General features: G+C 45.0%; 5 protein-coding genes across 22 annotated transcripts; 2 read left to right on the top strand and 3 right to left on the bottom strand.

The window, feature by feature from the left end:
- The first annotated feature begins 13,667 nt into the window (after nt 1–13,667).
- DRP2 (dystrophin related protein 2) lies at nt 13,668–72,857 on the top strand. Of its 10 annotated transcripts, none has more exons than XR_008328649.1 (25): nt 13,670–14,364; nt 19,267–19,413; nt 35,811–35,944; nt 36,626–36,782; nt 37,787–37,907; nt 39,401–39,669; nt 40,388–40,534; nt 41,764–41,842; nt 44,320–44,380; nt 45,750–45,811; nt 48,178–48,252; nt 49,693–49,894; nt 51,029–51,114; nt 53,419–53,576; nt 54,801–54,967; nt 55,913–56,024; nt 57,242–57,378; nt 59,086–59,151; nt 60,294–60,359; nt 61,565–61,723; nt 62,392–62,620; nt 63,127–63,247; nt 64,226–64,312; nt 67,170–68,543; nt 68,599–72,857. XR_008328649.1 is itself a non-coding variant. In XM_053374703.1 (25 exons), the coding sequence occupies exons 4-25, from the start codon at nt 35,886–35,888 to the stop codon at nt 67,187–67,189; spliced, it is 2,640 nt and encodes an 879-aa protein (XP_053230678.1). In that variant the 5' UTR covers nt 13,670–14,364; nt 14,777–14,870; nt 19,350–19,413; nt 35,811–35,885; the 3' UTR covers nt 67,190–72,857. The 10 variants fall into 10 exon arrangements, 9 of the variants coding, with proteins under 9 accessions (XP_053230681.1, XP_053230678.1, XP_053230674.1 ...); XM_053374703.1 differs by adding an exon at nt 14,777–14,870 and having other exon boundaries at nt 19,350–19,413; nt 67,170–72,857; XM_053374699.1 differs by adding an exon at nt 14,777–14,870 and having other exon boundaries at nt 67,170–72,857.
- Nucleotides 72,858–73,762: 905 nt separating this feature from the next.
- Nucleotides 73,763–86,195, bottom strand: LOC128406884 (uncharacterized). The gene is made up of 7 exons (XM_053374707.1): nt 84,825–86,195; nt 83,438–83,617; nt 81,648–81,836; nt 80,303–80,479; nt 78,540–78,681; nt 74,720–76,523; nt 73,763–74,451 (listed from the first exon to the last, which is right to left on the bottom strand). The coding sequence occupies exons 1-6, from the start codon at nt 84,918–84,920 to the stop codon at nt 74,773–74,775; spliced, it is 2,535 nt and encodes an 844-aa protein (XP_053230682.1). The 5' UTR covers nt 84,921–86,195; the 3' UTR covers nt 73,763–74,451; nt 74,720–74,772.
- Nucleotides 86,196–86,470: 275 nt separating this feature from the next.
- TAF7L (TATA-box binding protein associated factor 7 like) lies at nt 86,471–101,651 on the bottom strand. Of its 7 annotated transcripts, XM_053374711.1 has the most exons (13): nt 101,543–101,651; nt 97,967–98,035; nt 96,994–97,067; nt 96,117–96,195; nt 94,440–94,573; nt 93,523–93,676; nt 93,139–93,197; nt 91,028–91,100; nt 90,052–90,168; nt 88,901–89,080; nt 88,639–88,751; nt 87,473–87,580; nt 86,471–87,185 (listed from the first exon to the last, which is right to left on the bottom strand). In XM_053374711.1, the coding sequence occupies exons 2-13, from the start codon at nt 97,977–97,979 to the stop codon at nt 87,141–87,143; spliced, it is 1,149 nt and encodes a 382-aa protein (XP_053230686.1). In that variant the 5' UTR covers nt 97,980–98,035; nt 101,543–101,651; the 3' UTR covers nt 86,471–87,140. The 7 variants fall into 7 exon arrangements, with proteins under 7 accessions (XP_053230686.1, XP_053230689.1, XP_053230690.1 ...); XM_053374714.1 differs by lacking the exon at nt 96,994–97,067; XM_053374715.1 differs by lacking the exon at nt 96,994–97,067 and having other exon boundaries at nt 94,440–94,570.
- On the top strand, nt 101,608–106,710 carry LOC128406887 (magnesium transporter NIPA2-like). 3 transcript variants are annotated; one of them, XM_053374717.1, is made up of 6 exons: nt 101,608–101,717; nt 104,001–104,148; nt 104,316–104,372; nt 104,782–104,872; nt 104,976–105,136; nt 105,669–106,710. In XM_053374717.1, the coding sequence occupies exons 2-6, from the start codon at nt 104,010–104,012 to the stop codon at nt 106,304–106,306; spliced, it is 1,086 nt and encodes a 361-aa protein (XP_053230692.1). In that variant the 5' UTR covers nt 101,608–101,717; nt 104,001–104,009; the 3' UTR covers nt 106,307–106,710. The 3 variants fall into 3 exon arrangements, with proteins under 3 accessions (XP_053230692.1, XP_053230693.1, XP_053230691.1); XM_053374718.1 differs by having other exon boundaries at nt 101,637–101,717; nt 103,936–104,148; XM_053374716.1 differs by lacking the exon at nt 101,608–101,717 and adding an exon at nt 101,733–101,974.
- Nucleotides 106,711–111,328: 4,618 nt separating this feature from the next.
- TIMM8A (translocase of inner mitochondrial membrane 8A) lies at nt 111,329–115,195 on the bottom strand. The gene is made up of 2 exons (XM_053374719.1): nt 114,927–115,195; nt 111,329–112,286 (listed from the first exon to the last, which is right to left on the bottom strand). Exons 1-2 carry the CDS (start codon nt 115,056–115,058, stop codon nt 112,125–112,127), a joined length of 294 nt encoding a protein of 97 aa, XP_053230694.1. The 5' UTR covers nt 115,059–115,195; the 3' UTR covers nt 111,329–112,124.
- Between the last annotated feature and the right edge of the window lie 1,316 nt (nt 115,196–116,511).

The raw sequence follows: 116,511 nt of genomic DNA, 5'->3' as shown, positions 1-116,511 counted from the left end.
CTTTTGGGCTGCTTGTTCTTCTGCTGCTGCCACCTGCCTCTGCCTCTCAGCAGCACCCTAGATAGGCAGGGGGATGGGAGGGGGAGAGAGAAGCCCCTTCTGCCATGTGTGCACACGCACTCTGGCCCACCAGCAGGTTTGTGGTGTGGTGAACTGGCTTATACTCGAGTCAATACGTTTTCGCAGTTTTCTGTGGTAAAATTAGGTGCCTCGGCTTATATTCAGGTTGGCTTATACTCAAGTATATACGGTACATTATTTCTGATTTGGATTTGTTGATTTTAATCCTGTGTTTTACCACAATTACTTAGTTGTTTCATTAATACAGGCATTGCAGCTTTTGGATTGGATAGCATAATTGCTATATCATCTGCAAAAAAGCATTACTTTGTGCATTTCCTTTTTATTTTTGTTCCTTTTATCTCCATGCTGTTGGTTCAATAGCTAATGGTTCAACTGAGAATGTGAACAACAACAATAACAACAACAATGTTATTATTTCTACCCTGACCATCTGGCTGGGTTGCCGCAGCCACTCTAGGCAGCTTCAAACATATTTAAAAACATAATCAAACATTATAAACTTCTCAATACAGGGCTGTCTTCTAAAAGTTGTGTAGGCGTTCCACAGGGAGGGCGGCACTGCCGAGAAAGCCTTCTGCCTGGTTCCCTGTAACCTCATTTATCGCAATGAGGGAACCCCCAGAAGCCCCTCGAAGGAGGACCTCAGTGTCTGGGCTGAAAGATGGGGTTGGAGACGCTCTTTTAGGTATACAGGGCTGAGGCCATTAAGGACTTTAAAGGTTAGCACCAACATTTTAAATTGTGCTTGGAAATGTACAGGGAACCAGTATAGATCCTTTAGTGTTATATGAGCCTGGCGACCACTCCCAGTCACCAGTCTAGCTGCAGCATTATGGAGTAGTTTTGTTTTTTAAAAATTATTTAATCGTTTTTTCAATACAAACATCACCCGCAAAAGACACATACAACAAAAACCATAATAACACCAATAACACAGTTTGACAATTCAGATTTGCATACACTAATATACCTATGACTATACCTTTTAAACAATATTTTCCCTTCTCTCTCCCCTTCCCCTACTTCCCACCACTTATCCGCCTTATCACTTAAATATTCCTTCCCGATTTCTTCATATTTATCCATTCTTAATTTGCGTCGACATGCAATTTGTTCGTATGTAGCTAATCTGTCCATATTATCAATCCATGTGCTCAATGGAAACTTTTTGCGGCTCTTCCAGTTCATCAAAACAAGTTTTTTTGCTTCTAATATAGCATGGTACATCCATTTTTTTGACCCCTTGTAATCTCCCACGTTTCCAGAATATAATTTAGAATTAAATTTAATTCCGCTAAATAACAATTTCTTTTTATTACTCTTGCTATAAATATCCTCACCTCACACCAAAATGATCTTATCATCGGGCAGTTAATATGTACTAATTTCGCATTTTTACTCCCACATCTCCAGCAGTTGTCTGTACTTGTTATTTTCTTATGGTATAATTTTGCTAGAGTCCAGTGGACTCTGAATATTATTTTCTCTTGAATAAGTCTTAGTCTTAGATCCATAGAGGCTATTTCTGTTGATTTTATACTTGACTCCCATATATCATTTGTTATCTGTACCCCTAACTCTTCACTCCATTTTTGTCTATCATATTCTAAATCATATTTCTTCCAGTTGAGTAGGGTTTTATAGTGCAAGTGTAGAGTTTTTTGTTTTTGTTGCAGAGATTAAATCTTGTAGCAGCATGGGTGTTTCCAATGCTGCTATAGCGTCAGGGCCAAACTGCCTTTCCAACATATGTTTCAATTGGATGTATTGCCATTGTGTTTCACTGGTTAATCCATACTTTACTTGCAAAGTCTTATATTCCACAAATTTGTAATTTTAATCAATTAATTGATTCAATGTCAAAATACCTTTTTTCATCCAATTTTGCCAAATTATTATTGATTTCCAATTTTTAATTTTGGGTTGGTCCATATTGTTAATTTCTCATGTTGATAGGGGTCATCCTTATTATTTTTATTTATATTCATCAAAAATGTTATAGGTGCTTTAATAGACTCCAGGATAATAGGATATTTCATAAAATTGGAGCCAAGTTTAGTCCACCCTACAAGAGATTCAAAGAAACTATATTCGAGAGTAGCCCAGTTGGGATTCCTGCTAGATCTCCAATCATTAGTCTTACTCAGCAGGTATGCCTGGTGATATAGTTCCAGATTTGGGAGACCAAAGCCACCTTCCTTAGTTGGAAGTTGCATTTTATGTAGTGATATTTTTGGTGGCTTTGTACCCCACAGGCACGGTCTAAATAGTTTATTTATTTTTTGGAAGTAAAATTTGGGAATATGTATTGGTAATCCTCTAAGAATGTATAAAAGCCTTGGAACAACATTCATTTTGAGGACATTAACCTTTCCCCAAAGGGAGAGCTTTAGAGGTCCCCACCTTTCAATATCAAAAGAAATCTCATTTATAATTTGATTCAGATTTAATTTTACAATTTGGTCTATATCTGATGAAATCATTATACCCAAGTATTTAATAAAGTCTTTGCACATCCGAAATTGCTGGTTTCTATACAATGTAGCCCTTGGCCCAATTGGTAAAATCTCTGATTTTGTCCAGTTTATAGAATATCCTGATATTCTGCCAAAGATTTTTATAATTTCTGGAATTGTATCTTCTGGTTTTGTAATAAATAAAAGGATATCATCCGCAAATAATACAATTTTGTAATTATCTTAGTTGTGTTTTGCACCCTTGATATGCTCATCCTGAATTATTGCTCTTGTCAGTGGTTCCAGGCAGAGATTAAATAATAATGGAGAAAGAGGACATCCTTGTCTCGTCTTATGGAGTAGTTAAACTTTCTGAGTTACCTTCAAAGATAGCCCCACATAGAATGCATTGCAGTAGTCCAAGCCTAAGATAACCAGAGCATGTATCACTCTGGCAAGACAGTGCATGGGCAGGTAGGGTCTCATCCTACATACCAGATGGAGCTGGTAGACGGCTGCCCTGGACACAGAATTGACCTGTGCCTCCATGGACAGCTATGAGTCCAAAATGACTCCCAGGCTGTGCACCTGGTCCTTCAGGGGCACAGTTACCTCATTCAGGACCAGGGACTGCACACACTCCCCATCCCCATCCCTCCAGAACAGTACTTCTGTCTTCTTGGGATTCAACTTCAATCTGTTTACTGCTATCCATACTCCAGCCACCTCCAGACACTCACACAGTACCTTCACTGGTTCTGATTTAAAGGAGAAGTAGAGCTGGGTACTGTTAAGAGCAATTGATTTTCCATTAATTCCCTGCCCCGTAAGGGTCCAGGAAGCGTATAATGTCCAATGAGCTTCCCCCAGTCAGAGATAAAATGACAGAGATCAACCAGATGTAATTCAAAGCAAAGCGGCGATTACGCCTGATCCTTTATTGCAAAATACAGTGGTACCTCGCAAGACGAATGCCTCGCAAGACGAAAAACGCGCAAGACGAAAGGGTTTTTTGGTTTTTGCGTCGCTTCGCAAGACGATTTTCCCTATGGGCTTGCTTCGCAAGACGAAACGTCTTGCAAGTTCTTGCAAGTTTGTTTCCTTTTTCTTAAAGCCGCTAAGCCGTTAATAGCCGCTAAGCCGTTAATAGCCGCTAAGCCGCTAATAGCCGTGCTTCGCAAGACGAAAAAACCGCAAGACGAAGAGACTCGCGGAACGGATTAATTTCGTCTTGCGAGGCACCACTGTATAGAGCACAGTTGGAACAGGGGTTCCTGCTCCCAAACGACCAATGTGGTATGAAGGAAGGAGAACTCCGAACAAAAGAAGACACAGATTTTTATACTTTCTTACAGCACAGCGGAATACGTCACAGGGGGGCGATTTCGGAGATTACAGGTGAGCAGTTGTGGGAAGCGTTTTGGTGAAGTATTGTTGTTATGGCAGTTATTAACACTTTGATGTTTACATGCAAAGTTCTTAAGTGGTGTTGACAAAGAGAGGAAGGTTGCGGGTGACTGTTATTGGTATTTCTCAGCCCATCCCGTCCTTCTTACTGAAGTCTGTCTATTGTGATTTTATGATTGCAGGATGACATTTGATGGTTCAGCCTGAAGTGCTTACTTGCAGGGAAGAACGACTGGGCTTTGGGCAATTCCAGAGCTTAGGTTGATATTCCCTGACACCTTATGAATGAAATGTACCGTATTTTTCACCCTATAGGGCGCAGCGGCCCATAGGGCGCACCTAGTTTTCAGGGGGGGAAATCAAGGGGAAAAATATGACAAACCCCCCCCCCACAGCTCTGGGAGCAGCGGACAGGCTGAACGCAGCCTGTGCGCTACTCCAAGACCTTCTCCCTGCTTTTGCGGGAGGTGGCGGAATTCCCGCACCTCCCACAAAAGCCAACAGGAGCCGCGCACGACTCCTGCGGGCTTTTCGACCAGGAGGCAGAAGGGACTGAAACGGCCAGTCAGTCCCTTGTCCCTCCTCGGGGAAAAGCCCCCCTAAACGGCGCACTCTTTAAAGGCTGCTCAGCTCCTGCGGGCTTTTCTACGAGGTGGGGGAATTCGCCCACCTCGTAGAAAAGCCCGCAGAAGCCGCACAGCCTTTAAAGCGCGCGCAGCTTCTGCATGCTTTTGTGGGAGGTGGGGGAATTCCCCCATCTCCCGCAAAAGCCCACAGGAGGGAGAAGGGACTGACTCGGCTAGTCAGTCCCTTCTCCCTCCTTGGGGAAAAGCCACCAAGAGCGGTGCGCTCTTTAAAGGCTGTGCGGCTCCTGCGGGCTTTTCTATGAGGTGGGGGAATTCCCCCACCTCCAGTAAAAGCCTGCAGAAGCCGCAGGCTCTTTAAAGGGTGTGCGGCTTCTGCAGGCTTTTACTGGAGGTGGGGGAATTCCCCCACCTCGTAGAAAAGCCTGCAGAAGCCGCGCAGCCCCTTTAAAGAGTATATGGCTTCTGCGGGCAGTGGGGGAATTCCCCCATCTCCCGCAAAAGCCCACAGGAGGGAGAAGGGACTGACTCGGCCAGTCAGTCCCTTCTCCCTCCTTGGGGAAAAGCCCGCAGGAGCCGCACGCTCTTTAAAGGGTGTGCGGCTCCTGCGGGCTTTTCGACCCAGCTTGTGGGGCTGGCGGTGGGGGGGAAGCACTGCTTTCCCCCACCGCCAGCCTCAAAGCCAAGGAGCCTGCGTTTGCCCCATAGGACGCACACACATTTCCCCTTCATTTTTGGAGGGGGAAAAGTGCGTCCTATAGGGCGAAAAATACGGTAAATTGTGAATGACTCGTTGAAATAAACAGTTGCATTTGTGAATTAGTGTCATATCACTGCAGGCCCTGTAGATGGAGCTATAGCACTGTATTAGTGCTTGAACTGTCATTGTGCATGTTCAGGGAGTTACACTTAGCTTTCATTTATACAGATATATATAAAAAAACATGTGGATACATTTATGAAAGTGTTTAAAAGACTTGGTACAAAGTACATAAACACATACATTATTCAAGTTCAGAAAAGATCAACATTTTATAGTTTGGTACAGGATAGAAACACGGGTGAGAGAAAGGAAGGGATTGACCTTTATTGATATTTATTAATACATATTTTCTTATAACAGTATCATCTGCATACTGGTGAACACCCGGTCCAAACCCCCTGATGATCTCTCACAGTGGCTTCATATAGGTATTAAAAAGCATGAGGGAGAGGACGGAGCCCTGAGGCACTGGCGGAGGAAGAGGAGTGCGGAGGGAGTGCACCGCCCCCCAGCAGCGCAATCCCGGTGGGGTGCCATCACGGCTGCCCCCTGCGCTGAGGCACCACACCCCCACAGGCAGCGCACCACGCCCCTGCGGGCGGTGCGCCAACCCCCCCACCTGTTCTCCACCCCCCCTGTGGTGGAGCATGAAGCTCCGCCACTGCCACTGCACCCCACAAGTGAGCTCCCAGGGGTCCGAACAGTCATCCCCCCAACACAGGTCCATCTGCCATGTTCAACCAAGTCTCTGTTACACATGGCAGGTCAATTCCTCCATCCACGATCAGGTTATTGATGGCAGTAATCCTGGGAATGATTGTCTTGTGAATCATTGTCCTGGCATTGCGCAGCAGCACCTTAAGGTCATGTGGATACCAGTATCCCTTCCGGTCAGGATCTGACCTAGAGGCAGGGATGGTTTTCAAATGACAACTAAACCTCGCTCTTCAGTAATGACATGGTCTGGTCCTAACATAACTCCTCCTACCTGTGATCACTGAGATTGAGTATCCCAATGCACACACCCTTCCCCGCTTGGAACCTGCCCCATCCTGTCCCTCTGCCCTTAAAATAACTAATATAATGTAAAATGGTAATCTAAAATACAAATTAAAATAACTCTTTCCCGAGCTAAAACACTTTGAAACACCCCAAAGTTAAAACCCCATCCTCATTAAAACAGTAACTTTGGCACAAGGAGGTTGGCCCACACCCTCATCCCACCCCCGAAGTGCCAGCTCTCAAAAGGACAACCCCCTTTGCTAGCAGCCCCTCCCCCAGGGCAGGCAGGCTTTATAGAGCTGCCCCAGCATCCAGTGTACACCTAGATGGGGCAGCAAATGTTCCCGATGCTGCCTGCCCGCCCATGGTCTTGGTCCTTGCAGGACTCTGCAGTCCCATTGCATGGGGGGAGTTGGCAATCCCCCAGCAGCATCAGCTAGTCCTCTTGGTGGGGAAGGTGGCAGTCCCCAGGGCTGCGAAAGAGCGCATCCTTGTTACATACACCCCTTGCAGTGGAGAAAGCTTAAATTACATCTCTCTGGATGAGCCCTTTTCTTGTATGAATAGCTTTTTTTATCTGTAACTGGGCTAATGTTTCACTTGTGCTGAATTAAACCATCAAGATAAATGGCAAAATAATAATATAATTAACCAGTGCTTATTAAGGAGGGGCCGTGTTCCCTTATTCCTTTTGAAAACAATAATATTAATAATAGTAAGTAACAAGCAATGTGTAAAATGAGAAGTAACTAAAAATAGCAGCATCAGCAGTTGACTGGCATTAAACACACACAAAAGAGAAACTGGTATCTGCCAGAGAATGTGGACTGTTCTTTTAAAATTATTACCAAACAATTCTCGTCCCCAAAGTTGAAATAGCTGGCAGGGCTTAATCCGTTTCAGTGCTTGCTGAAATTTTGTCTTTGTCTCTTCAATTGAACTCTTCAAATTCTCATTCATCCTTTTCTTAATCAGTAAGCACTTTCCTTCTTATTATTACACATTCTGCAACCTGCCTGGTATGTGGGTCAAAATAAAGTACTTTCATTTCATATAGTGCTGCTCCTGTTTGCCTAACCTGTTGATTTGGCTCAGAGTGTAGAATCTGGCCCTCCCTGGTACGTGACAGTATTTTGGCAAAGGGAACAAAGCTTGAGCAGCCTTGGAAGACAGAGCATGTTCTTGTCCTTAGCAATCCAGCAGCAACATATAATCAAGCGCATGCTTTCACCCACACATAATAGTTGCTGATAACCAAGTGTGCATCACTGGAAACCATGTGCAGATGCTGTTCATGTTATGTTCTTCACCTCCTAGTGGGGGTTCATTATATTGTAATCAGGAAGGCACCAGCAGCTGTTCAGCTGTAAACCACATTATGTTGCTGAAAAAAAGCAAAGTTTTTTATGGAGAAGTGACTGCCCATATTTGCCAGTTTGTCACTGCATAACTAGGCTGTTAAACTGCTATTGTTCCGGAGGAGGAAGCCAGAGTGCTGAGCTGAAGATGTATTATGCCTCCCAGCAAGCATTACTTTTGCATGTTTTCCATTTGTTTCATTGGACTTTTAGTGGTTGACATGCAGCAGCAGCGTCTGGAGAATCAGACCCCTCTCTTTTCCAGTATTCATTGTGCACACACTGCATCTGAGAAATGGGTTAACTCTGCCCTAAGACATCTACAGACTGTTTCCCAAAGCCATGCTATGCTTTCCATCTGTTAATCAGTCTCTGTGCAGGGAGGGGAAAGATGTGTTTTTATCTTACTGAGGAGTGCCTCATTTTCTTCTTGGACAGACCTTTCCAATCTGTTTAGCCTTGTCATTTCAATGAGTTAACGATTTCTCCCTTTTTTTCTTTCTGCTGGAATGGCAAAAACTACTTGCTGTGTGTTCTAACTCTCTTCTCATGTTGGCCTACTTCCTAGTGCTTGTGCTGTGCATTCCTAATGCCATGAATAAATCAGGAGCCTGCAAATTTGGAAGGGGTGCAGCTGGAGCCTCTTGGAAAACTCAACTGCTTAAGCAAAACCTGCCAGTGGGTGGCTTCATGAAGTCTCTCTCTCTGCTTTTTATTAGTTTTCTTACTGAACAAACACACACATACACAAATGAACAAAAATAATAAAATAATAACAAAAAGAGAAACATAGATACATCCACAAACCCATAAGTTCTTACAAAACTTATGCCACCGTGTTCTTAATTCCCAATTACTTATCCTATCCAGTAGGCTTCCGTCTTCCTCAGAGTGGGTCTGTCTTATCTATTTGTTAAAGTGCTTCTTTGATCATTTCCCCATTTCTTCCGTTATCTGAATGCTATACTTATAATCTATCTTGTAATTTGAGAAAATTAATCAAAGCATGTCCAGGTTTTGACTTGAGGACACTGTTTTTTAAAAATATTCTTTATAAATTTCCCACTCCTTTCTTGAACGTTCGGTTTGGCTGTCTCCTAATTGTCTTTTTTGCCAGTTGGAGATATTCAAATAATTTATCCTGCCATTCCTCTTTCGTTGGTACTAATTCTCCTTTCCATTTTCTAGCAATTAATATTCTTGCTGCTGTTGTAGCATATAAGATTATTCTCATTCTTTTCATTTGAAATATCTGAGTCTAAAATGCCCAAGAGGAAGGCGACTGGTTTTTTATGAAGGTTTGCTTTAACATTTTTCTTCATTTCCTCTTAAATAAATTCCAGAAATTCTTGATTTTTTTTGCAGCCCCACCACATATGAAACAGTGTCTCTTCTGCCTGTTTGCACCTCCAGCAAATGTTAGATCTTGTTTTATACATTTTGGCCATTTTGCTGGGAGTTATATACCACTTACAGAACATCTTCAGGAAATTTTCCTTTAGTGTATAACAAGCCGTAAATTTCCATTCTTTATTCCATAAGCTTTCCCATGCTGATAGCTGGATATTTTCACCAAAATCTTTCACCCACTTAATCATTCCTTCTTTCACCTCTTCATCTTTCACCTCCCACTCTAAAAGAAGCTTGTACATTCTGGATATTATTTTTTTCTTGTTTTGTATTAATTCTTTGTCTACTTTTGATTCTTCCGTTGCAAAACCCTTTTTCCTGTCTATCTTAAAAACCTTGTTTAATTGATAATATTGTAGCCAGCCTGTTAGGTGATGTCTTATTTCTCTGAATTTTTGCACTTTCAATTGATTATCTTCCTCTTCTAATAGGTCTTTATACGTGGCCCAGTTTGTTTCCATATTTTTTCTTTTCATTACAATGGCCACCAGAGGGGATAGCCAGCAGGGAGCTTTTGGTCCAATAAATCTTTTTATTTTCCCCATACCTTATATAGCGGCTTCCTTATAACACGATTCAGAAAGCCTCTTATGAATTTTAACTTTTTCATATCCCAGGTTTGGGTGCCACCCAAAACGGTTATCAAAGGCTTCCAAATCTAGTAAATCTGAGTTCTGCAATGTGTTCCAATCTTTTAACCAACATAAGCAAGTTTCAAGTCTGGCAGTGCAAATCCCCCTCTGTTCTTATTGTCTATTAATAATTCGTTTTTAATTCTAGGTTTTTTACACAGCCAGATAAACCTTGATAAGTCTTTCTGCCATGTCTTAAAACACCCCATCCCCCCTATCACTGGGATCATCTGAAACATGAACATTATCTTAGGGAGCACATTCATTTTTACTGCGGATACACTCCCCCAGAGCGACAGGTTCAGCCTATTCCATATTTCTAAATCCTTTTTAATTTCCTTCCATATCTTTGTATAATTATCGTTGAATAGATTGCTGTTTTTAATTGTAAACAAAATTCCCAAGTATTTGACCATGTTAACCATTGTCAGACCCGAAATTATTTGCAATTCTTTTTTCTCTTGTGCTTACAATTTTTTTGCCAACAGTTTGGTTTTATTTATATTTATTTTAAATCCCGCCACCTTCCCCCATTCAAAAATTCTTTCTGGTATTTTTGGTAAACTTTCTGACTGGTTTTCAGTTATTATCAAATCATCTGCAAAGGCCTTTATTTTGTATGACTTACTTCCTACTACTATTCCTTTTATTTCTGGGTCTTATTGCAATTGCCAGCAATTCTAACACCATAATAAACAGTAGCGGTGACAGTGGGCAACCTTGCCTAGTCCCTTTCCTTATTTTAAAACTTTCTATTTTTTCATTATTTATAATCAATTTCGCTCTCTGATTTTGATATAGGGTCTCAATGCCTCTACTGAAATTCTTCCCAAAACCCATAATTTCTATATATATTTTTCATATAGCTCCAGGATATATTATCAAGGCTTCCTGAAGTCTCATCCCTGCTAAAGAAGGAAATTTATGATTTTCAATTTCAATGCATTTCAACAATTCCACAATCATCAATAAAAACTCTGTGTTTATTTATGTCTTGATTTTTAGCATTTTGCACCTTATGATATGGTTTATTTTCACAAGTCGCTGAACTATTCGCTCTGTAAGCATCTCTTGTACAGCACAGCCTCTCTGTTCAGCATTCAAAGACAATTCTAGATTGATTGATTCTTGATTGATTGATTGATTGATTGAGTGAATCTTTATTGCTAGAAGCTAGAAGCCATCACAGTTGGTAACAGTGCATAGAATACAAATAATTAATTTAAAACTGAACAACAGCAACAGCAAAGCAAACACACCAAAATGTAAAAATCACTCTTGCCTAAGTTAATGATACTTGTCTTTGTCCCTAGCTCTCAACTTACTTGCGGGGGGGGGGGTATTAAGTATGTGAGTTGGTCTCTCCTCCTTTGCCTCCTCTTGGCCCACCGGAGGCTGCTTCAACCCTCCTTCGCCTCCATAGCAGAAGAAGAAGGAGCCAGCCACTGATGATGCTCTGCAGTCGACTGCTCTTTGGACATTGGGGTGTGGTGGCCCCCCTACCCAAAAATATAGGGGGGCCAAAAGGGCTTGGATCCCAGGAGCTGGGGTTCCTGTTTCAGGGCAAGTAGTGTATAAAGCCTGAGGCAGAAATGGGCAGAGCAATGGATGTGGCTTTTACTTTTGTACTGTAGGCTACATTCCAGCCACACAAAATTCAAAGGTTTCTGCACACACAGCTTCTCCAGGAAAGCAAGAAGCTTCATTGCAGTTCAGGGACATGTTCCAGCCAGGCAAAAGCACTCGACAATCGCATTTCCCGAAGGTGGAAGAAGCAACAAGGGGATCACCTATGTTGGACCTGGTCCTCACCAACAGGGAAGAACTGATGGACAAAATGAAAGTACTTGGAAACTTGAGAGGAAGTGTTCATGTCCTCCTAGGTTTCATGATACAGAGGCAAGGCATAGATGAGTGTAGTCAGACATCTCAAAGTGTAGTCTGGACTTCAAGAAGATTTATTTCATAAAGCTTAAGTAGCTACTGGGTGAGATCCCATGGCCACAAATACACATAGAGAAGGGAATCCTAAATGGATGAGGGTTTTTAAAGGTGAAATATTGAAGGGCAAAATGCAGACAGTTCCAACAAGAAAGAAAAGTGGGAGGCATCTAAGGAAACTGGTGTGGTTGCATAAGAAGCTTACAAATGAACTGAGCTTTAAGAAGGACATAAGAAATGGAAGAAAGGGGAAATCACAAAGGAGTATATACAAGTAGTTGAGAGTTGCAGAGAGAAGGTCAGGCAGGCAAAAATTCAGAATGAGCTCAGGCTTGCAAGAGGTAAAAAATAAAAGGTTTCTTTGGCTATGTCTGAAGCAAGAGGAAGAACAAGTAAATGGTATGTCCTCTGTGCGGTGAAGATGAAGAAATGTTATTGAGTGACGGAGAGAGGGCGGAACTACAGTGGAGCCTCGGGTTACGTACCTCTCTAGATATGTAATCTTCGGGTTGCGAAAGCAGCAAACCCGGAAGTATTTTTCCGGGTTTCGCTGCTCACACACGTGCAGAAGCGCTCTATCGTGCTGCGTGCGTGCACAGAAGCAGCACCTCTGATTACGGATTTTTCAGGGTGTACACAGACCCCCAGAACGAATTAAATCCCTATCCAGAGGGTCCACTGAACTCAACACCTACTTTGCCTTTGTCTTCACCCCAAACGAAAGATGCTCTACTGGTGATAACAGATGTTATGTAAGGATGATTTAAGGAGGGAGATGCAGCCCAAGACAGGAAAAGAGGTAGTAAGGGAACACCTAGCTACATTAAATGAATTCAAATCTCCAAGGCCTGATGAGCTGCATCCAAGGGTACTAGAGAAGCTTGCAGATGTAATCTCAGAGCCCTTGTCTATGATCTTTGAGTATCCTTGGACAGCAGGTGAGGTTACTGCCGACTGGAGAAGGGCAAATGTCCCCATCTTCAACAAGGGGGGAAAGAAGACCCAGATAACTAACTACCAACCAGGTTTCTCAAAAACAAGTCATGCCAGACAAATTCATTTCTTTCAAGATGGTGTCTGGGTTGGCTGCAGGTGGTGAGTTCTGCCACTTTTTTTCCTAGAAAAAAGCACTGTCTTTACCCAGTCCTTCAGCCATTAGGCAATCTATGACCTTTTAAAAGCAAGAGGACTGTTACTATGATTTTTTTCTGTGTCTCTTCTATTGCTTTTATTATTATGCTACATAAATTATGTTCTTAATATTGTACACTGCCCTGGGATCTTCAGATAAAGGGTGGTATATAAATTGAATTCTTATTCTCGTTATTTAGGCCATTCTTTCAACCTTGGGGTGGGGGATTGTAAGTTGTTGGAGACTGAAGGATACTGTTCCAGCTGTGGCATGGTTGGTAGGGTAGTTCTTTTTGGCTGTGCCTATATGAGTTCTATGTTTTGCTTTTGAAACTACAGTTTCTTACACACTGTATTGCAGAATGCAAACAGGTATAAATTTGTTTTCCAGAACACCAGTATTGTGTATTGCATAACATGTTCGGCCTGCTGTCATGGAATTAAAAGCAGCGCATTCAGGGAAGAGGGCAAGCAGCTGTTTCCATGTTACTTATTTTACATACAGCAATTACTTTTTTTTATCCTGATATGTAAAGCCATCTACATGCTAAAATTTATACTATTCACCTGAGTCTTGATTGGATCAATTTTTGTATACACTTTCAGATAAATAAAAATTTGGAGCGGAGGGAAATCTATTTTTATTTAAGAGGTGTGTTTCTGCCATTGCAAGCAGTATCCTAGAGGCATTCCTTGTATAAGTGCAAGAGAAGATAGAATGCCTCTTCTCATAGGATGCCTGCCTTCTTATTCATAAAAATTTTAGATTAAAAATCATCAGATGTTGCCAGATCAAGTGTGAGTATCTTTCTGGCTGATCTCTAGGAAGCAAACTCTATGGTGCATTTTCTGTATTCTAGCCAATGAGTGCAAAGAGTCTGGGAGTCTAGCATATGGCTAGAAAGGGCCACAGGCTGTCCTCCCCGTGCCTTAGCTCCTTTCACCACAACGTTTCTGGCGAGGTACCCGAAAGTTGCCAACTTCTTCTCGTTGCCGGGGCTCCTGTGCACAGCTGCCAGGTGCTGAAGCTTTTCCTAGCCCCCAGGCTCAAGTGACAACGACGGTTTAGAGGCGGGGAGAGATCGAGAGATCATCACCTGTTGGATTTCACCGTATGTTAAAGACACAGGAGACCTCTACGAACCAGCAGCTAACGTGTGCATTAGTGGCAATGGAGCGCCTCGTTTCCTAATAACGCAAAGGGAGCCCAGCCAGTCGAGGGAGCGGAGAACCTCCAGAGTCACGCAGGGGGCCGATCCCGACGCTGGGGATCGGTCCCTCCTCCTTGCCGGGGTTTTCTCGCTTGCTGCCCACCCCCTTCTCTCTTCCCCATCCTTTTTTCCCTCTCCTGGTCCAGCAACAGCGATTTCACTTTCACAGCTGCTGCTGCTGTTGCCGCCGCCGCCAACAACAAGCCTAAGTGATCCGCTGTCTCTCCTCCTCCTCCGCCCCGCCCCCCCCGCCGATCTATTGGAGATGGGATCGCCTCCCAAACCTTAGCATGCTTCTTCGGCACCGGGGGAACCGACACCTCATTTGCTGAGCCAGCCACCGGCAGCTCCATCTCCCCACTGACCACCCCAGAAGAAAAACAAGGTAGGCCTACCACCGATTATTTGCAGAAAGCAATAAAAAATGATCAAGGTTGAGTCAGCCTTACAAATGCACCCCCTCCCCGCGACACACACACACACACACCATCCCCATAACTGCTCTCTCTTTATCGCGCTGTGTCCTCAGCAATTGAGGAGGGGAGGGGCCACTCACCTTGGAATTCGTCTCGTCCGTCCCCCGGTCCCCCCCCCCGCCGGCGTCCGAACAACCCTTTCCATTTCCATTTATCCCTCTCTCCTTTAATAATTTCCTCCTAGATGAGCGGCAGCTTTACGCTGATTCTTTCCCTTCCCGATTCTGACACATTCCAGAGGACTAGCCGAATGATTCTGTTATAGGAAAATGAGACCTGTTCTGTCTTTTGAAGACTCCCTTCTTTGTTTTCTGCCTGCAGATGCTGTTGAACAGTAACCATCCCTCTCTCTTCTCCCCCTCTCCTTGCAAATCTCCCAAGAGAGAGAAGCTATAATAACAAAATCATTGTCTTGGTAAGGAGAGGTGGAGGGTGGATGATGGTTCTGGTGGTAGAATGAAGGCCTTAACTTTGCTTAACATCTTGAGATAAAACAAAGAGATTGTGGGAAGTTATGGCAGGCAACACCCTGGATGATCAATGTTTCCCCACCTCTATGATAACAGATACACATGAGAGCCTCTGGAACCTAATGGTGTGCCTAACAGCTTCTGAGCTTTATGTGGTCATCGGTTACCTACCCAAAGTTGGCAATCAAATAAGAGAAGTTATGGGGAAAGTCAGGAGTGGACCCTTTGACCCAAAGCAGAGGAACATTGCTAATTAAATTAAGGCAAAGAATTGGAGAAAGGTAGTCAATGCAAGGTTTAAAGCCCCACTCATACTTTGCCAGTTAAAACAATGAAATTGGTCTAAGTACTAATAAGTGCGCCCATCAAACTGGCAGATCCCTGTGTTTAACAGTCAAACATGACCATCTGACCTGCATTAATGTTCGGCAATTATGGGGCTTTCAAAGCGTTCGTTGTTCCTTTTTTAATAGCCATTACTCTTGTTCATTGCAATTAAAAATTGGGGGGGGGGAATAATCAGTGGATGTTAAGTTTGTTGTGATTCTGTCATGGATGCTTTAAGCTGAGATTCCTGCACTGCAAGGGGTTGGACTAGATGACTCTTGGGGTCCCTTCAAACTCTATAGTTCTATGGCTCTATTATTCCTTTTTAATTCCCCCATAACATGTGCACATGAAGCAGTCATCATTTATTTATTTTTATGCAAAGGGATTTGTGAGTTTGACATACATCCTTACTATTAGGGAAGCATATTTAATTGTTTTGTAACAGTGCATAAAACAGGTAAAACTGACCAGAGATTAGGTGGGGGGGATGCATAAGAGCTGATAGATAGGGAGGACTCTATCTATTGTTCAAGATGTCAAGAATGGCAGAACTTCAAGCAGGAAATAGAAACTTTTTGACAGAAAGGGTGGGTGGAGTACAACGGATTTTTAAAAAGTGGAAGAGAAGAATTTGTCAGATAAGTCTGGCTGCGAGTTTTAGGAATCTAACAAAACGAGTGCAAGTGTATTGCGGCATAAACATTTGCCCCACATAGCAGCAAGCCCACTTCATTGGATGGGAAATGTACTGGACTCAAAGTTCCATCAGCCCAGCCAGCATGACCAATGTTCATGGATGATAGGAGTTGTAGTTCAGCAACACTTGATGGTCACAGTCCCCCCGCCCTTTGCATTATACTTGGCCTGTCTTCTGGCAGCTGAAGATGTTTCTCCTCCCATCCACTGCTACGAATTTTGACCAGATATTGTCCACACCGTTCAAAAGTTACCCTTACCACTAAGGGCTAGAAACTTGTCTGTTCCCAGAATTCTCTGGGGCAGGTCTTCTGCTTTAAATGTATGTGGTGTGAACACTGCCTTGGGTATGCTAGTTAGGCAGGTCAGAGCAAATGACCTCTAAAGGGTTGCAGTTTTGGGAGGTCTTATTTCCATTTGGATTTGCTCTGGGCTGTGGAACTGAAGGTTTATCTGGGGTGAACCCGACTGAAAATCTTGTATTCAAGAGTGAAGTAAGGACAGCTGGGTCATCATGTGACCTCGTGGTTAGAGCCTCCAAACAGTACACAAAGGGAAAACTGGTTCATTTGAACAAGGTTAGTTCCACATGAAGCGTTTTCTCTGCAAATAACATTATTAATTTTATGCAGTTATTGCAGAGGAAACCAGATGATATCGCTGCCAAACCATTGCATGTCTGTAGGGGGGCATGGCCCTCCCATCTGTTTTAATATCCAGTTTGCAGTCACTTTTCTGACATCTGATGGAGGTTTAGTAACAAGTCCAACCTATTCAGGAAAGCCTTGCAAAGCCTTATGGAGGCTTGTCTCTGCTTCTGGCCTAACGATAACAAAAACAATAGTAATATCATTATTGTTATTACTATTGCACTTATTATTCGTTGTTTTAACAAAAAGCCAAAACCCAAAGAAATCTACAAAATAGTAGAAAGATTAATTGTTTTGTTTGTTTTTAAAGTCCATTTGTTGCCCTTGAATAATATATTTTCATGGCATAATTACAAGCCTACTCACCCTTTTCGTACAGTGGCATTGCAGGACCAGAGGAGGCTTCACTGGCGCCCCAATGAGAGAATTCAAACTGGCTGTGCCCTTACTGATAGGTGAAGGGGGCATAAGCCCTCTTCCTATCAGGAACTGGATCCTAGCCTGCACCCTGCTTTGGCAAATGAGGATGCAGGCCAGGACTTGGGCTGTGCCAGGAGCGGAGCCAATGGAACTGAGGGTGGGCTTCCCTCGGTTCCACCCCTTGCCCATTTAAGCAGCCTACACCTGGGGCAGAGCTTGTTTGTTCCTGCTCCGGGTTTTCCCGCACACCCACCTCGGTTTAAGCCGATAGTCAATGACTTTGTTGTGGCTATGGTGGTCGCCCTCCTTCGAGGGGCCGGGTAGGAATTTGCCTACTGGGCTAATTGGCACTGACCTGATGGTTTTGCCTATCTCACAGCAATCGTCAGGACTGGTTGGGCATTGGGGCAATCCTTTGTTTCGGACAGACAGGAGGTTGTAGTCTCTGCCTGCCCCTCCAAACGCTGGGTATCCTGTTAAAGAGATCCAGGGGGAGCGGCCATGTAAGTCTTAGGAACCCCCTCTTGGATTGACCACACATCAGTTTTGGCGGGCGGGCCGGAAGTATCTAGATTGACCCATGTCCAAGCAAACCTCTTTCATCTGTATTCAGTAAAGTTGTGGCCTGTTTTGACCAAAAACCAGTCTCATTGGTCTCTTATTATACAAATGGGGGTATGGAAAGTCCGATGCCTGGTCCTGCAAGACATAATTAGTCTTCCCACACACAATCAGGCCCTTTTAATTAATTGTTTCCTAATGTGGAATGAATTAATATTTAATAAGAAAATGTTTTGATGGTTAGGGCTGTTAGTAGGAAACAGCTAACTAAAAGCTTCTTTAGCTGAGAGCTACCAGGAAATGATTAACTAAAGGGCCAGTAGCTGGGAGAAGTGGAACTACTGCTGAATGGGACTTCTGAGTAAACATATTCTAGGACCTTGCCTATGAGGACAAACCCTGAATGATTTAATTCTGCTTCCATCTGACTGTGGAAGAGAAATCCCTTGGCATCACTAATGGACCATGAGGGCAGAAGCAACCCAAACTCAATCCCTGCATGAAGAGGGACTTAGATTTTTTGATGTTCCATTATCTATATATTCTCAACATAAATGCAGTTATAGCAGCGAGATACCCAAGGCAACTCTCTAATAAAAGCCCAGAGCAGAAGTATGTCAGATGTCTTCTCTGCCTCCATAATAGACTAGTGGCTCCTTTTATAGCAATAGGCATAGCTTGAACGGTGAGGAACAAAAACCTGAGTTGAAGAGGCATTCAGGTTTTCAAAGCTGTAAGAGCAAGGGTTTTTTGAACAAAGCTCTACATTTCAGGAAAGGAACCCCTGTAACTCGAGAGCTTACTCAATGACAAACCCATGAGTGTGACATTGGGATGGAGTTCTGTACGCAAGTCTCCTAAAATGGTGCAGAACTATTAGGAGAACTTCTAGCAGGTCCCTTACAGGGCTAAGAAAATGCCCTGCTCTTCACTGAGCAAAATCAGGGAACTGTGATTGACAAGGGTTCTTTTTATACATCCATCCATGGGCGGTTGTTCTGCAGCTCTGCACTTGGAGATGACAAGTGCACAGCCTTACAAAAAAAAATTAAGCAAAAATGGCAAGAGCATCACTGGATAATGATAGCAGTGGGGAGATAGTTATAGAACCAATAGTGGTGTAGTGGTTAGAGCATTGTTCTCAAAGGGTGTGGTGCACCACACTGGTGTGGCAGGAGAGAATGGCAATTGTAGCTGGAAGATAATGACAATCAAGGAAACATTTAGACATTTCAGTGTAGAATCAAAATATTTATTATTATAATTAAAAATTGTGGTGTGGCATGAGCAAATTTTTATTCTGAAAGTGTGGCAAATGTGGAAAAAGTTTCAGAAGCACTGGGTTAAAGTGTCGGACTAAGATCTGTGAGACCTGGGTTCAAATCCCCCCCCCAACATATAGTTCACTTGGTAGCCTGAGGTCTGACACTATTTCCCAGACTAAAATACCCTGTGGAACACTTTGGAAAGTGATCAGTAAATCAGTTATGACAATAGTGGTGATGATGATTATAATCCAACATTGCAGATCCTGCATTTAGCAGAGGGGTTGGACCTGATTACCTTCCAACTCTCTAAAAGCCCATAGGAATCTAAGAAGAGTCTTGCTGGATCAGGTCAGTGGCTCATCAAGAGTCCATGAAGTGATCAAGTAATTCCTGCTCACTCCCTTTTCCATTTCTAGTGTTCCAAAGCAGATATGCCCTCATGAGCGTCTGTTCTAATGCAGCCAATGGTCATGCAGGGATGCTCTTTCACCCTCCCCAGATGTCATGAGTGGCATGCCACAGGCCAATCTCGTCGCAACAGCACCTCCCATGCACAGTCTCAGGTAAGAACTCCTGATATTTATTGGTTCCTGTGCTTTTTATGGTGGGTAGGGATGTCTTTGTTTATATGTGATATTTTTTATAAACTGTTTTTGCAAAAGCTTATAACTAAAAAAAAAGTGAAAGAAAAAATACAATGAAAGAAAACAACAGCTCAACATATTTGAGCAGCTGGGGAAACCCAGTCAGATGGGCAGCATATAAATATATTAATATTATTACTATTATGGGGAGAAGCAAGTGGCTAATGAGGGGGCGTGGCCAGCAGGGAGTCCCAAGGGCCAAATAGGGACATTTGGAGGGCACAGGTGTTAAATTTCCCACTTCTGTCCTAGCTGTTGTCTCATTGCAGATGGCTCTTCCTCCATGAATTCACCTGATCCCCCTTTTTAAAGCAATCTATTCTAGTAGTCTTCCCTGTCCTGTGGCAGCAAGTTGGACACATTAATTAAATATTGGTTATGTGTTGTGGTTCTGGCATGTGAGAAGGGCATTTCCATCCCAAGGAACAAAAACTGTGGGGCTTGTGTGTGAGGGTGATAATGGATAAATGATAAATGAATTAGGGGCAAAGAGGGGGGCACTTTTTGCTTTGGCCACACTCACCTTTGGCCCCACCCATTTCCAGCTTTAGCCCCACCCACTTCTGTCTTGTAGCTCCCAGCCACTTTCCACCCAAGGAATGCAGCCCTCAAACAAAAATGTTGTCTGTCCCTGTTTTGCGACCATAGAAACCAGGTGTGGGGGACTTTTAGACCTCTAATGACCAGGGATGATGGCCATAAATCCTGGAAGACCTGCTCCCTGTGAGATAACCAGCCTCATATAACCAAGTCTATTTAATGCATGAAGGTGATAATACCATAGAATAAGCTGTACCACCAGTCTTAGCTCACCTTGGGAGGGACTATGTAATCAAGACTTTGTTCCTCCTCAACCCATGTCTTAGCTGGTTGCTGAAGCTCAGACTGCATGGCTCTTACAAGCCACTCTTGAGTTCCTATCACAATAATTTAGGAACTTTCACCACTGCAATTAAGCCAAGTTTATTGCCTGTTCAACTTTATCTGAATGCTATATGGAAAAGCACATGAATCGGATCTTTGGAGAGTTGTACATAAATTCTTTTAAACTTACCAAACGTGTGTGTTTTTCTATGTTGGGGGAAGAGGGAAACTTTGGGTAGAACTTAGAAGGACCTATTTTAAAGGTCTAACAGCCTATATTTCCACACTTTAATTTGCAGCATGTTTTGTGATTTCTCTACTGGGGTTCTGTCACCAAAAAATACTTGCCCAAAATTTGTATCTTGGCATCCAGGAAATTATTTTCTCTATGTTTATTTTTTTTCTTGCAACCAACATTCCCTGCCTTGCTGGCCTTTTCCCACCTGGCCTGGGAGGGTGGGGCCCTGACTCCAGCTGTAAAAACTGAGACTGCTGAACAGACTCTTGGGCTATTTAGAGATTTTTGTTGGGGCTTTTCGTTGTTGTCATCAACATAAAATTTCCGTACCTTCATATTTAGATCTTACGATTTATGTGGAAATTGTTCAGTTATGGTATTTTGATATGTATTATTTATTGTTTATTTCTATTTAAGTTACATTTGCAATTATGTTACATATGCAGTTATGCACTATTTTCCATAGTGAAAACTATGCCTTGAGCATGGTTTTCACTATGGAAAGGCAGCATACAAATTAAATGATGTTGTTGAGGATGATGATGGGAGTTGTAGTTCAACAACATCTGCAGGGCCAGAGGTTCCCGATACCGACAAAGAACATGGCATCTGCAATGGCTTCAAGACAAACTTCGGCCCTGCAAACATCTCACTGTAGAAATTTTAAAAGCTGTGAGGTGGGGCGGGGAGGGAGGGAAAGGCAGAGGTGGTGGACAGGCATGCAAGAGTGCAGGAGGTCATCTGGTGGAAAGAAGCAGGGGGGGAGAGACAAAGAGAAAGAGGGAGCTTTTTATCATGTGCCCGTAGGTGGGACCAAGCATGGAAACATTAGCTTATGGGGGGAAAGTCTGTGGGAGACCATTAGTGACAGGAACGGAATCCTCTTGGCCAAAACAAAGACATTCTTCCTCTTGCTTTGGTGCTGAAGGGGGTGGTGAATCCCAGGAATTTTCAGTATTCCCTGCGGGGAACCTGGGCTGCTTCCAGACAACCTGTTTATTGAGCATTCTTTGTTATTTGTTTCCACAGAGTTTGCAGGCAGGTTTGACAACAGCCCCCTGTTTTCTGAGCATTCGTTCTGATTTGTTTGCGTCAGGGGTTACATGACATGGCATCAAGCAGTCAGAGTTTCTCCAGACGGGTCTCCTCCTCCTCCTCCTTGCAAAACATGTACCCTAAAACATGTCGTTGACACATTGATAGTGCATTAATAGAGTATTTATACTGGATTATCCATACATCACTCAGCTTCATTAATTGCGCTATGATTGCTTCTCAATGCTACTGGAAGGGCACCCTTACGCTATAGCACAACAGAAGTGGGACAAAAACCAAACAAACCTAGAAGATTTATTCAGCATTCACTATGATTTGCTTGCAGACAGTTTATGTGAGGGATAGGTTCTGATCAGTTTTTATTGAATATTTGATTTGTTTGCAGAGTGGTTATATGACACGGGTGGTCTAAACAACTGAGCCTCTTGGGCTTGCCGATCAGGTCAGTGGTTCAAATCTATGCGATGAGGTGAGCTCCCATTGCTCTGTCCCAGCACCTGCCAGCCTAGCAGTTCAAAAGCACACCAGTGGAAGTAGATAAATAGGTATAGCCATGGTGGGAAGGTAAACAGCATTTCCGTGTGCTCTTGTTTCCGTCACGGTGTTCCGTTGCACCAGAAGCGGTTTAGTCATGCTGGCCACATGACCTGGAAAGCTGTCTGTGGACAAACGCTGGCTCCCTTGGCCTGAAAGCGAGATAAGCGCCGCACCCCATAGTTGCCTTTGACCGAACTTAATCGTCCAGGGGTCCTTTACCTCTACCTTTTTATGGCATTGAGCACTCATCCTGACTTGCTTGCGGGGTACTTATACATCTTCCTGTTAGTCATTTGTTCATGTCACACTTTTCAGTGCATTCCCCCATCACTTTCCAAACCAGAAAAAGTCCAGCACTTTCTCTCTTTTTGAAAAGTGGATCTCTTGTGCTAGGGCAACAGCTCTTTAATCCACTTAAAACACACACCCCTAAAGTTCTGGTAGACACTGGGGGAGGAAGAGGAGTGCGGGGGGAGCGCACCACCCCTGGCAGCGTGATCCCCAGGGTGCCATCACGGCTGCCCCCCTGCCCATGCTGGGCACCCCGCCCCTGCAGGTGGTGTGCCACACCCCCAGGACCCATGCCAGCCCCACCCCTCCTGCTTTCTGTCCCCTGGTGCTGGAGCATAAAGCTCCGCCACTGCGGGTAGATGATCAAATTCCTCCTGCAAAATCCTGACAGTCCAGAGGAACCCTTGTGATATGAAAAATTGCAGGATTTCATCAGGAAGCTACAGAACATGCACTGGTAGGAAATGAATAAATATGTCCTTACAGGAACTGTTGCAGACACGAACAGTTTAGAAAGCGCAACCATCTACAACTGCCCCAATAACATTATGAGAACGTCATCATTAATGCATAATAAAAAGGACATCTTCCCTCCCCTTCCCCCTCCCCACCCCATCCTGATTATCCTACACATTTTCCTGCCAATTCCTTTATTGCAAAAAGGATAACGATTTGCTGTGGTGGGTTATGTGAAATTATTATGCAAGTGTGAAACAAATCAGTGTTGATTGTGAAGCCTGGATTTGCTGGTATGTGATTGAATTCCACCTGGAAATAGGGACAGTCAGGAAGCATGTTTGGTCTGTAAGGAAGACTGACAGCCAGGGAAGGCCTGATCCCATCCCTCCACTCTCCAAAGAGGGATCTTTCCTCCACACCGGTTTTCACAGCAGTTTTCACATCAGACAACAGACACCACGGCATTGGTGGCTGGTGCCCATTTGAACTGGTGGGGCAGAAGGCAAGGATACCAACAATGGGTAGAGACAAGAGACAGTGACAGGCAGAACCTACAAGTCTAATTTTGCCCCCCATCCTCCCTACTGAGTTCTACAAGGGTAAGCATTGAGGCCAAGGAAGAAGAATCTGACAGGCATGGCCAACACCGGGTCATCCATATAGCAAGGTGACTATTCTCTTTCGACCCTTTTACTGCAGTTGAGTGTGACTGTCACAAGTCTACTCTGGGAGGGCAGGACGTTGCCCGTGACATTCAGCCTCCCTCTCACGCAGGCAGCTGCTTCCACCCCAGCCAGAGAATCAAGTGGTTTGGAGGGTGTTGGAATTCCATATGGACAAAGCTGCAATTCACAGCCTGAACGGTGGCTGTTGCTGCCACCCCCCTGCAAGATTCCTAGGGGGTCAGCAAAGAGACGGTAGCAAACCACTCCTTCCTGCAGCTCCCTCCCTTTCCTGCCTGCTTTCCCCATTCCCTCCTTTATCTCCCTTTTGGATGGCTTTGGTAGGGGTGGCAGTCGACAACACATGCTCTCCCATGGAGCTACCAAGGAGACCCTCTGGGGATCCTCGCGTATGCCCAGGTAAGGGAGAGCTGTCTGCAAAGGCAGGGTGCAGGCATGGATCTAAAAATAAAGCAGTTCACATGCATCTGGGCAGAGTGGGAGTGAATTAGCCAGCCTTACATCCCTGCAGTAGAGAGCAGCTGGAGTTTTGATGCTGAGCTGGAGACAACTGATTCCCCCATCCCAGAAGATTTTGTTTCAGGTTCGGGATGTCTAACTCTGTGTCTGTGTGTGGTCGGTGTATTTCACATTTCGGCTCTTGGTGTGTTGTGAACTTCTCTTGCAAGCTTTGCATGCTTGGGCTGTCTTTCGGCTCCATGTGGCAGCAGATTTTGGACCCTGTGGAGTTGTCTTCTGCTGTGACTCTATTGCAAGCTGCTGCTCTAAAAGAACCCCAGATTCCCCTGGGGTTTCCCCTCCTAGACTTAGGGTTTCCAACTTGAAACATTCTTCCCAGCTGACAGAGCAAGGCTAACCTACTTTAGCACTGTGAGAATCGGCGCATGAAAAGGCACCATTTTCCCAGTGTGAAGGCATCGTGAGATGCAGCAGCTGTGACATGAATGATTTATAATGCTCATCTTTTTAAGTTTCCTTTGCACTGCTGTGTGTGTGTGTGTTTGTGTGTGTGTGCATGGGCTCCTGCTGTACTTGCAATGTGCTCCCTAGCACAGGTGCGTAATTTTGCACTCTTTCAGAATTGATGCTTCCCAGAAAGTTTAACTGGGTATTGCAGATTTGCAAAGTTTTCCAGTTGAAACGAGATTCTGTTTAGCACAGCTCTTTTTTTTTAAGAAGAGCAATCAAAATATTAAAGGGTTTCTTCAGTAAAACCTTTTAAGACTCAAAATATTAAGAATTAGTTTGCCAGATGCGATGCTTAATACTTGAATTTCTTCCATATAATTCCTAAGCCATCCTGTGGATTTATTAAAACAAGGGGACACTGTAATTATGCATGGATTTTTACAAGCAAATCTGTGTTAAAAGAGATTTTCCTGGGGAATTCACCCAGCCGCACACCAGGGTTTTTTTCGTTTCTGCTCTAACAGACCATGGAATATTGCTGCTGAGTAGTCTTTGCCCTCCCCAACAACAATGCTCCCTTAGGGTGCCCTTCTGCTGAGAGCATTATGATGCTTGAGTATTCTATTCCTGGAGCCCTTGGGGTTGATGCCTTCTAATGGAAGGCAGTAAATGCTACATCGCTTTGGAGGACTAATGGCTAATTAGTCAGAGAGAGAAACTATGGCCAGCACAAATAAAGTCACAGTGGTGTTTTTCTTTAGTGAAAATGTCAGCAGCGGGTTGCAAAAAGTGGAAACTTCTGTGTGTGTGTGTGTGTTGGTTGTTGGATGCCAAGATCCATCTAGACCAGGGCTGGAGAACCTGTAACCCTCAGAATGTTGTTGGGCTCCCAGCTTCCATCATCCCTGACCATTTGCAAAGCTGGCTGGATCTGACTGGAGTTGGTAGCCTCACAGCTCCCTGCTTCCAGCAAAACTTGGCCAAGCGCCACTGGGAAGCTCACAAGCAGCTCTTGATGGGGCGAAAAAACCATGTCCCTGAAATCCACATCTCCATTATCTATCTTTAAGGTATGCAGTCTATATACTTGGAGGCTCCATTTTGTTATGGAAATGAAGAAGAGCAAGGCCAAGGGGTCCTTGTTTTCTTCCACAGTCCACGGTGGCCAGCCAACCAGCCAGATGTTTTATTGAGGCCCATCATCAGAATATGAACGCAACAGCCTGCCCCTATATGGGCTGAACCCTAACTTTCCCCTTGACATGCTAGTTTTCTATGTGCAGGGAAGTGACATATCTAGGTGGTAGAGCACTTTTGCATTGCATGCAGAAGGTCCTAGGTCCACTGTCTGGCACCTTACAGATGTTTCGGACTACAGCTTCTATCGTCCCCCAGCCAGCACAGTGTGCTTGAGCCTGTTGTTTCCCTGGATGGAGTGTTATGTATGTGTGTTTATAGAAACTTCTGGTTTTTGCATGGCTGGGAATATATAACCTGGTGCACATAGATAAGAGTTTCAATACTCTGCCCACTTTCGCCTCTGGAATCTTCCCCACTAGGGCATGTGACCCTCGGGCTGAAAATGGTTCCCACCTCTGGTGTTAAGTAATCAGGGGGAAGTACACCAACAATAGGAAAGAGGCAGGACCACTAAGATGCAATTCTAATTTAAACAAGTTAGTCTCAAAGCATGTGGGTTTCTCCATCAAGGAAATTTGTTCCGCAGCAGTGAGCTTAACAGATAATGTCACCTGCAATCCAGTTCACCATTTTCTGGGGAGTAACACAGTGGGACTTCTATCTAAGTACAGTGGTACCTCGGGTTACATATGCTTCAGGTTACAGACTCCGCTAACCCAGAAATAGTACCTCAGGTTAAGAACTTTGCTTCAGGATGAGAACAGAAATTGTGCTCTGGTGGCGCGGCAGCAGTGGGAGGCCCCATTAGCTAAAGTGGTGCTTCAGGTTAAGAACAGTTTCAGGTTTAGAACGGACCTCTGGAACGAATTAAAGTACTTAACCCGAGGTACCACTGTAAACATTATTCCACAGTGAGACCTGTACACACCTTCCTGGGAGTAAACTCTGTTGGACTTGGTGGGACTTTCTTGTGAGTTTGCTTTGAACTTTATATGCAAAGTTTATTGGCTTTTAATAAAAGCTCAAAGAAGGAAAAAGATAACCTATTAGCAACACATGTCAATTCACAATACCATTTTGCAAAACCAGGCATAAGGGCTTGCATGCATAAGACAGTTCCTCTGCAGGTGGTATATTGGAGGGAGGTAGTAGCAATCGTAGCAGCAGCAGCAGCAACAGTAGAAGTATTACTGTTCTACTATACATTTGGAAAATTGTTTGTCCGGTATGCATTTGGACACCTCTTAAGATAACACATTCGAATTTTGCATGACGGTTCCTGAGATCAAGTAGCAGGTTTTCATCTATGTTTGGATGCAACTGAATTTCCATACTGCATCTCATGTTTGGTTTCTTAGAATTCCCAATAGTAACAGATCTGAGGCTTCTAGTTATTTAATAATTCTAGTCAATTGATGTCTGTATCCTGCCTTTCCTCCAAGGAACTTGGGTGGTGAATGTGTGTTTTCTCCTTTTCATCCTAATGACAAATATGCAATGTAGGTTAAAGTTGAGAAATAGAGACTGGACCAAGGTCACCCTACTGTGTGGCTGAGGAGGGATTTGAAACCAGCTCTCCAGATGTTCCAAGCCATGGTGGGAAGGCTTGTGGTGTTGATTCAGTGGCATAAGAGGCAAACATCATGACAAGACATTGGAGGAGGGTATGATGCAGACTCGAGGAGAGGGACTGGAACCATGGAGAAGAATAGGGATGGGCAAATCTGGCCATTTTGTTTTTTTCTCAGTTCTTCATTTTTCCAGTCTTTAGCTCCCCACATTTCTACATCAGCATGACTTTTTTTTTAAAGTCCCTTTCAACCTAAGAATACACACCTTGAATTTTATGTGTTTTTAAATCTTTTGTTTTGTTTTGTTTTCTTACTTGTGTTTTTGTGTTTTTCTTTGATTTTTTTGGATAATGGAAAAATCTTAATAAATATCATTTAAAAAAAAAGAATACACACATTTCTGTTTGCACTTGTGCCTTCAGACACATTTTTCATGTTATTTTCTCTTACTTCTTTTGTACACATAACTTGGCTTGCAGAACTGTATCACAAAGTTTGGAGAAATGCAGATTTCAAAGGATGGCTGCATTCCAGTCCACTTATCCTTATTATCATTACATTTATATTCCTCCCAGAGGGCAGTATTGTTTCAGAAAGTGCAATATTCACATTTTAATGCGAACAGAAATGAATCTCTCCTCCCTCCCTTGCTGGCATCATGAGCAGATGGAAAGATGCTGCAGGGCTTGTATCTCACCCTCAAGCCAGTGTTTCCCCAAGCCTGACCCAGTGATTCCTGGCCTTTAAGCTACGGTAACTGCTCAATACATCCCCTGATAAATGCTGCAGATAAATAGTTGGCCAAAGTAGCCCACAGCAGGCTGTGCATTTATTGGGCATTTACTTTTTAAATGAGAAGCTAAGATAGCCAGGTTTCAAGGTTTGATATACAATTCCTGGATTATAGCCAGTGCTGTAGCATGGGTGGGTGGCGCTGTGGTCTAAACCACTGAGCCTCTTGGGCTTCTCGATCAGAAGGTTGGTGGTTTGAATCCCTGTGATGGGGTGAACTCCTGTTGCTCTGTCCCAGCTCTTGCCAAACTAGCTGTTCGAAAGCACACCAGTGCAAGTAGACAAATAGGTACCGCTACGGTGGGAAGGTAAATGGTGTTTCCATGCGCTCTGGTTTCTGCCACAGTGTCCTGTTGCGCCAGAAGCGGTTTAGTTAGACTGGCCACATGATTTGGAAAGCTGTCTGTGGACAAACGCCGGCTCCCTCGGCCTGAAAGCAAGATGAGCACCACAACCCCACAGTTGCCTTTGACTTAACAGTCCAGGGGCCCTTTACCTTTTTTTTTTTACCTTTTTATGGGTGAGCCATAGGGGCAATTGCCTGGGCGCAAAATTCTTAGGGGCACAACATTCCAAAAAGAAAAAATAAGATAATAATTTTTTAAAAAATATTGCGCCCTCCTGGTCACACAGAATATCTTCCAATGATCATGAAGGAAGGACTGAGGAGTGAATTTGAGTGAGGGCCTGTTGCTAGGGTGCCCTCTGCATGAGCTTTAGAAAGATACCCGCTCCTGGACAGCAACAACAACAACCACAACCTCCCCCCATATACTGCTCACCACTGTGCTTGACACTCACGGGGTGCCACTGCTGCCACTTGGGTAGGTCACCGGGCTATTGCTGCTTTGTTCCAGCCTATCAGAGGGCGGTGCGAAGCATACTTTCCTTGCCCCAGGCTCTGGCAACCCATGCTACCCCACTGATTATAGCTTCCTTCTCAGGGACACTGAGGAGCCAGAAGTAAAGGGACAGTCTGCCCCCACCCCCGAACTCTTGCCACACTAAAATCTGTAATCTAATAAACTTACTATTTGGTTAAATTTCTAGGAGAGGCATGTATGTGCAGTCCTGTTGGGTTTGGCTTCATCTCCTTTGCCCATCAGGCTCTACCCCATACCTGTCCAATATGGTGAGAGTCTGCCCCTGGAGCAATTACTGCAACCTCCTACCCCACTAGGCTAAAGTTACCAGATGTCCCCATTTCCCAGGGACAGTCCCCAGATTTGCAAATCAGTCCCCATACAAAATCCATTGAAGTTGAAAAGTGTCCCTGGATTCATTGAAAAAAATCTGGTAACCTTACACTAGGCACTACTGGACTCCATGCCTGTTCTAACAAAAGCTACCTCTGAGTTGCCAGTTTCTACTCTGTAAACTCAGGACATCTAACAATTCTAAGCAGAGCCCAAGAATTACCTTTCTGCTATTATGTGAATCTTTCCATTCTCTTACTATGCTAATTACTTTGGGTTTATCAATTTTTATTAATCTATGACTATGATCAATTAATCATGTCACTCCAGCTGTACTGAGATCAGGCTGTGGTTATTCGGCATCAAGAGTAATGCATTCTATACAAATTCAGAAAGACTTCTGCCTTCAGAGTTGCTTTATATTTTTCAGGGCTGCGCCAAAGACTCCCGATTCATGGGATGAGTACTGGGAACCTATAATCCAAAATCATTACAAACAGCAGCCCCATCATCAATGGGGAGACCCTTGATTCTGTTGCTGCCTTAGTGTATTGGTGATTGATGCTTCACTTTGTGATTTGTTGGTGTGTGTTTTTTCTTCCTGATGTTAAGTTTGATGGTTTATATTTTAATGGTTGAGTCATTCTTGCTTTTATGTTTTTTAAGCCACCTTGAGCACCTCCGCCAGGGCTCACGGACTGCAATTCTCATTGCACATGTCCAGGAATTATCCAAGATGCTGCTCCATGCAATGTCGCAGAGGATGCTGGTTGTTTTTTTAATTGCAGATTTATACTGGTTTTTACAAGGAAGGGCCATAACTCAGTAGAAGGGCATCTGCTTTGTATGCAGAAGGTCACAGGTTCAATCCCTGGCAATGTACAGATGTAAGGCTGGAAGAGACACTCATCTGAAACCCTGGACAGTCACTGCCAGTCAGTTTGGACAATACTGAGCTACATGGATCAATGAGTCTAATTTGGCATAAGACAATTTCCTATACTCCCAGGAGATCAAGGTGGTATAAAGCCCTTAATTCTTCCTTGCAACAACCCCTGTGTAGTGTATTAAGCCAAGAGACATAGGTGACAACTCCCTGGGACCCTGGGTGCCCGAGTACCCAACCCCCCCCCATTTTGGTGCCAGGGCCATGCACGTTGGGTTTGAATGTGAGTCTCCCAGTCCTGACACTTGCTGACTCAAATCTCAGTTTGTGTGCAGCTTCATTGGCCCACCTTTAAGCACTTATTGACCCTGAGCAACTGTGTGTGTTGTTTGTGCAGGGTTTTGTCCTGGACTTGATTTTACTACTGGAAATGTACATATTGTGTTGGTAGCACAATGTCTTTTACCTGGGAGGCCAGATTAGTGGCTTGATTCTATTTAGCTTTCCCCACAGAGAAGGAAATTAATCTTAAGTGGTTTATGGGGTGAGGGGCAGAAAGGAAAATGCAATGGAGGGAAAAGATTGAACAGCAAATTGATAACTGCAATCAAAATACTAATAGCAGTAGTACAAATCTAGGAAACTCAAACAGATGGCACCCACAGTTGTCGTTATTTTAAATAGCAGATATATATAGCATTAGCTATTTCCAGTCCTTAAATAGCCAAAACAGCATCACCCCATGTACAGAACATCAGCAGGTTTGGGTTTGCAAGTGCACAAAAAATATTTAGCAAATAAAATCCTAAGAGGGAGATCCGCCAAACATCCCAAGCCCAAGGAAAACTGAAAATGCCCAGTGGGCTTGGAAGGCTGATCGTTAAGGGTGGGAATGAAAACTGGAGGGGGATAGGATTTTGTGGAGTAAATGGAACGCTGAACAAGGAGCACTCTACACTGCAGCGTTTTGTTGCAGATCCCACTCAGGTATTACTATTTCTGATATTCAGGCTTTCCATGTGGCTGTTTGTATAGCTAAAACGGTGTGTGCACATGCAGGCATAAATACATCCATGCATACACAAACACACACACAACATCTTAGCAGGCTTGGACTTGGGGATCACCAAGTTTTACAGAAGTACAAAAAAATGGGAGGAACCGAAGCTAAAAAACAGCTCAGTGAGGATTGAGAGTGGTTACAGAATCCTAATGGGTTGTTTGGAATGAGGGGATGGATTGGAGTATCCTGAACAGGAGCAATTCACGCTGCAACATTTCATTGCTGCTTCTATGTGTCACACATTTAATGTTAACTGGTGACCATTTAAAAAGAGGTAAAGAGGGACTCTGGCAAGTCTTCATCACCAAAGTCACCAACATCATTTGGATGCTCATGCAACCAATAGCAGATTGGATATGCATAATGACTATTTATTCAATGCTGTAAGTTTTATTTATTATAACACTTTTGGATTTTTGAATCATTGCAAAGAAAAACAACACCAATGTGTTGTTGCACCTGTACATCTCTGCAGTTGCGGTTTGCATTGGGCACATACCAAAAGAAACAGAATGCTTTTATATCTGCTTGAGACCTTGATCATACCATTTTGCTCAGTCATGAAATACATATTTTGGGTATCAAAAATAATTCATATGTCGCAAAGACATCTAATTAAGAAAACATATTTTGGGGGTATTTTTAAGGAAACATATGAAGTCTTTTTATAGTTTCATTTGAAGAAGGATGGAAGAGTCATGCCACTTGTGGGAGTGATTCATTATTTTGTATTTGTTATTGCTATCCAGAATCCTTGCTCTCTTAAAATAGAACAAGCGTATCTGTTCTCTTTTTAAATGTCAGAAGTATGTTCCATTTTCCTTTGCCTCAGTTTCAGATGCCTCAGTAGTCTTATTCATTTACTTACTCAGTTAAAAGCATTTCTAAAGCCCTCAGTATTTTTTAAAAAATATCTAAGCAGTGTGCACTTTGTACAACAGGAAAACATCCACTGAAACAACAATACAACCCTAATTAACAGGGAGCAGAGTCAACACCCCACAACCAGATCAGGATGAATGCTCAATAAAAACCAGGTATAAACTAACTTCCGCATAAGCTTCGTCCAAGCAAATCAGGATGAAAGCTGATTAAATGGGCTGTCTGGAGGGGTCCTATGCAGTGCTTTTTTATGGGGGTATGCGGGGGTATGCATACCCCTAAACATTTTGTGAATCTAAGTTTGGCCTCATTGAGGAGCAGTATTTCAATATGAGTAGGAAAATGAGAGTACCCCTAAACATTTTTTTAGAAGGAAAAAAAGCACTGGTCTTATGTATTGATTAAAATGCCACCAAACAGAAAGCCAACTCCTCTTCAGGCTGGAAGTTAATCAAAATGGGGGTGGGGAGAGGAAGGGAAAAGTCTGGCCATGATGTTTGAGCTCCAAAGTCCTGCACTACGCAAGTCTTTTAAGATGGCACAGGGCTAGACTCTTATGTGGCTTTTATAATGTAATTGAGTGCAGTGTAACTACTACTGTTGTTGTTGTTGTTGTTGTTGTTGTTGTTTGGAAACAGGACCAGGACTCAGAGGAGTGAGTTTTCACCCTTGTCCCTGCCAGTTGAAATGCACCCGCCTGGTGCCTCTTGTTCAGAATAAATGGAAAGCTCTCACTGATGACATTGGGAGATATCACATGTTATGGGGCTCCATTCCCATTGCCCAGTTCAGGTGTGGGGAACCTTTTTGACTCTATGGACCAGATCCTTATCTGGCTCCATCCCTGCAGGTCAACAGGATCAGATGGGCATCACCAATCAGACTGGATATCACCAGCCACATGATGCTATGATATCCTGCCTACCTGCCCAAATCCCTTGTACTGTACAGTAGTTCCCAAGCAGGCTTTGGCTCTCCTTCCAGTCAGCAGAAGCCTGCTTTCCCTTGCCCCAATACACAGTTAGGGGTACAATTTAATGCTCCTGGTATGCTATTGTGTGAGGAGCCAGGTGGCCATGGTTTGTGGGCCAAATTTGAACCCGACGGTTCAAGTTTGACCAGCAAACCAGAGGCTCCCCAACTTTGGCATAGTTGGTTGGAGGAGGGCATTTAACCCTCGGAAGTTAAAAAAAGTAGGGAAAATTTTCTGTTATATTGTGGACTGTCGTTGCACTGCTAATGTAGGGATGTTCTCTATCTGTGGTTGCTTAAATTCTTGCAAGGAATGTTGTATTGTGCAGAGCTTGGTCCAATCTAGTAAAGTATTTCTTGCATCCTAAAGAAATTTGTATGCTTAGAATCACTTAAACCCGATAGCTGTGCCTTATGTATTAAGAGATCCAGGCTATGTTTTCCTGCCATGAAAAGACTATTGGTTTACAACCAAGATTCTAGTCCATTTTAAAAAAAACAGTTAGACCTCACAAGACAAGTCAAAAACCATCCTTGTGATGCAGGAGGAGGAACAGAGCAAAAGCGGCAGTTTGTGAGTGACCAGCCCAGCCAAGTTCTGCCCTCTAGTGGTTCCTTATGAGAAAGCCAGCTGTGATTTTACCCCTTCCCCCCCCCACTATATTTCCCTGTATTTGCAATGTTCAAGTGTGAGTGGTGATTGCTATGTAGCAAAATAGCCCCACTCATGCCCAAGAGGGAGGTATCAGGAGGCTAGAGAGGGAACTCCAGAGTTTACAGAATTACACACACACACACACACACACACACACTTAAAAAATTCCTTCCAGTAGCACCTTAGAGATCAACTAAGTTTGTTATTTGTATGAGCTTTTGTGGGCATGCACACTTCTTCAGATACACTGAAACAGAAGTCACCAGACCCTTATATATAGTGAGAGGGTGGGGAGGGGTATTACTCAGAAGGGTGGTGGGAATGGGTGATTGGCAGGTTTACCACACCTATCAGCCACACCTATCAGATTGGCAGGTTTACCACACCTATCTGTTTCAGTGTACAGTGGTACCTCAGGTTACAGACGCTTCAGGTTACAGACCCTGCTAACCCAGAAATGGTACCTCGGGTTAAGAACTTTGCTTCAGGATAAGAACAGAAATCACGTGGTGGCGGCATAGCAGCAGCAGCAGCGAGAGGCCCCATTAGCTAAAGTGGTGCCTCAGGTTAAGAGCAGTTTCAGCTTAAGAACGGACCTCCAGAACGAATTAAGTTCTTAACTTAAGGTACCACCGTATCTGAAGAAGTGTGTATGCGAAAGCTCATACCAATAACAAACTTAGTTGGTCTCTAAGGTGCTACTGGAAGGATTTTTTTTTTATTTTGTTTCAACTACAGCAGACCAACACGGCTACCTACCTGTAACTTAAAAAAAAAAAAATATTAAAGGAGTGGAGAGAGGAAGCTATGGAGGAAGACCCCAGCAGGCACAATGGGCTTGAAATGCTAACTGCTCTAGGGGGGAGGGGGAAATAGAATGAGGCATTGTGCAGGAAGGCTCTCAATAACAACACTCCACACTGTAACTTTCTGTTGCAGATCCCACTTACATACATAGAGAGTGTCCTCCTACTTGTTCAGATTTTTTTGTCCATTTACTCCAAGAGTAGGGAACCTAACTAGACCTGCAAAGCTATTTCCTCCAAATAACACCCACTTGCCCCACACCTGACATCAGGTGTGAGGCAGAGGAAGATGCAGGTGGGTTCTGCACTGGGAATGGGCATGGACTCCTTTGAAGGTTTCTCACTTCTGATGTCCACAGTGTAATAGTTATCACATTCGCCCAACACATGGAAGTTTGATACCAGGCAGAAAAAAATAACCCTGGGGGGGAAAACTCCTCCATTGCAGGGGGTTGGACTAGATGACCCTCATGGTCCTTTCCAACTCTACGACTGACAGTAGCTCTACAAGGTCTTGTGTCTTTCCCATCACCAATCCCCCCCTATCTGCACTATTCAGTATTGCGCCACTTTAAAGTGACATGGCTTCCCCCAAAGAATCCTGGGAAGTGTAGTTTTTTACAGGTATTGCGAGTTGTTAAGCAACCCCCTATTCCCCTCAGAAAGCTACATGTTCCTTGAAAAAAGGGATGGATAGTTAAATTACTCTGGGCATTGTAGCTCTGTCAGGGGGATAGGTAGTCACCTAACAATTCTCAGTACACTTAACAAACTACAGCTCCCAGGGTTCTTTGGGGGACTATTCAAGTTGTATCATAGTGATTGGATTTGGTGCATGTTTCCTGTTACCATCTTCTCCTTCCCTAATATGTACTGATTGAAAAATCCCAACTACTGCTGATAAATAAGAATCGAACATCCATGAATACTCACGACAGCAAGTGCTGTCACACTATTTTTTTTTGGTTGTGAGCTTTTAAAAATTGCTTAATGAAATTGGTTAATGAAGCAAAAACAAAACAAAGATGACCCCCCCTTTTCCCTCTTGTTTTTCATGATACAAAAGAAAAGCGGTTGAGTAACTAAAAATCAGGTGGTTAATAAACTAAAATGTCTTTTATAAAGCAGCACCCAGTATTAATCATAGATTTTTAGAACAATTCCTATGCATCCCTTCCCACACAATTGTTCCCCAACAAGGAAAGAAGAGGAGCAATAGGATAAAAATTTACTGCGCTCCCTTGCCGTGTGGGTACCAAATGCTTTTTTTTCTTCATTTGATAATAGAGTTTCCTGCTTTCTGTGTTTATGCTCAGGTTAAAGCAGCCCAAGATGGTGCTGCACCAGCCTGTGTGAGCCAAAAGCCTCTGAATGGTGCCATTGGGCCACAGATGCCTCTTGAGATGAATCTCTGCTGGAATGAGATTAAAAAGAAATCGCACAGCCTTCGGTGAGATGCTGGGAGATGCGTGGCAAAGTGCCTTGTTTTCATTTGGCTTACAGAAGCCAGTCTGACAGATACTGAAGCCAAAGTTGAAATCCTCATGGGTGAGAATAGACAGTGCAGGGATGGGAAACTGTTGTGGCTCTGGTCTGGACCCTGAGAACCAGCTTTGGCAAGCAGATGGGGCATCCTACCTGTCAATCACACAGTGTCGCTTTGATGTCCCACACCCAGCAGACAGGTTGTCCTGCCCACCTGTCCAAAATCTGTTGGATGCTTAGGAACCGCTGTGCAAAGGGTGTTGCTTGCCCTATGCTTGGTGCTTGCAAAATGCAGGGTTTTTTCTCCCTATCCCACATTAGCTGAAGGAGAGAGGAAGGAAGAAGCCTGCATTTTGCAAGCATTGGCTGTGTGAGGGAGAATTATCCCTCACAGCCAATGCGGGGTGGAGGGAGAAGTGGGAGGTCACGAAGCCATTTTTCTCAAGCCATAGCCATAGTGATGTCTGTTGACATCACTTGTGACATCAGCCAATGGACAAAAGAAGGGTTTAATTCTGAGTATCCAAAACACATACTTCTGAGATAGTTTCATTTGTCACCCTCTCAGCATCCTGCTTCAAATACTTCGCTCCCCATCTCTGTGGTCTCATTCTTCTTTGCCTGCTTCCCACCTTCGTTTCCTCAGGGCTCGCTTGGAAGCCTTCTCAGACCACAGCAGCAAGCTGCAGATTCCCTTGCAGGAGATCATAGACTGGCTCGGCCAAAAAGATGAGGAGCTCTCCGCCCAGCTGCCACTCCGTGGGGACGTCCTCTTGGTTCAGCAGGAGAAGGAGAGGCATGCGGTAAGTGTCCCAGAGGGCATAGCATGGCATTAAGGGGGGGGGGAGAGAATAAAGCTGCTAAAGGTTATTAGGCACAATGTCTGCAAACTACCTCTACCAGGATAAGAGGAAATAATATGCCTCTGAAGTGGGCATCCCATGAGCATCTTTTGGGCTGCAGGACTAGATGGGCCTTTGGTCTGATCCAGTGGGACTCTTATTATGCTGCTGGGCTACAGCCCATCATCCCAGAAACCCGGTAGCCATGCTGGCTGGGGCTGCTGCAGTGAGGGCCCTATACCTTAACAGGCCCTCAAGTCACCTTCTGCAAATTAAACCAACCTGCAAAAAAATCACCCTCCACAACCAGGTGCTCACCATGGAAAAGTCCCTGTTTCCATGCACTATCCAACTAATTTTATTTGAAGGAGTGCTCTGTATTGAAGGGCTGTCTCCTCCAAGTCTAATTAAAAGATAGATAACCCCAAGAAGTGAGAGCAGGGGGCTTCAGTTGCAAGGGCCTTGCCTGATATGGTGAGGTGCACTTTAGTTCTCTTTTATAATAAAATTCCTCTCTAAATATGCATCTGTACATGTAAATTACCGTATGTAGATCCATTTTGTCCTCTCTTTTTGGCAATGGTTAAGCAGACACCTTATCTGTGGCAGAGCTTTGGAAACACATAAGCTCCCCTGTCCCATGCCATGTGTTAGCTGAGTGTGCTGCAAGGTTGGCAAGGCTGGGCATTTGCCAGGGCCCCCGAGACCAGCAGAGGGGGCCTCCCTCTCTGAACTATGCTACCATTGCCATCTTGCACAGAGTACCAAGAAAATCCAAGGCAGCCTAAGAGAATTGCTAGTTCACCCCGCTTTGAACTCCCACCTCTTTCAGGCTATAGGGACCCCACTGGGAGCGACATTCCTGAGGGTACCCCAAATCCTTGCACTGGAAGGGGGGTGTTATGTGCACAGGAAACAACATTGCCGCTCACTTAATCTTTCCTGCTTCTCTCTCTTTGGCACAGGCATTTATGGAAGAGGTGAAGTCCCGGGGGCCCTACATTTACTCCGTCCTGGAGTCTGCTCAGGCCTTCCTCACTCAGCATCCATTTGAAGAAGTGGAGGACTCCAATTCCGACAGCAAAGGTTTACGGTCCTACATAACTTTAGCTGCCTCCCCCAGTCCGCTCACGTTGCACCTTCAAACAAACTCTTCTCGTTCTGCTGGGGCAAAACCAAAAGGCAATGCTAGCTCACTGGCACAAGGCTTTTATGCTTCCAGGCTAACCTACTGACCTTCTTTGTCACCATGGAGAGATCCCATAGTCCTTCCCTGAATACTCTATGAGCGCATTTGGAGGATAACATACTCCTGATCTCCAGAAGGATACAATAGAAGTTAATCTCATTCCTAGATGGGTGTCTTGAAGGCTGCTGGAAGGACAGATTCCCTTTTAAAATGGTGGTGATGAGCTACATAGGATGGACAGGGACATCCGAAAGCAGTTAAGGAAGTCAGGTGCTCAGAATTGGAGCGGGAGGGGGGAGGTACCACACTGGATTCGATGTTACTACAGTGGTACCTCTGGTTAAGTACTTAATTTGTTCTGGAGGTCCGTTCTTAACCTGAAACTGTTCTTAACCTGAAGCACCACTTTAGCTAATGAGGCCTCCTGCTGCCGCCGCGCCACTGCAGCACGATTTCTGTTCTCATCCTGAAGCAAAATTCTTAACTCGAGGTACTATATCTGGGTTAGCGGAATCTGTAACCTGAAGCCTATGTAACCTGAGGTACCAGTGTATTAGTATTGCTATTGGTATTACAATTCATTACCTGCTCTTCACCCCAGGTTCCAGGGCGGGCTACGATAATTAAAATGCAATGCTAAAAACAGTTTAAAACAACATAAAATTACAGAAGCAAGCTGGGCCCTAAAAATATACATCTCAAGTATCAAAAACCAGGTTAAAGAGGTGTGTTGTTGTGGAATCGCTCATGCCTGCAAGTGTTTTATTTCCCAGTATGCAGGACCATTGGTCCTGATAGGTAGGGATGATGGGAGTTGTAGTCCAAAGAACAGCTGGAGACCCACATTTGGGAAACACTGGGTGTAGGCAAGAGGCACAGGGAACTTTAGGCAGGCCCTCTGAATTCCCCCCAGCCCACCCTTTCACAATTTATTATTTATTCATAAAAGTATTTATATACAGTGGTGCCTCGCAAGACAAAATTAATTCGTTCCGCGAGTCTCTTCGTCTTGCGATGTTTTTCGTCTTGCGAAGCACGGTCCGTTGCAACTGCGCCTCTTCAAGCGGCTTTAGGAAAAAAGCGAACAAACTCGCAAGACGTTTTCATCTTGCGAAGCAAGCCCATAGGGAAAATCGTCTTGCGAAGCGACGCAAAAACAGAAAAACCCTTTCGTCTTGCGCGTTTTTCGTTTTGCGAGGCATTCATCTTGCGGGGCACCACTGTACCATCCTCTCACAAAACACCAGGGTGATGTTGTGCTTATAACATTTAACTGCAATACAAAGTGCTTATACATGTTTGCCTTTCTGCTTCTACCCTTCTCTGAGTTCCTCAGGGCTGCCACCCTCCAGGTCAGTTGCCCTCAGTTTTCTTCCTGCTCTGTTTCTAGATGTTTCCCCAAGACACCGTATCCAAAACATCAGTCGTTTTGTGTGGAAACAGGCCACTGTGGCCAGTGAACTGTGGGAGAAGCTCACTGCCCGCTGCGTCGACCAGCACCGCCACATCGAGCGGACCTTGGAGCAGCTGCTGGAGATCAAGGGCACCATGGAGGAGCTCAGCACAACCCTCAACCAAGCTGAAAGTGTGAGGGAGACTTGGGAGCCCATTGGAGATCTCTTCATCGACTCTTTGCCGGAACACATCCAGGCCACCAAGGTATGACCTGGAGGCACTGGCAGAGGAACGGGGGTGGGTGGGGGAGCATCCGGCACCATCAGGGAGGGAGGTACCCCCAGACATACCGCCCCCCAGACATGCGCCGCACACCTCCCCACCGCGCCAGGCGCCACGCCCCCAGGACACACACCACACCCCCGCGGGTGGCATGTCCCGCCCCCCAGGACATGCGCCAGCCCCGCCCCTGCCTGCTCTCCTCCCACGGTGCCGGAGCATGCAGCTTCGCCACTGCCTGGAGGGAGGGAGTGGGCAGACACTGAGGTTGCCAAAAACAACCAAGGAATCTTGTGGCACTTTAAGACCATAACTAATTTATTTGTGGCATAAGATTTTGTGGGTTAAAGTCCACTTTATCAGTTCCATGAAGTGCAATCCTTCAGCAAGACCCTTGAACTGTGGTTCCCAACATCTGACAACCAGAGAGCTGTTGGGCACTTAAAAAGTGCTCCACAAGGAACTTGTGAGTGGAACAACCTTCCTATCTATCTTGAGAGGTCTGTGATTGCTTTCTTCCACCACTTCCAACATGAGTTGGGTCATCATGTGTTGTTGAGTGCATTAAACCCCATTTGTAAACAATCGAAGATCATTAGTTGCTGGCTGGCTTTCTTCTTCGTCGTCGTCTTCTTCTTCTTCTCTCTCCTTCTTTCTGACTCTTTCCAACTTCTTTTTCCTTTGGGATGGGATGGATCTCCAGTTGTTCAAAGAGGAGCTGTCCCCCATGAAAGATGCAGTGAAGCTTGTGAATGACCTTGCACATCAGTTGGCTATCTCCGATGTGCATCTGTCCATGGAGAACTCTCGTGCCCTGGAACAGATCAACACACGTTGGAAACAGCTGCAGGTGAGGGAGGGGACACAAGAACCTTGTAGAATTGTAGAGTTGGAAGGGGCCCCGAGGGTCATCCAGTCTAATCCCCTGCAATGTAGGAAACATGACAGAAGGCCATCCAGCCTCTGCTTAAAAACGTCCAAAGGAAAGTCCACCACTTCTTATGGGAGTCTGTTCCTCTGTTGAACAGCTCTTACTGTAAGAAAGATACCCCTGATGTTTAGTCAGAATCTCCTTTCATTTAACTTGAATCCATTGGTTCGGATCCTGCCCTCTGGAGAAAACAAAACTTGCTCTATCTTCATGTGTCACCCTTTGAGACAGTGGTTTTCAACCAGTGTGCTGTGGCACCCTAGGGTGCCTTGAATGATGGTCAGGGGTGCTGTGGACAACACTGGCCTCTTTCCCTCCCTCCTCTGATGCACATCTTTGCCTCCCCAAGGCTTACACAGCTGTTTATTGTAGCAGCCCTGGCTATAAGCTCTGCAGGTGAATGGCTTGTGTCCATAATTCGTAAACTGTTGCCTAGAAGTGTATGCAGTACTCCGTGTGTGGTCTGATCAAGGTAGAATAGAGTGGGACTAAGACTTCCCTTGTTCAGGACACTATACTGCAAGGAAATTAGGTTATTTAAAAGCAATGCTTGGATCATATCTGTTATGCAACATGCAGTGTGTGAGAATCTAAACAAAAGTGAAGAGTTAAATGACAACGAACATATTTTAGCCGGGCCATAAATAGTAACAAAACTGCTGGCTAGGATGGCAATTTGAGGATAGTTCCCTCCTCTTTCCCTCAAAAAAGTTGCAAAGTACTTGCTACCATTTTTACCCAACTTCAAGATGCACGCAACAGCCAAAGTAATTTCTGGAACTCAAGCAAGCCATCGTATTCAGGACACTATATTCTGTTGATGAAGCCTAGAATAGCATTAGCATTTTTTTTGCTGTTGCATCATGCTCTTGACTCAGGATAAGCTTTAGGCTTTACTAAAAACCCTAGGTCCTTTCCACATGTACTAGTGGCAATCCACGTCCCCTATTTTATATTTGTGTAGAACTTTATACTTGCTTGCCTGGGTGGAGGGTAGTGTTTGTGTAGAAACCTCATCACGTTTGTGTGGATGATATATAGCCTACTCTGTAAAGATAGGAGGCACATCTGGGTTCTGTGCTGGACAGGCTGAAATGCTACATGTTTCCCCCTGCCAATTTTCTTTAATATTTCCAACCTCTGCATAGGTCTCCATCAATGACCGGCTGAAGCACCTTCAGGACGCACACCGAGACTTTGGGCCAGGATCACAGCACTTCCTTTCAAGTACGTAGACAAAATCTACAGCTGAAGACATTGTCACTTTGGAGGGGAAGAGATGTTCTCCCTTCTCCTTAGCATGTTTCACGTGTGCAGCTGAATGAGATGATAGAATCTTGAGGAGGAAGAATACATAGTGCCATTTCAGGCTGCAACTACAGCGTGCCATTTCTGTAAAAGTTTTATTATTATTATTATTATTATTAATAATAATAATAAAAGTAAACCTATACAACAAAAACAGGACAACTTGGTACAAATTTGTGGTCAGTGGCCATGTGAACACAGTTGGTAATTAGGCATTAATAAAGGACAATAGAATTATAAGAACATATGGTCAGGATACCATTATTATTATTATTATTATTATTATTATTATTATTATTCATCTCTTTCCTCCTCCAAAGTTTATTAAGGCCCAGCTTCAGTGATGCTTACTTAACAAAGCATTACATATGCCACATTTTAAAAAAGGAAAAAAAGAAAACCCCTTTCTATGAAAAGCAAGGCAGGACCAAAACTGACTAATGCTAATTGATGTCTTTTGCCACCCAAGCATTCTTGCCATTTCTGCATTCCAAGGGCTCTGCTCACAGAGGTTGTCCTTGAGGTGGTCCTACCACAGATTTGAGCTGGGTTTGGATATTGCCCCAAGACTGACTCATTGCTAGGCTACATGTGTTTCATAGCCTGGGTGAATACTGAAACTTGATGTCATGTGATGCGTATGCTGCCTATTCACTTGCCCTGAGACTGCTAAGCTTGTTAAACAAGTCTCACCCCCGCCCCAAATGATTTTAAAATGTGCTTGGTTTATTTTCAAAACTTGAAGTGGGCCCAGATTTTCTTTTCTTAAAGAAACAACAGCAGCTTGCCTGTGGACTTACTTTATGACTGTTGTAGCTGTCATTTCTGGTTATCATTTCCACTGTCCTGAATAAAGCTTTCCTTAGCTTTGACAAAGGGACTAAAATAATCTGATGTGGGGACAACATTTTATGCTTAATACAGTTATTATATTTAATTAATTGCTTTAAAATATTTACTGTCGGCCAGCCTTGAGGATACCATTTTTAATGTTTAAACAGTCTCTCCAGTAGTAAAAACAAAAACAGACAAAAAAAAACCCCTAGCTCATCAGGGGAAAATGTTTAGCCCCCCCCCCCCACATCCTGCTTTGTTAGTTTTCTTCTAGCAATGATTTATTTGCTTATTTTGAACGGAAAAGTGGAATGGAATGGACCATCTGGAGAGAAAGCACAACTAATCAGCTGGAATGTCCTCATACTGAAGATGATGTTATCAGCACCACTCAGTCCACTGTTTCCCATTGTTTGTTGTCCATAATTAAAAGCTATACAGTGGTACCTCAGGTTACATACGCTTCAGGTTACATACGCTTCAGGTTACAGACTCCGCTAACCCAGAAATAGTGCTTCAGGTTAAGCACTTTGCTTCAGGATGAGAACAGAAATCGTGCTCGGGGGCGCAGCAGCAGCAGGAGGCCCCATTAGCTAAAGTGGTGCTTCAGGTTAAGAACAGTTTCAGGTTAAGTACGGGCCTCCGGAACGAACTAAGTACTTAACCTGAGGTACCACTGTACTGCCTGCGATATATGTGATGCATTCACTTCCTTTGCAATAGCTGCACCATCTATTGCTTTCTCAAACTTATGGCCAATGGTGAAGGATGATGGGAGTTAGAGTCCAGCAACATCTTCAGGGCCACATATTTCCCCATCCCTGTTCTAGTGACCCTGGGAAAGGAGCTGAACCCTGAAGAATGATGACACACACTAACAATATTTTAGTAAGGTATTTGCCCAGACAGGCAAAAATGGGAACCAAAAGAAGGGATCTTGGGTTGTATCCATTGCAAATCCTACTAAGAGTAGATCCATTGCAATTAATGTAGATGATTAACTCAGATCCATTAATTTCAATGGGTCTATTCTGAGTAAAACTTTGTTTCATAACTGTGTGTTTCCAGGTATGAGGATTAGAAAATAGAAGTAAAGGTAAAGGTACCCCTGCCCGTACAGGCCAGTCGTGTCCGACTCTAGGGTTGTGCGCCCATCTCACTTAAGAGGCCGGGGGCCAGCGCTGTCCGGAGACACTTCCGGGTCACGTGGCCAGCGTGATGAAGCTGCTCTGGTGAGCCGGCACCAGCGCAGCACACGGAAACGCCGTTTACCTTCCCGCTATAAAGCGGTACCTATTTATCTACTTGCACTTAGGGGTGCTTTCGAACTGCTAGGTGGGCAGGAGCTGGGACCGAAAGACGGGAGCTCACCCCGCCACGGGGATTCGAACCGCCGACCATGCGATCGGCAAGCCCTAGGCGCTGAGGTTTTACCCACAGCGCCACCCACGTCCCATAGAAAATAGGAGTAGTTGCAGGTAAATAATTGGGGCATTCAAATCACATGCAAAGTGCTTATCAGCCTTTTCTGTCTATCTCCTCTTCCTATTTTTTTCTTGCAGCCTCAGTCCAGGTCCCCTGGGAACGAGCAATTTCTCCCAATAAGGTCCCATACTACATCAAGTGAGTGTGCAACAGCATCTGAATGAGTTTCTGGTCTTGTCCTATCCCTTGTGACTGAGAGCAGTATTCAGTTTTTCTTGCCACATATTCAGGCATCTTACCCACAACCTACCCCCACATTGCAGTCAATAAGATTTGTAAGTTCTCTGTGGGACACTGTGGGAGTCTAGGGTCCCAAGACATCCACGTGTTTGAACCGCCATATTGCTTTATTTCATGATTGGCATTGCTGTGATTTGCACATCAGCACAAACAATTATTTATCCGTACCTGCATCCTCTGGGATTTTCCAGGACATTCCTTCTCCAAATCCCAAATCACACAAGGTGTCCACAGTTTAGTTTTGTTTTAAATATAATTTTTGTTAAAGATTTCTTAGTTTACAAAAAATACGTACATTGTCTGTTCTTTCAAGATGTGTTTGCTACAGATCAGTTTCATTTGCTGTGAGACATTACTGTTGCATGCAGTGTTAGGTTTGGAAGATAAGAGGGGGAGAGTGGGGAGGTGGCATGGGGGGGCAATGCTTCTATTTTTCTACTTAGTGTATGTGTGGGGTTTTGTTTCAGCGTCACCTGTGCGGGTTCTCTTTCTATATACTATTTCCCATACTATTTGGTACCATTGGTCCATGACAAAATGTCTACAGTTGTACCGGTACACAACTCTTGAAAAAATATGTATTTATACGTGGAACACACATGTAAACACACACGGCCTAGGACCCTCGTACCTATGGGACCACCTCTCCCGGTATGCCCTGCGGAGGACCTTAAGGTCCATAAATAGCAACACCCTAGTGGTCCCGGGCCCTAAGGAAGTCAGATTAGCCTCAACCAGAGCCAGGGCCTTCTCAACACTGGCTCCGGCCTGGTGGAACACTCTGTCTCATGAGACCAGGGCCCTGCAGGAACTGATTTCTTTCCGCAGGGCCTGTAAGACAGAATTGTTCCGCCTGGCCTTTGGCTTGGAATCAACTTGATTCCCTCCCCCTCTTTCTTTTTCCTTTTTCCTTCTGTGATGGAACTCCTATTTGGGGACTTCCCTGGCTTTTTTCTGACCCACGTGGGACCAGTCTGGATAGTTGGCCTTGGTGAAGATTTGACGTTTTCATCCCCAAAAAAGTTTTTTATTTGAGTTTCTACTGAAATGAGGCTGCATTTTAATGTTGTATTTTAATCTTGTTTTAAGTTGTATTTTAATCAATTGTTTTTATACTTGGTGTTGGCTGCCCTGAGCCCAGTCTTGGCTGGGGAGGGCGGGGTATAAATTATTATTATTATTATTATTATTATTATTATTATTATTATTATTGAATAATATGTAACTTCCTGTTACTGAATTCCTCTCAACCTCTTTATCTTTTCAGCCACCAGGCTCAGACAACATGCTGGGACCATCCCAAGATGACTGAGTTATACCAGACACTGGGTAAGAAGGACTTTAAAGTCTGCAAGGTCTGCATCACAACAATTGTTATGGACCACTAGACAGTCTGCCAGTGGGAGGAGAGGGAGAAGCTTCTTCACTGAATGTGATGTCTTTCTCAGGGTGCTTCCTCTTATTTGAGCATTCATCTGGATTTATTTGCAGGGAGATCAGATAATGTTGGCTATTTATTCTGATTTGCGTGGCGAGTTCCCGCCCCCCAGTGGAAATAATGACACATGACACAATTATTAAGGTTAATGGGCTAAATAAGGCCACAACTTTATTGGTTACAGGTGATGACCAGTATTGGCTTAGGCATTGGTCCTAACCGACTACCGTATTTTTCGCCCTATAGGACGCACTTTTTCCCCTCCAAAAATGAAGGGGAAATGTGTGTGCGTCCTATGGGGTGAATCCAGGCTTTCGCTGAAGCCTGGAGAACGAGAGGCGTCAGTGCGCACCGACCCCTCTCGCTCTCCAGGCTTCAGGAAGCTATCTGCAAGCCTTGCGCGCCCGGGGGGATTTCCCGCGGGCTCGCAAGGCTTGCGGGCGGCAGCCTGCATCCCGGAGCACGGGGCGCCCTCCGGAGGACGCCCCATGCTTCGCGCAGGTGTCCGCAAGCCTTGCGCGCCCGGGGGGAGTTGCCACCGGGCTCGCAAGGCTTGTGGATAGCAGCCTGTTCTGGGAGCTGGGGTCAGGGGAAGCTCGGGCTTCCCCAGCCCCGCAGCTGGGGGTGGGGAAATAATTTTTTTTTATTCATTTCCCCCCCAAAAAATGAGGTGCCTCCTATGGGCCAGTGCGCCCTATAGGGCGAAAAATACGGTATATCCGACTTCAGCCCGTCCGCTTTAAGCCCGGGAAGGGTCCTCCCCAGGCTTCAGACATGGCCACAAAAAGCTGGCAAGCGGCAGGCCACACCCCCAGAGCCAGCCGATTGGCTGGCCAGGAGGTGACGCGGCCGGGAATCCCCCCAATCACGCGGGGGCTGGGTTCCAGCTGCCGCGCACGTTGTGGGGCCGTGAAGCCCGCAGCTCCACCTCCTCTGTAGGGCAGAAGTGGCTTTGCTTGGACAGTGGAGTTAGTTGACATTGTGCCGGGGCAAGTGTCATCCACCCACTTTCCAATGCATTTCCCTCTTCAATTTCCTTATCGTAAAAAGTCAGGTGTTTGGGGGAGGAGAGTTTGTTTGTGCAAGACCTCCCTGTCAACTATTTCATAACATGAATTTGCCCCTGTGTGATTAAATGCCATTCAATAATAGCAACAGGCTGGAAGCATCCAGATTTTGGGATAAAGTGAAGGACAGGGTGATGCTTCTCGGTCCAGTTTTATAACAAGAACCACAAGAGTTGTGATGTTGTGGTCAGAGTGTAGGACTAAGACCTGGATGACCGGAGTTCAACTCCCTGCTCAGCTATGAAACTCATTGGGTGACCTTGAGCCAGTCACAGTCTCTCAGCCTAACCTACAAGGTACCGTATTTTTCGCCCTATAGGACGCACTTTTTCCCCTCCAAAAATGAAGTCCTATGGGGCGTCCTATGGGGCGAATACAGGCTTTCGCTGAAGCCTGGAGAGCGAGAGGGGTCGGTGCGCACCGACCCCTCTCGCTCTCCAGGCTTCAGGAAGCTCTGCGCAACCCTCAGGAGCCCGGCACGAAGCCGCGCCCAGCTCCCGAGGGTTGCGCAGAGCTGCCTGCACTCCTGGGCTTCCCATAGCTCTGCGCAACCCTCCGGAGCCCGGCGTGAAGCCGCACCCTGCTCCTGAGAGTTGCGCAGAGCTGCCTGTGCTCCAGGGCTTCGCGCAGCTCCACGCAACCCTCCGGAGCCCGGCGTGAAGCCGCGCCCGGCTCCCAAGGGTTGCACGGAGCTCCCTGCGCTCCCGGGCTTGGCGCAGCTCCGCGCAACCCTCCGGAGCCCGGCGCGAAGCCGCGCCGTTCTCCGGAAGGTTGCACGGAGCTGCCTGCTTCTGAAAGCAGAGTGCCCGGCGCTTCGGGAAGACATCGTACAGCCCCACAAGCTCGGGGGACAGCGGGGAGGCGCAGCGCTGCCATCCCGCTGTTCCCCGACCTGGTTTGGGGGGGGAAATAAAGGGGGGAAATTTCCTTTATTTCCCCCCCAAAAAAACTAGGTGCGTCCTATGGGCCGGTGCGTCCTATGGGATGAAAAATACGGTAGTTATGAGGATAAAATGTGGAGGAAGAGAACTATGTATGTCACCTGCAGCTGATGGGAGTTGAGGTTCAAAGCACTTGCAGTGCATGAAGTTGGCAAAGCAAGAATGACAAGGAAATAGTGCCAACCTTAGTGGAGGACACCAAGTTGGCAAAGGACAGCCTGTGGTTTCATTTTTCTTTCTGTCTTACAGCTGACCTAAACAACATCAAGTTTTCTGCGTATCGCACAGCCATGAAACTGCGCCGTGTACAGAAGGCCTTGCGATGTAAGCCCCAGAATACCCTCCTGTTCTTCCTCTTGTATCAGCCATGTTGCCTAATTAGGGACAATTTTCACATTCTGTAAACTGGAGCTACGAAATGCATGAAGGAGCAACACACAAACATGCAGTATTTTTTGTCCCACCTGAATCCCACTTATTTCTGTCTTCTCATATTTTTATTGCCAGGACCTCTAATACTAGAATGAAGAGCAGTGGCAATAAAGGACATCCTTGTCTAGTAGTACCATTTTTCATACTGTACCTCCAGCTTAAAGGTACCCCTGCCCGTACGGGCCAGTCTTGACAGACTCTAGGGTTGTGCGCCCATCTCACTCAAGAGGCCGGGGGCCAGCGCTGTCCGGAGACACTTCCGGGTCACGTGGCCAGCGTGACATCGCTGCTCTGGCGAGCCAGAGCCACACACGGAAACGCCGTTTACCTTCCCGCTAGTAAGCGGTCCCTATTTATCTACTTGCACCCGGGGGTGCTTTCGAACTGCTAGGTTGGCAGGCGCTGGGACCGAACAACGGGAGCGCACCCCGCCGCGGGGATTTGAACCGCCGACCTTTCGATCGGCAAACCCTAGGCACTGAGGCTTTTACCCACAGCGCCACCCGCGTCCCTACCTCCAGCTTAGGTTACCATATATTATTATATTTGCCCATTTTTCTATATATATGGCTTTTAGCCCTTCGGTGAAGGCAGTCCCAAAATCCATAACTTCTATAACTCTCACCAAGAAACATTGTCAAATGCTTTTTCTGTGTCAAGGAACATTAAAGTTGTTTCTTTTTCATTTTTCTTCTCCAAGAGTTCAGTTATATTCAATATATGACTAGTGTTATTTCTTAACTGCCTCAATGGCAGGAAACCTGTTTGATCTTCATGTATGAAATTTCTTAGAATTGCTCTCATTCTTTTTGTCATTATACTACCTGCATATATCTTGTAATCATTGTTTAATAAGGAAATCGGCCTATAGATTTTAAGCTGGAGTACATCCTGCTCATGTTTAGAGATTAGTGTAATATATGCATTTTTCCATGATGTTGGTATTTGCTTTCCTGGGAGGATTCCATTCATTAAGTCTTTCAGTGGGGATGTTAACACATCTCGAAATATTTTATAGTAGGAAGCCGGAAGTGTCCGTTCGCCCCCACCACCTTAAAAATATAAGGCAGTACAGAAATGAAATTAACAACAACTGTCAATTGCAAAGGGTGCCTCTTTTTTATTAGTTGGTAGCATGGGTAACGCCATTTTGCTGTGCCTTGAGTTGTTTTCAAACTCAAAGACTTTGTACCTATTTAATTGTAGCCCTGATTATCTTTGTCATGGGGGGGGGATCTTTCTTGCTTCCTGTGACAAATCTATAACAGGTTTGTTTTTTGTTTTCTCATCTCCCACTTCCATTTCTGACCACCTTTTCTCTGGGCACCACAGTGGACTTGGTGACGCTACCAACAGCCTTGGAGGTCTTCAGCGAACATGAGCTGCAGCCCAGCGACCATGTGATGGATGTGGTGGAGGTGATCCACTGCCTGACCGCCCTTTACGAGCGGCTCGAGGAGGAAAGAGGCATCCTGGTGAACGTCCCCCTCTGCGTCGACATGACCTTGAACTGGCTGCTCAATGTTTTCGATAGGTACCCATAAAGGCATCCATACCGATAAGAGATGCCTTAGCAGACTTAATGTGATTGTTTTATTGTGTATTTTAATGAAAGAGGCTTGTGTTTTAATGCTTGCGTAAACTAGTTTTTATACTTTGTAAACTGTTTAGAAACTGGTTTTGGGGTATAAAAATTCATTAGGAAGGTGCCGAGTGTGGCAGTGTGAAAATGGGCTTCACCAGTGGGTCCTCCCCATTTGTGGAATGCTGTCATGCCAGGCACCATGACTATCTGTTTTTAGGCATCTGAATATTGTTATCCTCCCAGGCCTTTGACTTTAATCTCCTGCTTTTCTCTTTTAGTGCAGGGTTTCCCAAACATGGGTCTCCAGCTGTTTTTGGACTACAGTTCCCATCATGCCTGACCACTGGTCCTGCTAACTAGGGATGATGGGAGTTGTAGTCCAAAAACAGCTAGAGATACATATTTGGGAAATCCTGTCTTCGTGGGATGGGGGTTGTTCTTTTATACAAATTATTGTGGGCGTTTTCAATTGTTCTATGCCTCTCGTTTTCCTACTTAAATGTTTGTTTTCGTAAGTTGCTTTGAGTTCACCTTTCTGAAAAAAGCAACACAATGATGATTACGATAGGAAATCCACAAGCAGTCTATTGTAGAGATGGTTGTTCTGTGTTCCAAGGACCTGATAAAAGCAGGCAGACTGCCTCTAAACATGAAGTTTCATAAAGTCTGTGTCTTCAGGGGCAAAGGTGGATTGAATTGGTTGGTATCTTCTGTCAATGGAGACTGGCCTGTGGTCTGGATGGCTATGATGTGGCATTGCAAGGAAAAGCCTGCTTTTTATAGGTTGGGTTTGCCAAGCAAGACACAGACCACCAGCCATGCCATGTTGCCTGCAAGGTGCTATGCACGCACCCTGCTTTTGCAATCACAGGCTGGAGATGCATGTTTTTTATTGAGCTCCTAGTGGGCCATCATGCCTTTGCAGGACTGTTCTGGGAGGCCTGGTTCTGCCAACACTGTTTGGTGGAAACCACTACAGTGTCTCCTCTGCTGTGCAGAAATTGGGCACTTGTAAAGCGAACCAAAAGGGGGGGGTTCCAGGTTTCCCCCCACCCCACTCACCCTGCGCCTTTTGTCTTCCAGTGGACGCAGCGGGAAGATGCGGGCTCTCTCCTTCAAGACAGGCATAGCATGTCTGTGTGGCACGGAGGTGAAGGAAAAATTTCAATGTGAGTCATCCGGGGGAGATGGTTGATGAAACCAGAGTGTGGGAGGCTTTCAGGTTTGGAAAGGTGGAGAGAGGCGAGTGCAGGAGGAGTCACAGCTGCATCACAACTCACCTGCCTGCATCCCTTCCAGTATTGCACAGATGGAAATATGGCAGGAAGCCTTTTATATTGCTCACAAAGCTCCTGTTTCCTGCAGCGGAGGAGAGAGCATTCTTTCATGGGTTCCTCGTCCCACTTGCATGAATAGGCCTGCACACAAATCAGTCCTGCACATGCAATACTGCATGACAGAAAAACACCCTCTCAGTTGCAGTCCTGCCTTGCTCCAAGGAACAGGGCTCCCACAGTGCTCCACTGAGTTTTAAAGCAGACCAGCTATTTCCCTCCTGCCTATCACAGTGCTGACAGGTGAGGAATGTCTAGAGAGATGAATTAGCTCTTCATTGTCTAAAGTACACTTGCAAATTAGGAAAAGGCAGGAGCATCAGTCCTATGTCTCCCAGCCACTCCTAGCTGTGCAGTTGCTGCGACAGAGAGGACCTGCCCCTGACCTCAGCTTATGTACCTCCCCCACCCAAGCGGCACACAAGCAGCTGGAGACTCTGCCTGCGTGTAAGCTTCTGCTCCTCCCACTTCAGTCCTCTTCTGGTCCTGGGAGACAGTGGAGCAGGAGAGCTAGGAGCAGGACGAAGAGATGTGGAAGCCCTTGACTCTACACCAGCCTGACCTATCTCTCCCTCCTCCTGCACCTGTTCTCCCCTCTCCAATCCTGCAGCATCTCCTGCCTCTGACTCTCGTCTCCTGGCTCTTACAGGCTCCCCCAGATCACTGATCCCTTCTTCCAAGCCAGCATCCAACCCCCCACCCCTTTTCCCAGTGCCCACTCATCAAAATCAAGCCACAAGCCACAACCCCTCAGCTTCCAGCCATTCCCTGAATCTGCCCCTGCAGGGCAGAAGGCAACTGGCAACATTCAAGGGTTCTGCGGCATACTAGTTTACAGGGGCTGCACATCCCGTTTTGCCACCTGAGGCAAAACAGGAAGTGCCACCTTGCCCTGCCCTACTGCTCCCACCGCTGCTGCCATACTTGTTGCCATTGGCGCCACTACTCTGCCTGCCCTTCTGCCTTTGCAACAGGTACAGGAGCAAAGCTGCCATCAGTGCCATTTTTGGGCAATATATTGCCTGATTTGGGCGAGATATTGCCAAAATTATGCAATATCTTTCTTTCTTGCAAGATCTCGTCTGATTTCAGGTACGATTTCAGCTGATACTGGTGCTGCTTCAGCACCACCTGAGGTCCACCCACAGGACTGCCACCTTAAGAACTTCTGCTACCTGAGGCAGCTGCCTCAGTTTGCCTAATGGCAAAGCCAGCTTGGGGGGTTGGTTTGAAAAGGTTACTCGCAGAAAGAAAGTTTTGCAAACCTCTGCCTTAGGGCATATCTTTACTACAGATATAGTTGTAGAAATGCAATTTTGTTGGCATTTTAATGTGAAACTAACTAACACACACTTCTCAAACCGATATACAAACCAAAACAAAGCTGTCCTTCAGAATTTGCACTTCCCTGAATTTTGTGATACATTTCTTCAACCAAACAATCTGGATGAAAAAAAGAATGTATTGGGGGAAATGGTGCATAAAATGCAAAATATTAGTGAAAATATATGTACAAAGATGCATTACATTGGAGAATGAATATATATATATATTATATATATATATATATACACACACACACACACACACACACACACACACGCACCAAAACTGTAAGCAAAAATATGTTTATTAAGAGAAATCTGCACTAAATTGCTGCTGAATTTTCAAGAGTTTTTTGGGGGGGCTGCAGGAAATAACCCTGCAAAATGTTTTATAAAAAGGAGAAACTGAGAGAAATCGAAACTGACAGATTCCTCCATCCTTAATTGCAGATTATTGTAATCATCATCATGACTTCTCTCAAAGGATCCTGGTAATTGTAGTACCCTTAACAAACTGCAGCTCCTATGATTCTTTGGGGGGTGCCTTGACTGTTTAAAGTGCTATGATACTGCTTTAAATTTATAGTGCAGATGGGCCATGGTTAAGAGTGATACCTTCTTTCAAAGCTTGACTTTCACCACTGATGCTTGTCTTTCCCTATGTTTTCATAGCTCTGGGAAAAGCTACAGTTTGAGTCTCTCCCCTTTCTTTCTTTCTTTCTTTCTTTCTTTCTTTCTTTCTCTCTCTGTCTCGTCCTCCCTCCCTCATCCCACCCTTTGTGGGGGCCCCATGCTCTTCCCTCGCACCTTTCAGATCTCTTCAGCCAGGTGGCAAATGCCAGCGGACTCTGTGACCAGCGGCACCTTGGCATCCTTCTTCACGAGGCCATCCAGGTTCCACGGCAACTAGGGGAGGTGGCAGCCTTTGGAGGGAGCAACGTGGAGCCCAGCGTTCGCAGCTGCTTCCGATTTGTACGTGACACAGGTGGTGCTTTGTCCACGTTGACGCTACGAGAAGAGATTCCTTTTGCCACGAGAGTTGTTGAGGGAGCCAGTGGGTCATGTTTCTTGGGTGTCTCTCAGTGGCTTAGGAGTGGCTTTTCTGTGGTTCCTTCCCTCACAGCTGCAAGTTACGTTTCAAGGCCTGTTGGCACATGGGTGGCTTCCCCCCCTCCAAAAAACCAACAGCCAGCTGGGGGGGGGAGGCCTCATGGTTCCACCCACCTTGCGCTCGGCCTTTAATGTTCCAGCAACGGTGCAGGCCATGCCCCCCAGCCACCTGATTGGCTGGCTGGGCAGACAACGCGGCCGGGATTCCCCTGCTCTCGCGGGGGCTGAAACCAGCCCCCGCTCATGTGGGGTGGGCGTGAAGCCCGCAACCCCACCTCCTGGCCAGGTCCAGAAGTGGTGTTATGTTTCTACCATAACATGAAAAGTGCCTTAGTCTTTTAATAAGAAGCTACTCAACTGCCTTTGTCACCTCTTGACAGTCTTATCCCTTTGTTTTCGGTTTGTCGAATTTATGAATCACTTCCCACAACCAAAAAGTCCTGAAGAAATTTAAGACATGCATAAAATGCAGTAATCGAAATACATAAGCTTATAGAAAGCATAGTCGGAGTGAAGACACCCAGTCTTTGGTGCTGCCCAAACACCCAGAAAAAAAACCCCAAACTTCTTTTCCTGGCACCAAAACAATGGCAGAGTTGGTGCCAGGCAAGACTTTCTAGGGAAGAGGATTCCATAGACAGAAAGCTACTACAGGAAAGACTGTCTTCAGATGAAAGTCCACTTAGCATCAAGTATTCTTCATAGGTCCTTAAGATCTTCAGTAGAGAGTTTTCAATGGGACACTGCAATCTGAGGTGAAGTGAGTGGATATCAGGAAGATGTCCTTCTTGGCTGGTAGTACCCCAATTGTGGAATGTTCTTGCCAGCAAGGTTCTCCTGGTGCCTACAATGTTATCTTTTTGACACTTGACAAAGGTGTTTTGTTTTTGTTTTGAACCAAGCTTTTCCTCTTACGTTTTGATTCTGGTTGTTTCAATGCTGCTTTGAGACCTGCCGCCTTCTTAGTTTTTACATTTTATTGGTATTGGAAACGTTGATTGCTTTGCTGTGTATTACTTCTTAAACAGAAAGTACACTGGGAATCGGAAGGGTGATCAGCACCTGCCTCACTTCTCTTCCTCTTAGGGTAATGGGAAACCAGCAATTGAGGCTATCCAGTTCCTGGAATGGGCTAACCTGGAGCCACAGTCAATGGTGTGGCTGGCAGTCCTGCATCGAGTGACTATAGCCGAGCAAGTTAAACACCAGACCAAGTGCTCGGTCTGCCGACAATGCCCTATCAAAGGATTCAGGTACAGGGTGTGCTACAGTATACAGCTTCCCATATGCACTGTGTTAACAGGGTCTGGATTAGTTGGGCCAGTGGTCTGATCCAGCAGAGTTCTTCGTCTAGGCGCATGACATTTGATGTCCATGGGTCCATTCCCTCTGTACATAGAGGTACCATCTAGCTATTATAAGTAATAGCTGCTGATAGATCTTTTCCTCCAGAGCTCATCATATGTTCCTATATTCAAATGCAATCCTACAGGAAAAACATCATTGCACATTGAAACACTTATTTCTATGTACTCATTTTCTATGTTGAAGCCTTAAAAAAAAGTGGAGGTGGGCATTAATAAGAACGTCTTATTATTTTGTATTATTATTTATTTATTCAATCTAGATACCACGCTTTATCAAAAGATCCCAGGGCAGTACACAACATTGCCTTATTATTTTGTATTATTATTTATTTATTCAATCTAGATACCACGCTTTATCAAAAGATCCCAGGGCAGTGCACAACATTTAGAGCACATTTTATGGAGCACAAAAATAAAATCATAAATCATAAAACAATCATAATAGCAACCCCCCTCTCCCCAAAACACGGCTTTAACAGGCCATAGATTATTAAATGGTCAAAGAGGAATGTTTTGCCTAGTGCCTAAAGACATGTAATGATGGCGCCAAGCGAGCCTCTCTGAGTCAGACTATTCATCCATCTAGCTCAGTACTGTTTACTCTGATTGGCAGGTGCTCTCCAGAGTTTGAGTCATGGGGGCATTCCCAGTGCTACCTGGGATTGAATCTGGGAACTTAAGTGTGCAAGGCAAATGCTCTACCCCTGAGCAATGGTCCTCCCTAAACATACAAACCCTACTTGCATCCTGACGTGGGTGGAGTCGAGGAGATGCTTTATTATTTCGATGCTGCTGGTTTTATGACCCAGCCCTGATTGCCCTTTGTTCCAGGTACCGAAGCCTGAAGCAATTCAATGTGGACATCTGCCAGACTTGCTTCTTGACTGGGAGAGCCAGCAAAGGCAACAAGCTGCATTATCCCATTATGGAATACTACACAATGGTAATATAGGAGTTGTCTGGAGAAAACTGTTTGGGGGACACTGGTATTTGACCAACGACACTGTTCATGTTTGACCAATGAGCTGTTCATGGAGCAAGCTCTGGACCCATTACTTAGGCCTAGGCCAAGGGTGGGAAACTTCTGGGCCTCCAGATGTTGTTGAACTCTAGTTCCCATCAGCTCCAGCCAGCATGGGCAATTGTCAGGGATGATGGGAATTGTAGTCTAGCAACACTTGGGGTAGGGCACAGGTTCCCCAGCTTTGCTGCATAACAAGTTACCAGCATTACCAAGCCTATCCTATTTTTTAAAAGGTATGGGAAGAAAAGACACTTTTCAATAGAATAAAAATAGCCTATCATACCACACTTGACCCAATGTTCTTTTATTCAGCCTGCACACAAAAATACAGAAAGAACATAGAGGACTGACTAGTCATATAATAGCTTCTAGACCAAAATATGCTAAATATGAAAAAAATAACTACAACACCATATATAGAATAATGGAGTTTAAAATATGTGCGATTTGACAGTAATTGTAGCCTGACCTGTACTGTTGCAAGTCTTGAATAAAGCTTTCTTTCTTACTCATAGGTAAGAGCTTTTGTCGTAACATTTAGGGAGGTTTTTAACGTTTGAAGTTTCATTCTGTTTTTAATGTTCTGTTGAAAGCCACCCATAGTGGCTGGGGCAACCCAGCCAGATAGGTGGGGTGGAAATTATATACTATTATTATTATTATTATTATTATTATTATTTAGGTTGGGAGCCAGGACAGTAATGTCCACCTTGACATCTTTTCTAAGAACAAATGAGAATTATCAAACAGGAAATGAGCACCTGTTTTTGCAAACTGAATTTAATGCTGGATCCACAACTATGCTTTTAAGAAAAATTAACATGAAGGGTTGTCTTCAACTAAATTCTGCACAGAGTAGACCCATTTAAATTAAGGGACCTAAGCAATTAATGTCATTTAATTTCAGGGGACCAGATCTGAGTATGACGAACTCTGGATACAACCCAAATAACTTTGAAAAACACTCCTAGCAAATGCATGAAAATGATTTTCAAGTTAGGATCAGTAGTATTCTGTATATTTTCTATAAGGTTAATCTATTTTTTATCTTAAGTTTACTATATATAGTGTATGAATCACTATCCTGATTGGGCAGTAAACAGGTGTGTGAACGAAGCCTCTGTTCCTCTCTGCAGACCACATCAAGTGAGAACATGAGGGACTTTGCCACCACCCTGAAAAACAAGTTCCGGTCGAAGCAGTATTTCAGCAAGCATCCCCAAAGAGGGTACCTGCCGGTCCAGTCCGTCCTGGAGGCAGATTTCATTGAAACGTAAGTCCTGGTCCTGGCTGCAAATTCCCCACCCTCTTCCTTGATCAATGGACATCTTCGTGATGCTTGCTGGGTGAGAAGAAACGGGAGATGGAGAACATGCAACAGTGGCGTAGCGTGGGTTGTCAGCACCCGGGGCAAGGCAAGTAATTTGCACCCCCTGCGAGTGCGAGCTGTGAGTGCAAGCTGCGAGTGCGAGCGCCCCCCCAGATGTTGCGCCCAGTGCGGCCGGCCCCCCCTGCACCCCCCACGCTACGCCACTGACATGCAATGCTCAGGTGTTGAACTCCCAAATCCTATCTGCATGGCCATTGCTCAGGGATTTCGGTAACTAGAGTCCAGCAACATCTGGGTGGCCACAGGTTCCCCATCTCTGGCCTCAACAGAATGTAGACCAAACCTAGAATTCTGGGAAGCAAAGAATTCCCTATCAGTGGTGGATGGATGTCCTGGAGTAATAAAATGTGTAATCATTGAAATCTCTCTACATGATTTACATAAAATATACATTAAGGTTAACTATAGAAATCAGAGGTTAAAGACAAGTTGACTTTAAACAATTCCAAAACAAATAAAATCAGTTGTTAAAAATTTACATTATAAAAATAAAGAAAACTACCTATTGAAATGTACGTCAGCTTTCCATATCTGGTTCAACTTGTCTAAACAAAGAAGTTTTTAGTAGGCACTTTAAACAATACAATTAAGAGGCCTACCTAGTATCAATGTGCAAGGAGTTCCACCATTGTTTCCTTACAACTGCAGAATTGGATATTGTGTGGTGCTTCCCAAAGGTCAAAAGGTCTCCCCACAGACTTGTTGTTCATTTGTTTATAAAAATGCTTATATACCACAATTTCATTTTTTAAAAAAAAATCTAAGTTGCTTACAACAGTGTTACACACGCACACACACACACACACACACACACCACCATATAAAAAGAGTAATATCACAGATTATCAGCTAACTATTACAGAAAAATGTTTTCTTAATAGTCTGCATAAACCTGACAACATTGGTAAGTTTTCAGGAGATGCTTAAAGGGTAATATAGAAGACACCTACTGAATCCATCAGATGCCAGTGAGATAAAGCACTACACAACTTTTAGAAGACATCTGAAGGCAGCCCTGCATCGGAAAGTTGTTGGTGTTTGATGTTTTATTATGTTTTTATATGTGCTGAAAGCTGCGCAGAGTTGCTGGGGAAACCCAGCCAGATGGGCAGGGTATAATAATAATAATAATAATAATAACAAGAAGAAGAAGAAGAAGAAGAAGAAGAAGAAGAAGAAGAAGAAGAAGAAGAAGAAAAGAAGTATTATTATTATTATTATTATTATCATCATTATCAGCAGCAGCAGCAGCAGCACCATCTCTACTGGAAGAGGCTTCCACAGGACTGTGCTGTTTATGCTTGAAGCCTCAGTTTTCTGTCAATGTCAAACAAGCCTCATAAACTCAGGAGGTGACCAATGACACTCCTACAGATTATAGCAGTGACTGAGCTGGGATAGAAGAGTTCAAGCAGTCCCTTAAGTACCCTGGACCTAAGTTGTTCAGGGCTTTGTAAATTAATGCAAGGACCTTGTTTTACCTGCCTAGATGCACGACCGGTGCAGGTGACACTTTCATTAGACCCCTGCTAGGCAACTGCTGACAATTCCATACCTCAGTCCTTCGTGACTTCTGCTTGTTCCTTTCAGGCCAGCCTCCTCTCCAATGTTACCTCATGCAGATACTCACTCTCGGATTGAACACTTCGCCAGCAGGTACCACTTGACACCCCTAAGAAAGGGGCCGGGCCAAAATGTTGGGTGGTATGGGGAATAGGGTGGCACAGCCAGTACGACAGATACAGTGAGTGGAGAAAAACCTGGTACATCAGAAAAGCCCTCTGTAGCAAAGGCAGAAGATGACTGTCTCCAACGCTCCAAACACTACAATCAGGCCTTTGCGGGGGGGGGGCAACCGGGTACACTTGCTCTGGGCCTTGGAAGGCTAAGCGGCCAGGGGACCCTGCAAGGGACTGGCTTCTTTTTGGTTTGAGTTTATAACTTTATTCTAACTATTCTTTTGCTCTGGGCCTTAGACAAGTTCTATATGGGCCTGACTACAATAGCACTGCTAAGAAGACAGAGTTCCATTTAAGGATAAAACTTAAAATTCCCAGAATATTGATGGCTTCTAGCTGTGGGCTTCTTCAGATGTCCTTTTAATTGTGCATTCATGATTATTTTTGTTCATGGTGGTATCAAGGGTGGTTATCAGTGATCCTGCTTTCTGATGAGTGGTTGTTGTTTTTCTTTGGGCGGGGGTACTCTTTGGAGAGAGAGCTCCAGCAGAGATTTAAAACTGCAAAACATGCAACAAAGTAAAGCATGGAAATGTAGGCTAGAAGATGTTTAAAATATCCCCTTTTAAATATCCCCATTTCTCATAGCATAGAAAGAGACCAGGCATTTGGTATGTTAAAAATGTTTTACTTACAAACTCTTCAATCATCAAACTCATGTGCTTTTCCATACAGCAGCAAGAAAAGACACCTTAGATTCCAAAATGGTAAATGTTTCTAAGTTATTTGTATAGAAACACAAAGATGGCTTGTGTAAGCCATGTGGTCTAAGCTTGGAACATCCAGCTTGGACCTCCTTATTGCAGAGGTGAATTTAGAGGAGTGCAACCAGCACTAGGCAACTATGCTTTAGAGTGGAATGTGAGAGGCAAGGCAATATTTAAACTGCTAATTTGGAGGAGCTTGTTTCATACCCAGAATTTCCTACCCTCATGAGAGCTGCAATTTCTCTCCTCCTGTGGCCATCCACCTGGTACCTTTTGGGATCTTCTGGAAAGATCTTCTGTCTTTCCTCGCTACTTCCATGAAGTTCATTGCCCCTCTTCTGTTTTCCTGTAGGCTTGCAGAGATGGAAAGCCAGAATTCCTCCTTTTACAACGACAGCCTTTCTCCGGATGACAGCCTGTGAGTTGCTACTGTCCTCCATGCAAATTCTACTGAAATCTGTGTGCTTTCTGTCAGTTGCAAAGCTAGGGGGTGGGGGGTACCAGGGTCCAACCAGAGGTCATATTTAATTAGGCAACTTCACACTGCAACCACCTGCATTTATAATTGGACATAGGAGTTTTATTGAGTTCAATGGGACTAACTGCCGCGTGACTGTGTATAGGGCTTCACGTTTAGGCTGTGATCTCTTGGCAGATGTCCCCAACCCTTTATCCTCCACTCCTTCATTTGGGCAGAGAAGGATTCCATGTGGACATCCCCCCACTTCCGTTGGGTGGGGAAAATGAGCACTAATACAGCACATAACCTCACTTCTATCATATATCTTGCTTCTCCCACTTGCAATTGCATGTGGACTCATCCAGAGTCAAACCTGACCTACGTTTCTTGGAAAGGAGCAAACAGCATGGCAAACAAAAGTTAGCATGCTACCCATGTTTTTTACAGGTACCTTGAGATTTCCTACACGTAGCGAGAAATATTTACGCATTCAAATTCTCTCCTGCTCTACCTCCCAATGCCATCTTCTTCCTGTCCCATCAGTGCAAGTGTTCTTCAGGTAGAATGTGCAGTAGGCCAGCTGGTCTGCTGTTTCCCAGGTGACCAGCACCTAGGCCATGCACATTTATTTATTTCAGGCAATTTTATCCTCTTCAGGCAAAATGCCTCCCAGAACAGCTTACAAACTAGCAGTGACAGCCAAGACCCAATACACCCCTTGCCCACAGCCTGACAATCTAAAAGACGCATCACAGAAAGGGAAAAGGGATTCAGAGCCAAGGGTGTGCATGTGCAATGCCATCAGGAAACAGGAAGGCAAGGCTAAAGCCATCGCAAGTAGCAGAATAAGGTGAAGGGTTGTAAGTCAGTGGTAAAGCATCTGCCTTGCATGGTTCAGTCTCCAGCATCAGCAGGTAGGACAGAGAGAGACTTCTGCCTGAAATCATGGAGAGCTGCTGCCAGTCAAAGTAGACAACACTGAGCTAGATGGACCAAGGGTCTGATTCAATGTAAGGCGTTGAACTTCCTGTGAAGGGGGAGAGGCAGAAGCTTAGCATGCCAGTTGTTTAGATTAGTTCAGCAGGCCTGATGCAAGGTGTAGTGTAGTGCAACAAACCACCCCTACTAAGACTTCTAGCTTCCTTACATTAGCCTCATCACAGCTCTGTCCACAACAGGGATGAGGACCAGTACCTTTTGCGCCACTCCAGCCCTATTACAGACAGAGAACCGGTCAGTAGTCAGCAGCCCCAGGACAGCACCAACACAGACGACAAAGGGGAACTGGAGAGAATCTTGGCGCACCTGGAGGATGAAAACAGGTAAGTGGGCATGGCCAGCAGAGTTCTTGTAATCATTCCTTTTATTACAGATCTGTAAGACGTGTGGGACATGGGTGGCGCTGGGGACGCGGGTGGCACTGTGGGCTAAACCACAGAGCCTAGGACTTGCCGATCAGAAGGTCGCGACAAGGTGAGCTCCCGTTGCTCGGTCCCTGCTCCTGCCAACCTGGCAGTTCGAAAGCACGTCGAAGTGCAAGTAGATAAATAGGTACTGCTCCGGCGGGAAGGTAAACAGCATTTCTGTGCGCTGCTCTGCTTCGCCAGAAGCGGCTTAGTCATGCTGGCCGCATGACCCGGAAGCTGTACGCCGGCTCCCTCGGCCAGCAAAGCGAGAGGAGCAGCGCAACCCCAGAGTCGGTCACGACTGGACCTAATGGTCAGGGGTCCCTTTACCTTTAAGACGTGTGCAAATATTTCTGGGACCCTTGGGTGTGACAGGAACAGAGGTTTCTAACAATACTTACTTTCATTCATGATATTGGCAAAAAAAAATCCCCATTGATTAAGTAGTCCTCCAAGACCTTCAGCAATTTTCAAAGGTCCAGGTGTTGGAAAGTTTGGGAGCCACTGTTCTAGCTCTTGAGCACCTTAAGCCCCTGATGCCAGCATACTCTTGCTGCATCCTGAGCTTGTATTTCTCCTTGCAGGGTTCTCCAGGGGGAGCTGAAGCGTCTGAAATGGCAGCACGAGGAGGCAGCAGAGTCGGCAGAAGGAACTCCAGAATCAGCACAGGATCCACACAACGAAGAGCTGCTGGCAGAGGCCCGGATCCTTCGACAGCACAAAAGCTGCCTGGAGACACGGATGCAGATCTTGGAGGACCACAACAAACAATTAGAATCTCAGCTGCAGCGCCTGAGAGAGCTGCTTCTGCAGGTATTGTCTGTGGGCTATATCTCAAAAAGAAAGTCCTTTGGCCTTCTTTGCATACGATGCATTCATCCTCAGGTGACAACATTAGGATCACAGGAATCTGCCTTACACTTAGTTAAACCATTGATCCATCTAGCTCAGTATTGTCTGCACGGACTTGACAGTGGCTCTCCAGGGTTTCAGATGGAAGATGTTCCCTGTCCTACCTAGAGATGCTGCAGGTAGGACCTGGGACCTTCTGCTTGCAAAGCAGGTGCTCTGCTACTGAGCTATGGCCCAATATTGCACACTCAAAAGAAATGGTATGAACTGAAACGAGGCCAGGTTTTGTGGGTCATGACCCATCAGCTGAAGACCTGTGATTTAGTGGGCAGCCCAACCCTGAAGCTGCAGTTGGATTTGTGAGGATGTCAGAGCCAGTGGCCATGTGCCATGCAGGACAGATGGGGGAGCACCAGGTGAGAAGTTGGTGGTCATGAGCATCCTTAACATCTCCCTTCTCTTCCCAGCCTGGAGCAGATTCCAAAGGGGATGGCTCTACAGCCTCATCCTTGGCTTCCTCTCCCCATCCATCAGAGGAGAGTCAGACCAGAGAAAAAGGCCCTGGCACTCCAAACACGGAAACTGCAGGTGAGGCTCTGTGTTGCCATGAAGCCCACTCTGTGGGCTGCTGGGTTTCTTTCCTGAGTGTCCTCATTCCTACTTCTGCTGAAGCAATTACAGAGAGTAAGAAGAGTCTGCTGGCCCAAAATCCTGCTCTTACAGCGGCAAGCCCAGTGCTTCTGGGAAACCTGTAAGCAGGACCTGAGCACACGTCTCCTCCTGCAGATGCCAGCAACCAGTATTCAAACGCATACTGCCTCTGACCATGGAGGCAGAGCATAGCTAGTAGCCATGGACAGACTTATCCTCCTTGAATTTGCCTAATTCTCATTTAATGCCATCCAGGTTGGTTCTTCTGTGAGAGTGAGTTCCATAGTTTAACTATGTAGTGGATGAATTTGTACCTTGAGGAACAGATCCTGCCTTCCTGCTCTATTTATTCTACTGTATTCCTTTCTTTCTTTAATACCCTGCCTTTCCTCTCAAGTAACCCTAGGGTGGTCATTGGTCATGTCCCCCTCCTTGAAACAGGAAGAGAACCCAATTTGGGTCGCAGGTCTTTTATCATCTATTTGAGAACGCATCTTGGCATTATAAACATGTGTTTGAGCTGCACCATTACATAGCCTTTGGCCTCTCTGCTTCCTAGTCTAGTAGTCTTCAGTCTCATCCAGACCATGGCTTCCTCCAAGAAATCCTAGCTGTAATTTATACCCCACAATTCCCAGGACCCTTAACAAACCACAGTTCCTGGGATTCTTTGAGAGAAGCCATGTGCTTTAAATCTGCTTCATATGTGTGGTGTGGGTGTGACTTTCAACGGAAAGAGGGCTTTGTCCTCTAATAGTCCCAAGTCTGTCTTGTAGTGTTATTCCCAACCTTTCAGCAAGATGGTGACTGATTAATAGACCACTTTTAACTGACTCTTCATTGAAAACCCCAGATACAACAATATTAACATGATACCCTCTCTACCCCCCTTTTACTCATTTTTCTTTCTCTTAGATGAGGTGGAGGTGAGTACTCAGGACGTCAGTCTGTGTCTGGAGGATATCATGGAGAAGCTTCGGAATGCTTTTCCCAACACTGGAGGTACAGTGCATTAAATCATCTGGGCCTACATCATCAGGGATGGGATACCTTCAGGTGCTTATGGACCCGGATTCCCATCAGCCCCAGCCAGTGTGGCTCAATGTCCAGGGATGATGGGAATTGTAGGCCCAGCAACATCTGGAAGGCCATAGATTCCCCATCTCTGGATTACTGAGGTAAATTAAAATGGCGCCCCCTACTGAAAGCAGTGGGCCCTACTGGAGAGCCCAAGGCACCAGCAGTGGGCTCAAATGTGATGCAGAGGTCCATAAAGTTGCACAGTTGCACTGTAACCCTTGAAGCTTGCCATCCTCACTGCAGCCTTTTTTACCTGAGTTTGTGGAAGTTCCCCGCATGTTTTAGAAACCTGAAAGATCGGGGTTCTAAAATATGAGGGGAGTCTCCATGAGTATAGGAGACTTCCCACTTCAGTCTTCCTGTACAAATGGAAGGCTGACCAGAATGGTTGTAGGCCCCTGGAGTCACAGTCCCTTTTTTCCCTGACAGGGCAAAGACCACACCTCCTGGCCTTCCTGAAGAAGTCTCTCAAGTTCTCCTAGATGACTTGTTCAAAGCTGACCGTGGGCATCAGCTGGTATTAGCTATTGTGTTGCTCCTGGTCTGGCTGCTTACGGCATTGATGTCTGGCATACCAAACCTGTATAACCTATCCTTACTGCTTTTGCCAGTGTGTCCGTTTTCATTTGATGGGCATAACCATTGGCCTCCGTTTCCTCCCCTCACAGTGGCATAATAGGCCTAAGGCTTTCTTCACCTCTTATATGCAGAAGACAGAAATATATCTCAGGAAAATCACTAATGAAAGGGGACAGAAAGATTTTGTGGCTCAACATGTTGTGTCATTGACAAACTTGTTCCAGGAATGAATAAAGCCCATGCATTCTTTCCAGGCAGAGGTCCGCACTTAAACTCTCTGCATTCAAGTGGGGTTTTTTTGTTGTTGTTTTGCTCTGAGATTTCTCCTTTAAGAACCGGCTCTTTAAAGCTGAAGCAGAGAAAATGTCAAGTTCGGGTTTCCCGCAGATTGACATTTGCTCCAATTGAACTTTAAAGAGTTTTCACGGAGACAGCTCTGTAGCAAAAAAACCACAGAGCTTTAAATCACGGACCAGGCCTTGAAAGAGCGGAGGAAAAGTAAGTTTGGATAAGCCCTGAGGTAGGCTGCAAGACATTGGCTGCATACACATGGTGGATTCAAAGCATATTCTCCCCTAACCCCCCCCCCCCGGGAACTGTAGTTCACCCTTCACAGAGCTACAATTTCCAGCACCCTTATCAAACTACAGTCCCTAGGATTCTATATATGGTGTGCTTTAAATATATGGTGTGTATGCAGCCACAGTTTGAGTGTAAAGATTTAGTATTTGCTCAGTATGGCTTCTTCCCCAGCCTCTGAAACCCTGCAGAGTTGTTGCAAATGTAAAGATCAGGGTGGAAACTCTGCTCCCTCTCACTTTGACAGGTGGGCAGAGCTGCCGAATTGTCAATCGCCTGACATTGCCAGATGTCAGGTGGCCCAAGTTCAAAGGAAAGAATTGTTTCTTTTCTTCCAATGCAGCCAGGCTTAAATTCAAAGGAAAATGCCCACCGAAAAGGATGTGGGAAACAATCAGCTGAGCTCTGGTGTAGAACCAGTCCCAGAAGGATTGGTGCCAAGTTTAAAAGGTTTGGAGGCTGAGGGGACTGAAGGCACTTGAACTGCCTCATCCAATGCCCTAACAGTGTGTTGTTGGCAGGGAGGGTGAAGAAAGGCTCTTGCAGTCCTCCTGTCATTTTGCGGATTAAAAAAAAAAAAGGAGCGCCACTATTTCCCTCCCTTTGAGATCTAAAAACTTGCCTGGTTTGGGGAAATTTCGGCCCCTAAGAAAAACTCAGGAACATTTAGAACCAAGACATTTCCTGGTCCTCTCCCCACTCTGGTATGCCTCCCAACCGCCCCAACACAAACCCCTGACCCCTACCAAGCTCAGAGCTGTGACATCATTTGGGCCAGGCCAAAAATGGTGGGGAGGGATGATCCAGTACTAGAGAAGGAGAACCAATATAGCCTCATGGCCTCTAAGGTTGCAGCCTCAAATGCCATCTTTATGCGACACAGTAAAATATATGGATGGGTGTAAATCGTGGGTGGGATGGGTGGTTTAACTAAGCTCCATTGTGAATATAATCAGATTGTATGCATGCCTGCTTTTTCCTTTAATGTTTGCCTATAAGCCTTATAGACTTACCAAGTAGCATTTTGTGAAAAGTTTTTACGCCTGTTATCTTGAGATACTAATTTCTGTGCTAAAAACGAAGAAGGGTGCAAAACATTACAGGGTGGGGGATCAACACAACTTACTAGCACTATTATCAAATACAAATTGTTTGTACATGTATACACATATACACAAGCCCTTAACACCTCCACTCTCCAAACTGCCTCCTGGTATAACTCTGAATATCCTTAGGCTTCTCCAGGCAACCTGTTTATTGAACATTCATCCTGATCTGTTTGTGGGGAGGTTATACAACAATGTGCATTCATCTTTATTTGTTTGCATGGAGGTTATACATCTTCCTGCCAATTGATCGTTGTCCCATATTTTTAGAGCATTTCCCCATCTCTTTCCTAGCTGCAAGCAGTCCAGTTTTGAGGATGTTTGTGAGTGTGATAATGGTTTTGTTACGCCAGAGGGCTTTAATTCATGAATTGCACAAACCCAGATTTCTGGTATGCCAGTAAATCCCTCCCATTTAAAAAAAAAAAAAAGACAATCTGGAGACAACCTTTATAACATGAATCCAGCAGGCACATATTCCACTGGATGCGACCCTGTTTTGTTTTCTCTTTCAGGTCCGACTTCCCTTATCTAACACCTCCTGCAAGTGAGAGGCTTTGTCTAACCAGTTCCTCAGCAGCTGCTACTCTCCCCTCCTCTCTCCTCCCCTCTGTGTGACAGACTTCACTCGGATCCTTAAGGGGACACCCTCAGCAGAAGCTCACCAGAATCCTTGCAGGGTTTGGCTTCCAGGAGAGCACTCCTTGGTGTATCTACAGAGCATTTCCTTTGGAAGGGCAATCCAGGGTTACGTACCCCAAATCCAGATGTGGTCAAAACTGGATGTTGTGACATGTCTAGATTCAAGGAACTCTGAAAGGAAGGAAACAAGGGCACATGGTGGTGCCTTTCTGTGCAAACTACAAACTGACATGAATAGCTTTCCCCCCCACCCTCTACAGTTTGTGTTGTGGACTGTCGCTTTTTCTGGGCCAATTTTGGGGTTGAGTCAGGAAGTGGCCTATGGTGGATTTTGGCCAAGTGAAATGATCTGTGGCCTTCACAGGATGGTGGTTTTATGGGGACTGGAATTGTCTCACAGTGACCGATAAACCATGAAGAACCTTTAAGCTGGGAAGGAATCCAAAACCCTTATAATAATAATGAAAATCAGAAGAGTTGGTATGTTGCAAAAGGAACTTGCAAGCGCCCGGGTACCTCCATATCTTCCAAGGTCAGTGGGAGGAGGAGACAAGGCCCAGATTAAATCTCATGGGAAAATGAGGGAGAGGAGCAGGCTTTAAAACATATTGTTCCAATGGCAGTAACAGCAGCCTTATGTGAGAGAAGCTTTATAACAGAGAGCCTTATTGTTTTAATTTACATATTTATATATATACATAATATATAAATACATATTATATATATTGTATTTAAGCACTGTAATGGACTTCCTCATGCATTAAATTCTAATTCCTTGTTATGTGTTTACTTTGGATTTGCAGTTCTGCTCTGTTCCAAAATCTGCTTTTTTATGTGACGGGAGGCAGCTCCCTCTCTTCTCTTTGTCTGCCCAGCAGCTTCTTCCAAAGAGCCTAGGCCTGCCTGCTTCCTTTTGGAGTTGGAATAATCTCCACCTGAGTGACCTCCTGCAAACAAAGGTGGTTGGGAGTCAGAATCTGCTGGCATCTATAGAGTTTATTTACGCCTTGTGCTATGGGGTCCAGTCCCTCCCTCTTTGGATCAATTTGTGTGTGGCAAACTTAAGAAGCATATGCATAGCTGCTATCTTGAGCTTCCTATGCGTAGTGGTCTTAACCAAGTCACACAGGTCAAATGCAGTACAAAATATTCAGTTGCAAGGAGCACTTGAAAGCATAGTATATCTGCGCTTCTGAGTGACCAAAAAGGACTTCTTTTGAACTGCGCTCAGCAGCACAGCTAGTTATGTTGGAAAATAAACAGGTGTCCCCATTTCCTTTCAGGTAGATTGCAACTATTCAGAAGGACTGGCGTCTGAATAGTTAGGCCTCTAGTTAGGCTGGGTCGCTTAGATTTAAGCTAGTGTGATCCCTTAATCATTTTAAACATGGGTGTATTTTTAAATCTGGGCTGTTGTTGATCAGGCAGCTCAAGGCTCTTTCCTTTGTTAGCAATTGCTACGGTGGAACTGCTGCCTCCATATCTCCAACTGAGAGAAAGTTATGGAATGTGGCTCATTTCCTGGACTGAGATAGCAGCGGCACCAGATGTTCTGCATCTCCCATAGGCTACAAGACAAAAGAAAAGAAACAGAGAGGCATGGCCCAAAAAAAAGCATTGGAAACCACTGCCTTTAAGGTCAGCTCTCAGTGGTATTATGACCTTGATTTGTGCAGTTCCCATTCTAATCCCAAACACACCGGATTAGCACAAAGCATACTATGCCTTTCATGTAGCCCAAATCTTCTGATGCTGCAGAAATCACTTGGGTGCTGTGTTGACAGACCCTGGCTATTCCAAGAGCAGTCTTGGCACAAGGTTGTTGTACACCACAAGTTTCCCGTTTAAACTTGAAAATTTCTCACCTCTCCTCTTTAAGGAGGGGCAGATAAACATCACAGTCATGGCCTATTCACTCAGGACTTATCCCCTAGTTGGGCACTGGGGATCCAGTAGAATCGACTGGCATTGCAGGATCCCCTGAAGCTGGTGTCCATGATAGGCTGTGTTTTGGGGATGCAGGTGACAAATTTACAAGGGAAAAGGCAGCTCATGACAACTAATGGAAGTGTTCTAGTGTAGGGAACTATGCCCTAAAGCAAATACCTATGTTTGTTGGTTAAAGGTGCTAGTCCATGGTAAAAGGCGATTAATAGTGTGCAGTAAATTGTAAGCAAAGACAGTGTGTGGAATCTAGTTTAGATTTAAGCCTTTGCCTTTTGCTGCATTCAGTGTTGTATATCATGTCCGTGGCTGGTTCTTTGTGGGTGTTGCTTTCAGAGTATATACACAGTCAAATCTGCTACCTCAAAAAATAAAAAAGATAGTTATACATTTGAGGTCTGCCTCAACTTTCAAGTAGCAGTATTGCTAAATGGCTGAACGCAATCCCTTAAAAATGCAAGTTATAGAATGGGTTTTGTGGCTGGTGGTGCTATGGGTCACAATGTAATTTACCAGCATTTATGGATTGTAAGGAATGTCACATGTGCTGAAAGCATTGTAGGTTGTGAGGGTTGTTGTAGCACGTTGTCATAAATTTGTGTGGGGTTTATGTTAGTGGACTGCTACAGCATGTTGGCTGTTGAGAATCTTGTAGGCTCCCAAGAAGATGAGGAAAACACTAAACGAAGTGGGCTGATTTGTGTCACACAGTAGCTGTAGAAGGAAGTGGGTTTTTTAGGCTATCGGCATTGTAGGCACTGCCAATTATACTGTGTGAGCATGATTTAAAGCATGACAAAGAGCATTCTGTTAAATATTCTGTAATGGTGGACCTTTAAGTCTGGGCCAAGAATGTTCTTAGTGGGCATATGCCAATTCTTCCTCCCAAGGAAATACTCTGGTTTGATGGTTGAACCTCTAAAAAGCCTGGCAGAAATCACCATTGTACAGTGGTACCTCTGGTTAATAACTTAATTCATTCTGGAGGTCTGTTCTTAACCCGAAACTGTTCTTAACCTGAGGTACCACTTTAGCTAATGGGACCTTCCCCTGCACCGCCTCTGAGCGATTTTTGTTCTCATCCTGAAGCAAGGTTCTTAACCCGAGGTACTATTTCTGGGTTAGCGGAGTCTGTAACTTGAAGCGTCTGTAACCTGAAGCATCTGTAATCCGAAGTACCACTGTAGTTGTTTCTGAATTGTATTTTAAAATAAAACAAACACCACATGCCATCTTAGTTTTGAAAGAAACGGAAACTCCATTTTGGAATTGGGCCTCAGGTGGAGATCCCCAGGGGTCACGTAGTTACTCAAACTAGCAAGCTTAGGGCAGAGACTGAGAACCTGTGCACCGCCAGTGATTTGCTCTCATCACCCTTGATCACTGGCCAAGCTGGCTGAGACTGATGAGAGCTAGAATCCAATATTTGGAGACCCACAGATTCCCTGTCCCTGCCTTGGCTTACATGATCTGCTGAGAGGAGGAAATCTGTGTCCTGTGTTTCCTCTTTTCATGTTTCTGAAGGAACACATAGTGTTTCTTTCTTGAGGTGAGAAGCATGTTTCTGTTTCCTAAAGTGGCACATGAGCTGCAGTGCAAGCTAAGCAATTTTAAGTCTGGACGTAATGATCCTGGCATTCAAAGAGAACAGGCTTGGGGAATGTATATTGTTTTACTTTAAAATATGGTTAACCCAGCCCTCCTGTTTCTTTCTGCTGAATGAAACCCTGGACTTTGGTCCCAAAGTCCTGTCATTATGGAACTACTGTATGTGAGTTAAGTGCTGATATTGTATATGATCAGGAGCTTGGTACCCACGTTAGCCTACAAAACCAGGATATTGACAAATGGCAAATCCACGCTCATGGGTAGTCAGATGCAAAGGAAGAATAGGGGCTTTCAACTAGGAAATCAACAAATCTGTTTCAGTTTCTCGTTTTCCCACATCAGCTCATAATTTCTTTTTTAAATAACTCCATGTGAAAACTCATCAGCATATGATGTCCAAAGGTTCTCTAATATATTTGAGTACATTTTGTGTAATATACACATTTTTGCAAAGCAATTTGCCCTAATATAATGCATTTTGGGATATGTTATTTTCTTGAATTTTCATATATGCATATTAATGGACATTTTACTGTGATATAGTGCATTTTTTTGTACACGTTACATGGCTTGAGGAATGCATTTGCGGAAGTGCAACTTCTGAAGGACAGCTGTGTTTCGGTTCTCATGTGGCTTTGGAAAGTGTGAATTAGGTAGAATCGCCTTGTTATGTAAAATAAGTACAGGTAACTCACAGCTTATGTGTGTTTAACATGTGTGATTTCAACTTTACGCGGTTGAAGGCCAGCTGGTTGAAATCAAACAAATTAAATGCATGGGAGGCAGAGAGCTTAAATGTTCTTTTTGCACAGGGTTTTCCCGATGCGGAAAGGGCTTTTAAGCTCTCAGGCTTGCTTACCAAGCTGGGCGGGGGGGGGGTTGGTCCATTTAGCATGCAGGCTCTGGAACGTAAAATTGTGTGGAGGCGGTTCCAAGGGGGTGGTTTGTGTATATGCATTTTTGCATATACGTGCCATCCCTGGAATGTACCCCCACGCAAGACGTGACTGCATTGTACTTTCTTTCTTTCCCTTCCCTACTTTTAACCTTTAACTCTTGTATAGAACAGGTAATTTGTGGTGGGGCAGTTTTTCAGTCAGAAGCGTGGAGAGAGCAGCACATACCCAAATCCCATCTTCCACCCAATTCTTACAAGGCAGAGAAGCCCACTCATTCATCCAACTGGTCTTATCTACCCCTTGGTGCTCTTCCTTCATCTCGTCTGCAGTGGCCGAAGACAGAATGTGGACAATATTGTTAGTAGGCCATATTAAGAAACCTATGTTGTTTAATCTGATCGCTTTCTACAGTGCTAAGATGTGTAGGTTCTCGATTCTTTTGTTTGTATTGATAGTATTGCAGCATTATTCTAAAATTTTATGAACCATCACCCAAGCTAATTTACACGTTAAGCCAACCAATTTACTTATCAAAAGTAAAACCTTAAGTCTTGTGCCTCGTCTGCCCCTAGCATTAGAGGAATTGCAATTGCCCATTGCACTTGGCAGAATTTGTGTTGCATTTGAAGTATATATAATTTATTTTCCAGTGTGTCAATAAGAGACAGAAACTAATATGGTGAGAGGCCTGAAAATTGTCCTGAAATGGACAATTGCTCTGTAGCATGTGGTGGATCCCTCAATCTTATACTTTCATTATTAGTTCTCCCCGCCACCCCATCCCACTTTCTGAATAACATTGGGAACCCAGAACCCTGTTCATTAGTGTTGCAACTTCCCACTGCAAATAACAAGAGATTTCCTCTCCGCTGCCTACTCCCAGGAATTTTGCTCATCGCTTTCCTAGCTCTGCACATAGAAGGACTGCAGTTTGGTCACTGGGGTGTGGGTGGGTGTTAATCTCTGTGAAGCAATTGAAAGGGACACAATGAGTAATGAGGGATTTTTTCTAAAGGGAGCAGAACTAATAATGACTGGTTACAATGTGCTGTCTTCACTCAAGTTTTTTCCATTTCTGCTTTGGGAAAAAAGAATAAATTTGTATCTGAAGTGCTGTGTTGCTTCATTTTTTTGTTTTGGAGGAATTTCCCCTTTCTTGAGAAAAGCACAAGGTTCTTTTTTATGTTCCTTCTTTGCATGTGGCCTGGAAAAAAAATGCTTTAAAAAGATCCCCCCCCCCCCGAAAAAATTAGGGCCTATATCCACACTTCCATTTGTCCTTGTTTTCTTCCACTTGTTGCACTGCAGATTAATACCACCAAAAGTTTTGTCTGGGATATCAACATTTCAATATTTCCCTCAATGCCTTAGCTACACTAGAAGGCACCGTGGAAAAGTTAAAATGGCAGATTTTAAGCTATATCTAGGAGATGCCATTCAGGGATGCAGGTTGCGCTGTGGTATAAACCTCTGAGCCTTGGCCTTGCCGATCAAAAGGTTGGCGGTTCAAATCCCTGCAACGGGGTGAGCTCCCGTAGCTTGGTCTAGCTCCTGCCAACCTAGCAGATCAAAAGCATGCCAAAAAGTGCAAGTAGATAAATAGGTGGGAAGGTAAATGGCATTTCCGTGCACTGCTCTGGTGTCACTGTTTCGTTGCGCCAGAAGCGGCTTAGTCATGCTGGCCACATGACCCGGAAAAACTGTCTGTGGAGCGGACAAACACTGACTCCCTCGGCCTGTAAAGCGAGATGAGTGCCGCAACCCCAGAGTCATATGCCACTGGACCTAACAGTCAGGGTTCCTTTACCCCTTTACCTTTTAGGAGATGCCATATACTGTACTTATGGGATGAGGATAAGCAGATGACACTGAGGAGCAGTGTCCTGCAGATGCTGAGGATCCCGTTAACCTTGCATTCGTGCATTTTTAAATACCCTCCCTGTCTTCTCTGACCAAATGCAAAACCTGTTTTCCAGGGCAACAGCAAAAATAATCAACACCACCAAAAGCACCAATCCCTTTCTCAAAACACCTTCAACTTTATTTCTATTCATTGGATGCCTCATAAATGAGTTCTCTAGGCACTGTACAGCTATAGGACAATACAGTTTTTTTCTAAATCTGCAAAGAATCTTTGGGGCATGGGAATGGAAATCATAACCCATCTCTAGCTTGCATCTGAAATTTTAGACTTTGCCTGTGGTGGCAAAGAGGAGGTTTATTTTCCGAGTACATGTGCAGTGGCTGAATGAGGATGGCAAGATGACCCTGTATAGCACTTTTTTGCAGACAGTTCTTCAATTGAGGAAGGAAACTGAAGAGAATACCAGCAGACCCAAGAAGGGGCAAGCATGCTTGTTTTCTTAGGTGTAGATGCAATGGCAGCTCCCTCCTTGAGCCTTTGATTACTGCACCAGACCCTGAGTTGCCTGTTCTCAACAAGATGAGCTGGCCACATCAAAGATCATTAGCTAGCACACTTTCACTCTGACCCTGCTCCCTAATATCACCACAGACCAGAGCTTTCCAAACTTTTTATGTTGGTGACACACTTTTTAAAAGAAATGCATCATTTTGCGACAGTAATTCAGTTTTATTAGCAAACTGGAGGTTAAATTACCCCCTTTCCAGCCCTGGGAGGAGCACGCTGCAGCCAACACACTAACATGTCGTGACACACAGTTTGGAAAGCTCTGCCCTAGACCTTAGTCAAAACAAAAAAATTTTTTTTCCTTCCAGTAGCACCTTAAAGACCAACTAAGTTAGTTCTTGGTATGAGCTTTTGTGTGCATGCACACTTCTTCAGATACACATCTTCAGATACACAGATACACATCGTGTGCATGCACACGAAAGCTCATACCAAGAACTAACTTAGTTGGTCTTTAAGGTGCTACTGGAAGGAAAAAAAAAAATTTGTTTTGACTATGGCAGACCAACACGGCTACCTATCTGTAACTGGAACCCTAGACCTTAGCAACTGATTCTACAACCCACTATTTTTCATACCTGACTCTCTGCCTCCTCACTGGGTTTCCTCTTTCATCAGGTTGCGTTGTCTCAGGGTAGAAATGTTCGGCTCACCCATTGCTCCAGATCCAGTCAACTCCAGCACTTCACTTTTGTCTCTGCAGTGGGTGGCCAATGAAATATCTTCTGTATCTCCATCCTCCTTTCTTGACACCTCACCATTGCCCCATAGAGAGTCTTGCCCCACAATCAGTTCTGCTTCCCTGCCTGTTTTCACTTCTGGCTCTTCCCCCCTAACTTGCAGTCCTGCTTGCTCTGTCTCGGAATCCCCCCCTCTCTTTCCCATCTCCAGATCATCAGCTTTAAAGCTTATTTCTGCCTTGAACCATTCTTGGTCTACCTCATCTCCTTGTGCATCTTTGCACAGCCTAGATCTGTCACCAACTTCAGTTCCTTCCTCTCTACATCCAGCCACCTCTCTGTGGCCACCCTCCTCTTCTCTGACATGCTGTGATTCGAGGCTTATCACTTCCTTGGCCCTAACATCTAATGTTATTTTCACATAATCACCAGTTGCCACTCTTTTAAAGTCTTCTGGGTCTGCCTCTCCCTCACAATGCTCTGGGCCTGCTTCACAGCAACGTGTCTCCTCTTCTGGAATGGAATGATCATTATCTTCTCTTCTTTTCTCTCCCAATTTTGTTTCTTCTTTAGGTTCCTCCTCCTCTCCAGTAGAATTCTCCTTTCTTGGCCCACCACAGTTTTCCCAGTCAGAACTGACCTTTTCCCTCGGTTCTGTTGCCACACTTGCTTCTGTCTTTGATCCTTCCTGAAGGATTTGGAAGTCATCTTTTTCACTACTTTCCTGAGGGCTCTCCACTATAACCCCATCCTTGGGATCCTCTGCTCCAAAGCCCTTATCACCCTGTACCATTGACAATTCAACAGTTTGGGATTCTCGTTTCCCACAACTTTCTTCATATCCTTCCGTCTCTCTTGGGAAGTTCTCTGTTCCAATGCCCACTCCAATCTCACAAGGTCCTTTAATGAACCCTTCCCCTACGCTGCTGCTCACATGGTTTCCTGCAACTCCCCCTAATTCCTTCCCAGGGCTCCCAGGGACGGCTCTTCTTTCTGCGTCCTTTTTCTCCAGCACTGGAGAATCCACTTCTCTGTTTTGATCCCCAGCCCCAGAATTAATCTCTTCCACTTTCCCCCTCTGTTCTTCAAGCTTCCACTGCCCGAACTCTAACCGTTCCTTGCTTCCAGAGGTTTCACAGCCTGTCAGGTCATCTCCAGAATGACTCTCCATCATTCCTTTATCTTTATTTCCTATTTCCTCTTCCCTCGCTTTCTGAGAGGTGATGTCCTCTTTGTCCATTTCGTCTGTCTTCATTAGGAGTCCATCCTCTTTCTCTGCTAAGTTCCCTTGCTCTGTTTCTTCTGTTGCTTCTGTTGCACCCATCCATCTCCCTTCTTCTCTTCCTCTCTCAGGCCTCAGGGTTTCTTGATTATTTTCCTCTGTTTGTGGGCCGAGGCTAGAATCTGACAGCTTTTCTGTCTCCTCCATTGCTCTCCCCTCAGTTTCTCCTTTAGGAGGAGGCTGCTGGAAGAGATCTTTGTACTTCTTGCGGTCTTCCACGTGCTTCTTCCTCATCCTCTCCCCCAAGAGCTTCAATTCTTTCCTCACAGCGGCAGTCAGCGATGGATCCAGGTGGGCCACCCTCAAAAAGTCTGTTCGGGCCTCCTTTTCATTCCAGACAGCAGCATGGGCTTTAGCCCGTTTGAAATACGCCTTGACATTTTCTAGCAAAAGAACAAAGTCAGTTGGTTTGCTAGCTCTCATAAACAAATCTAATAAATTACAGAGTCATCTGTTAAAAGCCTCTGCTCTCAGTATTCTGCTTTCCTGGGCCATGTAAGGATAGTGTGTTTCTTACGTTATCTTCTGAGTAGACCACATGAGACTAAAGTCATTCTACTTGGGTTACACAATGACTGTGTACACCACATACATTTAAAGCGCAGTTCCTCCCACCAAAGAATACTGGGAATTGTTGCTCACCCCTTACAGATGTTATAAGAAAAACTGCTCCCTTTCCCTTATGGGGCATTCTGCAGCCCATACAGAGCCCTATTGGTAGGAGAAAATAGCAGAGTATATTGAGAAGTAAAGCAGCTAGTAAGCCTGATTTATTCATGAACCATGGCAACCCACCACGCGCAGGAGGGAGGACAACCCTGAACAATAGTTCACAAGGCCTTTTGAAATTGCCCACCCTGTACCCCAAGACCACCACCCCTAAACACCATACATACATCACAGAAAGAGGCGGTCTACAGCAGAAATCCTTCCTGCCGGAATACCTGATAATGGTCACTTGATTGTATTACCTGGGCAGCCTGGCCTTTCTTTTGTGATGCTTAATACTTTAGGTCACAGGCTCACCCTATTCATACACAAACGCGCCCTTAAGACAGGATTTGCAAGCAAAAAGACAATGGGAAGGCTTTCTCTCTTTGCCTCCCTTACTGCAGAGTCATTGGGAGAGTCAAAATGGCTTCAGGATTGCTCTCCCATACTATTTCAGACACATGGTTCATATATTGAGATATGTGTATATTTATGAATATTCTATATTTGGGACCTTAAAATTCTTATAACACAGAGCTAAAATTAACAGCACCCTTAACAAGAATTATTTGCAGGGGTGTGTGCTTTAAATGTATGGTGTGTCCACAACTAAATCTCTCTCTCAGAGGTACCAGTAGCTTTGTGTAAAATTGCCAGGTGACGATGGGTCAATAAAACCAAACTCAACTGTTGACGTTTGCTCCTCAGTTATTCACTGAGACACAGTGCGGTAGGATCACACATAATGCTGAAGCTAAAGCTAAAGAACTTGTGGTGTTCCAAATGCTGCTGCCCACAACTCCCATCTTCCCTGGCCATTGAACGTGCTGATTGGAGTTGGAATCCAGCACTGGGCTCACATGCTCCCAGTCTCCTCCTCCTGCACATTGGGAGAAAGACTTCAGCTGAGTTTACGTTCAGTTTCAAAGAATCCAGCTGTATTTGGCTCCTAGGCCTGCGCTTCCCCACTCCTGCTAGGGAGCCTTGTTGCTGTGCTGATCATGTGACACTTGTGATTGTGGGAAGGAGGAGATGGACTCATGGAGGGAGGAGACCCCACCAAAGCATCTTGCCCAACAGCACCCCAAAACCTGGAACCAGTGCTGAACCTTGTGGTTTCACGATCACGATGCATGAATAATTTGGTTAGTAGTGTAGAACACTGTGTTCTCAAAACCCCAACTTTAATTAATAATAATAATAACGATGATAAATCTAGACCTCAATAGTGCAAAAGCAGGCTGTTGATACAGACAGTGACTATTTTGGACAGGGGTTCTTTTCCCGGCCCCTGCACACATTGGCAGGGCCTGCATAAGTGCAACCCACTCCACCCTCATACCACCCCCTTCTGCCTTCTTCCAGGTCCAAAAGGACCTGTGCGTCAGTGATTGCATGTCAGTTGGATGCATCTAAACTAGTATCGAATGTTTGCTTTGCTCTTTTTGGAAGCATAAATGACTTAAAGGAACAAAGCGCGTGCGCTCACCCAGTCTTAACAAACTGCCCAAGTAATTGCTTTGGTCATTGATTTTTTCAGGGGTGGCCAATAAAATTAGATGTGTAGTCTCGGGGCAACAGGAGGAATGCTGGAGCACATCTCTATCCTCATGCAATGTAGGGCCCTGGCACATGCAGAAAAGGATAGAGGAGGGTTCTGCAAGTAGCGAGCTGAAGGAACCACTCACCATTGTTCTTCTGCAGGAGGTCGGTTGTGTGCTCCAGCACCTCATAATACTCCCCCAACTCCAGCTGGCACTGACAGTAGTTCAGCACAAGAGGTGTAATGAGATTCTCCAGCTTCATCCAGTCTTCATCCCACGGCTTCTCCTGTGAAGAAACCCAGCAAAGAACAAGATGGTGGGTTTGGAGAAGAGTTGTAGCTTAGTGGTAAAGGCACCCGCTTTGCAGGTTTTGCATGCTGGTCCCAGGTTCCATCACCAGCATCTCCAGGTAAGGTTTGGAATAGTGCACTAAGAGACAGAAACTCCCTGCATTGCAGCCAGTGTTCAGGGTGGGGCACAGCAGCATACACCAGAGACATGGAGGCCAACAAGCTCATTCATGGCAAAAGAGAGCACCTAGCTAATTAACAAAATGATTTATTTGCATCCACCTCTTTCTCACAGAGAGCTCAGAATAGCTTAAATATGGATCCCCAGGTGATCTAGACAGTGGCCAGGTGAAATACAGCTTAACTTTAGGGGTGGCAAGACAGCAGAAATGCTAAGTTCTTCATGGGGAATGAGTGGTCCAAGAATATACTCCAACACTGGACATTCAAAACCAGGGGTAAGCAAACTTTTTCAGCAGGGGGCCGGTCCACTGTCCCTCAGACCTTGTGGGGGGCCAGACTATATTCTGAAGGGGGGGGAAACCACAAATTCCTATGCCCCACAGATAACCCAGAGATGCATATTAAATAAAAGCACACATTCTACTCATGTAAAAACACCAGGCAGGCCCCACAAATAACCCAGAGATACATATTAAATAAAAGCACACATTCTACTCGTGTAAAAACACATTGATTCCCGGACCGTCTGTGGTCCAGATTTAGAAGGCGATTGGGCCGGATCTGGCCCCTGGGCCTTAGTTTGCCTACCCATGTTCAAAACCTTCATTATGGTCCATATTGTAGCGATGGAAGAACCTCTGGCCCTCCAGGGGCTGTTGCACTACAAATTCCACCACCATCTTGCACCGCAGGGCTATTCTGACACGGGCTGATGGGAGTTGGAGTCCAACAACTTCTGCCGCCTTCGTTCCCCAGCTCTCACCAAATTAGGTGGGAGCTGGGTTGCTCCTCAAAGTGTTAACACTCAGCTCCTCTATCCAGGGGCAGGGAAGGTGAGCAGCGCCATGTGCTACAAAGCTTCCCTCTCTCCGGCAGCGGCAGTAGTAGATCAGGTAGAGCACTGTCTCCTGCACTTCCGCTGCCTGAAGCAGGTTCTTCTCCTTGCTTCATGGCTCTGATTATGCATATTTATACCACCTTTTGATTTTTAAATAAAAAATCATAGGAACAATTCATATGAGAAGGAAATGCAAAACAGTTTTTAGAAAAGAACAGTGCAAAAAAAAAATCTAAATAAACCCAAACATTGGAATGGCTGCAAGATCTTGAAAGCCACGTGAAACAATCAACAGAACTAAAATTTTGTCTAAGAGGCCTAGGATATTTTGTTGTTGCTGCTGCTGCAAAGGTCTTTACATGATGCCAAGAAGATGACAAAAAACACACCAAGCAGACCTCTCTGGAGATAGCATTTCATAATTGAAGGGGACACCACTGAGAAGACCCTGTCCTGGGCAACTACCCCCCTTGCCTTAGTTGTAACAACAGAAAGTCCTACTCTACGGGCAGTCAAATATGGAGAAAGGCAGCCTGTTTAGAGCCAACATATTTTAAATCAATTACTTTTTTATTTTATCTCCACTTAACTCTTACCTTGGCCTGGATATTGCGCAAGCAGATGATAGCTTCCTGGTATTTCTCTGCCGCTTCCTTGAATTTCCTGGAAAGGACCAGTCGGTTGCCCTCCGTGTGGAGCTTTGGCACAGCCAGCAGCTTCTCCTCGTTGTTCATGGCCCACGTATCCCGCTTGTAGGAAGAGGGATCCTCTACCTAGATAGGATGGAAAACCACAGTTATTACAGAGGAACCCCCACTTACACAGGGGTTCCGTACTAGGACACCTGCAAGAGGGGGATTCCCACATTCTGCGCCATCTTCTTTTCGGTGCTGAAAACTGGGAAAGTGCTAGCTAGGCTTTGGAGGTGAGAGGACTCTGGATCCTGCCAGAGCTTCACACCTCCTCCCCAAAAGCCCAGTGCCTTGCTTACCCAGCTTTAATAATAACAATAACAATAATAATAATACATTTTTATTTATACTCCGTCCTTCCCGGATCAAAAAACTGGGCTCAGGGTGGTTAACAACAGATTTAAAACACTTAATTGATGCAACAAAAAACAGCATAAAATACAGTATAAAACGTGAATAACAATAAATTCAGAATTCAAAAATCAATTTAGGAGGAAAATCCATCCAATAAACATTGGATGATCACCAGAGCTAGCTTTGAGATGGCACCCCAACTGGCTCAGCACCCAGCGCATGTAGACAGCTCTAATATCTGCCCCTGGACCTCCCAGTACAAAGATTTCTGTGGGAGCTGCAGCAGAGAAGGTCAGCTTACTAAGTCACCACCCAGTTCGCAGCAGATGGTGGAAGAACCTGGACAAGGGTTTCTGAAAACGTATGCTGTGCATAGGCAGGCTGACAATAGGAAAACAGCACATCAGGGACGAGATACGTTGAACCCTTTTCTCTGACGAGCCAGTTTTCTAAGTGCCAGGACCTTGGGGTGGGCAAGAGGGTTATTTCGGCAGAAATGCTTCTACCCTCCAACTGTGGTGGTAGAATCTACAAAAAGCTTTTGCATCTGACACAGCTGGGCACTAACTGGTACTCACTGGCACTGACTGCCATGTCAGTGGCATGTAGTAGCCAGAATGATGCTGGATTAGGCCTGGGGAACAGTGGGCTGGGGGGCTCAAATCCCCACGCAGCCGTGGTGTTCACAGAGTGTCCATGGCCAGCTGCTGTCTCCCAGGCTACTTCACAGGGGTTTTGTGAGGGTAAAAAGGGGGGGGAGGGTGTGATAAACCAATCGACCTCCTTTGGAGGAAAGGGGAATATAAGGGTCATAAATAATCCATTGATGAGATAGATGGTGGCAATGGCACGTTACACAACGGAACTGTAGTTTCCTTCTGATTCTCCCACTCACTTTGAACAGCTCCATAATGAAAATAAGGGGCTGTGGCGTCTGCTGCAGTTCATCCAGGTCGGCGTGGCCTGTGGTGTAGTAATCGAACATGTTGCCCATCCCACAGCGATGCTTCTGGCCCTCCAGAGGGTCCTTGCCCTCGGCAATTTTCCTCATGCCCTTGGAGACCAAGGCGTACATTCCCGTGTGCTGAAATTGCGAAGAAGGTAACCATAAGACTGGGGCAAAGAGCATACAGGGCCTTGCATGGGAAATGTGATGTGCTATAATCAGATGTCCAAGAGGGAAGATGGTATTTTTTCCTTAATGTAGGATCTGCATTAAGGTAAAGGTAATGGGAACCCTGACTGTTAGGTCCAGTCATGACCGACTGTGGGATTGCAGCGGTCATCTTGCTTTATTGGCCGAGGGAGCTGGCATACAGCTTCCAGGTCATGTGGCCAGCATGACTAAGCCGCTTCTGGCGAACCAGAGCAGCGCGCGGAAACGCCGTTTACCTTCCCACCAGAGTGGTACCTATTTATCTACTTGCACTTTGACGTGCTTTCGAACTGCTAGCTTGGCAGGAGCTGGGACCAAGCAACAGGAGCTCACCCTATCGCGGGGATTCGAAGCACCAACCTTCTGATCGGCAAATCCTAGGCTCAGTGGTTTAACCCATAGCGCCACCCACGTCCCTTAGGATCTGCATTATCTTAGCATAAAAAGGCACAACGTAGCCCATCCTACTCCCAAGCATCAGGTTAGGTCATTGGCATTCTCTTAGGACACTTCCAGACTATCACTATTTTGGGACAGGATCAAGTCACTGGCAAATTCAGGTTGTGCAACTAGTATGGATTGTGGAGTGGGGGAGAGAGGTCTTGCACAACAAGGCCACTCCCCCCCCCAAAAAAGAACAGACTTTTTGTGATTAGGAAAGTGAGAGAAAGATGCACTGGGAAGTGCTGGATAACACTCGCTTTGATGCAGCAGCATCTAACCTCCCCACAAAGAAGTCAGAACAAAGGTTCATTAGACAATGCTGGCTATTTAATCTCCCTGGAAACAAATCAGGATGGATGTTCAGTATACAGGTGGCCTGGAAATAGCCCATAGTCAACTCACAATAAGAAACGGAATTTTGCCCAAGGCCTGAAGGCGAGAGGCAAGTTAATAGGTATTTGGACCCAAAGCCCACCCCGCCCCCTCAAGTCCAAAACCCTTTGCAATTTTCCATCCCTGCTTTACTCCAGAATCTATCGCAAGAGGCACTTGATAAAAGGAAATTGATTGATGAGGCATGTAGTTCAGTGGTAGAGTTCCTGCATTACATGCTGAGGGTAGGGTTAGATTTCAAATTAAGATAATAAAGTAGCTGGTGATGGGAAAGACCATTTTGTTCCCAAGACCCTGGAGATACGTAGCAAGTTAAACGTAGACTGTATTGGGTCAGAGGGACCAATAATTTGGCACGGTATAAGGGAGCTTCCTACACTCCAGAGACTTTGAAAAGATGGAGTCTGGGGAACTATTTTAGTGAATCTGGATAGCTAGGTCAAATGATGGGAAGTTGTGAGCATATTTTAGGATAGCCACTGTGGTGTTCTCCAGATGTTGACGGACTACAACTCCCATTTTCCTTGGCCACTGGCCATGCTAGCTGGGAAGATGGGAGTTGGAGTTCAACAGCATCTGAAGGGTACCAGATGCTTGATAGTCAATTGCAAATAACTTTCTGCTAATTAGCGTAGGCATGAACTTGACAATTTCATGCGTTCAGGGTATGCCTGACACAATTGCACACTCACAATAGCATCACACCAGAACTCTGCCACCTCGCCGATCCGCATGGAAGTTAGAAGGGTCTCCCACACCTCGATTTTGAACATCTTCCCCACAATAATCTCCATGGGGATGCCAGGGCCCCGGCTGTCATCTATCACCGTTCTCTCAAAGTTGTCTTTTAGCGTCTGGAAGTGGAATGTGATCTGGATCAAAGGCAAACTAAAGTTAATAATGGTTAGGGCTCTAGTCAGCTCAAATCTAAACCCCTGGAAGTTCAGAACCACCTTTGCTTTGCCTTCCACAGTGTTCTGGGGCAATTATTTATTGCCTCCCCTCATTGAATGGGACTCTGCTCAGTTTCCTCTTCCTATATGGGAATTTTTGTCCTTTAAAGGTAAAGGACCCCTGACAGTTAAGTCCAGTCACAAACGACTCGGGTTGCGGCACTCACCTCGCTTTACTGGCCGTGGGAGCCAACATTTGTCCGCAGAGTTTTTGCAGGTCATGTGGCCAGCATGACTATGCCGCTTCTGGTGAAACCAGAGAAGCATACAGAAACGCCGTTTATCTTCCCACCGGAGCAGTACCTACTTGCACTTTGACGTGCTTTCAAACTGCTAACCAATAGCAAATGAGCGTCCTAATTCCGAAAGCACATAACTGAAAGGTAGGACAGGAACTTAAAATATGTAGGGCTGCTAGTCCTAATGAGAGTAGGTCATTTAATTTCAATGGGTCTACTCTGAATAGGGCTAGCACCTGACACAGCACTTAGCCTCCACGGCTCTATAGACGTTAGGCATATTATACAACTGAAAAGGATTCACTGCCTTATTACTGTGTGCTTTACTTCTGTAACTGAAAACCAGCTTTCTAAAGCCAGTAGTCAGAAGAGACAGAAGGCAGAGGAATAAAGAGGAGTGTTCCAGGTCAACCCTTCTGCTGCCCATCTTTTTACCTAATTACCTAAGAATCAACTACCTGCTGAATCAGATCAAAGGCCCACCTAGTCCAGCACCCATTTCCAACAGTGGCCAGCAACATGCATCCAGGAAACCCATAAGCAGAACATGAAAGCAATTGCTCTTCCATGCTGCCGACCCCAGCCACTCAAATTCAGGGTATACTGCCTCCAAACATGGAGGTTCAATTTAGCCATACTTGCTAATAACTGCTGAAGAGCTCTCGCTCAGGGGCAGAGCGCATGCTTAGCATGCCAAAGGTCCCTATTTAAGTACCTAGCACCTCCAGCTGGGATTGAAAGTCTCCTGTCCAAAACCTTGGGAGAGCCATTGCAACTCAGTATATCGACAACCATGAGCTAGATGAGACAGGTTGGCACGGTGTAAGACATCTTCCTATGATCCTATTTACACATTTTTAATGGTTTCTATGCTTGCAGCCATTTACCTTGCTCCCATCTTTGAAATCTGGCAACGGACCGTAGCCGCCATGTAAAATCTTTTTCTTGACTCCTTCCACATTAAGTAGATACGTTTCCTCCATGGCAGAGCTGCTAGCGGCTTTCTTTTCCAGAGAACTCTTTAGATTGTTTTACAATGCCTTGCTGCAACAGACCCACTTCTACTCCCAATCTATTTTGATGGTACTAATGTCCAACCGACTCTAGAGAATTGAGCAGAAATTCTTCTCTGCGCAGACCCCTTTTGGAGGCAGAGATATTGTCCCGGTCCTTGTCACCTTCTCCAATGTGCTGGGAAAACAACACACTGAAGCTGCCTTCCTGATCCCCTCCTTGCCAGGCCAGGTTAATCCAGGATTTGCCTTCTTAGTAGGTATGAAATTAGATTAGGCTAGTCTAGTAAACAGAGAAATCCCCCAGCATCCTTCTAGAAGATGCTAGCAATTTCCTAGGGCTAGTTGAGACAGTGTGAATGCCCCTCCGTAGAAAAATGCTTCCTCTACAAAAGAATTCTGGGCCATAAACCTCCCTCCCAGGGTTAACCAGAGATCAAATGGTGCCCCAGGTAAGGAATGTTTTTGGTACATTTGGAAAACCTTCTTTTTACACTTGTTAGATATCTTTTTGTTGCAGCCCATTTCATGATTTAATGCGTATTTTGCATCAATACCCAGGGTTGTTTCCATGTTAGTCCCACTTAGCTACCACTGAAATCAATGAAACTTGAAAGTCACAACTTATCTGATTTCAATGCAATCTAAGTACAACCCATGTTGTTGTTGTTTAGTCGTTTAATCGTATCCGACTCTTTGTGACCCCATGGACCAGAGCACGCCAGGCACTTCTGTCTTCCACTGCCTCCCGCAGTTTGGTCAAAGTACAACCCATACTTATAAGTACAACCCATAAAAAGTACATAAAACATACATTATGTTCACCATGCTGCAAGTGGCAGGGATGAGACAGGTTGTTCAGTTGATCCTCTAAGTTGTACCACCCAGAGGACATCCTAACTCAAGGACATTAATTTACTTCAAAACCAGAGTTCAAACTTCCAGTGGGAGGAAGTCAGGTTGATCCAAATGGAATTATATAAAATTAACAGATTGAGATAGCTAGCTTTCAAGTTTAGCAATAGTTTTCTCATTTGTTTTATATGGCATCTATACAACAGAGGTGGAATGACCTGTGGACCTCCAGATGTTACTGGACTACAATTTCCATTATCTCTGACCACTGACCATACTGGCTGAGGGGAGCTGAGCTGAACATCTGGAGAGTCACATGTTCATTTTGTTTTTAAAAGACACAAACCACACTGAGGTCAAGAGGCATAATATTACATTCACTCACTCTCTCTCTCTCTCTCTCTCTCTTTAAAATAACAGACAGTGATTAGATTGTGACTACAAATGGAATGATGCAGTGCGAAGTTGTGAAGGGACAGAGCATGAGCAGGAATGGGCAGAATACTTGATGATGAGGATACCCATTACCTTCTGAACCTATTGTGTGTTGAAATTGTTTAGCCATAAGAATTAAAAAGCTATTCCTCTGGAGGGAGAAAGCTGGGATTAGCTTGTGTGTATCCAACCATCTTGGGGAAACTGTCCACATTACAAAAAATATGAGATCAATAAACATACATTTTTATTTGCTGTTATTTTGTAGGTAAACCTCTTACAGACAACATATGTCAGTACATGAAGGATGGGAACAGTGGTGTTTTCCTTCTCACAAGTCACTTCTGCACTGTGCCCTAACAACTCTCTTCCAGGAAAGAAATAATTTCACACTACTCTTAGGAGCATTAAGTTGCTTTTTTAAAATAACAAATAAAAATGAGAATGTTGCATGCTGGCTCAGCATTAAGTAAAATAATTAAATTATTTTTTTAAATTATATTAAAAATCATTATTTCTATGCAGCTCGTCTGGCTGAGTTGCCCCAGCCACTCTGGGTGGCTTCTAGCAAATTGTAATAAATGTTAAGGACCAAGACTGTAATTAAGACTTTTCTATCTTCATCAGGAGATGGACCATGTGCGTGTGCTCGAGGGAACCAGTGTCTTCCCCTCAAGTGATCGTACTTTCTGTCCACATGTCTGGTCCATTAGCTGCAAAACGCCAGTCCCTTGTGCAAATAAAACATCAAAAACTGACAGAGATCTGCTTCCCAGCCATAGAACCAAATCCGTCTAACACTGGTGAATTAAAAAGGGTCCCCCCCAAAAAAGGGAGGCAGTCTCTGGAGCTTTTCAGTTGGCATCACATCTGTATTGGCTTGGTGTGTCAAAGCCGGACTCACTTTTCCATAAGGGCTTCTAGCTGCTCTTGAAGAGAGGCCAGCTGAAGAGAAACAGAATGTAGAGAGACAAAATATGGTTAAGAGCTCTTAAGCCACACTACAAAGCACTTGCGGACAGTTCAGCTACTGGCAAGCATTTCACTGTATCTTACCAGAGAGCACAGCATAATTTTTCTCAAATGACGAAAAGCTTTTCAAGTTCACAGTTGGGAAAATATGGTTCATTATCACATGGGGGAAAGACTTTAGCATTGCCTGTGGATTCACAATGCAGCTTGATTAACTGTACTGCCCTTTCCCCGTTTGTCAGCCTTACAGACCACCTTACCTGCTGCTTCTCTAGCTCTTCCTGCTGTTTGAATTCATCCAGCACAGCTTGGAGGCGGGTCTGGAAAACAAGATGGGCAGGAAATGTGGCTGTTGCTCCTGTACTTTTCTAACAAAAGAACACAACACATATAGGTTTTCTTTTGCAAAGGGCAGTTTCATGCGCACAGCTGGGTCTTCAGCCTGCACTGACCTCCCACACAGACCAACCACAAACAAAGGCAACTGTGGCAAAATCGCAGGCTGTTCTGCTGCATAACCCAAGGGTGTGGATTTTCTCAAGCCACGGGTTAAGATGAAAACAGCACAGGGCTGTATTACTCTCCGTAAAACTTGGTTACCTATTCAGGTTCTTTCTCAAATTATTGTCTAGGAAGTGAGCCCTGATATACTAGGATTATCTACCTGCTCCCCAAGACGAATCTGCTTTCTATGAGGTCAGTTTGTTGACCATCCTGTGTTCCTTTAGCCATGGATCTCCATGTTGATGGACTACAACGTCTATCATCCCCAACAATTACTTAAGTGGAGATTATGGGAACTGTAGTCAGACAATACCTGGAGACTCAAGGCTGAAGAATGCTGACATTCTAGTTCAGTACTGTCTACTGCAGGGGTGCGTAAATATCATGCCAGGGGGTCAAATGTCACCCTCCAGGCTGCTCTATTTGGCCCACGGGAATCTCCCCAAGCCACACCCCTAAGAAGACCTACTTCACAACCTCCCTTGCATGCTACTGTCTGGCTGGAATGCGTCCTTGAACTCTGCTACTGCCTCCTAGTTGCTTGCATGGAAGACAGTGATGGACGTATACTGCACAAAAGTAAATCTGACATTTATTGTGCTACTCACCCCCCAGAAGGCTGCCCATCTAGGAATGTGACACGTGGTCTGAAAAGATTGCCCATCTCTGGTCTACCCCAACTGGCAGTGGTTCTCCAGAGTCTCAGACAGAGACTCACCAACTGCAACCTAATTTATTTTTTAACTGGATAATCAGGGAACGAGCCTGGGACTTTCTGCAAATCATATACTCTACCACCGTAGGGACTATTGTCTCTGCTGAACGAGATGCCTATTAGCTATAAACACCTGCCAAACTCAGCTGAGCTGAGCAGGCTTCTATTAGACTTTCTCTAGAGAAGGGGTGGTGATGCTGAATTCACCTTGAGGGCTAGGTTCTCTACTTTCATGATGAGATCTTCTTGGCGCTTTCTGCGGTCCTGGGTCTCCTGCAACTTGTCTTTCAGGTTGTCAATCTGCTTCTGGATTCCCATGGCTGGAAGACAGAGCAGAAAACTTAGAACTTCCAGAAACAAGTCAAACAATCCTCAGCACATTCTGGCACAAGCCGAGTAAGGTCCTGATTCAAGTTGACCACCTCATCTACTGTACAGCCTCCCTCCCTGGGGGCCTCAGGCATCATACCTATCTGGTTGGACCCTTCATTTTCTTGCTGTTGCCCATCTGATTCATTCAGCTTGCACTGCAGTCTCCTCGCTAAGTCTTCTTCTGTGTCCATGATGTTCAGGTCATCCCTCTCCTCCTCATCACTGCTGGTACTGCTGACATCCTTAAACATCTCCCGGAGCTCAGCATGTTCTATCGCTTTGAAGCAACAAGGAAAAAGGGAAGAGTGTAGTTTACAATATGCACAGTAAAAATTATCCTAGAAAAGTGTTGCTAACCTTTCAGTTAGCATGGTAACAAATAGCCTTCTTGACGCTGTTTTAATTTAAAGACCTCCAGCTTCCTTGCCAGGCCATGTTAAATTCTTCTCTAGCCCACTGGGTCAGAAAACTGTACCCAAAAGCTACCATCTATATATTTTGTACTTAGCCATCTGCATGAAAGCATCTAGAAATATAAGCATCAGCAAGTTGGAATATGAATACAGGCAACTACCTTATACTAGGTCAGATTATTTGCTCATTTAGCTCAGGACTGTCCACTTTGAAAGGCAGTGTCTCTCTAGGAACTAAAGCAGAAAGGGGTCTTTCTCATCACTTGGTTCCCAATAATTTTAACTGGAGGTTGTTATTATTATTTATTGAATTTATATACTGACACGGGTGGTGCTGTGAGCCTAGGGCTTGCCAATCAGAAGGTCAGCGGTTTGAATCCCCGTGATAGGGTGAGCTCCCATTGCTCGGTCCCTGCTCCTGCCAACCTAGCAGTTCGAAAGCACATCAAAGGGCAAGTAGATAAATAGGTACAGCTGTGACAGGAAGGTAAATGGTGTTTCCATGCGCTGCTCTGGTTTCACCAGAAGCAGCTTAGTCATGCTGGCCACATGACCTGGAAAAACTGTCTGTGGACAAACGCCGGCTCCCTCGGCCAGTAAAGCGAGATGAGCGCCGCAACCCCAGAGTCGTTCGCAACTGGATTTAACTGTCAGGAGTCCTTTAACTTTACCTACACCCAGGGGTCTCAGGGCAGTTCACAGAATAAAACCAAGATATAAAACCACAAAATATCTATTAAGGTATCAGGGACTGAACCTTCAAACTCTGGCATACAAGATAAGATGATCTACAGCTCTTCCTTTAAGTTAGGGAGCTACTGAAGTTTGACAATACCTGCAGTACCATGGCTTGGTTTGTGTCCAGACAACCCAGGAGAAGAAATATCCAAGCTTGTGAGTGAACCATGGTTGTCAGGGTCTTTTGTTTCATCTTCCGCAATGACCTCCCAGCCTCAGAACAGGTACAGAAGAGTCAAGGAAAAACCAGTTCAGTAGGGAGGCATCCTCTAGAAAAATGGAATCTGCGCTGGAAAATTGATGCTACAGCAATATTCTTCAGATGATTAGAAAACACTCTCCAGCCTTCCACTGAAGCACATTAATTGATGTCTACACCTGTTCCTTTTTTGCACACACTGCTTTCCTGAACAGGTATGGTACAACACGGTGGTGGCTGGTACCCACTGGAACTAGTGGGGCAGAAGGTAGGGAGACGAACAGTAGGTACAACCAGAGACAAGGATAGGTGGAGCCAATAACTGGTTCTGTTCCCACCCTCCTCCTTGCTGAGTTTTACAAGGGCAATACTGAGACTGAGAAAGAGGAAGCTGACAAGCAATTCCACTTTTCAGACTGGAGGAAAATAGCAAGGCAAGCAGATGTGGCCAGCTGAGGGCAGACTGAGGGCAGTTAGCAAGGCAGTGCCCAAGGTGCCCTAATGGACTAGCTTCTGTAAGTGCCATAAATCCCAAGAAAGATGCCGCCAGGATATGTCTGCTCACATTCAGTCAGATGCAAGCAGACTCTTCCACTCTGGGTCTTTGCCATACACAGAATTCTACTTGGTCCATACAAATGCAAAAAAGAACAACAGCCACCACCAGCTGGCCTAACCAGAGCAACATGCAGGAAGTCCTGAGTGTGGGGGATGAGAGGAGACACACAATGCATGCGAGGACAAGCATGCAATGCTTGCTGGGGTCAAGATTGTGGGATACCTCTGCCCCCAAACATACATTCAGCACTTGTGTATTCAGGCAAGGATGGCAAACTGGTCTACATAAAAAGCAACCACTAGAAAGAAAGGATACGGACTCCGACAGCTTCAGCATCTGTGCTCAGCAGGCGCTTCACTTCCTTTTCCACATCTGGAGACTCAATGTACTGGGCCAGAGAGGAAGAAAAAAAGAAAAACAATATTACGCACCCACAAGTTGGTTGTGCCTCAGTGCGAAGTGTCATTCCTACTGGATGCCACAGACACACCTGCAACCTTTCTACCTCCATTTTCAAAGGCATTCCTGAGCCATCCTGTAAGAGTTCTGCTATTATTCCAAGCAAGTCACAACTTCTTCTCCAAAGGCCTTCAAATGGAGATGGGCAGAAAGGAGACTGTGGTCTATCAGCAGACCAGGGAGGACAATTTATGGCACATCACTTAGTGCTTCCTGATCGCTCAGATTCTCACAAAGAATGCTGGATAAGTCAGACCTTGGTCTGTTCCAGCAAGGAACTTCTTACGGTTTTTAGATCTGCATATTCAGGATCATTTGGCACACTTTAGCACAAAGCCTTCCCCATCACAGTGCCTCCCCTCTCTTGCAACTCCCATCATGGATGGCGGCTAATGGATTCAAGTTGAATCCTGACAAGACAGAAGTACTGTTTTTGGGGGACAGGGGGCGGGCTGGTGTGGAGGACTCCCTGGTCCTGAATAGGGTAACTGTGCCCCTGAAGAACCAGGTGCACAGCCTGGGAGTCATTTTGGACTCACAGCTGTCCATGGAGAGCAGGTCAATTCTGTATCCAGGGCAGCTGTCTACCAACTCCACCTGGTACGCAGGCTGAGACCCTACCTGCCTGCGGACTGTCTCACCAGAGTGGTGCATGCTCTAGTTATCTCCCGCTTGGACTACTGCAATGCGCTCTACATGGGGCTAACTTTGAAGGTGACTCGGAAACTACAACTAATCCAGAATGCAGCAGCTAGACTGGTGACTGGGGGCGGCCGCCGAGACCACATAACACTGGTCTTGAAAGACCTACATTGGCTCCCAGTACATTTCTGAGCAGAATTCAAAGTGCTGGTGTTGACCTTTAAAGCCCTAAACGGCCTCGGCCCAGTATACCTGATGGAGTGTCTCCACCCCCATCGTTCTGCCCGGACGCTGAGGTCCAGCGCCGAGGGCCTTCTGGCGGTTCCCTCATTGTGAGAAGCAAAGCTACAGGGAACCAAGCAGAGGGCCTTCTGGGTAGTGGCGCCCGCCCTGTGGAACGCCCTCCCATCAGATGTCAAAGCGATAAACAACTGCCTGACATTCAGAAGACATCTTAAGGCAGCCCTGTTCAGGGAAGTTTTTAATGTGTGATATTTTAGTGTATTTTTTGTTTCTATGGAAGCCACCCAGAGTGGCTGGGGAAACCCAGCCAGATGGGCGGGGTACAAATAATAAATTATTATTATTATTATTATTATTATTATTATTATTATTATTATCCCTGACCATTGGTAACCTGGGCTGGCAAGGATGGGAGTACAAGTTCAAAACTTCTGGAGGGCACTGGGTTGGGGGAAGCTGCCTTAAAATACTCTATGCTCTCTTATTTATACACTGAAAAATATAAATCAGTGAATCATGGGGATTCCACTTGAAAAACAGCAACAACAAAACAGACCACACAAGACGGGTCAATCTGTTCCTGCTGACTGGATTACTACATTTTGTCAGTCAAGGACATGTGATTTCTCTTTCTTTGTTTTTTTAAGAAACCAGAATGATCTATAGTGGGATTTTTCCTATAAGAAAGAATGTTTGAAGCAATGTACATCTTTTGAAACTGTGGCTACTACTCATGAAGGCTATATATTACCTCCAGTATCAGACACATACCTGCTTCTGAATACCAGTTGCTAGGAATCATAAATGAAAACAGGCTATTGAGCTCAGGTCCTTCTTATGGGTTTAATTAACTATGGCAAGCTGTCCAATATACATTCATTGAAAGTTCTAGATGGAGACACAACTGTGCTGGTGACCCTCTGTTGTCGTCTTTCTTGTCAATGTAGCAATGAAATCATGCCAGACTGGTGAACATTTATCTGATTTGGTGGAACTTTTAGCCTGCTTCAGTTTGCACTGTGGTTAGCTTTCTGCCACAGCAACGATTCAAAGTTAACACCAAACAAGGAGATGCAACTCACCTTCTTCTTGGCTGTCTTCCTGAACCGCCTCTTCCTCACATTCTTCAGTGGGAGAGTAACTGGAACAGCACAGCAAATTAATTACATAGGGCAAAAGGGAGAGCTGAAGGGCATTGTGACTTACTAAGGGAAAATGGATCTCTCCTTGAGCAGTGAGCTAGGCAGCAAAGACGAGAACAGCCAATGGCAGCTCCCCAATTTGGAAGAAACCAAATCGATTTGGAAGAAACCAAGAGGGTGAGGGTGAATCTTGGTCGTATTGTATTGGCAAACAATACTCCAACTCCTTGAGGATCAATGGAAGGGACTTTTCTGGAGGTAGAGTGGGAAGCGGGTACAAAGTCAAGTAAGGAAGGTGAAATGAAATATAGTTATTCTACTCACTGCCATGATTCCAGAGGAACTTCTTCTCTCTGTCTTTGTCTTTCTTCTTATTGGCTTTGACATCAGTACTTGAAGGAGTTTTAGCATCAGTAGTCGCTGGAGCTGGCTCTTCCTGAGTAGGGTATAGTTCACCATCCACAGTGCACACAAGCATCTAAATCCCCACAAAGAGAGGCAACCGTTATATGCAAGGTCAATGTCAGGGATTCGCACTGCTGGGTACCTGAAGGCTCTAGTAACATTCATATTACTATTATGCTGGTAATATTAAACTTTATTATCACACATTTTTGCACATTATTCTTATTTATGGCTATGGATGTAGCCATCTGAAGTTTCAGTATGGTATAGGTTTGTTTAATATTTGTACCTTCCTATTATTTTGATATTTGAATTCTTGAACTCATGGAGATAAGGGTCCCATCGAGATCATTGTGCCTGAAGGCTGGCCAAAATCTGAAGCCAGCACTGGTTGGATATGAAAGCACTGGGGAGAAGAGGAGACAACCAACCATTTTGCCCCCAACAGTATTTGGCACAAGCCTCTCTAAGACAGTTCAATTTTCTTGCTTTGGAAGAACAGCCAACTGTAAGGAATTTCTCACACTCAAAATTGGGTGTAATAATAATAATAATAATAATAATAATAATAATAATAATAATTTATTATTTATACCCCGCCCATCTGGCTGGGCCTCCCCAGCCACTCTGGGCGGCTTCCATAAAAACCAAAAATACAGTAAAATATCACACGTTAAAAACTTCCCTGAACATAGGGATGTGTAGATGTTTTACATCGTGGAACATCCATAAAGAGCTTCTAGCACAGAAATGAGAGTGGGGCAAAATTGAGACTGTGTACAAGACACAGGGAGGACAGAGAAAGTCTGATATCCAGACCATGAGACAATACTTACTTGGCAAATATCTGCTGTCTTATAGAAAGTCTTCTTATCGATTGTTTTTAAACTCTCTGTGATACAAGGCAAGTCCACCAGCTTGGCGGCTAATGGGGCCCGGTCTACTCGCACAATCCCATGGCGGCCATCTGCTGCAGAGAGGAAAGTAGGCTTGCACTTGAAGATTCGTGGTATCTTATTAGCAATTCAAAACACAGTTCTGGCATGTTTAACATGTATGCATGAGTGCTACTTTATAAGAACCCTGCTGGATCAGACCAAAGGCATATCTAGCTCAGTTTCCTATTTGCCTCAATGATCACTCTGAGGACATGAGAGCAATAATCTCCTGCTTGTGTTCCTCATCAAATGGTATTCAGAAGCATACTGCTTCTGATATTGGAGGCAATGTAGCCATCAGAACTAGCAGCCACCAGTAGCCATGAATTTGTCCAATTCCCTTTTAAAGTCATCCTAGCTGCTGGCCATCACTACATCTTGGGGTAGCAAATTACACAGTAACTATAAACAATTAACTACAAATTATGTGAAGAAGTTGTTCCTTTTGTCTGTCCTCTCAACATTTGGCTCCACTGGATGCCAAATTCTATGAGAGAGTGAGAAAAACTTCTCTGTGTCCGCATCATTTTATACAGGCATCCTCACACTAACAAGGGGGTTGCTTCCAGCCCCCTGCACACATAAGTGAAATCGTATAAAGCGTGGCGCACCCTCTAAACTCCCTCTCATACCAAAAATACTGTATAAAAAAATATGCACAACTAGAATTGACATTCTGGGGTCAGCTGGAGGCTGTGTGGGAAAGAGGCTGCTGCTCCTGAGCTACCCCACATGTCGGCTGTTAGACAAGGAGGCTAAGCAGCCAGAACAAAGCCCCACTGTGCTTCCGGTCTCTTCAGGGCTTCCTCTGCCCTCACTGGCATCGTCTTCAGGCTCCATAGAGGGTCTCCTCGTGAGCCAGCTCCCTCCTGCCATTTCTGGGTTTGGATTGAATTATTTAATTATTTCCCAGTCATGAGTCGATCACACATAGTTGGAGGACACCTATACATCTCAATCATGTTTTCCTTTATAACAAAAAATAATAATACTGGCATACTGTGCAGAACTTTGATTACTGCAACATTCAGTGATAACTTGCAAATGTGAATGGGTTATCATTAAAATAATGCTCATGTAGCCTCAAACACATAAGTCACCTACTGAACAGCCAATCAAATCAAGTGATATTCATGCATGTGGAAACTAACATTACAGGTGGGAACGTGGATTAGATATATTATCTTCCTGAAGTATAGATAGGAGAAAAGACCAGTTGTACTACCCCCATTTACAAAAAACTAATTCAACTTTTCCACTGTTTTTAGAGAGTGTGGAGGCATCAGTGGCAGAACAATCCCTCTCCCTCCCCAGCAATTTCATGTAGCCCCACCCAATAGCTTCCCAATGATTGGGCGTTCCAAACTGCAGGACCTGATGAATAGCTTAAGGTAATAAATGTGTAACAACAAAAGTCAAGTGTTCTAGCTGATTAAGTTTTACTCAGACTAGACTCACTGAAATTAATAGGCCAAAGTTAGCCATGTCCATTCATTTCAGTGGGTCTACTCTGAGCAGGACTAGCACTGGATACAACTCCCAAGAAGTAAGAACTCATTGACCTGGTCCTCTTACCATGCAATTCTATGGTGAGCCTGTCCTTCAAGTTGACACTTCCAGACTGAACTGCCCTCCGCACAGTAGAAGCATGTTCCTGAAAAGGCAGAGTTTACAATAGTCATACCTCAAGTTGCATTTGCTTCACGTTGCGTTTTTTCAGGTTACGAATGCGGCAAACCCGGACGTGTTTACTTCCGGGTTCGCCGCTTCATGCATGTACAGGAGCAATCTGTGCGCTTCACGCATGCGCAGGAGCGCTCTATTGCGTCACATGCAGGCACAGAAGCGGCACTCTAACGGACTTTTCAGGGTGCGAACGGCACCCTGGAACGGATCGGGTCCGTAAGTAGAGGTACTGTCAGCATTTTCATCCCTCCCTTTGCAAGGATCACCAGATCATGTTTGTTTTACTTTCTGTCTAAAGGAGGGGGAGGAAGCTACTCTTCTAGACTTCCATCCCTAGCACTATGTGTCTTTTTCTTTGACCTGTCTAGAGACAAGATGGCAGTATGAGAGAACTGTTTCTCTCGTACATGTTTGTTATGTTCTTTTGTTTGTTTAATTAGAAGAAATAAATTAGGTATGCAACAAAACCTCCACAGCTTTGCTTCTGTTACTCTGCTGCGTTTCAGGTGCTCACGTGATCAAATGTGAGTCCACTGCACCAGGACTTATTCCTCGGGAATGCTGTGTTGATGTTCCTACGTTCCTGTGATCGGAAGGTCAGAGAAGGTGCTCCCGACACCCAGCCCATGCAGGCGCTGAAGACGTGGGCCGAACATGGGTGTACAGAAAGGTCCCACTGTATCAACCCATATTCATGCCTCCAGGCAGAGAATCAGGAAGCAAGCACAGAGCACTTTGAGGCTATTTATTGCAAAGGGTCTCTTACCGTAGGCAGTCTCAGTATAAACTGGCTCTCCAATTCATGGGGAGCATCATCTTTGTTCTTGCTCATCTTTTGTTCTTGTGTTTCAGGGAACAAGAAAAGAGAAAGCATGGTTACCTGTTGGCCTAAAAGTAGCTTCTCTCAACCTTTGTTATCCAATCTGCTGTGTTGCTAATAGCCTCAAAGTAGCAGTACACCCAAATGCATTCTGCTCAGGAGCACCTTATTTGAAGGAACTAGAGAACTTGCACCACACATGAAAAGCATATTCTGGACAATAAAGCCACAGATGCAACTGGCAGCTTAAGAAATAAAAGGCAAGATGGTAAAAGCAGAAGGGTTTGCCCACATAGCCACTACGGTCTCCATAATTTACTCTGAGCCGCAGTTTCAGTCATACAACAGGGCAAAACTCAACAGCTTTAAGATAAAGAGCAGAATCAAGCTAGCAAAGCTTCTCTCTTCTTCCCCACCCCATACTCTGAAAAAGTCATTCTTAGCTCTTTCAAATAAGGTGTGATCAGCAGTGTAGAAAATCAGATTTGACAATACACACAAGATCAAAGGAATGCAGGAATCATACAGTACAGTATAAGATTACTGTTTGAAGCATAAGGAGAATGCAGCCGTTGGGAGTAAAGATCCTGCCATTTATGAAGCACTGGGTGCTGACTGGGTGGCAAGTAAAAGTGGAGATTCCCTGCCACTGAACTAGTGACAGTAAAACCTTATATAAAGTTGGCAATGGATGCCACATGTGTAAAAGGCTACAGATTTCACTGTCTCAAAACACAGCAGCTCATCAACATTTTTGCTCCGGTCCGCCCCCTCCATTCCCCTAATCACACTCCAAAGGCTTGCAGTCCTCTTTTGGATAATTTCAGAAAGGCAGGAGTAATATTTGCATTTAGATCCTTCTTCTAGAAAGAACTACAGACCCAACACCAGAGTATCATAAAAGAAACAAATGCATTACTTGTAGATGCCATCTCTCCTCTTCTTGCTTCACGCAAACGTTTATAAAAACTTGTACCATTCAAAAAAACTAAACATAAATGCAGAAAACAACAGTTAAAAAAAGAAAAGAAAAATGTCTGTAGATCAAATAATGCCTGCTACTAAAGTGAGATTAAATACATCAAATTGCTGTTTCAATGAGATTCTATGACAACAACAACAATAACAATAATAATTCCCTTAATAATAATAATTCCCTTGAACTCTTCCCCTGAACTCTTCCCCATCCCACATAACCTCTCTCTCTATAGCTGAGGATCAGCTAATCTGCAGGCAATAATTTGTTTACCTATAGCAAGGGTACCCCAACATGGTTCTTTCCAGGTATTGAAGACTACAACTCCCAGCATCCCTGACCATTGGCATCTGTCTAGGTTGGATTAGAATTGAATGTGGTGTCATCCAGATGTTATGGACTTCAAATTCCCAGACAGCATGATAATGGGCAAGGGTGATGGCAGTTGTTATCTTAAAATATCTGGATGGCACTATGGTTGCCATACTTACCATAGAAGAGTTTGGAGAAGAGTTTGGATTTGATATCCCGCCTTTCACTCCCTTTAAGGAGTCTCAAAGCGGCTAACATTCTCCTTTCCCTTCCTCCCCCACAACAAACACTCTGTGAGGTGAGTGGGGCTGAGAGACTTCAAAGAAGTGTGACTGGCCCAAAGCAGTATATTTTCTTTTAATTGTCAAATAATTCTGTGTACATTGCGGCAGCCTTTGGCTATGTGAAATAAGACTGACCGACTGACTGACTAACTGGCCCAAGGTCACCCAGCAGCTGCATGTGGAGGAGCAGAGACGCGAACCCGGTTCCCCAAATAACGAGACTACCACTCTTAACCACTACACCATACTGGCAAAAAAGGCAGAAAAGTTCAGAAATCAGATTATCCTCAGCTTTTTTAGTGGTTACCAGTATGAAACTTTCATACGTTGACTCCAAAATGAAGCATTTTTTAAGGACCATAGATAGGGCCCAACCAAAGAAGTAATGGCATGTATGTTGAATAATAGTTAGTATTAGTATTTTGAAAAATAATTGGAAATTTCAAAGCACTTAGTATGCAGTATCTTACTGCAACAACTCTGCAAAGTCAGTCATTCTCCTTACACATCAGGTGAGCGAAGGGGCTGAGGCTGATTAAGCATCTGGATTGTGGTTCAATCTCTGAGCCATTACACAATAACTGCTTTTTTGTGTGGAAAGAATGCTTTGCAAGACTATCCAATGGCTATATCAGAGATGAATTAAATCAGGATAGCTGGAAACCATATTATTTTAAACTGGGGAGGGGAAACAGACTTTACTTGAATGAAGATATCATTGAGTACTACAGGTACAAGACCAAATCCTTGCATTGTGCATGGATCTGGTTGAATAATGTCTTATACAAAGTCAGATGATCAAACCATCTAGATCATTGGTCTTCAACTGGTGGGTTGGGACCCACTAGTGAATTGCTGCGTTTTCCAAGGTGGGTCACAACAGGAGCATTACCACCATGCAAATATATGGTAAAAAATAAGAAATGGGTCCCCAGGTGCAAATTTGGATTGAAGGTGGGCCCTGGGCCTGAAAAGGCTGAAGATACCTGATCTAGACCAAAGCTGCTACCCTAAGTGTTAGTTTTCCATGCTGATACAGGAAGTGCCAGAGGCTGGACTGGGGACCTTCTCCATACAAAGCATGGAGCTTTCCCCATCAAAGCTGATTTAAAATTGCGCCCAGTTTAAGTGTATTAAAATGTATCATTTAACCACCTTACTTACACATACAACAGGGCATTTAAATGATACTAAAAGCTACCAACTTGGGATGGCTTTAAGAAAGAATTGGTCCCATTTTGCATGAATTTATCTTATCAGTGGCAACTAGTCACAATGTTTACATTCTTCCTCCACTGTCAGAGCCAATAGGCCTCTAAATACCAACTGCATGAAATCACAAGTGAGGGGAGTGCTGTTGCATTCAGATCCTGCTTGCAGATTTCCCCACAGGCATCTACTACTGAGAACAGGATGGAGGATTAGATGGGTTTTGGTCTGTTGCAGAAAGTCTCTTTTAAGTTCTTCGTTTTATTTTTTTTAATTAGTACACAAACTCTGCTTCAATTTATATTGTGTGAAACCCACAAGCAGGACCCAAGCATGAGAGCACATCTCTCCTCCTGCAGTTTCCAGCAATTGGCATTCTGAAGCAATACCGCCTCTGGTTTGGGAGATTATCAAGCATTGCCATCATGGCTAGCTAGCATCCATGAATAGTCATGCCCTCCATGAATTTGTCTAATCCTCTTTTAAAGCCATCCAGTTTGGCGGCCATTTCAGCCTCCTGTAGAAGTGAGTACTATGGCTTAACCATGCACCCCACGTTCTGAAGAAGAAGAGTTTGGATTTGATATCCCGCCTTTCCCTCCCTTTAAGGAGTCTCAAAGCGGCTAACATTCACCTTTCCCTTCCTCCCCCACAACAAACACTCTGTGAGGTGAGTGGGGCTGAGAGACTTCAAAGAAGTGTGACTGGCCCAAGATCACCCAGCAGCTGCATGTGGAGGAGCAGGGAAGCGAACCCGGTTCCCCAGATTACGAGACTACCGCTCTTAACCACTACAGCACACTGGTTCTGCTGGGTGGGGAGGAAAGCTCTCAAATGTGGGGGCAACAGGTGTGGATAATCAAGGAAGATTTCTGAGCTGGGGAAGAGATAGAAAGGAAGGAGAACTGTTGCAGGGTTGGGGAATCTCTTTCCAATGCTTTCTTGGGGGTGCCATTTAGGGTTGGGGGCATCGACGAAACTAAGGTGGTGCGGCAGAAAATAACTGTGGGTCTGGAGAAAAAGAGCAACTCTTGGGGGGGATTCTTTCCTACACCTCCTTGGCAGGAGCCTGCCTGGGGCTCGGGGCCACTGCAAAGTGGGGGAAGGAAGAATTCCGAGCTGCAAGAAAGGAAGGGGGGGGACCTGGGTTGTGGGGGCTGCTTTAGTGCTGGGATATCTCTTTCCATATGCTCTTGAAGGTGCTCATTAGGGTTATGGGGGGGGGGCGTTGAAGCAGACAGGGGATAGCAGTGGGCCTGGAGAAGAGTAAGGAACGAGTCTTGGGGTGCTGTTTAGGGTGCAAGCTCCCAGACTCTCTGTGTGTCCCTATTTTCAAAGGACTGCCCTCTGACTGTCCTCCCGGGGGGCGCCTCGCCCACCCCACCCCCCATCCTGGTTTCTGGATCTGAGCCCAGAATATCCCATATCATCATTATGGGATAGGGGGCCGCTCCTATTTTCATCGGAGGTGCTGTTGCGAGGGTATGGGGAGCCCTGAAAGTGGTTTTTTCCCCCTTTGGGGTTGGGGGTGGGGTGAGATAGCGCGGAGAGAAAGCGGAAAAGTCCCGAGAAATGAAAGGAAGGGTCTAGGGAGGGATCTGGGGCCGGCGGAGGCCTCGGTGAGCTGGGCTTGGGAGCAGCAGTGCTCAGGTGAGGCCTGTCCCCCCGGGGGGCGCCTCGCCCACCCCCACTCCCCCAGTCACTAGTCACTCACCGGCAGCCTGCAGCCCAGTGTGCCAAAGGTGGCCAGCCCTGCTCCGCCCCGGAAGCTACGGAAGCGGAACAGGCGGCCACGGGGCGGAGGAGGAGGAGGCGGAGAGAGGAAGGGACGCCGCGGGAGGCCTGCCGGCAGCTGCTCCTGACAGGGAAGAGAGCGACGGCAGCAACAGGTACCGGCGCGCCCCACCCCACCCGCCGCCCTTAGACAGGCCTCGACCTCCCCGCTCGCCTCAGGCCTAGGGGGGCCCCTCGCTCTCAGGGGAACCGTCGAAAGCTTCCTTTCAAAAATCCGGATTAATAAATCCGGAGTGGCCTTCGTCCTTTATAATCTTACTTTACTTGTAATTTCCGCCCCCCTAAAAAATATTAGGGACGGGTGTTACTTGGCTGGGGAGACAGAAGGGGGGTGTCTGCTTTTCCGCCCAAAGTAAGCCCCTTTAATGTTTTATGTTACCTTGGTGGTTTGTGGTTGGCAGGGGCGAGCGTGTATCTAAAGTAAAATTTGCTGCCTATTTACTCCGGAGCTTTCAAGGCTGCCTACGAAACAGCTAAGAGTATATGGGTATATGGAGACTTACTGGCATTTTGTATTATTTGTGTTTAATTGCAAATACGCAGGTTGAGTTTGCTGCTCCAGGCAACCTGTTTATTGAACATTCATCCTGCTTGGTTTGTGGAGATGTTGTTTAATGTCCAGTTATTTCCGCCGCCCCCCTCCCATGTTTCCAGTGAATTTATATCCCAAAAGTCCCAGGCTTGGGGTTTTTTTGTTTTAAGTGGGTGCCAAACCAACTTTTAATTGTGCAACTCAAATTTTTTAACATGCGTTTGACGCAACTCCAGATCTCCAGAGAGTCACAGCCAACACCCAGAATTCTGCTAGCTTACAAACGCCCAAAAGTCAGCTGAGTCTTGGTCTCAAGCACAGACACCTAAGTATTACAACATCACCTCGAAGGGAGAGGGGGATAAATATAGGCCCTTTTTCAGGTACAGTGGTACCTCTGGATGCCAGTGGGATCCATTCCGGAGCCCCGTTCGCATCCTGAGTAGAACGTAACACACAACTGCGCAGGTCGCGTTTTGCTGCTTCCACGCATGCGCATGACGTCATTTTGAGCATCTGCACATTTGCGAGTGGCCGAACCCGGAAGTAACGTGCTCCGTTACTTCTGGGTCGCTGCGGAGTGCAACCTGAAAATACTTAACCTGAAGCTACTTCAACCTGAGTTATGACTGTATTCACTTGCCATTCAAAAGACTTATGGAAGATCATTAACAAGTAGTTCCAACATCACCTGTAGTACAAGAGAGGCAAATAGTCCCTATAAGGTTCCATATCCTTCCCGTGACAGGTACGGTCGACAGACAATTTGTGAGAGTGCAAGCTCTCCATGTTTCTTGTATCGTCTGCTTTTGGTTTGAAATACTTTAAGATTTTGGCCTGCTTTTTCCTTGGGGGGCATTTCTGCAGCTTGTGTAAGAGAAATTCCCAGTTCTTTATAACTCTGTCTTGTGAGTACCATCCCTGGACTAGATTTGGGTTACTTTGTCCCGTCAGTATATTTGAGGGCTTTGTTTGAAAGAAACTCGGAGCGTTGTAATTAGCCTCAAAATAGTTTTAGATAACCTCAAGGAGTTTTGGATGGCTTCAGCGGGATTTCAGAGCGGCTTTAGAAGAGCCTCAAAGGAAGGGAGGATGTTTAAAATGCTGTCTGGCGACTCCTGGAGTCGTTAGCTGGCTGGGATATACAGTGGTACCTCGGGTTACATACGCTTCAGGTTACAGACTCCGCTAACACAGAAATAGTGCTTCAGGTTAAGAACTTTGCTTCAGGATGAGAACAGAAATTGTGCTCCAGCGGCGTGGCAGCAGCGGGAGGCCCCATTAGCTAAAGTGGTGCTTCAGGTTAAGAACAGTTTCAGGTTAAGTACAGACCTCCGAAACGAATTAAGTACTTAACCCGAGGTACCACTGTAAGCTTGTTTTCTGGGAGTGTGTCTTTTTCCCCGTGTTTTTAAAAGCTCCTACTCACTCTGCTGGTGCTCACAGGAGACTTGCTTCAGGCACCATCTTCTTTCTCCCCCCACCCCCATAAGATTATGATTATACCAGTGTACCCCAAGAGTATTTGAGGCCTGGAGAAAAAAAATCCCTTTTTCCTTCTGTCAAAAGTAGCAAAGGGAGGCTAGTTATGCTTACCCTATTAGTGAACATTGGGCCACTTCACAGAAAAATCACTTCTACTTAAAAGACATTGTGTCCATTGGAAGCATGTAGGTAGAACATGAGTTGCTTGTATGACAGAATGCTTATTTAGTGAACTTTTCATAGGACGTAACCTGCCAGTGTTGCATCACTGTATTTTTGGCTTCCTGCTATTGCAGATTCAACATGGCTGTTCTTCTGGAACAGACATTTACACTCTGATCTTTCTCTCCCAAAACTTGAGGTGATTGAAATGGAGGACTCAATGGGACGTGACGACTTCTACATCGGACTGGGCCTGGCTCTCAGCTCTAGCCTGTTCATTGGAGGAAGTTTTATCCTAAAGAAGAAGGGACTTCTCAAGCTAAGTAGCAGAGGTGCTGTCAGAGCAGGTAATGATATTGAATAGGAGCTCACAGAGTTACCATGACATCTGTTGTGGATGGGAAAAATCCCAGAAACCAGGCTGTCCATGCTTCTTAAGAGTTTGAAAAAGTTTTCCAGGCCAGCTTCTGTTTTCATTTAAACTTCACCTTTGGTTTCTTTTCTCTCTTCACAGGTCTAGGGGGTCATGCATATCTGAAGGAATGGATGTGGTGGGCAGGGTTGCTAACTAGTAAGTACTTCCACGCAAGATTTTACCATCTTCACCTACATTTCAACAACTTGAATTATTCCCTTTGCCTTCTTACATGACCTCCAATAGCTCCCAATGAGTTTCTTGGTATAAGGAGCTTTATAATAAAGCAGCCTTGCAAATTAAACCACCAGAGTGGCTGGGGCATCTACAGATGGATGGGGTACATCATCATCATTATTACTATTATTTAAAATCATTACTAGCCTGCCTAATAACCTAGTCATTTGTAGACTGCTGACAGGAAGTGGAGGGGACAATGTTGAATTAAGAAGACTTCTCTTGCTGGTCACCTGATTTTCTCACCCACCATGAGGGTAAGAAAGGAAGATGAAATTTGCTCTTTGTTAACCATTTTTTTGCCAATGGCAAACTGCTTCTCTTGCAGTGGGAATTGGAGAAGTTGCCAACTTTGCTGCATATGCTTTTGCCCCTGCAACACTGGTCACTCCTCTAGGAGCGCTAAGTGTTTTAGTCAGGTAAGTACAACATGATCAGATGTTTCCCAATCCCTAAGCCCTTTTCTGGAAATAAAGATGCCAGTCTCAGGGCCTTTATCAATACAGTTGTATCTTCCTATAGTGCAGTTTTAGCCTCCTACTTCCTGAACGAGCACCTGAACATCCATGGGAAGATCGGCTGTATCCTTAGCATTTTAGGCTCCACAGTGATGGTCATCCATGCCCCACAGGAGGAAGAGGTCTCCAGCCTGGAGTCAATGGCGGAGAAACTAAAGGATCCAGGTATTAACTGCCCCTCTTCATTTACCTATTGTATGTACGCCAAGAGAATACCATTTTGGGTGAGGGGGACTTGACAGAAATTGAGTGCTTTCCTTAATTTCATTGAATGAAAACTCATGTTGATAATCAGTAACCTGTGAGTGAATAATTTTTATAGGACCTATTTTATTCTTTATTCCCCCACTGATGGCATTTAGTTGGCTTTGAACCATAACAATGACATAAGAATTCTAAAGCACACTGTGCACTGAAAAACTTTACAAACAACTGAAGGAGGAAGGTCTTAGTTGTAGTCAAACCCAGTGCAAAAAAAATTATAAGCTGGGGGCTATGTGTCTTATCCTTTGAGCCACTGTCTAAGCTCTGCTGCTTATACTTTTTCCTCTGTGTATTTTACTCACCAGATTCTACTAATTGAATCTAGCTTGTGCACTCATTGATCTGAACAAAACTGTCTACATCCTGCAGAAGTAAGCTACACCTAAAAGATTCATATTGTCCTTAACAATTTCTCCTCTCTCCTCCTCCACAGGATTTATAGTGTTTGCTGTGTGCATGCTGGTGAGTTCAGCTCTTCTCATCTTTGTGGCTGGGCCTCGCTATGGACATAGCAACGTCTTAGTGTATGTTTTGATCTGCTCTGCCATTGGTTCGCTCTCTGTCTCATCTGCGAAAGGCTTGGGTATTGCCCTGAAAGAACTGTTTGCTGGGAAGCCTGTCTGGAAGGAACCGTTGAGCTATTTGCTTTTTATTTGCCTTGTGATCTCCATCACCATCCAGATCAACTACCTAAACAAGGCCTTGGATATCTTCAACACATCTGTAGTGACCCCCATCTATTACGTCCTCTTCACCACATCAGTTATGACTTGCTCTGCCATTCTGTTCAAGGAGTGGCAGCATCTGGTTCTGATGCACATCATTGGCACCATCAGTGGCTTCCTCACCATTGTCCTTGGCATCTTCCTACTGCATTCTTTCAGAGACATCCCCTTCACTGCAGACCTGCTGCCTCTTTTCCTGAAGGATAACCAAACAAATGTGCGAGCCGCTTCTTGGGGAAAGGGGGACAAGCATCAGTCCTGTCTTCACCAGCCCCTTTTGGACTCTGAGGACACCCACAAAGAAGGGACAGAGAAAGCAGACGAGCAATATGGCCAAAGTTTATGAAAGCTAGAACATTATACATAGCCTTTCGGCTTAAAATAAGATATATCCCAATCCATTTTCCATGTTCCAAAGAGCTTCTTAAGACTGCTGCTGTTTTCGACTAGAAAAGTTGAATCAGATTTTAATGAGCAACACTGAACTATTTGAAATGCTTTTATGTGCGAGTCCTTTCACTGGTAACATACTTGAACCAAATTAGAGACCCAATCAGATCAAGCTAGAGCTCAGCAAGTGGCAGCCCTAGAGCTGAACTTGCTGTCGCCTGCATTCCCTCCCGTGCATCCAGAAGTGATGTGGAGGACAAGAAAGAAAACCAGAGACAAAAATATGTGCACCTGAGGGGTTTTGGACCAACCCTGACACAAAAACAAGTTTCAAAAGTAATGGGTGATGTGGCATTGGTAAGGAGGTGTGAAGTTCTGTAAAACGTAACTGTTTTAACTCAGTATGCAAGTCTCTCTCATGAGAATGCAGCTGCTACTCTGTTTACATGCCTGATCTTAATAACAGTGCTCTACCACTTTCTGAATGTAAGGACAGTGCATTTTAAGTGACTTAAAAATTAACTTCTCTTTAAAGTATTATCAGGGGTTGCCAACCTTCTACGTCTCTTGGGTACATTTGCAAACCAGAGAACCTGTTGTAAGACACACACAAGCACATATTCTGTTGGCTACGATAGAATGCTTATTTCTCATTTCAGTGGGGGGAGAGGAGAACAAGAGGGCACTGGTTGTCAGGGAAGCCCAGTGCCACAGGGGCTGTGTTGATGATCACTTAATGTTGATGATGTATTAAGGTTGACAGTTAATTTATTTCAAATAAATGTTACTTTTCTTTGTACTGCCATTAACAGTGTTGCAGAGTTCATAACATTTTTAAAAAACAACAACCCTAAACTTTCTCTTTTGAAAAAAAATTATTTGGACTTCTTGCTAGCTGAATGTTACCAATGCAGTTCAATTCAACCTTTTAGCCATTTCCAGCCTTCACCCATGGTGGCTTTTCAAGCAAGCAGTTCTCTTGGTGAAAAACTGAGTGAATTTCCAAATCACACTCTGGCCCTTCATCCATGCTTATAAACCTGAATCATTTGGAGCCATTTGTTTTTAAATCAGTTTTCCTACCCAGTACGTTGTTTCAGATGGCTCACTACAATCTTTGATGTTGCTGCTGCACAACAGAATTGGCCCATATATTTTAATTCCTTCACACTGTGAGAAGGATCACAGGACTCATAAAGGCAGTCACACAAACAGGCTGCCTACAAGCCTCGAGGTGATATCCAGCATACTCATGCTCACAAAATAAATCCATCAAAACAGTAAATTTAAGTAAAAGCAGTGATCATTTTAAAAAGTAAAGGTAAAGGGACCCCTGACCATTAGGTCCAATCGTGACTGACTCTGGAGTTGCGGCGTTCATCTCGCTTTATTGGCCGAGGGAGCCGCTGTACAGCTTCCAGGTCATGTGGCCAGCATGACTAAGCCGCTTCTGGCGAACCAGAGCAGTGCACGGAAACGCCGTTTACCTTCCCGCCGGAGCGGTACCTATTGATCTACTTGCACTTTGACCTGCTTTCGAACTGCTAGGTTGGCAGGAGCAGGGACCGAGCAACAGGAGCTCACCCCATTGTGGGGATTCGAACGGCCAACCTTCTGAGCGGCAAGTCCTAGGCTCTGACGCAGCAATCATTTTAGGTGCGCCCAATTAAAGTGCAATCACTGACACACAAGTTCTTTGGGACCCAGAGGTCAGAACGGGGGGGCGGGTAGGGTGTGCTTAGGCACCAATGCGCAAGGGAACCAGGGATGGAACCCCTATGCAAAATGGTCCCCACCTGTAGTTTAAGCCTGTTTATTTCAGTAGGTTTACTTGGAGCATGTCTTAACACTGGATATCCCCTTGGTTTCTAACAGCTGAAGGCAGCAGCTTATGCATTGTCTACTTTCCATTTTCTTTTAAAAATAATGGTGTGCCCCCTTTATCCTTAACTGTTAGGTGAGCCCTGTAGTTCCACTGCAAGTCCTCCCAATCACCCTGGCAAAAGTTACAGCCCTTTCACTCAGAATGTTGCCTGGGCTCATAATTTCTGTATACCTACAATACTGCAGAATTCTAAGAGTTTGGGGCTGAGAATTCACAAGAACTCTGGCAGTGACCTTTAAGTAAACTACTATGGGTCCCAGGACATGGTCTGCAGCATGTGAGGCTACCGCATTGCAAAAGTTAGCAGGTCTGGGTCTGACCAGTGCCTGGATGGATGACTATCTGGGAACCCCATGTATGTAGTCTTCAGTTCTACATTAGAAGGCAGGCAGGCTAAAAATGTAAAAATAATAACAGACCCCTCCATTGTCAAATACAATGGTGAAGAACCAGGAACTGATCTGAAGGTGTCCTCAGTTTTTTGAAGAACATATATATACAGTAACCCTTGTAAATGAAGGTTTAAGTCCTATGAAAAACTATAGTTCTTTGAAAAACACTAAGGAATTAATTTCCTTCTGCTGATCCTTATGACTCTGTAGATAGGGAAGGATCAACCTTAGAGAAGCTGCCTTCTTGGCCTTGATTCTCCCATCCAAATATGAGTAAAGTGATCCTTCTTACAGGAATATTAATGGTATGAACAAGATGTGGCCTGGACAAGAAATCAGACCAGCTCAAATATATTAGGACAGTAATTTTTTTGGGGGGGAAATACAGCCAAGAACCAACATCTGCTGCACATCCACACACCATACATAAAACATTGCCCAGTGATCAAGAACAATTGTAGAAGTTGTAGTCTAACAATACCTGGAGATTCGCAGGTTTCCCACCCCTGCAATATTACTTGCAGCTCAGGCATCTGCCAAACCCTTAAAAGTAAAACTTCACCCAATGCAGGAACTGAAGCTTTGATTTCTCTCTCTCACTTCTGGGCAGGACACCAAACCAGGGTTTGGAAGACTCAAGAGGTTCTGCATTTGCGCAATTTCTGCAATATGTGGTAGGCTAATAAAACAGGTCTGGTATGTGTAGTGCAATCCTCCTGATCTGAAACATTACTGGGCAGATACCTCTGAGAGACAAGTCGCTGAGTTTGGCTTCATCTATCGTAGTGTTGCGCTCATAAGGAACTTTTAAACCAGCAAACTTTGGTATTAGGCTGCCTTTGCCTTTCCATATTAAGCAATCTTTCAAAGACAGGCCACCTGTTACCTGATGCATTTACAGCAGCCTCATATTTAAGCTGCAGCCCAGTAACCTTAAGCAACAAGGAATTCAAGGCACATTATAGTCATTAAGCTGAGTGAGGAGGCATGGAGTACTCTCTCTGTGCTTAACATAGAAACTAAGGGCTGTCCCTCCTCTCTTTGCCAGCATACATATGCAACATAAAGGATTGTAGCTCATTGGAACAGCCTCTGTGCTGCCCACAGAAGGCCTCAAGCTCAATCCCCAGCATCTTCAGGTAAGGCTGGGAGACACCCCTGTTGGAAACCCTGCTGCCAGTCAGTGTGGTCAATACTCTCCTATGCATTAATTGATTAATGGCTTAGCCAGCATCTATGCAACTACTGAATTGGTCACTTGTGGCAAGTAAAGATCTATTTAGACCAGACAGAAGGGAAACTATCCAAACATGGGATTTTTTGTGAGGAGGAACACACATTTGTAATATACATATGAGTGGATAGCTAGTTATAAAAACTGTTTGAGGTGAGGACTAATAACTTGTGTAGACTTACCAGCAATTGATGTATCTCTTAGTACAGTGGTGCCTCGGGTTACAAACGCTTCAACTTACATTTTTTCAGGTTATGACTATTGTAACCCAGAAGTAAGTTGTCTGAGCTCTTGGAGGCCTCGCCGCTGCCTGGAGCCAAGCCTTGACACCCATGGGGTCTGCAGCGGCTCCGCAACTGGGCTCCAGCCACGGGAGCTCTCTGAGGCCTCCACGAATCCCAGGAGCCAAGCCAACTGTGATTGTGGAAGAGGACCCTGAGCCCCCATCCAAACAATGACTATCATCAGCGCAGGTAAGAAAAAAAATCACATTTTCATTTTGTACTTCATTTTATGGATCAATGGCCTCATTAGATAGTAAAATTCATGTAAAATTGCTGTTTTAGGGGTCACTTTTCATCATCTGTTTCCTTTTCACGTTTTGGTTTGTGTGGCTTTTTCAGTTTTTTGACTGTGACTTGTTCTTCATTTTATGGGACTGATTTGTGACTTCACTTTTGTGACTTGTTTTTGTGACTGTGTAGAACCCAGTTCAGCTACTGGTTGATTGTGTGACTTCAGAAATGGATAAAAGCCCCCCATCCAAACTGATTTATCATCAGTGCACGTAAGGGGGGGGAAATGTTAATTTTTTTCCATCTAAAATACTGTCTTATTTATTTTATAGTACCGTACATTGATTATTGCCTTCATTTTATGGATCAATGGTCTCGTTACGACAGTAAAATGCATGTTAAATTGCTGTTTTAGGGGTATTTTTCATCGTCTGGAACGGATCAATCCACTTTCCATTACTTTCAATGGGAAAGTCCGCTTCAGGTTAAGAACGGACTTCCGGAACCAATTAAGTACTTAACCTGCGTATGTGTGGGTATCTTATCTTTCACATCTTTCAAGTCGGTACTTAAATGTTCAATCCTTTTTTCCAACTTATTAATGGATGCTGTGTTACGATCTAATCCTTCTTTAATATCATTTAATGCTGACATTACCGACTCCTCAAATTGTGTTGCTGCTTTAGAGCCACATCTGAGCTTTTCTCTTTCTGAACTTATAGCTAAAGAATGTCAAGGTCAGTCACACAGTCTAGCACAACAATGGAGAAAAACAGTTTCCCTCCACCAAACCCACTGCAGCCAGATCAGGAGCAGCTTCCTTAGTCTTTAAAACTGCTTAAATCCCAACGACAAAAATGGCAAAGAGAAAATTTTCCAGAGCTCCCCTTATTCCTATTTCTAAATCCCTAGCAATCAAAGCAGAAGGAATCACCACCGACTCAACAGGCAGTTTAAAATGAATGTAATTGATGTTTATTCCACTGATCAGCAGGAAAGGAATTAATGGAGAAAGTTAAAATTGACTTTTGTACTTGGTAAGCGAAACATTTACATGACCAGATGAGTGGTATTCAGTTCCCATGTCCTCTGGGGTTACTTCTTCCTAGCTATGTAAAGGAGGGCTTGAATATGCACCTTAAATGGCACATGACAGCAAGCAAAGTCAGCCTCCCTCTGCTCAACCGCAACACTAGTTGCGGTTTACAAAAGGGTCAACTCAGCCACATGTTCAAGCTGCAGGTGAGCAATTTATATCACTTAAAAGACTCGTGCTAAAACACAGTACCATTTTAAAAAGGCACCTTTGCTTTTCCCAGGATCAACATTCATGTCTGAAACCTCCCAGTTCCCTTCATTTCAAAACAGAAGAAATTATTGAATATTGATAGGTGTGCTTCCCTGGCCACACCACTGGGAAAGCAAGTTGTTTGATGCTACAGTTCTGCTGTGAAGCTCTTGTTATCCAACAGCAAAATTAAAAAAACCTGGGCAGCACAAGCCCATGCGAATCAGCAAGGCTTCACTTGTCTGACTGCTAAATGTTCACAAGATGGGAATTTAAAACCAGAACTGCTCACATTGGCCAAGAAATCCAGAAGTCTGTCCTGAATGTGGAGGCCAATGTCCTTCACAACTTTGATCCTTTCTTCTGCTTGTTCTCCTTGTTCTCCACCTCCTCCTCTTCTCTCAATTCAGTAGGTTGGTTTCTCGTTAAGGAAGGAAAATGAGGCATTGCAGCACCCAAATCAGTCAGAGAGGTTTTCGGAGAAGGGCGACTTGGATTTCTGTGTCTGCTCCAGTCGGTTGAGAATGAACTGACTGGTGTCAATGAAGCGCTCCACACAGTTCACAAAGCAGGTCTCCGCGCGGCTGTCCAACTTGGGGCCAGGCTTGTCCATGCATTTCTCCTATTAAAGATATGGAAGAGTAAGCATTGTTTAGGAACACAGGAAGCTGCCTTATACTGACTCTGACTACTGACAGTGATTTCTGACGAGGAACATTCCCAGCCCTACCTGGAGATGCCAGGAATTGAAGTTAGTGCCTTTTGCACACACAAGTTATACCCCCTCTCTTCCTAGTATATAGGGCTTAGGGGCATTCAAGAGACACCAGCAGTTCAGAATTTTGAACCACAGACCCAGTCCCAAAACACACCCACACCCTTTTTGCAATGTACAAGAGGGACATGCCTGGATTTCCTGTCCTGTAACTCTAAACAGAACAGCTGGCTCAGAACACAAACACCCAGGTGGCCTCTCCATCCTCATTGCCTTCCACTGTGCCGCCGCCACAGCTGTTTCAATGATGAGAAGGCTAACATAAAAAAATAAACTGCAATATCCCCTGCAGTTTCCTGATTCATGGCCTGTCTCCACCTGGGAGCTATATCTTAGTGGTACAGCACACTCTTTCATGAAGAAGGGTTCACGTTCAATCTCTTTGCAAGCCTAGGTAAAACAGGACTGAGGAATCTATGCCCTCCCCATGCCCAATGTTGTTGGACTATTATTCCAGTCATCACTCACCATCTGTCATTCTTTGCTTGCATGCATTATCAGCAGCAGTACCAGCAATTTCAATAGGTATATACGTCCTCACCAGTATATCTCCATGCCAACACCACTTACTACACTTACTACATTACAGCTATTAAAGAAGTTGGAGCCCTGCTATGATGGTGAGTGTAAGCAGCAGTGAATTTGCACCCACTCACCAAAGGCCGCCAATACAAACATAAAGAGAGCCATGGCTGGATCAGATCCATAGTCCATCAAGTCCACCATCGAGTTTCTCACAGTGGCTTCTTTCCAGGAACTGAATTCCCGGTAGCCACACGCACAGCCACTGGTTTGTTTCCAGCAACACAGGGAATTCAAAAGCCTCAGAATCTAGAACTTTTATTTAGCCAATAAATAGACCTCTCCTTCTCCTCCAGGACTTCATCCAATTGTATTTTAAAGCCACCTAAACCAGGGGCCTGTTGTCTTTGTCCATGGAGTTTTCTTGGCAGGGATACTGGAGTGGCTTGCTGGTTCCTGCTCCAGCATCTTAAAAAGGAGACATCACCTTGCCAACAAAGGTCCATATAGTTAAAGCTATGGTTTTCCCAGTAGTGATGTATGGAAGTGAGAGCTGGACCATAAAGAAGGCTAATCGCCTAAGAATTGATGCTTTTGAATTATGGTGCTGGAGGAGACTCTTGAGAGTCCCATAGACTGCAAGAAGATCAAACCTCTCCATTCCGAAGGAAATCAGCCCTGAGTGTGCACTGGAAGGACAGATCCTGAAGCTGAGACTCCAATACTTTGGCCACCTCATGAGAAGAGAAGACTCCCTGGAAAAGACCCTGATGTTGGGAAAGATGGAGGGCACAAGGAGAAGGGGACGACAGAGGACAAGATGGCAGGACAGTGTTCTCGAAGCTACCAGCATGAGTTTGATCAAACTGCAGGAGGCAGTGGAAGACAGGAGTGCCTGGCATGCTCCGGTCCATGGGGCCACGAAGAGTCGGACACGACTAAATGACTAAACAACAACAAACCAGGGGCCATCAGTATCCACAATTTCTGTATTATTTCATAAAATTTATGCACTGCTTGTGGGGGGGGGACCCTCAAAGCAGTTAAGAATGCATTGGCTGAAAGACTTCGCTCCCAGAGCCTTCAGTCCTCCTTGCTCACTGTGACTTGGTTTGATCTCCTGTGAAAGGCACCCAAGACAAGGGCCATCACTGCAGCTTGTAGAAGTAAGTTTCACAAGTCAGTATGTACCACAAAAAAAGAATTAACCCCTAGAGGGACACCAGTCCTTTGCATGACCTACTTTTAAAGCGTCTGTCCATCGCCACATAGACAGAATCATAGAGTTGGCAGGGGCCCTGAGGATCACCTTGCATTGGGGGGAAATTAATTTAAATTGAGCAACCACATCACAGCCAAACATCACCTCAGAGGTACAAGTCCTCCTCCTCGATTTTGCTAGACCACCTTCTAAAGCACATTTCTGGTCTCACCACCACAGGCAAATCCACATTCAACGCACATTTAAAGAACATAGCTTCCCCTAAAGAATATTGGGCTCTGTAATGTAAAGGGTCCGAGAACTGTGCCTCTGAAGGGGAAACTATATTTCCCATGATTCTTGGGGGGGGGGTTGGAAATCAAGTGTTTTAAATGTACCATGCGGATCTGCTCCCCATCTTGCGGCAGCACGTGCCGCAAGTTAATTGCACGTAGCATGAAAGAGTGGGGGGTGGGCTTTGGTCCCTCGGCCCTCTTCCTCCTCCATCATGATTTCCATCTGATCCCACCCCCCCTCCACCGCCTCTTCCGGACACTCTGCCCGATCCATAGCTGTCAACTTTTCCCTTTTCTTGCGAGGAATCCTATTCAGAATTTCCCTTAAAAGGGGGGAAACGTTGACAGCTATGGCCCGATCCTCTAAGCCTGCTGCAGCGAATCTTGCGGCAGAGAGTTCCAAAGGTCAACCGCGAGCAGCACGAAGGAGGCCTCCGCCTGCGCCCCGGGCTATCAGCTCTTCCCTACCCAGCAGAGCTCCGTCATCTGGTGCACGAGCTGCTGGAAACGCTGCTTCTGCGTCTCCACCTCAATGAAGTGCTGTAGCTGCGGGTCGTTGACGGCCGCCCCCAAGTCTCCCGCGGCGGACGAAGGGTCCATGCCGGGCCCGACCTGTAAGCCGACAGCGACCGATCGGAGGAAGCGAGGAAGGGAGAGAGGACGGCGATCTGGCAGGCGACCTTCACGTGCAGCTAGCCCCCGCCCCCGGCCGTCCCCTCCGCGCGCGCGCGCGCGGTAAGCTTCCGCTTCCAGAGTGCACCGCGCGAGTAAGGCTTCATCCGAGCGCTTCCTCTTTCCGGCGGTGGGCGGAGCTGTGCTCGCGACAGGCCATAGAGCTACGGCGGGGGGGGGGGGGGTGTAGAGTTGCCATCGGGCAAGAAGAAACCCGGTGGGTTCTGCAGCTCGGCTTCACGCGCGCCTACTCTGAAGGAAGCGACATGATGCAGTTTCCGGGAAAATGCGTATAGGGTTATTACAGTTAGCATTAATAATTTAATTAGAACATCTGGAGGGCCACGCACCTCCCCTCACTAATGTCCTAAATTCAGGTAGGTAGCTGTGTTAGTCTGACGCAGTCGAAATATATTTAAAAAATTGTCCAGTAGCACCTTGGACTACTAAGTTTGTTCTGGGTGTAAGCTTTCGTGTGCATGATGAAGTGTGCATGCACCGAAAGCTTATACGCAGAACAAACTTTGTTGGTCTCTTAAGGTGCTACTGGACATTTTTTTATTTATGTCCTAAAATGCTTTATTGGAGATCTCTGCGAATGGAGTGAATTCAAAACCCAAGATGTCTTGTCTGCAGCTGTTTGCAGCAGAGATGTCACAAAACACCCTCTGCCCACACTTCACTGCACTGCAATGCAGAGATAACAGCCCTCAGGGCACCCATTAATTCTGGCTCTGACCCTCAACACACACCTGGCATCCTGCAATGTGGGAGATGTTAGCTTCTCTCTCTCAACCTCATCTCTGCTCCGTGCAATGCGGGGGAGAAGTGAGCTACATTACATTGATGTTTTAAGCTACTGCCTCCAACCCTTCCCATTCTTCTCTGTCATCACTCTCAAATATGTTGAATGGCTGTTGTAAACCACTCAGCCTTCCCCCACACGTCCTGCAACACACACATTGTGGGCATAGTATCTGTCCCATGAGGAAAAAGAGGCTCAGTCCACAACACATCCTATGACATCCTTTTCCTTACTATGTAGAGCTTCACCGCGTAGTGTTTTCTTGCATAAAAATCATTAACATTACGCTGATTTTGCTGTGACTGATCTTACCAGAAGTCTTACACATTGCTTTGTCCCTCCCGCATATCAATTTGATACCAAATTCTGATTGACAATTAGTATTAATAATTTAATTAGAACATCTGGAGGGCCACACACCTCCCCTCACTAATGTCCTAAATTCAGGTAAGTAGCCGTGTTGGTCTGATGCAGTCGAAATAAATTATAAAATTGTCCAGTAGCACCTTAGAGACCAACTAAGTTTGCTCTGGGTGTAAGCTTTCGTGTGCATTCACATTTCATCAGATACCTGAA

This window comes from Podarcis raffonei, chromosome Z (assembly GCF_027172205.1).
Source record: "Podarcis raffonei isolate rPodRaf1 chromosome Z, rPodRaf1.pri, whole genome shotgun sequence".
Taxonomy (NCBI): Eukaryota; Metazoa; Chordata; class Lepidosauria; order Squamata; family Lacertidae; genus Podarcis; species Podarcis raffonei.
This window is presented reverse-complemented; position numbering and strand designations above follow the sequence as displayed.

Coding starts and splice junctions, on each gene's coding strand:
- DRP2 (XM_053374697.1), top strand. CDS start 19,306: ATGCAGCCAATGGTCATGCAGGGATGCTCTTTCACCCTCCCCAGATGT. Junction 37,908..39,400: donor CTCCAATTCCGACAGCAAAG/GTTTACGGTCCT, acceptor CTCTGTTTCTAG/ATGTTTCCCCAAGACACCGT. Junction 40,535..41,763: donor CACGTTGGAAACAGCTGCAG/GTGAGGGAGGGG, acceptor ACCTCTGCATAG/GTCTCCATCAATGACCGGCT.
- LOC128406884 (XM_053374707.1), bottom strand. CDS start 84,920: ATGGAGGAAACGTATCTACTTAATGTGGAAGGAGTCAAGAAAAAGATT. Junction 81,837..83,437: donor AGTTCTGGTGTGATGCTATT/GTGAGTGTGCAA, acceptor TCGCAATTTCAG/CACACGGGAATGTACGCCTT. Junction 76,524..78,539: donor CCTCCTGCAGAAGAACAATG/GTGAGTGGTTCC, acceptor TTCTTTTGCTAG/AAAATGTCAAGGCGTATTTC.
- TAF7L (XM_053374711.1), bottom strand. Junction 87,581..88,638: donor TAGAGAACCTAGCCCTCAAG/GTGAATTCAGCA, acceptor TTCTTTTGTTAG/AAAAGTACAGGAGCAACAGC. Junction 87,186..87,472: donor AAGAGCTAGAGAAGCAGCAG/GTAAGGTGGTCT, acceptor GTTTCTCTTCAG/CTGGCCTCTCTTCAAGAGCA.
- LOC128406887 (XM_053374717.1), top strand. CDS start 104,010: ATGGAGGACTCAATGGGACGTGACGACTTCTACATCGGACTGGGCCTG. Junction 104,149..104,315: donor CAGAGGTGCTGTCAGAGCAG/GTAATGATATTG, acceptor CTCTCTTCACAG/GTCTAGGGGGTCATGCATAT. Junction 104,373..104,781: donor GTGGGCAGGGTTGCTAACTA/GTAAGTACTTCC, acceptor CTTCTCTTGCAG/TGGGAATTGGAGAAGTTGCC.
- TIMM8A (XM_053374719.1), bottom strand. CDS start 115,058: ATGGACCCTTCGTCCGCCGCGGGAGACTTGGGGGCGGCCGTCAACGAC. Junction 112,287..114,926: donor AGATGACGGAGCTCTGCTGG/GTAGGGAAGAGC, acceptor TATCTTTAATAG/GAGAAATGCATGGACAAGCC.